This window comes from Peromyscus californicus, unplaced genomic scaffold (genome assembly GCF_007827085.1).
Source record: "Peromyscus californicus insignis strain IS unplaced genomic scaffold, ASM782708v3 Scaffold_12__1_contigs__length_115047231, whole genome shotgun sequence".
In the NCBI taxonomy this organism is placed as follows: Eukaryota; Metazoa; Chordata; class Mammalia; order Rodentia; family Cricetidae; genus Peromyscus; species Peromyscus californicus.
The window spans coordinates 44,459,108-44,603,286 of NW_026294413.1; the positions used below are offsets into that span (position 1 = coordinate 44,459,108).

General features: G+C 43.0%; 2 protein-coding genes, 1 long non-coding RNA gene and 1 pseudogene across 7 annotated transcripts; all 4 read left to right on the top strand.

The window, feature by feature from the left end:
• Window positions 1-1,518: 1,518 nt before the first annotated feature.
• LOC128107871 (alpha-ketoglutarate dehydrogenase component 4-like) lies at window positions 1,519-1,826 on the top strand (annotated as a pseudogene).
• Window positions 1,827-11,122: 9,296 nt separating this feature from the next.
• Naa16 (N-alpha-acetyltransferase 16, NatA auxiliary subunit) lies at window positions 11,123-72,519 on the top strand. 5 transcript variants are annotated; one of them, XM_052732658.1, is made up of 20 exons: window positions 11,123-11,321; window positions 15,069-15,153; window positions 18,129-18,233; window positions 19,781-19,938; window positions 23,373-23,507; window positions 27,721-27,874; window positions 30,357-30,476; window positions 34,067-34,162; window positions 37,535-37,641; window positions 47,119-47,191; window positions 49,843-50,012; window positions 50,329-50,481; window positions 54,879-55,007; window positions 61,292-61,505; window positions 63,565-63,758; window positions 65,254-65,362; window positions 66,463-66,561; window positions 66,951-67,094; window positions 70,115-70,212; window positions 71,113-72,519. In XM_052732658.1, exons 1-20 carry the CDS (start codon window positions 11,268-11,270, stop codon window positions 71,293-71,295), a joined length of 2,580 nt encoding a protein of 859 aa, XP_052588618.1. In that variant the 5' UTR covers window positions 11,123-11,267; the 3' UTR covers window positions 71,296-72,519. The 5 variants fall into 5 exon arrangements, 3 of the variants coding, with proteins under 3 accessions (XP_052588618.1, XP_052588620.1, XP_052588619.1); XM_052732659.1 differs by lacking the exon at window positions 11,123-11,321 and adding an exon at window positions 11,345-11,865; XR_008216973.1 differs by lacking the exons at window positions 63,565-63,758; window positions 65,254-65,362; window positions 66,463-66,561; ... (1 more) ...; window positions 70,115-70,212; window positions 71,113-72,519 and adding an exon at window positions 55,541-55,683 and having other exon boundaries at window positions 61,292-61,406.
• Window positions 72,520-83,852: 11,333 nt separating this feature from the next.
• On the top strand, window positions 83,853-104,557 carry LOC128107128 (uncharacterized). The gene is made up of 3 exons (XR_008216975.1): window positions 83,853-84,100; window positions 87,465-87,664; window positions 102,217-104,557. It is a non-coding gene; the product is annotated as an uncharacterized LOC128107128 (long non-coding RNA).
• Window positions 104,558-113,277: 8,720 nt separating this feature from the next.
• Rgcc (regulator of cell cycle) lies at window positions 113,278-127,097 on the top strand. The gene is made up of 5 exons (XM_052732661.1): window positions 113,278-113,478; window positions 114,064-114,249; window positions 123,653-123,760; window positions 125,383-125,445; window positions 126,702-127,097. Exons 1-5 carry the CDS (start codon window positions 113,430-113,432, stop codon window positions 126,707-126,709), a joined length of 414 nt encoding a protein of 137 aa, XP_052588621.1. The 5' UTR covers window positions 113,278-113,429; the 3' UTR covers window positions 126,710-127,097.
• Window positions 127,098-144,179: the final 17,082 nt, after the last annotated feature.

Consider the following 144,179-nt stretch of genomic DNA (forward strand, 5'->3'; position numbering starts at 1 on the left):
GTTACGATCCCTTAAAGCAGTAGTTTCTAAGTTACTATTTTTTTTTTAATTCTTTTCAAGATTTATTTATTTATTATGTATACAGAGTTCTGCCTGCATGTATGTTTGCAGGCCACAAGAGGGCACCAGATCTCATTACAGATGGTTGTGAGCCACCATGTGGTAGGTGGGAATTGAACTCAGGACCTCTGAAGGAGCAGTCAGTGCTCTTAACCTCCGAGCCATCTCTCCAGGCCCTAAGTTAGCAAGTTACTATTTTTTAAGAGTGCAGGAGGCTGAAGCTAGCAACTCCTGCATGCTAGACAAGAGCGCTATCATTGAGATATATCCACAGACTTGAGGGTTTGTTTTTTAAATGGGACTTCTTTTTCCTCAATCATTAAAAATTTTAGGCAAGGAGCTGGAGAGATGGCTCTTCCAGAGGTCCTGAGTTCAATTCCTAGCAACCACATGGTGGCTCACAACCATCAATAATGAAATCTGGACGGGCGGCGGTGGCACAAGCCTTTAATCCCAGCACTAGGGAGGCAGAGCTGGGCGGATCTCTGTGAGTTCGAGGCCAGCCTGGTCTACAGAGCAAGCTCCAGGAGAGGCACCAAAACTACACAGAGAAACTCTGCCTTGAAACCCCCCCCCAAAAAAAAAACCGAAATCTGGTGCCTTCTGGCATACAGGTACACATGCAAGCATAACACTGTATATATACACAATAAATAAATGGATCTTAAAAAAATTTTAGGTGATTCTGCATTTCAATTGTCACACTTTCAGTCAGTATTGTTTAAAACACTGAGTAAAGAAAACTATAAATTTGTATTTTTAAAATTCATGATAGGACCCAAAAGATAGGTGACTTTATCTACAAGTTACAGATTTTTTAGATGAGGTTGCATCCACATGTGTTTTGGGACTCAAGGCTAGCTTGAGCTACATGAGCGCCTGTCTCGAAAGAAAGAAAGAAAGAAAGAAAGAAAGAAAGAAAGAAAGAAAGAAAGAAAGAAAGAAAGAAAGAAAGAAAGAAAGAAGAAAGAAAGAGAAAGAGAGAAAGAAAGAGAAAGAAAGAAAGAAAGAAAAATAAAGACAGGAAATCCAAACATGTAAAAACAGTAGGATATAGTTCTTAGCTGTCACATTTACAAGTAATAAGATAATCTCTATGATTCCACAGCTACACTAAAATGTGAAGGTAAGTGTATACCATATCTCTGGCTTTAGTAGATTTGGGGGTGGGGTGTCTAGATAGAATTTCCCTGTGTAGCCCTGACTGTCCTGGAATTCACTCTGTAGACCAGACTGGCCTCAAATCCAAGATCTAAAGGCATTTGCCACCCTTGCCTAGCATAGCAGATATTTTCTTAAATTGTGACCACTTACACAAAAAAAAAGGAAATTAGAGGTAGGTATGATTACACTCATAATCCCAGCACTTGGGAGGCTGAGGGAGGGAAGTCTTTAATTAGTTTGTGGCAACCTGGGCTAAATATTAGGTTATAAAGGTAGCCAGGGTCCAGGTTCATGATGGGCAGCAAGATGGCTTCCACCGGTAGGGTCTTGTAGGTAATAAAGCCACATGCTCTATTAATAAGATTTCCTGACAGAAGAGACAATCCTAAACTCTGTTGCAGAAGCTTTGGTATCCGGGGGGCCACTCTCTCACTCATCTATGATTCCACAGCATTCTAAAGGAAGTACATCCCCAGATTTGCTGATGCATCAGGGGCCACCAGACAAGTAGACATAATAAAAAAACGGTACCTCAGAAATACCAAAGGAAACCTGTGTCTCAAGAAGAAATGGAATTTATCCAGCATGGAGGTCCAGAATGATCACTGTGACTGCTGTTTGTAATCAGACAAAAGGATTATCTTTACAATAAAGGACTTTCAAAATGGCAAATGAAAATTATATATATATATATATATAAAACCTTAGTAAATATTCTGCAAAAAGAATGATGTATAGACCCTCTGGATGGCCACTTGTATCTCCTCTTTTAAGTATTTTAGTCAGCTTCTCCACAAGCTGACCTGTAGACTTATTAAAGTCTACATCATTTTTAAATGTTTAAAAAAAAAAAAAAAGAAAAGAAAAGCTAGCCGGAATTACATAACAAGACTTGCACTAAATAAATAAATAAATAAATGAAAGAAAGATGGAGGGAAAGGAAAAAATAGAAAACTAACATACAAGAAATTACTATTTAACATTTACTAGTTTGTACTTCAAAGTAGTTACTTTTTTTTTAAAGGCGTGTGCCACCCACCACCGCCCAGCTCAAAGTAGTTACTTCTACCTTTTCTATACTAGTCACTACTCTAAATGGTTTAAACCTATTAATGTATGTATTTCTACAACAACCTTAAAAACCCATTTGCCTGCCGGGCGGTGGTGGCACACACCTTTAATCCCAGCACTCAGGAGGCAGAGGCAGGCAAATCTCTGTGAGTTCGAGGCCAGCCTGGTCTACAAAGCGAGTTCCAGGAAAGGTGCAAATCTACACAGAGAAACCCTGTCTCGAAAAACCAAAAAAAAAAAAAAAAAAACCAAAAAACCCATTTGCCTATTTGCATGCGAGCAAACTAAAGCACAGTGAGTTTAAATAGCCGTCCTGGGCTACATAGTGTCAGACCTACCTGGGCAACAGGGAGTCCTTGTCTCAAAAAAACACCAGCTCAGGAACATACACATAGAACTTAAGAATTTGATATCTGCTGGCGGGTGGTGGTTTCCAAAGTTTCAGTTCATGGCCACCTTATTTTGGGGCCTGTGGCAAGGCAGAACATTATAGCAGGGAGTATGTTGTTAAGTCTGTTCTCATAATAACTGAGAAGCAAAGAGAAGAGAAGAGGGGCCAGCACTCTAGTATTTCCTTCTAGAATATACCCCTAGATCTAAATTTCTCCAGAAGTTTCCACCATTCCCAAGAATCTCAGGTAGAATGCAATATGCAACCTAGTAAATTGTTGTTTTAATTACTTTTCTATTGCTGTGAAGAGACACCATGGCCAAGGCAAGTCTTAAAAGAAATATTTAACTGGGGACTTGCTTATAGTTTCAGAGGGTGAGTTCATGACCACCATGGTGGGGAGCATGGCAGGAGACAGGCAGGCATGGTGCTGGAGCAGAAGATGAGAGTCTACATGTTGAAACAACAACCATGAGGCAGAGGGAGAGCTAACTAGGAATGACATGGGCTTTTGAAACCTCAAACCCCACCCCACCAGTGACAGTGACACACCTCCTCTAACAAGACCACACCTCCTAATCCTTCCCAAACAGTTCCACCAACTGGGGACAAAGTGTTCAAATACATGAGCCTATAGGAGTAGGAGCATTCATTCAAATCACCAGTTGTCTCCTTTAATAGTATGGTTAAGCTGGTTGTGGGAAAAGTATCAAACTGCTAGATGTTACCGTGTCAGCTAGTCACATAAAACATGTACATGGTGCAGAGAAAAACATCCTTTTTCAATTATTTTGTCTTCCTTGACTCTACTAGGCATACCAAAGAGAATCATGGTCCATATGATGTATGTAAAAATAAATTGGGAACTTTGGAGGCTCTCATCATTGTTATTGCTATTATTTTTCTTAATGCAAGATTCTCAAGGAGGTACAGTCTGTCTGAAGCGCCAGGAAAGAACCTTTAGCTAGAAATCCCAGATGTTCCCAAACAGGATTGGGTTTTCTTTCTGAGAAACACTGGGTTCTGATTTACACAGCATTTTTCTTTTAATTTTGGCTTTGAAATGACCAAGCATTAAATTCATATAAACCTGTTGTAAAACAGATTACAATAATGTTATAACTCCATTTCCTGTTGAAAGGTAGAAATAAGATTCATTCCAGATAAAACAGGAAGCCAGTAATAAAATTGCAGCTACTGCTTTGTTTAGGCTTTCTGGTCGTGCCAACATTGTATCTTTTACGTGTTCTAGGATCTTAGAACAGCCAGCAATACCACTAGTGGAGGATTTGTTTTGTTTCTAATTCCTGCCCTTCTGTCTTACCCCACCATAGCCTAAACAACTAAGGGACGCAGGGAAGAGGGATGAAGATGATGGTGAACTGGAGTGTTTGTAATCACCCCACTTCCTAGTGTTTGGGATGGTAGATTTCCTTTGTAGACAAAATGCAAATGATGAGCCCCGTTGAAAGGTAGAAGAAAGCCATGGTGAATGAAGGGAAAGGTTTGGCAACTACCACAGAAAGCTGAAATAGTTAAAGATCTACAGTGAGTAGGTGGGATGGGGCCAGAGGACACTTTCCATAACAAGAAAATTCTCCAAAAATATTTTGTAGGACTATCTTTTTCATGTAATTTAACTTTTTTCTGTTCATGTGTGTACCGGTGTGTATGCATATATGGGTGTACCAGTGTGTGCATGTGTGTGGAGGCCGGAAGGCAACATTAGTGTTGCTACTCAGGAGCTGTCCACCTTGGTTTTTGAGACGAGGTCGTTCACTGGACCAGAGCTCACCAGGTAAGGTAGGCTAGCCTGAAGGGATTTGCTTCCTACTTCCCAGCACTGGGATTACAAATGTGTGCCACCATGCATTTTTTTTCTTTTTAAAAGGTTTATTTTTATTTGTGTGTGTGTGTGTGTGTGTGTGTGTGTGTGTGTGTGTGTGTGTGTGTGTACATGTTCAGGTGCCTGAGGAGGCTAGAAGTGAGCACTGGGTCCTCTGGAGCTGGAGTTAGAGGTGGTTGCTGAGTGCTGGGAACCAAACTCTGGTCCTCTTGAAGAGCTAGCGTTTGACTGCTCAACCATCTCTTCAGTTCTGTCTGGCTTTTTTTTTTTTTTTAACATGGGTTCTGGAGAGTGAACTTGGATCTCATGTTTACAAGCTGAGCCAGTTCCCATTTCCTGTAGCCTCCTCCCTGTCCCCCCTTTAAAAAAGACAGGGTCTCTCTACATAGCCTACGCTGGCCTTGAACCTGTAATCCTCTTGCCCTTGATTTTCCAGGGCTATTATTACAGTCATATGCTGCCAGCCCAGGCTTCTCTTAAAAATGCCATGGCACTTAAAATCAGGCATTGAAGAGAGGCCAAATGTCTTGACTCAGCTCTGGTACATTCCAGAAGATTATCCTAGGAGAGTCAAGGGATGGCCCAACTTTTTCACTGCGGCTTTGGTCTTCCCGGGATGAACCCTTTAATCTTGAGGATGCCGATGAATTGGGAGTTGAATAATTTTCAGGCCTTAGTAATACCTAGTGAACAAACATCACAGGGCCTGTGAAAAGATGTTGGCTGAGAGGACACTGTGGCGGGGCCTGCACTCGGCCAAGCATCCAATGTGGTCCTTCTCATCTACCTCCTCTCTAACTGCTGGTTATGCCTATTTTCTGTAGAGAAGACATAAGTCCATCTCTAGCCCCATCCCTCTTCTTTCAAGTTAGACTTGCAACTATTTTTTCTTCCCCTTTTCCCAGTTAATCTTGCAATTATTGTGATTGACTTTCTCTAGTAAGAATTAAAAACAATGGCTTTCTTTATATTTGCATATATCACTATTATTGTATTTTACTTGTACTCATCTCCCCATTATCCGCCTTTGCCTACCTCCCTTTCCCCACTGGCCCTTTCCTCCTCTAAATAGTCACCATTCTGCTTTCATGTCATATATATGTATAAGAGCATACATATATATGTATATACACACATACATGTCTGTTTTTAAATTTAGGTTCTGAATATGGGAAAGCATATATATGATGTGTGTTTTCCTTCTCCATTGCCCTCTCTCGTTCCCTTATTACTTTCTCTTTTTACCTCTTCTTCTCCTCAAATCACCTTCCTACTTTCATGTCATATATGTGTGTGTGTGAAAGTGTACATATTTAAACCTAGATTCACATGCAAGAAAAGTCGTATTTGTCTTCTTGAGTCTAGTTTATTTCACGTAACACGATCTCCATTTCTATCCATTTCCTGTAAATGGCATCATTTCATTTTTCCATACAGCTGAGTCAAATTCCATAATGTGTACATACTACATTTTCTTTACCTGTTTGTTTGTTGACTGGTGCTGCTTCCATGTCTTGGCCATTGTAAATAGTGTGACAATGGATATTCAAGTTATCCCTGTAGTGTGCTTAGACTCCTTCAGTGCATATGCAGGAGTTATATAAAGATTAGAGACTTTTTTACGTTTTTGAAGCACCTCCCTATTGATTTCTATAGTGGCTATCGTAGTATTTTAGGTTTTTTGTGTGTTTGGTTTTTGTTTTGTCATTACTGTGATAAAAATACTCTGGGCAAAAGCAAGTTAAGGGGGAAAAGGCTTATTTTGGTTTTACAGTTCCAGGTTACAGTCCATCATATTGGGGAACTCACTGCGGCAGAAGTGAGGGAGTTAGTTCTATCACAGTCTCAATCAAGGACAGAGAACAATTAGTACAAGCATGCTTGCTAGTGCTCAGCTTGATCTCTTCATTTTATACATCCAGGATAACAGCCCTAGGAATGGTGCCACCCACAGTGACTGGAGCTTCCCCCTTAAGTAGCCTTGTCAAGACAATCTCCCACAGACATGGCCAGAGGCTCATCTTCCATCTCCAGACTCAGCCACGTTGACAGTTAACACTAATCATCATGATCAGGCTACGTTCCTACCAGCAGTGGTGAGGGTTCTCTCCAGCAGTGTGTGAGGGTTCTCTCCAGCAGTGTGTGAGGGTTCTCTCCAGCGGTGTGTGAGGGTTCTCTCCAGCGGTGTGTGAGGATTCTCTCCAGCGGTGTGTGAGGGTTCTCTCCAGCAGTGGTGAGGGTTCTCTCCAGCGGTGGTGAGGGTTCTCTCCAGCAGTGTGTGAGGGTTCTCTCCAGCGGTGGTGAGGGTTCTCTCCAGCAGTGGTGAGGGTTCTCTCCAGCAGTGGTGAGGGTTCTCTCCAACAATGCTGAGGGTTCTCTCCAGCAGTGTGTGAGGGTTCTCTCCAGCAGTGGTGAGGGTTCTCTCCAGCAGTGGTGAGGGTTCTCTCCAGCGGTGTGTGAGGGTTCTCTCCAGCGGTGTGTGAGGGTTCTCTCCAGCGGTGTGTGAGGGTTCTCTCCAGCGGTGTGTGAGGGTTCTCTCCAGCGGTGTGTGAGGGTTCTCTCCAGCGGTGTGTGAGGGTTCTCTCCAGCGGTGTGTGAGGGTTCTCTCCAGCGGTGTGTGAGGGTTCTCTCCAGCGGTGTGTGAGGGTTCTCTCCAGCGGTGTGTGAGGGTTCTCTCCAGCGGTGTGTGAGGGTTCTCTCCAGCGGTGTGTGAGGGTTCTCTCCAGCGGTGTGTGAGGGTTCTCTCCAGCAGTGGTGAGGGTTCTCTCCAGCGGTGTGTGAGGGTTCTCTCCAGTGGTGTGTGAGGGTTCTCTCCAGTGGTGTATGAGGGTTCTCTCCAGCATTTGTTGTCACTTGTTTCCTTGGTGATAGCCATTCTGACTTACGTAAAATGGAACCTCAGTGTGTTAAGGAGGTGTGTATGGGAGGGTCTAAGTCTGGACTAGGTCTTTGCAAGATCTTGGCATTTTGTTCAGAGAATTGAAGAAGCTCCTGAAGAAGCAAAAACCTTTATTTAGAAGCAAAGCAATAGTACACACCAGATTCCCTGCGAGTGAGTAAGTTTGTGGCGTTGGAGTTCTCAAGGACGTAAGTTATTATTTGAGGCTACCTTTATGGGGTCTAGGAAGAGGAACTGATTGCTAAAGGTTGTGTATGAGTTATTCTCTTTGATTGATAAGCTTGGATTTCATAAGCTTTTCTTTACTATGTATGTCCACTCCCATGATGTCTCTGATTTTACTTATATGCACTCCCAACTATGCACAGGTATAAGATGGTAAATAGAATTTTGCCCCTAGAAATTCACTCAGAGTACACTTCTGTCCCTGAGTACACATTACTATGCATGTACCCCAAACCAGCTGAAGCTGGATCAGCCCCTGCCGCCTGTTCTCAGATGTGTTCTGAGACATATTTGAAAAACGGGGCATTGCCATAGAGTTGTCAAGGAAAAGCACTTCACTTCATTGTTTGATATGGGGGTGTACTTGCAGTTCAATAGGGTTGCCAAATGCATTCTGGGAAGGGGGTGCATATGTGGAGCTCAAGTCAAGTGGTGTCACAGGTTGTTAAGCTCTCCCTATGCCTGTGTGCCTCAAGTGCAGTTTTTCCTGAGAGCTATGGAGGTGGGATGCTTTTTTATATACTTATTGGTTGTTTTCTTCCTTTGAGAATTCAATTGACTATGTATAATTAGCAAAGATTTCTCTCCCATTTTGTAGGTTTTTGCCATCCTATTGATTGTTTTATTTGCTCTAAGGAAGGTTTTTAATTTCATGCAATGCCATGATTAGAATTTATTTCCTGAACTACTGGTGGACTTCATGTTTAGTAATAGTTCCCTTCCTATTTTATTTATATTATTTATTAATTATTATTATTTTGAGAGAGTATCTTACTATGTAGCCCTGGCTGACCTGGAACTAGCTGTATAGAAAACAGTGGCCTCAAATTCAGAGATCAGCCTGCTACGTGCTGGGATTAAATGTGTGTACTGCCATGCTGGGCTTTATTTTTTAATTGTGTATGTGTATACATGTAAATGCAGGTAACCACAGAGGCCAGAAGAGGCCATGACTCCCTGGAGCTGTAGTTACAGGAGGTTGTGAACTGCCAGATATGGGTCTGAGGAATGTAACTCAAGCCTTTGCAAGAATAGTGCATGTTCCTAACCACTGAACCATCTGTATTTCTTTTAAAATATAACTTCATCTATTGAGAATTTCATATATGTATACAATGTATTTTGACCATATCTACTTATCACTTCTCCCTCCAACATGTTTCCATCCCAGCTTCATGTCATCTTCATCCTTGATATATGTGTATGTATATACAAATGTGTGTGTATACACACACATATATATATTATATATAATATATATATTCCACTAAGTCAAATTAGTGCCGCATATATATATACCTTCCTTCATATTTTAATTTTTATTGACTTTTTTTCATGCAAAATATTCAGACCACACTTTCCCCTCCCAGCTCCTCCCAAATCCAACCACCTCCTTATCCACCCAACTCCATAGCTTTTCTTTATCCCTTTTTAGAAAACAGACATACAAAAAACAAATCAGAATTAGACAAACAAACAAAAGAAACCCCTCCACACACAAACAAAACCCATAAAAACACAAACCAGAAACCATAGCAAAAGAACAGTAAGACCAAAACAAACAAAGTCCAAATAAAGCAATATGAGAAAAAAGTCTATAAAAATATCATGAGTTAGTTTTGTGTTGGTCATCCAAAGCTGGGCATGGGGCCTGCCCCTGACTGTCGTTAATATACCCAGTGAGACTCCATTGGAGAAAACTAATGTTTCCTTTGCAAATGGATGTCAATTGCAGAGAGTGTCTTGTAGCATGAATCTTAAAAGTTCTTATTAATTAAAACAAACCTGAGGCCAGTTATTGGGGTGAATGCTGGAAGATCAGAGAAGCAGAACAAGCCACAGCTACCTCACCTTGCCAATTCTTCAGCTGATCCTGTTTCCTCAGACTGGATGCCTCTGAGTCCTCATCCAGAATGAATCTCAGCTGAACTGCTGCTCGAAAGCCTGAAAGCTTAACCAGCCAAATGCTTCTAGTTTCTGGTCTTCACGCCTTATATACCTTTCTGCTTTCTTTGCCATCACTCCCTGGGATTAAAGGCTCACTTCTTGGGATTAAAGGCGTGTGTCACTATGCCTAGCTGTTTCCAATGTGGCCCTGAACTCACAGATATCCAGAGGAATTTCTGCCTCTGGAATGCTAGGATTAAAGGTGTGTGTGCCACCATTTTCTAGCCTCTGTATCTAGTGGCTGTTCTGTTCTTTGACCCCAGATAAGTTTATTAGGGTGCACAATATTTTGGGGAACACAATACCATCACCGTGTCTCTTGTTATTTTTACAGTCTTCTATGATATTTTCTTCCCTCCAACTCAGGGAAGAAAAACAACACCTTCCCTGTTCTCCTTATACCCTGTTAAATGAAATTATCAAGTACCTCATCGTCTCATAAATATGCAGAAATTAGGATTCAGAATATATGTTTATGCAATGTTTACATACATCTTAATACTAAGCCAACATTTTGTGTATGGTTCTTCTTGTCACAGATGTCTATCTGTAGCTAGTCACACATTGTCCGTTAATTTTCCTAGAAATCTCCCCTGGAACATTCTAGGGTTGTATCCTGCTTCTTCAATTATTGGGTGGCTTATATAGAGAAAGAAGCAGCCCACCGGAGGTCAGTGGAACCATACAAACACTGTAATTCTTACTGAAAATGTTGGGTGTCCTACATGGCTGAGATTATTATCTTTCTCCTTCCTACCCTTTCCCTGACCTAGATTTCACTGAGTACACCAAGTTGACCTTTAATTTAGGCCATCCTCCTGCCTCTGCCTCCCAAGTGCTGGGAGTATAGGTTTAGCGCCATTGCGCAACACATTTTTTTTTTGTTGTTGTGTTTTGTTTTGTTTTTGGTTTTTCAAGAAAGGGTTTCTCTGTTTAGTCCTTCCTGTTCTGGCCAGGCTGGCCTCGAACTCAGAGATCCTCCTGCCTCCCGTGTGCTGGGATTAAAGGCGTGCACCCGCCCAGTGAGCAACACATTTTTATTGACCTTTTGTTTTTTAAAGGGGCTTTCACATCAGTTCCATCATTTCAAGGTCTGCCCATGTCCCCACGTAAGTCATGATCACCATGTTGATCAATGCATTGAAAAGATAAGGCTTCTTTTAAGAGTCATTTTAAATAAAGCGAGAAAAGGAATGAAAATTGCTTCTAAATCAAGAGTCTACCTTGTGTCATGCAGGGTTTCAACTGCACAAAAGAATAAAAAGTTAACTCGGAAAAAAAATTTACATTATCGAGGACAGAAGCCTAACAACCAGCGTGCGACGGACAGTGCCGGGAGGTTAAGGTATGTGAGTGGCTTGGCGCTGAGGTGGTGACAGGAACCACCGCCCGGCACACAGCTGGCAAGCTCGCCCGGGAGTGAGACGCTCGCCTTTCCCTGGGCTGTGAGTCTGCGCGTGCGCGGCGCGCGCGCGGGGGGGGGGGGGGGGGGTGGTGGTGGGAGGGGGCGGGGCCTGGCCGCCATCTTGGCGCGCGCGGGGTTCCCTCCCGGGCCGCCCGCTGGAGTGCGCTGTGTTCCGTTTCCCGTGGCCTCCCACTGACTGAGGTAACCCCGCGGCCCCGGGTAGCGGCTGCTCCAGCCAGCAGGCCTCCCCGCCGCCGCGATGCCCAGCGTGCAGCTGCCGCCCAAGGAGAGCGCCCTCTTCAAGCGCGTGCTGGTGAGCGGCGGGGCGGCGACCCACCCGACCTCAGGCGCGCTTTGTTTACCTCCGCGCCGGGGCTCGCCTCCGGCTCCCCGCCCCCACGCGCTCCCCCTCCCGGCCTCTGGGGCGGGCTGGGCTGGGCTGTCCACCCCCACGGCGGGCGCTTTCCAGAAACTTCTGGCCAAGCCGCCGGGGTCCCGGGATCTGGGTGCCCTCGGCGGCACTGGGCTCGCCGCATCCCTCCCAGTCGCCCCTCCGGGTAGTCGAAGCTGCTTGGAGTCCGGGCGGGGGACACGGCGCCGCACCCCCAGACCCAGTCTGGAGGCAGCGCCCGCCGTTGTTTAGGGTGCGGGGAAATTGAGCCAGTGCCTCTGCGGGAGAGTTGGCATGTGTGTGCTAGCCCGGCTTTGGAACTGACCTGCCAGAAACTCTTGCTTCAAACTCGCCCGAGTGATGGAAGCTGCAGAGACTGGCTTTGCACTGGAGACCGTTTCTGTGGCTTTGAAGCAAGCCCTAAATCATGCCACGGTCATGTCAGACCGATGCCAAGCCAAGAGAGGTTCGGTTTTGTTTTTAAAGTTTACTTAAGACAGGCTTACTACTATGGAGCCCTGGCGGGCTTGTATGTATGTCGACAAAGCTAGCCTAGAAATTGGAGCGATCTGCCTGTTTCTGCCTCCCGAGTTTTGGGATAAAAGGCATTTGCCACTGCCTGGACAAGTTTTCTCTGGGTGTGTGCCAGCCTGTCTGCCACTTTGGCACCTTCACCATTTTCCAGGGAGGAGAGATGTGGCATGCCTTTGTATTTTCCAGTCTGCCCTGGGGGGGTCGAAGATGTATAAACGAATTATGAGTTAATAGCTGTCTTTTCTAATCTGCCTTTTTAATTTGAAAACGTAGTACTTGCAGCACAAGCTTCAGGTTTAAGGGTGAGTTGATATTGAGAGCACATGCATAGCAGTTAGCAGTTGGTCAGCTTTACGCTCTAATGTTTATTGCCCTCACCTGACAGAAAATTTACAGTAGTCGTTCTGATTCAAGCCAATAGGAACTTCACGTTTAGCATTTGTCTAGAGAGTGCTGGGATTCAGTTTTGGATACCACATCTAGCCTTGGGATGAACATTTCAAATCTGTTCATTATGGAACTTAAAGGTTAATAGTGACGCGTGCTTGGCAGATAAACAACAAATAAAAATGTTCACTCCTTTTGTTACTGTAGCTGAGTCATTATTATTTAAGGAACACTTGGTACTCTTCCTCAGTAGTTTCTTCTGCTTATATGTATTCCCACTGTTTTTCTTTTGTCACTTGTCAGCTGCACCTCTAGAGTCAAAGTTGGACCTTAAACTTCTGTTACATTTATTGGTGTGCATGCCATGGTGTTTGTGTGGAGGTCAGAGGACCACTTGCAGGAGTCACTTGTCTCCTTTCATGTGGGTTTCCAGGGTCAGACTCAGGTTGTCAGCCTTGGTGCCAAGCATCTCTACTAAGCCCTGTTTTCTCTTACTGACTTTGAGACTAGGTTTCAGAGTTTCACTCTAGCCCATAGTGGAGCTCACGGTGTAATCTAGGCCAGCATCCTTTTGTCTCAGTTTCCTAAGGGATGGAATTGATTGATTGTAGGAAATGAGCCGCCAGGCCTGGCCACATGGCTATTAAAATGTATGTATGTGTGTGTGTGTATGTATGTATGTATGTATGTGTGTGTGTGTGTATGTATGTATGTGTGTATGTATGTGTGTGTGTGTGTATGTGTGTGTGTGTGTGTGTGTATGTATGTATGTGTGTATGTGTATTCTTTCAGGATAGGTAATGCATTCGTATGGTTCTTTTTTTTTTTTTCTCCCTGCTGTTTTCGTCTTCCAATCACTCAGTTCTCTTCCCAGAGCCAATCAGGAAAACTCAGTTTAAATATATTTCAATGAAGATATATCACATCCAGTCTCTGCTGCAAGAACTAGCCATGTGTTTGGTGCCATCTTGCTTTGAATTTAGGAGGATGGTCTTACTGAGCAGCTCTTAGCTGTCCAGCGTAAGGAAACCTAGACAAGATTTTCATTCTCTTAGGGCTCACAAGATGGTGTGGCTAAGACGGATAGTAAATAAATAAAAATAAGAATGCCAGACAGAAAATTATAGCACTATGTAGCAGATGAAACAGAGTAATAGATAGTGTGAGTAGGCAGAGGGTAGGAGACTGGCAGAGTTCGCATGGTCAAGTAGGTGATGTGTGACTTAGATCATAAGAAACAGTTGGTTGGGGATTTAGCTCAGTGGTAGAGCGCTTAGGCAAGCGCAAGGCCCTGGGTTTGGGCCTCAGCTCTGAAAAACAAACAAACAAACAAACAAAAAAAAACCAGCCAAGGGAAATCGGAGGAAGAACATTTGAGTTGAAAGGAACACGGTATAGTGGTCCTAAAGTGGGGGAAAGCTTGACTACTGAGGGTTAGGATGCCTCATCTGAGCAGTATATTGATGGGAAAGTGGAAAGACAGTATGCTCCCGGTCAGTGACAGCTGAGGAGAGACATTGATCACAGCCTGACCTGTGTGATTTGGATAAAGATGCTTTTTGTTAGTGTTAGATGAGTGATAGTCTTTGTACCTGGACCACAGTTTGCAGTAAAGGTTTGTTGTGTGTTTAGAGTTTTACTTTTCCACATTGGTAAAGTGAGATAATAACACTACTTCAAGGGAATTCTTACAAGAACCAAATAAGATTAAAAAGACAAAAGAGAAGTGTTGGCAAGGTTGTAGAGAAAATGGAACCCTTGCTCATTGTTTTTTGTAATGATAGTACTGCCAGTACAGAAAACAGTATGGTGGGGCCGTGAAATGGCTCAGCAGGTAAAGTGCTTACCATACAAGCCTAAAGACCAGAGTTCAATCCCTGGAGCCTATGGAAAAGTAGGAGAGGACCACCTCCCTAAGTTGTCTGCGCGCCGCACACACACACACACACACACACACACACACACACACACACACTGCCAAACAGTATGGAGAGTTTTTTTTAAAAAACAAACAAACAAACAATAAAACCAAAACACTCAGAACTACCATACAATCCTGCTGTACCACTGCTGAATGTATATCCAAAGGAATTGAAATCAGTATGTTGAAGAGATGTTTGTAGGATGTTTATTACAGCACTGTTCAGCACCATTCATGGTAGCCAATAAATAGAAACAATGGAAATAATATAAATGTCCTTCAACTGATAAAACAGTGTGGCACATTCAATGGAATAGTAATCAGCCATAAAAAGAATGAAAATACAACATTTTCAGCAACATGGATGAAGTTAGGCATCATATTAAGTGAAACAAGCCAGGCATAGAAAGATAAATACTTCAAGGACTTGAGGGCTCCTGTATGACAAAAAAGTCGTTACCAGAAGAGTTGACTAGAAGTTACCAGAGGTGGATGAGACTGATTGGCGGGAGGGGATCGGGAAAAGTTAATTATTAGGTACTGAGTCACAGTTAGATGGTTTTAAAATTCTTCATTAAATTCTGTGTCAGTGTCGGTTGATGATTCTGCATTTATTGAGTCTATTTATGTCTGTATATTCTATAATAGTGGAAATGCTGTTTGTCAAGACGTATATAACCACACTTAATGCTGTAAACATTAAGTAAACAGAAGAGCATGTCATCACATTTTAGACTTTGCATTTTGAATTTAGAGTTTATATGACACAATGAAAATTGCTTCATTATCCATTTTATAAAATAACTTTTGCTCCTGTTTCTTTTTAGAAATGTTATGAACAGAAGCAGTACAAAAATGGCCTCAAGTTTTGCAAGATGATTCTTTCAAACCCCAAATTTGCTGAACATGGAGGTACTGTCTCATCTGTGACAATGTTGCTTTGGGGGAATAATTCTAAAATCAGGCAGGACTTGGCAGTGAAGGAATAATTCTCAGGTTCTAAGGCTGTGACTATTGAAAGCATAAATGTTAGCGTTTTTTTATGTTTCAAGTGAATCATGCTGAGCTAGTTTTATGCTGTAGTGTATGCAGTGTCTTTTAGATGAGAAAGTTGACCTGATGAGGGACAATTGGATGAGGAAATGTGCATGTTAATATTTTTTTCTGAAGTGCTTCAGATATCAGAGTGTAGCATGAATCTTAGAGAGTCTTATTAATAAAATCAAACCTGAGGCCAGTTATTGGGGTCAATGCTTGTAGATCAGAGAGCCAGAACAAGCCATAGCTATCTCACCTTGCCAGTTCCTCAGCTGGTCCTGTTTCCTCAGACTGGAAGCCTCTGAGTCCTCTCAGCTGAACTGTGTTGCTCCAAAGCCTGAAAGCTTAACCAGCCAAATGCTTAACCAGCCAAATGCTTCTAGTTTCTGGTCCTCAACGCCTTATAAACCTTTCTGCTTTCTACCACCACTCCCTGGGATTAAAGGCTGCTTTCTGGGATTAAAGGCGTGAGTCACCATGCCTGGCTGTTTCCAATGCGGCCTTGAACTCACAGAGATCCAGAGGGATTTCTGTCTCTGGAATGCTAGAATTAAAGGCGTGTGCTAACATTTTCTAGCCTAAGTATCTTGTGGCTTTTCTGTTCTCTGACCCCAGATAAGTGTATTAGCATGCACAATATTTGGGGGAATACAATACCACATCAGAGGTTTTCAGATTTTGGATTAATGCTTAGATTAGCAGTTGAACATCCCAATTCAAAAAACCTGAAATCTTAGTTTCAGATCTTGGAGCACTTAGGATTTGGGACTTTTGGATTAGGGAATGCTCAGTTTTGTAGATTACATTTGTCTGTCACTTTGACTAGACTACAATTTTTTACTTTAGTTACTTGTATATAAAATTAGATGGTTATTTGCAGTATAGAATTGTATGAAGATAAAGTCACATGCGTTTTATTCTTTGATGCCATTTTTTATGTATTTCCTTATTTTTTAATGTTTACTTATCATGTGTGATTATGCGTGTCAGTTGCATGCATTCCACAGTGCGTGTGTGGAGGTCAAAGGACAACTTCTGAGAATTGGTTCTCTTCTGCCATGTGGATCCTGTGGATTGAACTTGGGTTGTCAGACTTGAGCGAGTATTTTCCCACTGAGTCCTCTGACTGGCTCTGACTGCCTCATCTTTATATAGATATATTACCATTGATCCATCATGTTGTTGACATGTTTTTTGCTTGCTCATTTGTTTGTTTTGGTCATTGTTCCTAATAAAGTCTACATTTATTTTTTTCATCCTTTTTACTGGTAGGCATTGTTTGTTGAAAGGATCAGGTTAAACTTGCAGAACATGATCCATAATATAATATAGCTAATTAAGATCTTTCAGAATACTAGTCGTGGACAACTTTTAAAACCATTTAATTAGGAAAATAGGCTAATAATACTCACTGTTTTAAAAATGTTAGAAGACCTTTTGAAAGAAATATAAGTAAGTTTTCATTTTATGAAGTTTGAGAAAATGACAGATGTTTGGCTATGGTAATGTGCACTTGGACCACTATGTTCTGAAAACTATAGAGTCCACAGAGATCATTTTGAAAATCACTGTTATTATCTAATTCCTTTGTGGGTTTTTCAGAGAAATATTTTATTGTAAATCATCTTTCATTAACTTCCTAACATTTTCTTAGGTTACTCATCTGTAGTCCAATGCTATGTTCTCCAAATACAAACTAACGTTAATTAGACTAAGTAGAATTGTTGAAATAAATTTACTGACAAAAAGAGAATCTGTTCAATATTGAATATGGTTATAATGATCACAACATATATTTTTAATTAAGTAGAGTCATGCTGTTTGTGAGTATAAACTAGATTGTGATTGGTTAGAATTGGTCTCAGTGGGATGGAACAATACTTAGGGGACACAGTGCTCACAGTGGGCATGGTGCTTGCCGAGCAATTGTGGGGGACCTGCATTTGCATATCCAGAACCCTTGTAAAAGCCAGCTGTGGAAATGGGGGTGTATGATCCCATTGCTTCTATAATGAGATGGGAGGTGGAGATACTTGAGTCCCTGGAAGCTCATGGACCAGCTAGTCTGGTGAAAAGCCTAGAGACCCTGCCTTAAAGAAGGTGAGCATTGAGGAACGACATCTGCGGTTGTCCTCTGACTTCACATGCCTGCCATGCACTCACCTGCACTCACACACAGACACATGCAAAAAACGATCGGCCTTGAGAAAATGTGGAACGACTGTAGTAAATTTAGTTCAGAGGACTCAGATGCCTGCTCTATTACTCTTTCTGGGGAGTAATATAAATCCCTTTCTATACAGTCTTACAAAGGTAGAAAACATTTTAGTAACTCCACTCCAGTTTTAAGGCATTCTAGAATAGGACTTAGGCTATTGAATATGGTGTTAATGATTACAATGTATATCTTTATTTAGGTAGTCACTCTTTTTGTGAGGTGTGAGTTAGATTATGGTGGGTTAAAATTGGTTTCAGTGGAGTGGAAAGATGCTTCAAGCAAATACGTAAGTATGATTTTACTCTTTGTACCTTTGTGATGAAGATAAACCGCTGAGGCAATGGTAGTTCTTCATTTTTGTTTGTTTGTTTGTTTGGTTGGTTTGGGGTTGTTTTTTTTTTTTTCCCTCCCTCAGACAGGGTTTCTATGTAGCTCTGGCTGTTCTGGAACTCGTTCTGTAGATGAGGCTGGCCTCGAACTCAGAGATCCACCTGCCTCTGCTTCCCGAGTGCTGAGATTAAAGGCGTGCGCCACCTCTGCAATAGTAGTGCTTTAATCCCAAGTGCCAGCTAGTGCTAGGAGAATAACTCGAACCTTTCTTTCCTAAACAGAAGTTAAAATTGTTTTTCAGAGACTTTGGCTATGAAAGGATTAACGTTGAACTGTTTAGGAAAAAGAGAAGAAGCGTATGAATTTGTTCGTAAAGGACTTCGAAGTGATGTCAGGAGTCATGTCTGTATCCTTTTGCCATGGTTTTGCATTATCATTTGTATTTTCATTTACTTGTCTTTTCTAATTCGAATTTTACATTTCTGTGAAACCTTCAAATCTTAGAAATTTTAATGAAGATCTATATCTACCCATTACTCATCCCCATAATTAGCAACATTTTGTTCCCTAATTCTTTTTTTGAGTATTTTAAAGAAAATTTTCATGGAGAAGGAGAGAGAGAGAGACATAGAGAGACAGACAGACAGAGACCAGTTCTTTCCTTAAATATCCATGAATTTATTGATGCTTCCCCATTCAAATAATTATTTTTAATTATTATTTTTTTTTATTTTATTTTATTTTTTTTTTTTGGTTTTTCGAGACAGGGTTTCTCTGTGTAGCTTTGCGCCTCTCCTGGAACTCACTTGGTAGCCCAGGCTGGCCTCGAACTCACAGAGATCTGCCTGTCTCTGCCTCCCGAGTGCTGGGATTAAAGGTGTGTGCCACCACTGCCCGGCTTTATTTTTAATTATTTAACCTACATAAATATTTACATTTCTTTAATTTCCTTTTAGAAGTTTTAGAGGAAATTTTAATTTGAAAAGAAACGTACTTTAAAAGAAGTTTGACTGGATCTGTAGCTAGGTAGCAGAGTGCCTGCCTGGTGTGTGCAGGGCACCCTGGGTGTGGCCCCTGGCACTGGAAAGCTGACAGATGGAAACCAGGTTCTAGTCTGTGTCAGGAAAAACTGGTTCTTTAGTTTGATCTCTGTTAACAGAGACTTAGCCATTGCTTCACTGAGTCTTTAAAATTATGTTTTTCATTGGCTAGTGTTTCAATATGTAAACAAATGTAAAAAATACTTCTAAGATTGTTGAAAATTTTCATTTCTTTCCCATGTTCATGTTCAGTTTTTTCATAGTGCCCTTGTGTATCTAACTTTTAATTCACTTAGCAGCTGGCTAGTATTCAACAGGCATAGTCTCCCTATTTTCATATAATTAACTTAGGGGTCTCACAAAATACTAGAAGCTTATGTTCTTACCCCAGTGCTTACCCCGAAGTGAAGAGAGAGGCTGTGTAAGTTATGGTAGTTTTTAGTTTGGGACATTTTCCCCTTAAGATAAGCTAAGAGAATAAAACTTAATTTTGTGTTTTTTAATATCAATAGTGAATTAAATGTTGGGTATATTACTTAGAATTGGATAAATATAAACTTATTTTAGAAAAAAATCACAATTTTTATATCAGTGACTTTTGAGTTGGTTAAAAAAGCAAGGGGATAGAGTGTAGAGAAATGCTATGAACTTTTACCAGGAACTTTTTCAAAGTTACTTACAAATATGGAAAATTTCAAGCATGTACAAAATGGAAGAAATGGAATGTTGAACCACTGTGTCCTGGTCACCCAGCTTGAATAGTCAAGGCTTGGCTGGTTTCAAATTGCCTGTGTCTCACTGACTTTTCCCTGTCTACAGATCATTCTGAACAAATTACACACAAAACACTGTTGATGTTGTTGCATAGGATATTGTAGTGTCTGTGAATGTCTGTATTTCCTTGACTTTATAGGTTGGCATGTATACGGCCTCCTGCAACGTTCGGATAAGAAGTATGATGAAGCTATTAAGTGTTACAGAAATGCCCTCAAATTAGATAAAGATAATTTGCAAATCTTGAGGGATCTCTCTCTATTACAGATTCAGATGAGAGACCTTGAAGGTTATCGAGTAAGTAATCTTAAATGTGCTTTTTTAATACAAAGTCTAATTTTTTTAAGTGATGGTATTAAAGATGTGTGCCACCACACTTGTAAAGATTAAATGTTTAAAAAAGTATGTGAATTCAGAATGAAGTAAGCCTAAGGCAAGAAGATGGTGTGCATTTGGTTCATTATAGTCTGTAGTAGACGAGAAACCCTTCGACCTTCCTATGATAGTAGTTACAGAATTTCATGTTTTTGAGCATTAAATAAGGCTAAATTGGGGTGACTCAATGGATAAAGACACTTGCTGTCGAGCCTGATGACCCGAGTTTCATCCCTGGGACCTGCACAGTGGAAGGAGAGAGCAGACTTGTGACAGTTGTCTTCTGGCTTCCATATGTGTGTTATGGTGCATGCACACTCATTCATACACATACACAGTTTTAAAGAATTGATTATCTTGGTGTGCAAGTATTATACTGTTACCTTTTTGGTTGGAACATTGTTGCCAAACTGAATATAGATTTGACATTCAGCTTGATTGAAATTTAAATTAGTTAGCTTTTTTTTTTTAATAGGTTAGCAAGTATAAAATAATGTGGAAAGGGTTGCCATGAAAAGATTTTGTGCTTTTTTAAGATTTATTTTTCTTTTTAGTTATGTGTAGGTATTGTGTCTCTGTGTGTGTTTGGGCATATGTATGTTTAGGTTCTGGTGGACGCTAGAAGAAGGCATTGGATTTCCTGAAGCTAGTGTTACAGCAGTTGTGAGTCCTGGGAACTGAACTTGGGTCTTCTGCAAAAGCAGTATGTGCCCTTAGCCACTGAGCTATTGCCCCAGCTCACTAAGGAAATCTTTGTACAGTTCAGATTTCCTCAGATTGCACCCGCAGTTCTCTGCTGAGCCTCTGGCTCCACATGCCAGTACCTTAGTCAGTCTGTCTAGAAGAGAATTCTCTCGGCTTCTTTTTTGTTTTGTTTGTCTCACTGTGATACCCTGGCTGTCCTGGAACTGATGGAGACATGGTTGGCCTCAAACTCACAGACAACTGTCTGCTTCTGACTTCTGAGTGCTGGATTTAAAATACTAGAGGGTGTACCACCATGTCTGGCTCCCTCAGTTTGTTATGTGAAGGAACTATGAACTGTGAGCAGTTCTCTTGAAATCATTTCCTTCTTTTGTCCTCTTCCTGCCATTTACATGCTCACAGCTAAGTCCATGTTTCACCAGATTCACTGGCTTCATCACATCATTTTCAAAGTGTGTGTTTGTTGTCTCCAGCAGCGCTTGGCTGTGATGGGAATAATTTTCTTGGGACAGAGAGATGGCTCAGTGGTTAAGAGCATTTGTTGTTTTTGCAAAAGACCCTTGGGTTTGGTTCCCAGCACACACACTGTGGTTTACAGCTGGATGAAACTACACATCTGGGGCATCTTGTGCCCTCTTGTGACCTCTGCAGGCATACATGTAGTATGTATACACACACACAGGCAAAGACCTATAACATTATAAAAATAAAAAAATAAAAAAACAAAAAACTGAACATTGGCAGGACAATGGCTATTGAACTGGATTATGAAATAGAGTAAGTTAAGAGAGAGCAGGTCATGAAAGCAAAGCAGTTGTGGAACCAGAGATACTGGGTGTCTTAGTTAGGTTTATTATTGCTGTGATGAAACACCATGACCAAAGAAACTTGGGGAGGAAAGGGTTTATTTGGCTTACACTTCCACAGCACTGTTCATCATTGAAGAAAGTCAGGACAGGAACTCAAACAGGGCAGGAACCTGGAGGCAGGAGCTGATGCAGAGGCTATGGAGCGATGCTGCTTACTGGCTTGCTCCTTCTGGCTTGCACATCCTGCTTCCTTATAGAACCCAGGACTACCAGCCCAGGGATGGCACCGTCCACAAATGGGCTGGTCCCTCCCCCATTAATCACTAATTAAGAAAATGGCCTACAGGCTTACAGCCTCATCTTATGGAGGCATTTTCTTAATTTCGGTTCCCTCCTCTCAGATGACTTTAGCTTGTGTCAAGTTGACATAAAACTGCTCAGTACACTGGTGAGGTCAAAGAACAAAAGTGGAAATGAAGTGTTACCAGGCTGAAATGTTGGCAGCCGAGGAGCAGTGGCTAGAGGATGAGATACTTGAATTTGATTTCTGGGTTGATTAAAGGTTTAGAGAAATGTGGGTGTGCAAGTGGGTTCCTGAAATGGGTAGAGATCATTGAAGACAGAAAATTCTGCAGCTAAGAAGATAGGCTATTAGATTAGTAACTATTAGTGTCTTGTCCATATCAGTATTGAATTTGCCAGAGGAAAAAACATGACTCATACGTTAGTGGAGTGACAGAGGAACAAGAGTGAAAGTAAGGTAAAGGGATGGATCTTGGTGGTCTGTGCAAAGGGACCAGACACAGCGGAGAGGACCTGAGTGAGGTAAAGGGATGGATCTTGGTGGTCTGTGCAAAGGGACCAGACACAGCAGAGAGGACCTGAGTGAGGTAAAGGAATGGATCTTGGTGGTCTGTGCAAAGGGACCAGACACAGCGGAGAGGACCTGAGTGAGATAAAGGGATGGAACTTGGTGGTCTGTGCAAAGGGACCAGACACAGTGGAGAGGACCTGAGTGAGGTAAAGGGATGGAACTTGGTGGTCTGTGCAAAGGGACCAGACACAGTGGAGAGGACCTGAGTGAGATAAAGGGATGGAACTTGGTGGTCTGTGCAAAGGGACCAGACACAGTGGAGAGGACCTGAGTGAGATAAAGGGATGGAACTTGGTGGTCTGTGCAAAGGGACCAGACACAGTGGAGAGGACCTGAGTGAGGTAAAGGGATGGAACTTGGTGGTCTGTGCAAAGGGACCAGACACAGTGGAGAGGACCTGAGTGAGATAAAGGGATGGAACTTGGTGGTCTGTGCAAAGGGACCAGACACAGCGGAGAGGACCTGAAAAGGATGCCCTCTCCTGGCACCTCTTGAAACATGGAACAGACTCAACAAGTTAAATAGATATTTTCTACACTTCCTTATAGTTCACAATCTGCATGAGACTGTGTCTGCAAGTAGTGGCACTTGCGAAAACATGTAAAATAATCTAAATAAGCTAATTTCATTTATTTTTAAAAATCTGGTATAATAAAAAAAATCTTAATTCTGTAAGATATTTTATCATAAGATATTTTTATTGTATATAGATAGTTTTTACAAGGTACCAAAGACACGAGCCTCACAATCTAGTTCATAGTGACAGACTCACAGTGAGCAATATAAGACATTAGTGTTACTAATACAGAGACAATTTAGATGAGAACTGCAAAATGCATTTTATCGTATTTTTGAACTCATATTTGTTGAATGAATTAATTATAGTGTTATTAAAGATTATTAAAATTCAGTGAAATGTAAACATTTAAAGAATATTAAGAGAAAAACTTTTTTTTTTAACCCCAAAGGAGACAAGATACCAGCTTCTTCAGTTGCGCCCAACACAGCGTGCTTCCTGGATTGGATATGCCATTGCGTACCATTTGCTGAAAGATTATGATATGGCGCTAAAACTACTAGAAGAATTTAGACAGACACAGCAAGTAAGAACGTCAACATTTTCTTCTATTGCGGACTAAAATAGTTGGCTTTTAGCTTTCAGCTTTTCTTAGACAACTTTGAAAAATATTTTAATAATTAGAAAAAGTTAAAATGCAGGAGTCACAGTGTAAAATAAACTAATACTTAAATCTAATGGATAATAATTTCAACACTATTCGGATGGATAAAGGAAGAGAATATGATGACGAGTGATGCAGCGCAGGTCGAGTGCTGTCTTGTATGTTGTGTCTTAGGTGCACAGCCCTGGATCTAGCCTCAGAACCAGAAAAAAAGTAAAAATGAACAGAATTTGGAAGTTGGGGAGTTGTTTCTATGATATAACTTTATATAGTTGGGGATATGGAAATGATGTATATATTTTTTGTTTTATATTAATGTATTGTGGTAAACTTAGGTAAAAATAAATATATAAAGCATGTTAGAGCATTTAAATATGTTAACATTTTCTATAATTATTAACGGTTTTACTTAAAAAACTTTATATATGTGTGTATACACACACACACACACACACACACACACACACACACACGTAGCTTAAGTTCTCCCCTGTACCTTTGCATAGGTAACCACTATTGAAATTGGTGCAGAGAATTCCTTTTCATGTTTATGTCACACATAAACCTATAAAAGATACAGACTTGTTCATATGTTTAAATTTTTACGTGAAAGGTTTTGTGTGCTTGTTTTTTGTTTTTTTTTTAAAGATTTATTTATTATGTATACAGTGTTCTGCCTACATGCATGCTTGCAGGCCAGAAGAGGGCACCAGATCTCATTACGGATGGTTGTGAGCCACCATGTGGTTGCTGGGAACTGAACTCAGGACCTCTGGAAGAGCAGCCAGTGCTCTTAACTGCTGAGCCATCCCTCCAGCCCACTTGTTTGTTTTTAAGGCAGGATCTCCTCATATAGACCAGGCTGGCCTTGAACTCAAGATCCTTTAGACTTAGCTTTCTGGGGGCTTGGGTCATAGGCATGCATCACTGTTCCTAGCCTTGTAGTTTTTATTTTTTGTGTGTTTATAAATGTGTGTTGTGAGTGTGTGTGTGTGTGTGTGTGTGTGTGTGTGTGTGTGTGTGTTCAGCAGAAAACCCACAGAAGTCAGTTTCTGCCTTCTACCTTGCTGTGGGGCAGGGTCTGTTTTGTTTCTGCTGTGCTGTGTCTTTTAGACTAGGTGGCTTGCACACTACTGAGCAGTTCTCTCTACACCACACCTCTCCTTATCTTTGTGCTGGGACTGCAGCTGCATTCAGTGATGTAGTCACTTTTAATGCCGGTTCCCGTGATCTAAACTGTTGGTCAGCTTATATAGCAGGTGCTTTTACTCACTAAGCCGTCTCCCCAGCCCATAAGTTTTTTTCTTCAACATTTTTGGAGACTTAGCCATGTTAATTCTTTAGGACTGATTTGTCCATTTTAAATTACTGTGTCTTGTTCTGTTGTATGAATAAGCTATAGTTTGTGTACTCTACTTTGTCTCTATTAAAAACAGGACTTATTATAAACATCCTTGTTTGCTGTTTCATTGGCTACATTTGTGTTTGTCTTCAGTGTAAATCTAAAACTGGAATTAAAGAAGTGTAACTGGTCTGGGATTGTAAGTTTTGCCAGATCTGGTATTATCCCTTTGTGGAGTAGCTTTACTAATTTAAGCAGCCACTGGCACTGTTACATGAATTCTGTGACTTGTGCCAGTTATTTATTGGTTTTTACATCTGGGAATGAAAGGTTTTGCTAACCTCTCTTGTAATTTTTTCTTCTTTATAATAATTACGTATTTATTTCTTTGTGTTTGTGCACATGTGGAGGGTAGAGGACAGCTTGGAGGAGTTGGTTCTCTCCTTATACCCTGTGGTTCCTGGAACTAAGCTCAGGTTGTTAATGCACTCCCTCCCCACTTATCTGTCTCCCTGACCCATTTGTGTCTTCCTGAGTATTAATGAGGCTAAGGGATATTAGATGACTTCTTTCCTGTTGCTGTGATGAGGCACCCCGACAAAACTAATTTAGGGGAGTTGGGCATGGTGGTGCACACCTTTAATCCCAGCACTTGGGAGGCAGAGGCAAGCAAATCTCTGTGAGTTTGAGGCCAGCCTAGTCTACAAAGCAAATTCTAGGACAACTAGGGCTGTCACACAGAAAAACCCTGTCTTGAAAAACAAAAGTTGGGGAGAAAGGGGTTAATTTTAGCTCACAATTCCAGGTTACAGTCTTCCAGCTGGGAAGTCAAGCAGCAGGAACTTGATCAGCTGGTCACTTCAGTAGTCAAGAGCAGAGAGAGAATGATTGCGTGCATTTGTGTCTTTAGCTTGCTTTTTTCACTCTTCTATAGCATAGGACCCCAAGTCCAGGGAAGGGGGAGTCCTCTTATATCAGATGAGGTAATCTCCCACAGACATGGCCACAAGCTGATCTGATAAACAGTCTTCATTGTGACTCTCTTCCCAGGTGGTTCTAGATTATGTCATGATGACAAAAAACATCTCAGAGTATGGTGGCGTATGTCTTTAATTCTAGCAAGGCAGAGGCCGACAGATCTCTGTGAGTTCCATACTAACCTGGTCTACATAATGAGACCTTGTCTCAAAACAAAACAAAACCAAACAAAACCACCACCACCAAAAGACATATACCCCCACCACCCCCAAAGCATGAACCCTGGGCAAAATGATACTGGTCTGTAGTTTTCTTTGGATGCTTATGCCTACTTTTGGTATCAGGGTAATACTGGCCCCATGGCATAAGTTTCAGAGTATTTGCTCCTGTTCTGTTTTAAAAGAGTCATGAAGAATTAGAACTAATTCTGTAACTATTTTGTAGAATGCCATCTAGTCCTAGTCTTTGTTGGAAGTTTATTGTCAATTTATTCCCTATTGCTATTTAGAGTTGTTTTTTTTTTTTTGTATCTTCAGTCAGTTTTTATAAAAGCTTTTGTTTTTGCAGGAATTAGTGCATTTTATCTTAATTTTTTTCCCATTTAACTTTTTTTTTTTTTTTTGGTTTTTTCGAGACAGGGTTTCTCTGTGTAGCTTTGCCACATGATTTAGGAATAGATGTCCAAGAGAGCTTTCCTGGAACTCGCTTTGGAGACCAGGCTGACCTCGAACTCACAGAGATCCACCTGGCTCTGCCTCCCGAGTGCCCATTTAACTTTTACGGTATTTTAATCTCTCTCTCTCTTTTTAATATCTCAGGCCTGTAGTTATGTTCCTTTAATTTCTGATTTTAATAACTGGGCTATTTTTCCCTTTGGTGATTATAGGTTAAGTTAGTGATTTTGTTGATCTGGTCAAAACCAACTTGTTGATTTTTTTTTTTTTTCTATGAATGTGTTGGACCATACCTATCACACTCTACAAGAGGTTTTACAAACACGGCCTTAGGTCTTCCTGGTTTTTTGTACAGTCTAAAGGCCAACAAGAGAGTGATTACTTTGGTTCTCCTTAGACCTTGCCACATGATTTAGGAATAGATGTCCAAGAGAGCTTTTTCCTCCCCCCTCCATCCCCCCCCACCCCCAGGCTGGCCTTAAACTCTCAATTCTCTTGTCTCTGCGTCTTTGAGTGTTGGGATTAGAGTGTGTGTGTCACCACGTCTGTTTTGTTTTTTGAGATTGTGATTTGCTGTATAACCCTGGCTGACATGCTACTTTCTGTAGCCCAGCCTGACTTTGAATTCGTTGTAGTTCAGTTGTCTTAGGCTTCTGAGTACTGGGGTAACAGACACACTCTTGGCAGTATTGTCTTCTGTTTTTTTGAGACAGGGTCTTATGTCGCCCAGGCTAGTCTTAGACTTGCTTTGTAGCTGAGGCTGAGCTTCCTGCTTCCACTTCTCAAGTGCTGGCGTTACAGGTGTACTCCACTCTGTCCTGCTTCGCAGTATTTTCGTGAAGAAACTTTGTACAAAACTTTGCTGAGCTCCTCCTTTATTGGTTCTGTTTTTCCTTTAAATTTTTTGGCAGATTCCTTAGGATGTCACCCACTTTTATATCTCAATATAAGATCTGTTCACCTCTTCTCTTGGCCATATACACCTATTTTACTTTAAAGACAGAATTAATCATGTGTCAGCCTATTTTTAACTGCTTCTGGATTAAGTCTGTGCAAATGGGTCCTGAGTAAAAAAATGTAAAGATCTGTAACTAATTGGTATAGGTAACACAAATAAGATGATTTGGTTGTTTTCTTCCAGGTTCCTCCCAACAAAATAGATTATGAATATAGTGAACTGTTACTATATCAGAATCAAGTGATGAGAGAGGCAGATTTATTTCGAGAATCTTTGGAACATATAGAAACATATGAGAAGCAGATATGCGATAAACTTTTGGTGGAAGAAATTAAGGGTAAGTTGACTTGATTTTTTTTTTTTAATGGCGCTTTAAATTTTGTCCTGACACTTAAGTAACACCATGTATTTAGTGACTGTCTAAGCACTTGCTACTAAACCATTAGTAATTTAATCCCTGTGACATCCTTTTGATGACATAGGGTGAACTGGGGAGCTGTTGTCCTCTTGCTAATATGTAGCACTTTCTGATTTGGGTTTTCTTTGTATTTTATGTGATGAATGTTTTGTTTGCATGTATGTTATGTGTACTGTGTGCATGCCTGGTGCCTTCAGAAGCAGAAGGAGGTGTTTGATCCTCTGGAATTGCAGTTATGGTGGTTGTAAGCTGCCATGTGGGTACTGGAAATTGAACCCAGGTCCTCTCCAAGAGTAACCTGTGCTTTTAACCACTGAGCTTCTCTCTCCAGCCTTTAGTTGTTTTTTGTTTGTGTGAGATTTGTTTTTATTATTTTTAAATGTATGTATGTGTATGTCTGTATGTGGGTATGTATATAGGTGAATGTAGCTGTCAAGAGTGCAAAAGGCCTTGGAACCACTGAAGCTGGAGTTATAGGTGGTTGTAAGCTGCTGAGTGTGGGTACTGGGCACTAAATTTGGAATTTCTCCAAGAGCAATGCATTTTCTTAAGCACTAAGCCAGCTTTCTAGTACCTGACTTAGTATTTTATTGTAACTAATATCAGTATTAACGACAACACTGTTTTTAAAATTATCAATAAAATAATTATTCAGTTTCTTTCTTGTTCCACTGCCTGTAAATGATGGAAGCAAAAGAAAATGGCAATTATTTTTCCTTCTTGGTGTGTTATTGCTATTTTTGTGATTAAATCTCAATACTCTAGGCTTTCTTTGTCTTACAGCATTAACAGAATGCAGTCATTACAAAGTAAGTGGGATACAGGGACATGGATTTCATTTAAAAAAAAAAATCTTAGGAGGTAATGGTGCACGCCTTTAATCCCAGTCCTTGGGAGGCAGAGGCAGGTAGATCTCTTCTGTGAGTTCTAGTGCAGCCTGGTTTACAGAGCTAGTTCCAGGACTGCCAGGGCTACAGAGAAACCTGTCTAGAAAACACACACACACACACACACACACACACACATACACACACACGCGCGCGCGCGCGCGCGCGCGCGCAATCTTGTAAATAGCTGCATTACCACATTCATTTATGTTAGTAGCAAGAATTTGGGGAGCACTAATCTTGAATAAATAGCCAGTTCTCAATATGGCTCATAGAAGTGGGCTGTGGTATTATTTTTCCAGTGAACTTGTAAGCCCATTTGATACTTAGACATTTATGTCATTTGCAATCATTAGCTAAGATCCTTTCAAAAATTGTAAAAAGTTAATAGATTTTCACTTAATTGATATGCTTGTACGCTTATTTGCTCTATGCGTTCTTACAGTATTTGCTTCATAGTGGCAGCAGATAACAGATGTTTATGGGAATGAAAATATGTTGTTTCCAGTTATATCTAGGAAAGGCGGGGAAGTTGCTAGATTGGTTAATATGTGGTTGTGTAGGAGTTAGGGCATGTTTATCGTTTCTCTGTTACCCAGCAGTTATATCTGGCCATTTTGTATCAGGTCTAATTGCTTGCTCAAGTTCACAAAGTTGATATGCGTGATGTAATTATACCCAGTTTAATTTTGTTTTGGAATTTGGTTATATAAAACAAAAAATATGAATAAATTATATTATATGCCACCTACCCCAGTATGGTGAATGTTAAATAATATTATAGAGATATTCCAAAGCTTTGTTTGAAATTGATTCCTTGGGGAATGGGAAATATTGGCAATAAGAATGTATTGTATATTAATTTAAGAAAAGCCTCTTTTCCCCTAGTTTAAGTATACTTCCCATTGTGTCTGAGGACTTCAGTGCCTTACCTCCCAGACTCATTTGCAGTTTTTCTGACTTAGTAAAAAGATTTGAACCTTAAAGGTGACTCACACGTGAACATGGCTTATGTTTATTGCTCTGAAATAATATTTAGTTATATAATTGTACTGAGTTAACTTATACAATTTTAATCTAGAAAAGAAACAGAGAACAGATAGTTAATATAGGAACTGTTAAAGGAAGACATTTAAATCTTACAGTAAGAAGGTTGGCATATTCCATTTGGATGACTTGCTAGTTGGATTTTACTGTGTAGGCTTTAATTATCTCCAGGAGGATATAAAAATATGTATAATGAAAAGATACTTTTTTTTTTTTTTACTAAGAAGTTAGTATCTATCTGTATATTTAGGGAATTGGACGGAGCCAAAAATGAATATGGTTCATTTCTGAAGACAAACTATAAATTTATGTTTAGTTATATAAATTTTATATAATAAGGCCAAAGGAAGACATGTAGAATTAGGGTTTTCATAAAATACTAGTTCACCACTAATGCTTAGAGAATTATCTTGGGTCAAAAAACTAATGTTTAAGCAAAATGAATGTGATTTGAAACTTAATTTTAGGGGAAATGCTGTTGAAATTGGGAAGATTGAAAGAAGCCAGTGACGTATTCAAAAACTTGATTGACCGGAATGCAGAAAACTGGTGTTACTATGAAGGCTTGGAAAAGGCATTGCAACTCCGTATGTATGGTTTGTCTCTTCTTTCTTAAGGAGCTTTGGAAGTATGCTAAAACGGAAGCTGTAGTAATCCTTGAGACTAAATCATTCTAGCATTAACAGTTACTTTTCCATGTAGCAAAGTTACAGATTAAATGTGGATGTGAAAGTTCACATGATTTTAGGTTCCTGCACCCATTTAAAATCTTTTTTTATTTTTTATTCGTATTAGGGTTTGTATTAGTCAGGGTCCTGTAGAGGAACAGGACTGATAGTATGACTATGTGTGTATGTATAAAGGGATTTATTAGAGTGGCGTACAGGCTGTGGTCTAGCACCCAACAATGGCTGTCTTCCGAAAGAAAGTCCGGGAATCCAGTAGTTGTTCAGTCCACAAGGCTGGATATTTCAGCTGTTCTTCAGTATACATCGGAATCCTGAAGGAGTAGGCTCTAAAGTCAGTGAAGGAATGAGAGTAAGGGTCATTTAAAATCTTAACAGACAAGGCTTTACGCCTTTAATCCTAGCACTCAGTAGGCAGAGGCAGGTGGATCACTGTGAGTTTGAGGCCAGCCTGGTCTACAGAGCAAGCTCCAGAGCTACACAGAGAAACCCTGTCTCGAAAAAAAACCAAACAAAAAAATCATATTTATTTATGTCTGAAATAAGTTACAACATTTTTTGTTTTTTTAAATACAAACATTTTCTTTTTAGGATATAAATTTTCTTTTTAGGAAAATGATTAAAATATTGACTAAATACTGTTTGGTCAACAAGGCAAGAAAAAGGCAAAAGTTGCATGTATTCAGGTTGGAAATGTAAAATAACTATGACTTTTGTCTTTAAACTACTATTTATTAGCTATGTTAGTTACTTGACAAAAACAAGAGGAAGGTTTATTTTGGCTCACGGTAGGCATGGGGTGGGACAGTGAAGTGGTTAGTAACAGGAAGCAGAGGTGACTTATGCGGGTGCTCAACTTGCTTTCTCCTTTTCTCTTATTCTACCTTTGAATTTCAACCCAGGGGATGTGCTACCCATATTCTATATGGATCTTCTCCCTCTGTTTAACCTCTTTGGACACTCCCTCAAGGTCAGACCCAGAGGTGAGGTTCTGATTAGGTGATTCCAAATCCATTCCGGTTGACAGTGAAGGTTAACCTCCACATTGACATAGCAATTAATAATGAAGTCCTTATGTATTTTAGTAAAATAAGTACCATAGTTGACATTTTAAGGTGCTTGATAGTATAAAGTGTTGATTTTAAAATTACTTACACTACCCATCTTTTTAGATACCTTGATATGTTTTTCCCCCATGGTATTCTGGAGCTCCAATTTAAGACTTCAAGTAGGGCATTAAAATAGTACTGTCTTAACTTAATACTAATTAAACTACATACATAAGACTTGATTTTTTCTGGAATGCAACACAAAGTTATCTTGTTTTGTTATTTTTTTTATATTTTATTTTTTTTAAATATAGTTTATTATTCTAAAACTAGTAACATGAAAATTTTGTTTTGGTTGGTTTTGGTTTTTGTTTTGGTTTTTCCAGACAGGGTTTCTCTGTAGTTTTAGAGCCTGTCCTGGAACTCACTCTATAGACCAGGCTGGCCTCAAACTCACAGAGATTCGCTTGCCTCTTCAAACCCGAGGGATTGAAGGCATGAACCACCACCACCCAGCTGAGAACTTTAAAAAAAAAATCAATGCCGGCAGTGGTGGTGCACGCCTTTAATCCCAGCGCTCGGGAGGCAGAGGCAGGCGGATCTCTGTGAGTTCCAGGCCAGCCTGGGCTACAGAGTGAGTTCCAGGACAGGCTCCAAAGATATACAGATAAACTCTGTCTCGAAAAACCAAAAAAAAAAAAAAAAAAAAAAAGAAACCAGTAGCTTTCATTATATATTTTAAGTAAACGTCCTTAATATAATAATTTGAAGTCTCCAAATTGTTAACAATGTGAACAAAAATACTTTTCAGCTATCCCCATTTTAAAAATTCAGCCACATTGGCATTCCAGAGCACAGTACTAGGGAAGGTATGAGTCTACACAAAAGTCCAACACTACCTCTTGAACTACAATCTTGTTTGTTTTTCCAGACAGTTTCTCTGTGTAACAGCCCTGGCTGTTCTGGAACTCGATCTGTAGACCAGGCTAGCTGCAAACTCACAGAGATCCTGCCTGCTTTTGCCTCCCTAGTGCTGGGATTAAAGTTGTGTGCCACCACCACATGGTTTACAATCTTTTTATAATTTTGATACAAATAGCCCTTTTACTGTGGTAATACCTTCTTTGCATTAACTAAGGGTTGGTTATTGATTTAGAAGCAGTATCTCTGTGTAGCCCTGGCTATACTGGAACTCTGTGTAGACTAAAGCTAACCATGAAATCAAAGATACACACCTGCCTCTGCCTCCTGAGTACTGGGATTAAAGACATGCACCGCCATGTCTGGTGCGGTGGATTATTCTTAAAATTACATTTTTGTGGTCTGAATTAGAATCCACTTAAAACCCTGCAATTTAAAAAAGTTTTCTTTAAAATACTGCTATAAATAATCTGATTGCTTATGCACAGTAGTGTCTTTATAAATTATGCAGGAATTACACTGATTCTATTCTGGATATAGTATGTTATTCTCATGGATTTTCTTTATGGTACTAAAAAGTTAAATGATTCTTTGATTGGAGTTACTACTTGTTATTTTATTTGGGAAAAATAATTGCCACTTTAAAGAACCTATTTTTTTTAGATTGATCTATATTTTATGTATATGGATGTATGTCTGCATATATTTCTGTGTTGTGTGTGCCACCAGCTCACAGAGGCCAGAATAGGATGTTAGATCTTCTGGACTATAATTACAGACAGTTGTAAGCCATCATGTGGGCTCTGGGAATTAAACCCAGATCCTTTGCAAGAGTATCAAAACCCTTAATGGCTGGGCCATCTCTCCATCCCCTAAAGAATCTCTTCTAATGATTTCTGGGTTTTTGTGGAATTTCATTGAAGATTTCAGGTGTCAAAGCAATCAAGAAATATAGTTCATTTTTAAACTAAAACATTTATAACCTCAATCCTAAAACAGTTATTTAAGTGTACAGGTATTGTAGACTTTTGGGGGAGGCTTCGTTAATTTATAGTATTTATATAACATATATTATAAGCAGTATATCACAAAATGATTTTCTTTTTCATGGTTTGAGAGCTAAGGGATAGAAGAGAAATGTACCTTTTCTGACTTGATGTAAGTGATTTGAGTTGGATGTAGAATCTAGTGAAGAAAAGACTGTTGAGTTTCTCCTGGAGATTTGGTTTAAAAGGATGATTTTAAGATGTAGCACATGCCTCTAATCCTAGCACTTGGAAGGCAGAGGCAGGTGGATCTCTGTCAGTTCAAGAGCTGAACACACACACACACACACACACACACACACACACAGGATGATTTCCTGATTATAGTATTTTTATCACCGCAGTTTTAAATGTAATTTTTGGCAAAATTGAAAGCAGCTTTGACAGTGATAATACAGTTTTTTGTCTTAAAGTTTGTTACTGTTATAGATAAAAATTGTGATGCTATAATCTCATGCATTTTTACTGACACTAGGCTCTTCAGATGAGAGGCTTCAGATTTATGAAGAAATTAGTAAGCAGCACCCCAGAGCAGTTTCACCGAGAAGATTGCCCTTGAATTTTGTCCCAGGTAATATTAGGATGTCTTCTGTAATGCTAATGCTTTTGAAATTAATGGGTACCATTCATGTTTTAAATTCTTCTTTGTGTTCTAGAGTTTATATATATAGTATATATATAAATATCTCTTATGAGTAAGAGTGGTCATTTATATTGCAAGCCAGTTTGTCATCAAGCCCACTGAAATACCATTGGTCACTACCAATCAAATGGCTATTCCCAGTGTAAAGGGGCTTAGAAATGCCAGTTTTTGTAACATGAAACTATGTTGAGGCTGTGAAATGATGTTATGATGTATGAAGTATTATTGCTAGAATAGAGAAAGAATAGGGAGCACGATACAGTTTGCCAGCTGTGCTGAGGGGGCTTTCATTGTGGCTTAATCCAATGTGTATTTGGATTCCTTGGTTTCTGCTGGTAGGCATTTCTCTAGTCTTCCTATTGTTTGGTAAATCATTTGATATCCTCCAATAAACTGACATGTCAAATAATATGAAAACAGATGTATACATGGAAGAGAGAATTGGGCACAAGATGAAGTTGTCAAATAGCATCAGGGGACAGTTATTTCCTTTATACCTGAATGTATCCAAATTCATAAATCTGTAAAATTTCTATTCTCTCATCAAAGACATTGTAGGGAACATTGATCACTAATATATGATTTCAGTAATCAATTTAAAAAGAGTAAATGCAATTTTTAGAATATAAAAAAGTGATCAGTTATAAATTTTATTATATAAATAAGAATGTCATGCTTCAATATATAGATTAATATTGGTTTTAAGGATTGTAAGCTATATGTACAGAAAGATTTTCTTAACATGACTTTAAAAAAGCAGCTATATTTAGAAGATAAAATTTCTTAGAATCGATGACAAATTACAGATGAACTGTTGTGATTTATGTGGTAATATTTTCAAGTCTTCTATCTTTTTAGGGTATATAGTCAAGGAAAGAGTTGTGAGCTCCTTCACAGTATTTGAGAAAGCACCATTCCTTTGAAGTCCTCAGTATGAGTCCCTTTTTTTGTTGTTTCCTGTGACAGAGATACCGGATATGAACAGCTACAAAGGAGGAAAGATCTGTTTTTCTTATCGTTTCATAGATTTAGTTTAGTCCATGTTGCCATTGTTTCTGGACTCATGCTGGAGCGAATATTAGTTGTAGAAGTATATAGCTGTCAGATATCAGGAATGAAATAGACTGTATTTATAGAGTGACTGATAGACCCCAGATACTGCTTATTCTACACTTACTTGAGCCATACCATAATGCTCTTGATACTAATAGGTGTAGAATCAGTTTTTACATGATGAAACTGGGTTTAGTAGGTAGGTTGTTTGTTCAGGGGCTCACACAAAGTAGAAGCATGCACGTTCTTCTAAGCAACAGCCTCTTACTGTTTATCTTAATATTATTAATTCCTCTGTATGCCTGAGGAAGTACTGGGAAGATAGGATCTTTGAAACTACTTTTGGTTTTAAGGGAACTGCTGATCTAGATATAAATGTAAACATTACTTTGTGGCTTTCAAAAGATGGGTGCATATGATTTCATAAGAGATTAGAAATCTGAAATCATTTTCATGATGTTCAGTGATATTGCTTATGCATGTTTTACTTAGTGCAGTCTGCTTGACCAGATAACCATTCTGTTTTGTTGGGTTGGTTTGGAATTGCTGGGTTTTATTGTGCAGTGTTGTTACTCATAAAGAAACCCAGGAAAATATTTAAATAATATGCTGGTGTATGATACCTTGTAAAAAAGTTTTTTTTTTTTTTTTTTTTTTTGGTTTTTCGAGACAGGGTTTCTCTGTGTAGCTTTGCGCCTTTCCTGGAACTCGCTTTGGAGACCAGGTTGGCCTCGAACTCACAGAGATCCGCCTGGCTCTGCCTCCCGAGTGCTGGGATTAAAGGCGTGCGCCACCACCGCCCGGCTTTGTAAAAAAGTTTTTAACATTCACTTGTGTGTGTATGTGTTAGATCAGGGTTGGCGGTGGGGTTGTCTGTGCGCATATGCCACAGTGTGTGTGTGGAGGTCAGAGGACAACTTTCTGGAGTTGGTTCTCTCCTTCCATGTGGGTTCCAGGGACTGAACTTGGGTCATCAGGCTTGACCCATGCATCTTTACCCATTGAGTAATCTTGTTGACCCCCATGTTTCTGTTTTTTTAATGAATGAGTAAATTCAAGCCTTACTGTCACTATGTTCCTATATCTTCATTTAAAAGTAGATTTCTTTCAGTATTTGCTCCCTCTGTCTTCTCTTTCCTTTCATCTTCTTCCTCTTTTGCTGTACCCTCATTTCCTTCTCCTTCTCTTCTTGCTGAGTCTCACATATCCTATTCTGGTCTCCAACTACTTATGTAGCTAAGGATGACTTTGAATACCTGATTCTTCTTGCTCCACCTCCCTAGTCCTGGGATTAGAAGCATTTGCTGCCATACCCTTTTTACTGTGGTGCTAGGGATAGAATTAAGGGCCGTTGTGCATACCAGGGAAGCTCTTACTAATTGAGCTACAACTCTATCTCCTTTTAATGTTTCTGCTTACAAAAAAAGTGACACCAGCTGCTTCTGATTGGTGGGTACATTTATGATCACAGTACTCAGGATCCTGAGTTAAGAGGATATCAAGGTTGGTTGGAGCCAACCCGAGACATATAGCAAAGGTCTGTCTCAACAACAACAAAAACGAAAATACTAGAATTTTTTGTTACAGGTAGCAATAATAGGAAAATTATTTGCTTGATGTTGCAAATAGAGTATTTATTACTTCATAGCTAAATGCCTCAGCTCAATCTAATGTGTAACATTCTTTTAATGTCTTATTCTGCAGATGTTTTCTGTTGGTAAATATTTTTAAATTTTTGTTATAATCACTGCTATATCCCTAGTACCTGAAATAATGTTGGGGTATAGTAGGGTACTTGATACATGATTGTGGAATGAACAAATGTTGAAATTGGCCATACTACTTTAGTGTTTAAAAGAAGATAATTTGCCTACTTCTTGAAGGTAGGGCCAGTCATAGTATATGTGGAAATGCCGTCTTCAGGGATTGGGACCAAGTCTGTGTTAGGGAGAGCTTAGGAAGAATACCTGTTCTTACGATTGTAACCTGGGTGGTTAGTAAATTATGTTATCTAAAACTGCATAATCTTTTCATTTATTTGTCTCTGAAGTGTTCCTTGAAGATACTTTGAACGGAAATTATGGGAAATGTCACCTGCAACATTGCTGTTATGCTGCTTGTTATATGACAAGATAGTGCTGACTTGGGGTGTAAAATCTGGTTGCAGAATAGTTGTTCTGAAGGAGCTCTATCTCTTCAGTTATTTAACAGTTGATTCCATCAACCAAAGTTTGCTTTTGTCTCTAGGTAAAAAATTTAGAGAACTCATGGATAAGTTCCTGAGACCAAACTTCAGCAAAGGATGTCCACCCCTGTTCACTACTTTGAAATCTTTGTATTGTAATAGAGAAAAGGTAAGTTTGGTTTTTAATCAGTTTTGCTATTATTATAGGAAAATTTCCATGGACTATGCTGTGATTTAATTATAATTAATTATAATTTAATGATTTCTCTATTATACCAACACTTGTCTTTTTATCTAATATACCAATACTATATGCCAAACGTATATGCATATAGTATAAATGTTAACAAAGGAACTACCATGCTATGAAGTTAATAGCAAGGAAAGGCATTTTAAAAACACTGAGATATGCCAGGTGGTGATGGTGGTAGTGGCACACACCTTTAATCCCAGCAGAGGCAGGCAGATCTCTGAGTTCAAGGCCAACCTGGTCTATAGTGAGAGTTCTAGGATAGCCAGGACTACACAGTGAGACTCTGTCTCAAAAAAAAAAACCAAAATATATAAATATATAGTTAGATAAAAGAGATATACAGTTGGATGTGATGGAACATACTTGTAGTTTGTAATCCCAACAATTGAGAGGCTGGGGCAGGAGAATTGTAATGAGTTTGAAGCCAGCTTGAGGTTCACAGTGAGTTCCAGACTTTTTGTTTCTTTGTTGTTTTTTTTTCTTACATTTCGTTATCATGTTTTGAGTAGCATGGATAGTTGAATTTGTGTAACAGTAAAATGCTATTAGATGGGGCTGGAGAGGTGGCTCAGAAGTTAAAAGCACTGGCTGTTCTTCCAGAAGTATTAAGTTCAATTCCCAGCAACTACATGGTGGCTCACAACCATCTATAATGAGATCTGGTGCCCTCTTCTGCCATACAGGATAACATTCAGACAGAACACTGTATGCATAATAAATAAATAAATCTTTTTTTTTTGGTTTTTCGAGACAGGGTTTCTCTGTGTAGCTTTGCGCCTTTCCTGGAACTCACTTGGTAGTCCAGGCTGGCCTCGAACTCACAGAGATACGCCTGGCTCTGCCTCCCGAGTGCTGGGATTAAAGGCGTGCGCCACCATCGCCCGGCTAAATAAATAAATCTTTAAAGATTCCATTACAGTGTGGTATGATGCCTTCACCTGGGGTGGGGGTGGGACTACCATTAGGTGAGTGGAGTATGAGAGACTAGTTTTAATTAATAGGTTGAGTCCTAATCAGTATAGTTTTAGGAGTTGGGCAGATAGCTCAGTCAGTATAGACCTTACTGCACAAGCATCCATGTAAAAAGTGGGTGTGTTCTTGTAGTCCAGTGCTGGGATCATGGAGGTCCCTGGGGCTTTCTGGTCACCTAGCCTTGCTTAAGTGACCCGGCCCAGATTTCAGTGAAAGAGCCTGTCTCAAACAGCAGGGCACATGACAACATACACATGACAGGGTATCTGCATACCTTTGTAAGTAAGTGTGGTAAAGAATCTACCTCTGTTCGTAAGTCTTGGTTGTCAATTTGAAAGATAAACAGAGAATTCGAACTTTGTAGGAAAGCCAGGTGTTGTAGCACACACTTGGCAATTCTTGCTGCTTGGGAGATAAGGCAGGGGGATCACTTCAGCTCAGGATCTGAGACTTAACTAGTGCATCCTAGTGAGTCCTCTCCAGATGAAAAAGGGGGAAGGGTTAATTGAAATGAAGTTATACTTTTATTCCCAAGTATTGTTCCTTGTATTGTTTCTTACTTATTAAGGTCTAAAATATTATGGTCAGTCATTTTTCAAGACAGGGTTTCTCTGTGTAGCTTTGTGCCTTTTCCTGGGTGGTCAGTCATTTTTATAGAGAGTTTTTGAAAGATACTGTTGGGTATTAAGATTTTCATCAAGTATCTATCAGTTTATTTATGTTTGACCCTTATTTTAAAAAGTAATACGCATGAATAATAAAATGTTGGAAATAAGATCAGTGGTTAGAACATCTTATTGATTCAGGAAGCCATGAGGGACTCACACAAACCATGTTCACACCATAGCAGTTGATGAGTTCCTGACAGTCACCTCCTGTTCCACTCGTGAGCGTGTTCTGGTTTTGTGAACCACAGCTTATTGGGAATTCTGTCGCTTACTTGCTTGAGTTTGAATCACAAAGATCATAGGTCAAAGGCCATGCTTTAGGAAGTTATCTCTGCAACAGGCACAGTATTTTCCCAGGCTGAATTTTAATGAAGCTTTAATAGCGCTTTTAATAATTAAAATATAATAGAACCCCTTTAGTCCTAATCTAATGTAACTACTTGGAAAAAATATTTAAAACGAGAAGATAGTTGAACTTGGAAGATTTAAAGATTGTGAAAATTTTAAGACATTGTGTTAGTGTCCATCACTGTGAGAAAATACCAGCAAAAAATAACTTCAGCTCAGGAAAGGCTTATTTTGGTTCACAGTTTGGGGGCTTGGTCTGTGGTTTCTTGGCTCTGTTGTTTTGGTCCTGTGGCAGAGGTGAACATCTTGGTGAGGGGAATGTAAAGAGGAACAGACTTGATCATATCGTGGCAGGCAAAAATTGAAAAGGAAAAGAAAGGACTGGAACATCAGTATACTTTGAAAGACATGCCTTGCCATGACCTAACTTTCCTCCCATGTAAGGTCCCTCCTAAAATTACTGCTGTCTCCCAGTAGTGGCATCAGTTAGGAATTAAACTAGAGGATCTGAGTTTGAATCTTAGTACCTACTTAAAAAGCCAGGCATGGTTGAACTTACCAAAATCCTCTCAGTCCCACAGTCTAGCTCAATTGGTGAGCTTCTGGTTCACAGGGAGAGACCCTGTCTGAAGGTAATAGGACAGAGAGTTATCGAGAAAAATGGCAGATATCTTGTCCCAGCCCTGTACATGTGCACCAGCACACTCAGGTACATATACCACACGAATACAATACATACCTCACACACACAATTAGCTCTCAATATATAACAGAAACGAATGATGGACATTACATTACTGATTTTCCATATTAGATATTACCTACTTGATAACAGAAATAGTAAGAAATGAAATGGGTTCCTATAACTGAGAAAAACTGTTAAATTAAAAAACAATTTTTGTGTGTATAAAGTGTGAGTACAGGTGTGCACATCCAGGACACCCTTGTGATGGTCAAAGGACAACTTTGGGGAGTTGGGTCTCTTTTCACCATGAGTTCTAGGGATTGAACTCAGGTCATTAAGGACAACTTTGGTGAGTTGGACCTCTTTTCACCATGAGTTCTAGGGATTGAACTCAGGTCATTAAGCTCGTGAGGCAAGTTCTATCCCACTGAGCTGTCTTGAGTAACTTCAGTGGATGTTTTGTTGTACTTATTTTTTAGTTATTTATTTTGTTTTGATGAACTCTCAGTATGTAGTCCTGGCTGTCCTGGAACTTACTATGTAGATTGAATTGACCTTGAATTTACAGAGACCCTTCTTCCTCTGCTTCCTGGGTGCCGAGAATAAAGGCCTACTCCACTACACACAGCTAGTTTGTTGTGCTTTTGATTATTTAAACTTGGTACAGAAAGTATGCTTACTCCAGAACTGTAAAACTTATTTAAAACCTGTGTCTTGAGGGCTGGCAAGATGGCTCATTAGGTAATGGTGATTGCTACCAAGCCTGAGTTAGATTCCTGGGATTCACATGATAGAAGAAACGGAGACTTTTGCAGGCTTCCCTGTTCCTCCATGTGTGCTGTGATGTTCCTGGCTGGGGAAGGGTGTACCAGTGTGTGTGCATACACACACACACACACAATAAATAAATATGAAAAAAAAAACCTCTGTTAGCTGAAGTGTTTGCAAACCAGTAGATGGCAGTGTAGGTTAATGAAAACAAAAATAATTACCACATACTTAAAACAATTTGAATACTAAATTTCTAAGCCTGAAAGAAGTTTTCAGTTGCAAATGTTCTAAGAAAGATTGATAGAATGGTTATGCTACATTAAAAGATGTCTGCTACCTTTAATTTTGTTTTATCCATGTTCTTAAACTCTTGTATATGTGTTAACTAGAGGGCTTGTAAGCAGAGATTGTAGAGAACCAGTTTCTGATTCTGTCTGGATTGTCTAAAACTGGGGGTCTTGGATCCCACCTTCTATCTATCATCTCTCATCTATCTAATTTATCTGAGATAGGGTCTCCCTAAATAGCCCTGGCTAGTCTAGAACTCACTATATTAACAAAGCTGACCTGAAGCATAGAATTCTACCTGCTTCTGCTTTTTCAGTGCTGAGATTAAAGGCATGTGCCGCTTCACCCAGCCTCATGAGTTTACTTAATCTTCAATGTTTTTTCTGATAAATTAGTAGTGAAAATTGAGGACTGGCCTTTATTTATTTTGTTGATAGAAAATACACATAATTATGGAGTGCAGTGTGCCTATTCTGTACATGTATACAGTATCTAGTGACCAGATAGGGTAACTAACATCTCCAGCTTCCTAAGTAAATTATCTGTGCTAGCAAATTTGGAACTCCTGTCTTGTAATTTTAGAAAAATATAAATTGTTAGGAACTGTTATTACCCCATTTCGTTGTAGAGCAGAGCCTCTTAAACTTTTCCACTTGTGATGCTTTTTGCCTGAGAAGTTTATTTTTGTTTTTGTTTTTGTTTTTTTCCTTTGAGACAGGATTTCTCTGTGTAGTTTTGGTGCCTGTCTTGGAGCTTGCTCTGTAGACCAGGCTGGCCTTGAACTCACCTGAGAAGTTTTTATTAACCCCTTGGTCTATAAGTATATGAAATAAGTATGTAGATCAAACATTTACTGATAATAAACCATGATGAAATTTATTTTAAAACACTTCTTTGGTCTACTTATAGTTATATCACTTATTAAAGATAAGGGTGTATTTGCATACTAATGGTGGATGTGCTTATCCATTTTTATCCAAAGGATTAAATCTTGGCTACACATTTGGTTCTGTAGGACATAGAGCCCATTTAGTTCCTTTAAACTAAACTTGATTTTTATGCTTGTGATGTGTGTGAGTCTGCACAAGCATGTGGAGGTTGGAGGATAACGTCAGTGTTTGTCCTTGCCAGAATTCTACCTTGTTTGAGTGTCTTGTCTTTGCTGTTAACTGCATATACCATGCTAGCTGGCCAATGAGATTCTGGGGTGCTTCTGTCTGTCTCCCATCTCCTTATAGGACCACTGAGATTACAGGCACATGCAACTCTGCCCAGCTTTTATGTGAGTTCTAGAGGTTAAAACTTGGGTTCTTGGCTTGAAGAGATGGCTCAGAGGTTAAAAGCACTGGTTGCTCTATGAGAGGTCCTGAGTTCAATTCCCAGCAACCAGATGGTGGCTCATAACCATCGATAATGAGATCTAATGCCCCCTCTTCTGGCGTGTGGGCATACACACAGTCAGAATACTGTATGCATAATAAAATAAATCTTGGAAAAAACAAAACAACTTGGGTTCTCATGCTTGAGTGGCAAGGGGTTTACCCACTGAGCGATCAGTGGTAGAGCTAAATCCCCAACCCAACACAAGGTTTTTTTGTTTTTTTTTTTTGTTTGTTTGTTTTTTTTTTTTTGGTTTTTTGAGACAGGGTTTCTCTGTGTAGCTTTGGTGCCTGTCCTGAATCTCACTCTGTAGACCAGGCTGACCTCGAACTCAAAAAGATCTGCCTGGCTCTGCCTCCCAAGTGCTGGGATTAAAGGTGTACGCCACCACCGCCTAGCTGATACTTTGGTTTTATATTTGCCAATACTTAGACTATTGCTTCATATAAATATATGGGGCAAAACGACAGAAGCATATTTATGACTTTTCAGAAATTGTTAGAAATTCTATCCTAATCCCAAGCCAGAATACATTGAATTAAAATCCCCCCCCCCCCAGCTGAGAACCGAACCCAGGGCCTTGTGCTTGCTAGGCAAGTGCTCTACCACTGAGCTAAATCCCCAACCCCTGAATTATTTCTTAAAGATTATTTATTTACTGATTTTTTTTTTGCTGCTTTCAAGACAGGTTCCCTCTGTGTATCCCTGGTTGTCCTGGAACTTATTTTGTAGACTAGGCTGGCCTCGAACTCACAGAAATCTGCCTACCTCTGCTTCCTAGGTGCCACCACCGCCTGGATAAGATTATTCATTCATTTTTATGTATACGGATATTTTGCCTGAATGTATTACCTGTGAACCATGAGCTGCCTGATGTTGATGCTAGGGACTCGACTCCGGTCTTCTGGAAGAGCAGCCAGTGCTCTTAACTCCTGAACCATCCCTCCCACCTCCACTGAATGATTATTTTAATGAAACCCACGTCAGTAACTTACACAGAAATTTTTAAACTATTCTAATAGAATCCAAAGACATAGTCATTTGATACTTAGAGTCTGAAGAATGATGGGAGGAAAAATATTAAATGGCTTTTTGCAACTAAACCATAGTGTTGCTTAAGAGCAGAAAACTGTGTGTGTAGGAATGCTATAATTCATTGTGTGCTTGTCTTGAATCTAAGCCACGGTGTGTTAGGTAGCGTTTGTTGCCGTGAGTAGTGTAGTGACACGTGCAGTACAAAGTGTGCTTGTTATATGCCACCAGACACACGTGGTAGTCACTGTGTGTCACTTTGAACTACTCGCAGTCACTGCACATTCAGCAACCTTTATATATCACCAAACATTTGGAGTCTTCCAGATTTGTGACCCCTGAGCCTGCAGCACACAGTTTAAGAAGCGCTGGAGCAGTAGACTATACACTTCTTGTCTGTTTTGGTAACTGCTACACTTTCCTGTTTGTTTTTGTACCTGTTACATCAACCTTCTATCCTCCTCACCCTTCTGGGCCTCCAGTGACAGTAATTGTAGGCTCATGAAGTCAGCTTTTTAGATTCCGCGTCAGAGAAACCCATCTTTTGTTTTCTTTTTTCTTTTTTTGGTTTTTTTTTTTTTTTTGGTTTTTCGAGACAGGGTTTCTCTGTGTAGCTTTGCGCCTCTTTGGAACTCACTTGGTAGCCCAGGCTGGCCTCGAACTCACAGAGATCTGCCTGGCTCTGCCTCCCGAGTGCTGGGATTAAAGGCGTGAACCACCACCGCCCGGCTCATCTTTTGTTTTCTAAAACATGGACTCACTATGTAGCCCATGCGGGTCTCAAACTTACCACCCTCCTGAGTGCCTACATTAGGTTTGTGCACCTCATCCTTAGCATCAAAGTCTCTTTTTAAATTGTGGTTCAGTAGGACATGTGCCACTTGCTTGTAATCCCCGCATTTGGAAGGTTGGCTTGATTTTGAGGCCAGCATGGCCAGCTCCAGGCCAGCCAGCCCTCTATACCTAGACTCTGTTTTAAAAACAAACCAATCAGAGTTATTTAAACTACTGTTTTAAGCTAAATTAAACATTGTCTTTAGAGAACCATTTTAGCCACTTTCTACTAATAGCACGTTTTCATTGATATGTTTGACTTTTTTGTTTGTTTTTATTTCATTTTATTTTATTTATGTGTCTGGGTGTTTTACTTGCATGCATGTATTTGTACTATGTGTGTGCAGTACTCTCAGAGGCCAGAAAAAGGGAACCAGATTCCCTGGAATTAGAGTCCCAGACAGTTGTGAACCACCAAGTGGGTGCTGGGAATTGAACTGCTGAAAGAGTAGCCAGTGCTCTTAACCACTGAGCCATCTTTCCAACCCTAACTGTTTTAGTGACGTCATTGTGTGTGAATCTTGTTCGCATCCCCCTTTTTGTCACACGTTTTCTACTCTTACACGGTTCTTCCTAGTCTCCCCATCGCCCTTCCCCATCTCTTCTGTTAAAGATGCATTGTTTTCAGTGGTGTATCTATCTGGGCATGGGTATGTGCATGTGAGTGCAGATGCCCAAGACAGTTGTGACATGGGTGCTGGGAACCAAACTTGGGTCCTCAGGAAGAGACTGAGCCATCTGTCTAGCCCCTGCCAGTCATTGTTTAAGTCGCTAATGAATCGTGCTGTGGTATGCAGCAACATATCAAAAGTGTGTAAATTGTATAAGCCTGAGAAGTGTTTTACTTTGGTTTGGTACTGGGCAGCGTACGGTTCATGACTTCATGGATGCTAACTCTGACATTGTATGGTACACGTTAATTTGGATTCAAAATGAAGACAATTAAATTATACTGTCTTTTTTCTATTAACTGGAATGCATGTAGAGGTTTCTTTCACAGCCACGTCTACCAAAATCTGCACTGGCAGGAAATGTGTAAATAGTACATTTTGATTAGTTCATAAAAGAGGCTTGGGGAAAGAAAATAAATTAATTGTTCTGAAAATCAGAATTTTTTAAAAGTTCCAGTTTTCATAAAATAGTAACAGTAAACGGTGTTTAAGAACTTGTTTTAGCAGTATTTAGATGAGGGAATTAGGAAGGAAGACCTCCAATTGTATTAAGCACAGATTCTCCTTTCTGTCCTTTACCAGGGTTGTTGACAATAGAAAGCAAGATATAGTCATTGAACATTTGTGTTTGTGTATGTAGTGTTTGTACGTGTTCCTGTGGGTTTGTACACCTATGCACGCAGGGGTATATGCATGTGTGTACGTGAGTAGGTGGAGGTCAGAGGTTAATATCAGGTGTTTTCCTCAGTTGTTCTCCGTTTTATGTTTTGAGATAAGGACTCTAGCTGAACCTGGAGCTACTTGATTTGGCTAGGCTGCTAGCCAGTGTGTGAGTTCAGGGATCCTCCTATCTCCACCCCATCAGCCCATTACAGATACAAGCTGTGCTGCTAGTGCCAGCTTTCATGTGAGTGCTGGGTTTGAACTCGGGTCTTCAGGTTTGTGTGACAAGCACTTGACTGACTGAACTGTCATTTTTAATATGTAACTTTAAAACTTTGAATCATTTCACTTAACTTTTTTGTAAGGAGTGATATTTTTAAAAATCTAAATATTTATATTGTAGTTTATAGTTTTACAGAACAAAACAGGGAAGCAAAAGACAATTTAACTGTTGATGAATTATATAAATATGGTAATTTGTCCTTCAGAATCGTCAGGATTCTGGGATTGGGGATCTAGCTCCCTTGTAGAGTGCTTTGAAGACCCTGCTCACTATGAAGGCCCAAGGTGGGTTTGAGCCTCATCTTTGGTGCTAGGGGAAGAGAATACCAAAACAGACTGAAAATCACAGTCTTCTGGAGAGGAGAAGTCGTTGAGTCCTAAAACCATTAATAAATGCAGCAGTACATTTGTTTTTCCTCAGTCCTCCAAAATGCTCAGATTGGGAGTGGGAGAAATAGTATTTTAATACCTACAGTTTAGCTAATCTGTGATTTTGAAATGTATTGTAGGGCTAGAGAGATGGTTTAGTGGTTGAGAGCACTTGCTGTTCTTTCTAAGGATCTGAGTTTGGTTCCCGCATACATGTCAGAGAGCTAAAAAGCCACATCTACTTCCAGGTTCGGGCGTTGGGCACCCTCTTTTGGCCTTCACAAGCACCTGCACACAAATTGCATATAAACAGACGGACACATACATCAATAAAAATAAAAAATAAATTGTTGTTCCAATCAGATTAGTCCACAAATAAAAATACCTTCAGTGAAGCATTTTTAAATTAAAAAATATGTTTCTTTAACAGGTTTCAATAATCCAGGAACTTGTTACTAATTATGAAGCTTCTCTTAAAATGAATGGCTTTTTTAGCCCTTATGGTAAGTTTAAACTAGACTAAATTGGAATTTTATTGCTAATTTAAATCTAATTTTAATCACAGAAACTAGTTTACATATATTATGTGTGTGCTACATAAATGGCTGCTTATTGGTTTTTGAATTAGTAAATGAAATGAGAGTATTTTCAGTATTATTTAATTTAAAATTTCCATAATCTTTTTGACTTAAGAGTTAGCCTTATTTAACAAGGAAAACAGATTTGAAAGGTTGAATGGCTTGCCCAAGATTGAGTATTTAAATTAGAACCTTTTTTCCTGAATCCCTAAATTTTCTATTTTTTCATTCTTGAATTAATTTTTAATTATGTCTGTTTGGCCCTTTAATTCTCTGTGGGGACATGTGTAAATGAAGACATTTTAGAAAATCCTATAGGATGTTTCAGGTATGGAGACAATCTCTTTAGGTTCTTTATGTGTCTTTTCTGTGTCACTGCTCTTGGAGTTTGGAGTTTTTTGTTTTTTATGTTTTGGGAAAAAATTATGTGTATGAATGTTTTGCCTGCATGTGTGTCTATGCATTGCTTGCATGTGTGGCTCCCCATGGACCAGAAGAGGGCATTAGATTCCTGGGAACTGGAGTTACAGACAATTGTTAGCTGCCAAGTGATGTTAGGACTTGAACCCAGGTCCTCTGGAAGAGCAGCAAGTGCTCTAAACTTCTGAGCTCTCTCTCCAGACTCCAGTCCACCCTGTTAGAGTATTTTAAAGCAAATTCCAAATATTTTACGTGTAAAAACCTTAGTATGCATCTTTAAGATGCACAAAATCAACTTCATATCTAATACCTGTCTACATATTTCTCAACCACTGTCCAAAATATTTGTTTAATTGGTTTATTTTAATTTAAATCTAGTTAAGGCCCATGCTTTACATTTGAAGGGTTTTGTGGTCTTTTAATATACAGTGATCTCTCTTCCTTTAAGAAATGCCTTTTGTTGAAAGCTCACTTGTTTTGTGGACTTTCCCTACTTTAGACCTGACTGACTGCATTCTCTTGGGATCACGTGTGTTTGTCACCGTCATTCCTATTTCACGTGACATTGGTAGTGAGATTAATAAAGTTGAGAGTTGTTTGAATACCTCCCAGGTGGTGCTTTGTGCTTAAGGTGCTCTGGTTATCTCTCTGATGCTGTCATTGACAGGGTTTCTTAGCAGGTTGATGCGCCTGTTAAAAAGTTCCTCCTGTAGTATTTCCTAGATTCCTTATTTCATTCTTGCTCCCCATCTGTTAGCTGGGCAGAGTAGGTTATAGGTTGAACCCAGGGCCTCATGCGTGCTAGACAAGTGTTATGCTACTGACTTATAACTATAGTTCTGAAATTATTTTAAAGAACCTTCCTTCATATGCTTTGGCCTCCTGAATTAGATGTTTGATTCTTTGCTCTTACTTGGATTATCCTAGTTACTTTTCTATTGCCATGACAAAAACACTATGACCAAGGAACGTATAAAACATAATAAAAATCAACAAACATTTAATATGGGTTCATGTTCCAGAGGGTTAGAATCCATGATCATCATGACAGAGGGAATGGCAGCAGGCAGACAGGCATGATACTGGAGCAGTAGCTGAAAGTTTATGCCTAGGTCCACAAGCCCTAGGCAGAGAGAGCTAACTGGGAATGGCATGGACTCTGAAGCCTTAAAGCCAGATTCCAGTGTCCTCTAATAAGGCCACACCTAATTCTTTTCCAGTAGTTTCATCAACTGGGGACCAAGCATTCAAATATATGAGTCTGTAAGGGGCCATTCTTATTCAGACCACCCCAGCTTTCTAATTTATGCTTTAGTGTGTTTGCATTATTGTCTTGTTTATTTAGTTGGCTACATATACTAGGAGATCTCCTGTTGATATAATACAGGTAATTCACTCTGCCTCACTGTAGACATGTCTGACATTCTGTAGTCCATTTTGATAGCTTCTTTAGTACAGGATTGGAAGCAGAATAGAATTCAAATAATGTGTGTATATGGCTGCTTTTGTTAGCTGACTTTGGGCTGTGTACCCTAATCTTAGATTTGTGGTATATCAGGGATATTGTTGTCTCATCAGGGTATATTCTTTCAGTCATATCCTTCTTTGCTTTGATGATGATCTGGCTGTATTAAAGTGTATAATATGCTAATTGAGACAGTTACACACTCCTACAGTAACCCTTGTGAACTTGGAACTCAATTTCTCTGCTTCTGTTGTCATATTTGATAGAAGCATATATTTTGCACATGTGGGCAATGCATAATGTGGCAGTTTTTGCTTCTGCTGAAGATTTGCAGTGATAGGTAATCTTTTCTCCAAGTTACTGTCTTTGATTATTTTTCTGGTTCACTGCACATTGCTTTCATCTTGAGAACCCATAGAGTTAGATAGATTGTTCTTCTCTAGCACTGTTTATTTGGAGGTAGTTTGGGATTAGAAGCCTGTTGAACTAAGATTTTATTTCTCGGCGTGGCTGTTAGCTTTTGAACTTGATGCCATAGAGTCATGCCTCTTTCTGTTAGATTGGTCATTTTTGCTGAGCTTTTGCTCTTAATAATAATCGTTGATTTCATTCTGAATTAAGCAGATAAAGCATGTAGGTTTGCTTTACTTAGCATTCTTCTTATAACAGTGTAATATTTGTTTGATTGCAGAGAATGGGGAAAAGGAACCTCCAACAACTCTACTCTGGGTCCAGTATTTCCTGGCACAGCACTTTGATAAACTTGGACAGTATTTGCTGGCTTTGGAGTATATTAATGCTGTGATTGCTAGTACTCCAACTCTAATAGAGTTATTCTACATAAAAGCAAAAATATACAAGGTAAAATCTTAATATTGATTTTTGAGTGGTTTGAATTGAATCATTTTTTAAAAGGCTTGAAGTAGAGTAACTCCTAAGATTCTCTGATAATTTTTTCTATATTCTAATAATCCTAAGGAATTCTTTATTGTGTAACAATGTTAGTTATTTGGTTCAGTTCTTAGTAAGTGGGATCTTAGTTGTCTAGTTTTCTAGGTAAACTGACAAGATCATGTCAAATTTCTAACCTGTTTTTATTTATATTTCTTTCCCATTTCTATGGCACCCATTTTCTCTTGCTCATAAACGGATTTCCCTAATACCTCTTCTCCTACAGCATATAGGTAATCTCAAAGAAGCTGCAAAGTGGATGGATGAAGCACAGTCTTTGGACACAGCTGATAGATTCATCAATTCCAAATGTGCAAAATACATGCTTCGAGCAAATTTGATAAAAGAAGCAGAGGAAATGTGCTCCAAGTTCACAAGGGTAGGCAATAGCATGTATAAGTATGTAATTGTCTGAATTAGTAAAATTGAAGTTCTATGATGGTTTGTTAAGTTTGCCATTGAAATTCATAAGAATTCCTTTAAAAAAAATTCCCATTTAGTCCATATTCCAAATAGGTTTCTTACTGTGGTGTTGCACGTGTGTGGGGGTATGCACACCTGCCATGTGAATGCAAGCACCCAGGTAGTCCAGAAGAGGGTGTTAGATCTCCTGGAGCTAGAGTTACAGGTGGTTGTGAGCTGCTCAGTGTGTTTGTTGGCCTCTGAACTCAGATCCTTTGGAAGAGCTAGCTACAAGTGCTTTTATCCAAACTTCAGTTTGTGCTGAGTGTGGTCATGTACACCTCTAATCACAGCATGGAGGAGGCAGAAGCAAGCCGATCTCTGTGAGTTGAAGTCCAGACTGGTCTACATAGCGAGATCCAGCTAGTCAAGGTTACATAATGAGACCTTGTCTTTAAATAAATAAACTTAAAAAATTTACTTTGTATCCCAAATTTGTTTCCTTTATAATTTATGATTTCTCTTTAATTCTCTATTAAATCCTCTTACTTCAGAATTGCTCAGAGTTCTTTCTGTGTATTTTCTGTGACATTTCAGAATTTAAGTTATCTAAAATTGTTTGGCTAAATACTTGTTCTATATTTTCTTCCTTTTTCATCTTTTCTGTAATAGTGTCCTAATAGACATGATACTTGGTTTTGATTAAAATTACAGGTTCATAGAACAGAACAGAAAGCCTACAAATTGATTCAAATGTATTTGGAAACTTGGTATATGACCAGAAGTACTTTTAAAATTAAAGATAAAATTGCTGAGGCAGACACTTACGTTGAAATATTCAATGGCATCCCTACCTTACATTGCACACACACCAGTTCAGAGGACCAAAGAACTAAATATAGACAGCAAATCAGATATTTGAAGGAATACAGTAGGAGTCTGTAGGTTCCAGAAACGCTTCATGCTTGGAAGGGAACATTTCTTCAATTCTAAAGGAGCAAAGAGGTATATTTAAAAAGTGTGTGTGTGTGTGTGTGTGTGTGTGTGTGTGTGTGTGTGTGTGTGTGTGTGTGTGTAATTTTTAGGTAGTTTTGTTTTGTTTGTTTTTTCTTGAGGCAGTGTTTCTCTGTGCAGCCCTGGCTGTCCTGGAACTCGCTCTGTAAACCAGACTGGCCTCGAACTCATAGAAATCTATCTACCTGCCTCTGCCGCCCAAGTGCTGGAATTAAAGGTGTGCACTACCACCGCCTGGCCTTTTTAGGTTTTCTACCTCTTGATATTTCTGTGTTATTGATACACTGTTTTCCTAACTTTCTCTACATCTGTCTTTAGTACTTTGAACATCTTTTTTTGTTTGTTTTAATTATTTAGTTTTATTTCATGTGCATTATTGTTTTGCTTGCATGTATATCTGTGTGAGGGTTTTAGAATCTCTGGAACTGGAGTTACAGACAGTTGTGAGCTACCATGTGGGTGCTGGGAATTGAACCCAGGTCCTCTGGAAGAGCAGCCGGTGCTCTTAACCGCTGAGCCATCTCTCCAGCCCCCTTTTTTGATTATATATTTAGCTCTTTCAGACAGTAGCCAAGGCTGGCCCTAAACTTATTTTGTAGGGAGAACACTCTTGAAGTTCTGATCCTCCTGTCTACTTTCTGAGTATCAGAACTACAGGTTTGTCCTACCGTGCCCAGTTTTCTGTGGTACTGTGCATTGAACCCAGGGCTTCATTCGTAGTAGGCAAACACTCCGCCAAATGAGCTACAGCATACTCAGCTCTATTAGTTAAAGATTTGATTGACATATAGCAGGAGTACATATTAGTAGGATTCAGTGTGTTGTTTACATGAACATGTATAACATGAACTGACCAAATTCAGTCACCCTAGAAGTGTTTAAGATGAAGTGTGAATAACAGTGATATATTTGACTATATTAATTTAAGTATATGTGTAGCAAAATAGTCATAATGAAAGTGAGAAAGAATTAGAGAATGTAGCCACCCTGTGATGATGACAGAAATTTTGTAGAGAACACGAGGGCTAGAGAGAGGACTAGTAGTATTGTTTATGTTCACATAGGACATACTCAGGTTTCTGATGTTTTACAGAAAGTCTTTGAAGCTTAGAAGAGGATACCTGGACCGTCTTCGGTCACACTGACCGGTACTGTGGTTCAGCATCCTTTCAACTACATCACAGCTGTCAAGATTAGAAGAGACTACAGCAGAGAGTCATACAAATCCTTGGGTTTCTAGGTTAAAAAGTGCTATCTGGGAGGTAAAGGTAGGGTTAGAAGTACTGTTGGAAATGAGTCTGTAAGATTTCAGTTAAGTTTTAGTCCAGTGATTTTTTTTTTTTTTTTTTTTTGGTTTTTCGAGATAGGGTTTCTCTTGCGCCTTTCCTGGAACTCACTTGGTAGTCCAGGCTGGCCTCGAACTCACAAAGATCTGCCTGCCTCTGCCTCCCTCTGCCTCCCGAGTGCTGGGATTAAAGGCATGCGCCATCACCGCCCGGCTTTAGTCCAGTGATTTAAACATAGACAACTAGCATGTCGCTTCAAGGGCCCAGGAGAATAAAGTGAATGAGCGAAATGCTCACATTTACAGATTGTTTACAGCTTGGAATTATAGAGGGCTGCCGGGCGGCGGTGGCATATACCTTTAATCCCAGTACTCGAGAGGCAGAGGCAGGAGGATCTCTGTGAGTTCGAGGCCAGCCTGGTCTACAGACTGAGTTCCAGGACAGAGAAACTCTGTCTGGAAAAACAAAAAAAACAAAAACAAAAAAAAAAAAAGGAATTATAGAGGGTTACAAATCTTTGTTTAATAGTTCTTTATGGTGAAATTTTTGAGATAAAGTAACATATATTTTTTGTGAAGACACAGTCATCAGAAAATGGAAAATATACATAACTATAAAGGAGAAATAAGATAAGTCTTTTTTTTAAATCTGGAGATAATTTTTAGACTTTTCTTTTTGAGATAGACTCTTTCTGTGTAAGCTCACACTAGCCTTTTACACTTGACATCTTCACCTCCTGAGCTTGAGAATTTTTAGACTTAATAAATTCCAAGAATTGAACTGATAGTAGAAAGTGGTCTTAAAAATGATCAAACACTGAAAATATTTTTATCAGTACGCTTTCCCATCTTTTCTGAAATCACACAAATGTGTTTAAAATAAGTCTGTTTCAGTGGATGACAAAAATCCGTTGCCTTTCATTGGAGCTAATATCTTAGACATTCCTCTTATCTTTAAGGGTGAACTAACAAATACTTGTAACAAATCCAGGGATCTCTTTTCTTTTCTTTCCTTTCTTTTCTTTCTTTCTTAAAGGCAAGGTCTAACTATGTACTTCAGGCTGGTTTTGAACTCAAAATTCTCCTGCCTCAGTCTCCCAGGTGCTGGAATTATAGGCATGCACCACTGTGTTCAGTGTTACTCGGTTTTAATAGCACGTGACACAGAGAGCTAGTGAAGTAAAAGACTTGTTAGGAAACAGCAGATGCTCTTAAACTCAGATGGGTGAACACAGAAAGTGAGAGTGTATAGCCTAACCTGCTGGAGGGAGATTGAGAAACTGAAAACATTATGAGAAGTACCATAACAGTACTGGATCTTTGTAACAGTGACCTTGAGTCAGCAAGGAAATGTTAACTAGCAGAAAGAAAAAGAAAGTGAAAAGAAGATAGGCAATATTCATGGACTGTTGTGTATTTTTGTTGGTTGGTTCTTGTTTTTCGAGACAGGGTTTCTCTGTGTAGCTTTGGAGCCTGTCCTGGATCTCACTCTGTAGACCAGGCTGGCCTCGAACTCACAGAGATACGCCTGGCTCTGCCTCCCGAGTGCTGGGATTAAAGGTGTGTGCCACCACCACCTGGCAGGACTGTTGTTTTAAGTAGTTAAAAATAAGAGCTTCGATGCTTAGCAGTAGCTTTAGTAATTTGGAGTTCATTCTATACAAAGTGGTGAACACCCCAGGGGGCTGAATAAGTTAAACTTTGCAGTTTAAAACACTAAGGAGGCTGCAGAGATGGCTCGGTGGCGAAGGTGCTTGCTGCCAGGGCCTACATTAGATCTTTGAGACTCAGAAAGTGAAAGGAAAGCATTGGCTCCCACAAGTTGTCCTCTGACCTCAAAATGTGCTGTCCCATCTGTGCATGCACATACACAAACATACAACATAAAATAATAAAATAATGTATTTGCTGATTGCTAATTATTCTCATCATAATAGAGGTGGGAGTAGTTGGAAAGGTGATTTTTTCCTATTGCTATTTGAACCTGAGGCTTTTAATTGTACTTTTAAAACAGTGTGAACTGGAGGATCTGTTTATTGCTTGCTGCCTTATATTTATGCAAGTTTCCATTTCAGGAAGGAACATCCGCTGTGGAAAATCTAAATGAAATGCAGTGTATGTGGTTTGAGACAGAATGCATTTTGGCCTATCAGCGCCTTGGGAGATACGGGGATGCCTTGAAAAAATGCCATGAGGTGGAAAGGGTGAGTGTTAGGATGTGGATTCTAGTTTCTTCTGTAAGTGACAAGAAAAGCAGGTACATATCTACACTGGATCATCTGCCTCTTCTAACTTTGACAGCTTCATTTGAAAACAATTCTTTGGATTTAGTATTGTGAGCAATGTGCAGTGATACTTGACATGTTTATGTATTTTTTCTGAAGAGAAAAGGAAAACAAGTTAGTGAAAACAGTGTGTGCTATAATTGACATACATTCACAATTTCTCTCCCTTCATCTGGCCATTATTTAATTTTCATTAGCAGCCTAGGAGGACACACAGCTGGTGGCAACACCTTTCCCCTTTAACATCAGGATCTGGTCCACAGTCAGCCTCTCTCCAGTTCGTCTTCCCAGGATGTTTGTTCTCACATTGATACCCTGTGCATCAGCTGGCCAACTTGCAGGCTTATTTTATTACTTGCATTTAGAATTATGTGTGTGATATGCCTTAGTGAGGGCACTTTTCTTTTCCTTTGTGTGAATTTTTGTTTTCCTGTTCTTTGTCATCTCTGAAGCACTCTTCTTCTACATGGACCACAGGAGGAAAGGAGCCGCAAATGCACCCCTGAGGCAGTCCTCAGCAGCCCTCAGTTGTGGGGGCACTCGGCACCACTCTTCCCCTGCTGACGCAGTATAAAACCACAGGCGTCGTAGTCAGGTGAGCCTGATGTCTGCACCATGGCAGTCACTTTGGCCTTCTTCCCATGCGAACTTGTGAGGTTACCCGGAGGAGAGCTCTGTCTTAGGGGGTGGCTTTTGATGGGACCTGGAACTAGGATTATACCAGAACCTCTATAGAAATCACCGAAGTTTGCTTTGTTTGGTTTTTGTTTCTTAAGTCCTTTAAACTTGTATTTCTAGGGGAAAGACTTCTCATTTTCTTTTTGAGAATTCCAACCCTCTTGGATTATATGTTAAATATCCAAACATTGTAGTTTAAATCAGGCTTCTATTTCTGTGGTGAAATTGTAGAACAGAATTGGGACCGGAGGTGCAGGCCTGAAATCCCAGAACTCAGGAGGATCACAAGTTTGAGGCTAGCCTGAATTGCAAGTGATATTGAAGGCCAACCTAGGTGACATAGTGAGACCCTGTCACAACAAAAAAGGGACAGGAGATAGGTTGGTGAATAAATGGGCTTTTGTATGAGCCTAGTGACTTGGCTTCAGATCCCTGGAATCCAAAACAGCCTGGACATGGTGGTGTGTGTCTGTAATCCCGGGACTCCTCTGGTGAGTCGGGAGGTGGAGATGAGGCCGAGGCAGGAAAATCCCCTGGAACTTGGGGACTAGCTAGATTGGAGTACACAAACTGCAAGGGAGACCCTTGTAAAACAAGGTGATGGGCTGGAGAGATGGCTCAGCAGTTAAGAGCACTTGCTCTTGCAGAGGATGGGAGGTTTGATTCCTAGCATCCACATGGTGCTTTATAACCACCCTTAACTCCAATTCCAGGATATCTGATAGCATCTTCTGATCTTCATGGACAACACATATGCACATGGTGTACAAACATACATGAAGGCAAAACACTCCTACATATTAAATAAATAAAAAGAACCAGCAAAACAAAACAAAGTGAAAGGTGAGAACTAATAGCCAAGTTTGCCCTCTGACCTCCACGTATGTGTCATAGTACACACATGCCATCCCATACACATGTGAACACAAACCTTACACAGAAATAAAGAACAAAAGCTAGCAGCAAAAAGTACTGAATGTCAGTAGCTTATGTTGGTGCTCACTAGTGTCTACCACTTGAAGGCCTCCTGCTGGTTAAGGAAAGACATTCCATGTACCCTGTTGTCATGAGAAGTAAACTCTTTAAAGCATTTGCAAATTAGTACTTTCAGCAAGGATTCGGGTAGAAACCTACTCATTTTCTTGTTGAAGTTTAATTCGAATGTTCTTAGGATTGTTATAGTTGAAACTTCTCAAACTTAAGTCCCATTCTTCTTAATGTTGATGCCTGAATTGCTTTATGATTTTTGCAGTATTTCCTAAATTGCCAGACTGTGATAAGTAAATCTTCTGTTAGTGTGTATCGTTTATAGTGACTTTGGCTGAGTAGTGTGAGTGAAATTCTTAGTAGCAGGTAAACTACTTCTAGTTTAGAAATGATTTAATTGGAAAAAAATCTTTGAAGGAAAGGGTTACATTGACTACCAGAGATCAAAATGTAGAAATCATCACTCTCACCAGGCAGCTGTGGCACATGCCTTTAATCCCAGCACTCGGGAGGCAGAGCCAGGCGAATCTCTGTGAGTTCGAGGCCAGCCTGGTCTACAGAGTGAGATTCAGGACAGGCACCAAAGCTACACAGAGAAACCCTGTCTCGAAAGAAAGAAATCACCACTCTCTGGTCATATGGCCTAATTATATTTATTAAAAAGTCTTTGATCAGAGTTTGCTATTGGCATTTAACTCTATGAAAAATCTGAAACATAAATAAGAAAAGAGCTACTCCTCATGCTACTTACTAAAAATAAAAGCTTAACTCTTGTGAATAATATGCATATTTTATATATATGTAGTAATGTATTTAGTATAAATACATTAAATAATGACTGATTTCTAACAAAATTATTAAATTCAAAGAAAATGCTTAATGTTATTGGAAAGATTTGAGTATAAAGTTCAGGCTTAGGAATTGAGGAGACGGCTTAGTGGTTAAAGAACTTGTTGTGCACACATGAGATTCTGAGCTCAAATCTCCAGCACTGATTTAAAAACAAAACAACAACAACAACAAAAGAAACCAAACAAGCATAGAAGCATACATCTGAGGGGATGAGACAGACAGACGCCTGGAGTCTAGCTAAGCAGTCTAGCTGAAAGAGTGAGCTCCAGGTTCAGTAAGAGACCTTGTCTCGTAAAGAAAAAAAGCAATTGATGAAAATATCCTGTTTCAACCACTGGTCTCTACGTGAGCCCATCCAGTGTGTACACACAGAGTTTGTCCTGGGGAGGGGGCCCGTTCAGTAAAAGCTGAGTTTGGATCCTCAGAACCCATGTAAAAAGCAAGGTAGAGTGGTGTACTTCTGTAATCCCAGCAGTGACATGGGATGCAGAGACAGGTGGATCCTTGGAAGCTACTGGGCCAGCTAGCCTGGCCAACAGGGCAAATTTCTGGCCAGTGGGGAACCCTGTGTCAAACCAAAGTCAAAAGCACCTGAGAATGAACATCTGAGGTTCTCTGACCTACACACACACACACACACACACACACACACACACACACACACGCGCACACACACACACACACACACACACACACGCACGCACACACGCACGCACACACGCACCATATTCTCCTGCACCTACAAGAATGCCCACATACACAGATGTGCACACAAAAAATACAAAATTCAAAGATTTTTTTTTGAGACGGTCTCACTATGTACGTATCCTGACTTTCCTGGATCTCTTTGTAGACCAGGTTTGCCTCAAACTCGTAGAAATCCGACTACTTCTGCCACTTGAGTGCTGAGATTAAAGGCGTGCACCACCACATCCAGCTTTCAGAGATGATTTATTAACTACTTAGCACAAGTTACTTTATGCCTGGCTTCTTATATTTTAATAAGTAAATAAATACCTATCACAAACAAATTTTACATTTTATTTTTTAAATAGAAATAAAGCTAAGAAACAAATTTAAGGAGCAAGTCTTTCTGGTTTCAAGATTTCAGTGAAGAACTTTCATTGAAAGCAGTTTCAACTTTCACATGCTCCTGTGGTTTCTTAGAAATTAGATTTGAAATTTTAGCATTCTGGAATGTCCACAGTACCTTTTCTGTCTTCATTTTGGCTCTGTAAGTGGATTTTAAGATTATCATTAAAGGTCGTGTGGCCTAGTCCAATCTGATGCTTAAGTTTTACTAAACAAAGTACTAACATAAGCTTATATTCATAGCAATATTCTAAATTATTTATCTTTTTTAAAATACTAACCAGGATTTCTTTTTTAGTGTGCTGGTTTATATTTGGGTCAGGGCAATATATATTGCATATAATATTACATGTATTTCTAACTCTTTATATAATGTAGGATTTCTAAAACCTGTTGCATCCTTTCTAAGTTGTCACATGCTTTATGACATATCCTTTAGAGAGGAAAAGTTGATCTAGTCACCATTTTCAAGAATAGGCATTTTTTCCTCCTCTGTGTATAAGTTCTTAGAATTCAGAGACATGACAAACAGGAAAGAGACCAGAAGAGAGGGCTTCACAGAATTCCAGAAGAAAGTCACATGCTAAAGCTCTGATGGGTTTTCTTAATTCTTTGCCAACTAGTCTTAATTCAAGCCCAAGTTTTGTTTGTTTTTGTTTTGTTGAGAGAGTTCATGGTCAAGCTTAATTTTCTTGACCACCTACCAGCAGTGTCTGCTAGGCAGGGGAGAAAGGGTTTTAGCTTATTTGTTTAGCTGCTTGTGTAGTATTCCGCAATGCCCTGCTTTTTCTGATTTCACCCAGCCTTGTTTTTTGTTTTGTTTTGTTTTTTTTTAACTACCAAGAGCTATGTGGAGTAAGTAAACACCAGGTTTGACTTTGGTTGAGTGATTCCAAGATGCATTGTGTTCACTGGAAAAACAGACGACTTCTGGTAAACTGGGCTAAGCTGGTCACCCAGTTTATAGAAGACATCAACTGGAGAGAGGCAGCCTGTGGGCTGTTACTGATAGAGGTGGATTAAGTGTGGTTCCAGATGACTTGTGAAATGTGACTTAAAATCCATGTCTACTGATACTTCTAGGAATCTCTTTGGAAGCTTGTCATCTCCTTCTCATGTGTTTCTCAACTGAGATCATGTCTTACAGTCCCTTAGATGTTTTCATCTTATCGTGTGTTCTATGACTTAGCTTTCTGTTTCCCTTAGCCAGCTGTGTTGAATTTTAATGTATTACTCTTATGTAAGCTTGGTTTACATTAAGGAAAAGCGCTGGCAACTTTATGAAATATGTTAGCCTTTGATTTTTAAAAAATAAATCAAATTAATGTCGTTACTAATTTATCTCATTGGAAAAATTCAATTTTCAAATGTCATTAAAACATGATTTTCTAATAACTATGAACTAATATGAAATGTTTATTTTTTCTGTTTCTTGTCTCTATGTTATACTTTTATTCTTGAAATTCTTCTCTTAAACTCTTAGGTATTTAGTGTGATTCTGTACATATAACATGTTTCTAATTACTAAGATGACTAAAAATATCAAGTGGTTAGGGACAATTGCTAATATATCCTCTGCACAGTGAGTTGCTAGATCACCCTCAGCACCCTTTTCCCTTGAGGGACTATGAAGTACTTTATTTTTGTATATGAGTTTGGAGAAACCAAAGTGGAGTGGAGAACCAGAGGTGTAAATATATGTCAGGGAGAAAACTAAATTATAAAATTGTTTTATGTAGATCAGAGGTGAATTGTATTGTTTTCATGAAAGGAACTAGTGCATAACCTTTTGGGGGTGGGGACATAAGTCCTTTGGAAATTAGATGAAAGCATTGAGCTTGCTTGTTAGGAAGACCTTATGACTTAAGATTTTAAAATGTATGGAATATGAGTATGTTAATGGGAGCTTCTTCACTAGGGAAAAGTCATGTTATCTTTGTGTAGTACTTTGCTAAGAAGAGTAAACTTTAAAATGTGTTGCTTGAACAATCGCGTTAAGAATCTGGCTATATAGATGTATTCCTAGTTTAGATGAAATCACTAAGGCACTAAGAAATAAAAGACTTACTCACATGCCCTATTAATAAGCTCTTTACCTCACGTGGGTGGGTTCTGTGCTGTGTTAGACTCCACTGGGAAGGAGGCTTACGGACGTCGAGGTTTGTCAGATTTGTAAACATTTAGTGTGAGCCTGTGTGAAGTCAGTTTCAAAGTTGCTTAGCGCTGCCTTATTGGTTTTTATGGGAGTACAGAGGAAAACTACATTGACATGTACTAATTTCCAGGTTTAAAAGATGACCTGATACTTGCCTTATCAGCGTAGAGTAGCATCACAAAATATGATATGAGGAAATAGGGTGGATTTTAGAAGACCCCTTTAAGTTGAGATCAGGTGTGTTCAGAATATCACAGCTGTAAAAAAAAAAACTTTAAGTTGAATGCAGAGAACTTGATGCCTTTTGTATTGTTGACATTGGAAAGGGCAACAAAGTACAACTGTGACTGTATTGTTTGGGACTTTTTGTAATTTTCTTTTAAAATAAAATTATTATTGATATAAATGTAAGGGATAATCTTGTGGTTTTGTTTTTAAGCATTTTTTTGAGATAACCGATGATCAATTTGACTTCCATACATACTGCATGAGAAAGATGACCCTCCGTGCTTATGTTGACCTCTTGAGATTAGAAGATACTCTGAGAAGACACACCTTTTATTTCAAGGCTGCTAGATCAGCAATTGAAATATATTTGAGATTACATGATAACCCTTTAACCAGTGAAAGCAAGCAACAAGACGTAAATTCAGGTAATGAAAAGATTTAAAAAGAATATTAAATTTCAAAATATTACCACATACTGCATAGGAAAATCTGTCAAATGATTAAGGAGATAAAAATGTTAGCTGGATGGTGGTGGTGCACACCTTTAATCCTAGCTCTCAGGAGGCAGAGGCAGGCAGATCTTTAAGTTTGAAGCTAGCCTGGTCTATAAAACAAGTTTCAGGACAGCTCGGGCTACACAGAGAAACCATGTCTCGGAAAAAAAGGGGGTTAACTCAGTTATACACTACATACTGTATCAGATTGTCTTGCCTCACCCCATGTTTGTGCAACTAAAATAACAGTAAAAGAGTATGTGATCGAATGGATGTGAAGACAGTGTTGGTTCATTGACACATCAGGAAAAAGTCAGGGAAACCAGATAAAGGCAGGGGCTGATGTTCTGTAACAGATACATCTCGGTCAGCCCAGTGAGATAACCTGCATGCCTCCTGCTACCCCCCAGTCTCACTGCCCAGCTGCCTTCAAATTCTTGATGTTTCTGCCTCAGCCTCCTAAGTGGAGTTACAGGTATATACCACAGCATCAAGCAGTCTTTCTTGGTTTTGTTTTCTTAACATCAGTTAAGAAAGAACATAAATAAATGTCTATGGGCTATTTTCTTCCTTTAAATGGTAATTGAAGAAAAGCTTTTGAGGCCAGTCCAATGGCTCAGGAGATAACATTTTCACCACACAAACCTCATGATCCGAGTTTGATCCCTGGAACCCATGTAAAGGTGGAAGGAGAGAACCGATTCTATAAGGCTAACCTCTGACCTTCATACATGCACTAGGACACGCACCCCCTCCCTCCAATCTTAACCTCTCTACCTCCCCTGCCACAATCATATTAATAAATGTTTTTGTTTTGTTTTGTTTTGTTTCTCTGTGTTGCCCTAGCTGTCCTGGAACTCACTCTGTAGACCTGGCTGGCCTCAAATTCACAGAGATCCACCTGCCTCTGCCTCTTGAGTGCTGGGAGTAAAGGTGTGTACCCCCCCCCAGCTTAATAAATGTTTTTTAATTAAAAGTTAAAAAGCTTTGAGTGGCCGGGCAGTGGTGGCGCACGCCTTTAATCCCAGCACTCGGGAGGCAGAGCCAGGCGGATCTCTGTGAGTTCGAGGCCAGCCTGGTCTACAGAGCAAGATCCAGGACAGGCAGAGAAACCTTGTCTGGAAAAACCAAAAATAAAAAAAAAAGAGAGAGGAAAAAAAAGCTTTGAGTACCTCAGGAAAAATATTTTCACAACTTGTGGTGTTTGCTTTACTGAAAGTGAGAATACCTCTTACATTTTAGTCACTGGATGCCATTGTCAGAATAGAGGCCCAGTATGTAGTAGCTAGGAAGTACACGTTTTGTTACATATATTCTCTCACCCTTGAAACAGTTGGTACGTGTTTTGCAACTTGAAACTAAGGAGGATAAAGTGATTTTCTTGTTATTTATTGTATGGGAGACTGTGTATCCTGTTGTGGGAAAAGCAGCTTATGGAGAAAGGGTTCATTTTAACTGACAGCTCCAGGTCAGGGTCCATCATAGCAGGAAAGTCAGGGCTGCAGGAACTTGGAGCCGCTGGTCAGAGCCACTTTCAGGAGCAGAGAGAATGTATGCGTGCACATTGTTCGACTCTCTCCTTTTTAATAGAGTGCGGGACCCAAACCAGGAAGTGGCACTGCTCTTCCCACATCAGTTAACATAGCCATGACAGTTTCCCGCAGACATGCCCACGGGCCAACCTCATCTAGACAGTCCCTCGTTGAGACTCTTCCAGGGTGACTCTAGATTGTGTCAAGTTGACAGAGGCAGAGTTATCACAGAGGCAGGGCTGAGTTGGAATTCGTTTTAGTTATTAATGTAACCAGCATTTAATGGCTGCCTTTTGTGTGCTGTGTTTGGCTAGTCACAGGGAATATACTTTCTAAAACCTTTTACCTAGTTACCCCGTGCCCTCCCCAAAAGAAAAATATATTCATAGTATATATTTTAGAAAAGACGAAACATGGAAAATGACAGTGGCATGTTTCACACATTTGAATCTTTACAGAAGTCCTGTCAGCCAAAGAACTGAAGAAAATGCTTAGCAAGCAAAGAAGAGCCCAGAAGAAGGCTAAGTTAGAAGAAGAGAGAAAGCACACAGAAAGGGAACGTCAGCAGAAAAGCCAGAAGAAAAAAAGAGAAGACGACGTCGAAGCCGCCAGTGGTCCTAAGGAAGAACTCACACCGGAAAAACTAGAACGGGTGCGTTGAGTTTGCAGTTACTGCTGTGTGGTCATTCGTGCTGTTTGATTCTGCTCTGGCCATAATTTATTTAAATGTTTAAATAAGAAACCACTTGTGATATTTCAAGTCATTATGAGAACCACTGGTTACTGTTTGAATGGCAATATGCAAATTTTAGCTAATGGCAAATTATATATAGAAATATTATAGACCAGAATAGCGTCCTGTAAAGGTGTGTTCTAACTCTAGAATCTGTGAATGTGCATAATGGCAAAGGGGAATTAAGGATGTAACTAGCTGAAGTTGAGAGAGTAGCTGGAGACTCCAGCCATCAAAGCAGGTCCTTTGAGTATATACTATGGCTTGCTGAGTGTGTGAATGAATGGGTCAGTGTTTTGTGCCTTCTCTTGGGCTCTTTTTCTTCTGGGTTTTTTGGTTTTTTTGTCCAATTCCAATGTGTTAGTTTTTGTTGTATCTTATCTATTTCATATTGTTATTATCCCTTAGAAGCTTGTTTGTTTTCTGATGAGAGACAGAAAGGGGATGGATCTAAATTGGAGGGGAGGTGGGGAGGAACTGAGAGAGGAATCTGTACTCAGCATATATTCTGTGAGAGGGAAAAAAATCGGTATTTTCAATAGAAAGAGAGAGATTGAGATTAGCCTGAAATGTCCACGTGGCCTAGTACGGTCAGACAAGGCCTGTCACAAATGGAAAAAAGCAGAAAGGGTAGGGTGATGTGTTGCTGGCATTCAAGGTGGAAGAGGGCCATAGCCACGGAATGAGGACTGCCCACCATAGGAAGTAGAAAAAGCTTAGAAATGGATTCTTCCCAGAGCCCATGGAAGGGGATGCGGTCCTTCTGACTTCTTGATTTTAAGCCTGGTGAGCAGACAGTGTAGGACTTATAATTTACAGACTGAAAGGAGTTTTTAAAAAGACACCCAGTTTTTGGAATTTGTTATAGCAGCAGTGTATTTTCATTTTATATATGTGTATATGTATGTATGGTAGGGGTGGCTTGCAGAGGCCAGTAGAGGGCAGCGGATCTCCTGGAGCTGGAGGTGCAGGTGGTTGTGAGCTTCCTGACATGGTGCTGGGAACGGGCTCCCCTTGAAGAACAGTGTGTGCTCATAACAGCTGAGCTATCTCTCCATCCCCTGACGGTGTACTTTGAATTTATTTACAGGCGATAAGTTTTAAATGTTTTCATGCTCATTTGGCTATACAAGAAAGTATACAAATTATATATCTGTGTGTGTTTATATAAAACTTGAGAGGAATTTGGCATGTGTACGTGCCTTTTGTTTATTTAATTTTTTTTGTTTGTTTGTTCATTTCTCTGTGTAGCCCTGACTGTCCTGGAACTTGCTCTGTAGACCAAGCTGGCCTTGAACTCAGAGATCTGCCTGCTTCTGCCTCCCAAGTGCTGGGATTAAAGGCATGTGCCACTACCACCTCACTGTGTACCTGCTTTTTAAATACAGAAATTTTCCTTTCTGCTTCAAAATAGGTTGACAATCCATTAGAAGAGGCCATCAAGTTCCTCACTCCTCTAAAGACCCTTGCTGCTGATAACATTTATACCCACCTGCTAGCATTTGAAATTTATTTTCGAAAAGGTAACACATTGTTTTGAATTGAGGTTTGTATGTCTATTGTTGTTTCGTTTTCCATGGTGCAGGGGGTTGAAGGCTAGGCCTCACACAGGCTAGGCATGTACTTCTTCACTAAATTACACATTCTTAACCTTGAGGTCAACTTCTAACCTTTATAATGTTGACTGTTTGAAGTATAATTTTGTCACTTAGATCCATTTTTGCTTTTTAGAGCTTTATGTCACCTTCCACAAAAGGTTTAATTTCCTTTTATTTTCCTACTCAAAAATTTGCTGGGCAACATATTAAAATATTATAATAAAATCCAGTAAGAAAATAGTTGGAGCAATATACAGATTTTTTACATGTGCTAGCTAGTTTTATGTCCGTGCAAACTAAAGTTTTACATTTGGGAAGAAGGAACCTTACTTGAGAAAATACTCCTACCAGATTGGCCTGTGGGGCATTTCTTGGTTATTGTGGGAGAATCCAGCTCACTGGGCAGTACCACCCATGGGCTGGTGGTTCTTTGAAGTATAAGAAAGCACACTGAGCAAGCCGTAAGGAGCAAGCCAGTAAGTAGAGCTCCTCTATGGTCTCTGCGTCAGCTCCTGCCTCAGGTTCCTGTCTTGAATTCCTGCCTTGACTTTCCTGGATGATGGACTACCAGCTCTAAGATGAAATAAATCCTTTCCTCCCCAAGTTGCTTTTGGTCATGTGTTTTATCACAGCAGTTGAAACCTAACTAAGACATTTATGTTAAGCTGTTTTATTCCTCTTTGAGTTTTAGAGACAGTTTGGTTTCTCTGTGTGGCTTGGCTGTCTAGGAACTCTCTCTATAGACCAGGCTGGCCTCAATCTCACAGAGATCTACCTGTCTCTGCCTCCCAGGTGCTGCGATTAAAGGCATGGGACACCACTGCTTGACCTATGTGACACAATTTTTAAAATTTTCTTAGGAAAGCCAAAATTGTGTTGGATAATGCAAATTAACTTTGAATTTTTCTAGCAAGTGTTTTTTAAAAATTAAGTTCTTAAATTGAATTTAAGTGAAGCTAAAATAAAGTGAAGAAGATACCACATAACTACTGATGCTGGGTTTTTGTTTTGTTTTTCTGGCACAGGGAAATTTCTACTAATGTTGCAGTCTGTTAAACGAGCCTTTGCCATCGACAGTAATAATGCGTGGTTACATGAATGCTTGATTAAATTTTCTAAATCTGGTAAGTATGAGGAGGAAGTGTTCGTGTACATGCAGCCATGAAAAGCAAATATAAGCCATTCTCCATTTAGCTGGACAGGAAGGAGACCGCAAAGATGTAATCAAACCAAAGGTTTGCCTGATATCTAATGGTTGTACACCTGTAATTAAATGATAAGATTTAAATTAGTGCATTTTAGACTATATACCATTTGTTTCAAAGGAGTGATAGAGTAATTTTACTGTGTGTGTGTATGTGTGTGTGTGTGTGTGTGTGTGTGTGTGTGTGTGTGTGTGTGTGTGTGTGTATGTGTGTATTAAGCTTAACATTAAATACAAAAATCTTTCAGTTGATTTTTTTTCCCTGAAAGGACAGATGAAAAACAAATCCAAATGTTTTTGTTTTTGTAGTATCTAATCATAGTAATCTTCCAGACATTGTGAGCCAAGTTCTAGCTCAAGAAATGAAGAAAATATTTGTCGACAAAGACTTACACAGCTTTAATGAAGATTTTCTCAAGCACAATGCTACCTCTCTTCAGCATCTACTTTCAGGTTTGTATTTGGAAAAGTATTCAGCCTAATTAATTACCAGGGGGAAAAACAAAAACAAAACAAAAAACACAGGACCAGTTTTGTTTTTGAACTGGCCAAACTGTTCTTGTTAAGAAAGAGAATACTCGAGTCTACAGTAAGCAGCACTCTTGGATTTGATTCACACAGCCACTTAGGAACACAATTTGTCTGTCTTAGGAAGGGTTGTACATTAGGTGCTGGATTGAGGCTCAGTGGTTACGAGTTGTGTTGCTCTTGCAGAGGACTCAGGTTCAGTTTCCAGCACACCACATGGTGGCGCACAACCATCCTTAACTCCGGTTCCAGGGGATCCAGTGCTCTCTTCTGACTTCTGGGGGTACAGGCATGCATGCAGTACACATAAAATAGAAATAAAAATATTTTTTAAAAAGTTGCACATTACCTATGCCTTTTGATTCTATAGTCATACTTTTGTAAATAACTTAATACAACTACCACTGGGTGGGGGTAGTAGTTCTCACCTGTAATCCCAAGACTCCAGATGCTGATGCAGGAGAATTACAAGTTTGAGGCCGGCCTTAGTTGGCTACATACACAAACCCTGGCTCAAACAAAAATAACCCAAACAAAGAGCGAGCTTTCAATACAAAGATTGTCTACTGAAGTGTATGTAAAATTTAGGAAAAGAGAATGAACAAATAGATGTATGTTCAGTGATGTGGGAAACAGTGGTAAATGGTAGACTGGAATACCAGGTAGTCACTTAAACATTAAAGCAGTGTTAATTCTATTCACATGATTTATAATAACAGTGATTAACAGCCTTTTTTTTTTCTTTTTTTTGAGATGAGGTGACATGTAACCCAGGCTGGCTTTGAACCAGCTTTGACCGAAATGCTGGGATTATACCTACCTGGTTATCTGGTTATAAATAACTTTATATACATAAGCAGAGCAAGCAAACAATAAATGTCAGTTGTGTAAAAATATGCCTGGGAAAAGCTCTGAAAGGAAGTTTATACCAAACTTTCATGTTGTCTTTGGATACTAAGATTATGAGTAATTTTTTTTCTCTTTTTATTGCTGTTATGCTTTTTTATTTATTTTTTGGTGGAGGGTTTAATGTTGTTTTGGTTGGCCTCTTATAGCCAAGAATAACCTGGAACTTCTTAATACTTCCACATCCTGAATACTAAGATTAGAGCCATAGTCCACCACATGTGGTTTTATGCAGTGCTGGAGGTTGAGCCCAGGCCTTCATGCATGTTAGGCAAGCAGTCTACCAATTGGGCTACATCCCCAGCCTTGCGTTACATATTTTCTGTCTTGAAATGTATTTGTGTCCTGTGGGGCATTGCTTTGGTGGGTTGGGGAGGGGGTGAGGGCAGCGGAGTCATGATGAGTTATGGGGGATGCAGACTCCGGAGACCAGCATCGGGGTGCAGATCTAGTTTAGTGTGAAAGTTCACTGTCATGTATCCATATATTATCCAGTCAGCTAAAGACACATCGAGCTATTGTCCAGTGAGTCTGAGTGGCACACAGAGCGTGGCATGTGAGGGTGTACATGAGGGACAGCATATCCTGGCACTGTGTCCATGGACAAAGAAAGGGCAGGGAGCACCCTGGGCGGCACCGGTCTATAGGTCCCAGTGTGTTGGGGACCCCATTATTACATCATCTGGTGTGCTAGAGACTCGGGGCTGCTCAGCAGCTGCAGGAGCCGTGTGCGCTTCTCCCGTTCCCTGTCTTGCTTGTAGAGACACTGTCTGGACAGACACTGCTCTCTGAAGACAGAGCACTGTATACATAATAAATAAATAAATCTTTTTAAAAAAAAGAATGAAGCACTTATCTAATCATTCTTTATTAATAAAAACTCGGGAGTCAGATATCCGAGTAAGAATCTGAGTGGTCAAAGAAGTGACTGAGAAGCGACCAATGACCTCCTCTCTCCTTCCTCAATCCAAAAGGGCGGAGAATCTTTCTAAGACCCACCTACTACTTCTCGTGTCTCTCTATAGGTCCTCGGTCCTCCAAAACCTCTATGGCTAATTTTGGTCAGCTAGTAGCTAGCTCTACCCTCTGATTCAAAGTAAATTTTATTGGCAGTCTTGGGAATGTCAATTACAATCAAAATATCCCATAACAAAAAAGCTCCTTTAAAAAAAAAAGTCAGAAGACCACTTTGTAACTGTAAGTTAATATGTATAGGGTTCTCAACAAATGACTAACAAATAATGTACACTAATAGGAATACAGTATGAACATGAACACAGACCATACCATTTTCAGGACACATGAACTGGGTTTTGTTTTGTTTTAAATAGCTTTTAAAAATTTCTTTGTAAGTATGGAAATATCTTTCTTTGAATATATTTCTTTGTGACAGTAATTTATTCTTTAGATGCTTTAGTTTAAGGCACTATGCTTTTTAAAAGTGGTTTTGGCTGAAATATTGATTGTGTAAATAGCCCTGTACATTTATATTTTGAATTACATTGTTTCTAACCGCAGAAGTGTCAAATTAGCCTTCTTTCAGTAAATGTTTGATAATTGTCTATGAAGGAAAAGTTTTGATAATGTGTTTTGTTTTAAAATTTTATGTGTATGGGGGTTTACCTGCACATATGTTGGTGCACAACATGTGTGCAGTACCTATGGAGGCGAGAAGAGGGTGTCAGATTGCCTGGAACTGGAGTTACAGGTGGTTATGAGCTGCCATGTGGGTACTGGAAACTAAATCTGGGTCCTCTGTAAGAGCAGCAAGTGTTCTTAACTGCTCCTCTGATAGTTTTGCCGTGGTAACTCATACACTCAATCTAGTCCAATGCTTCAGTGGGATGTTACTGAATAGGAGGAAATTAGGAACAAATGTCACAGTTGGCTGCCCAGAGCTGGTGGATGCCAGCTCTAGCCCACCACTAGTTGATTAAGCACTTTAAGCCACATCTTAAATACTGATTGGTCAGTATAAACTAGGTGAAACGTAAGCCTTAGGACCCAGTTACTCACATTGAAATGTGTTGGAATTTCAGGTGCTAAAATGATGTATTTTTTGGACAAGTCAAGGCAAGAGAAAGCAATTGCTTTAGCCACTAGGTTGGATGAAACTATACAGGATAAAAATGTGAAGGTAAGACTCTTCCAAGGCTGATTTCTAGGTTTTGCAATATCTAACAAAACATGCATGTCTACAGCATAGTTCTGAGTGGGTTACAGAACTCAGCCTAGATGCAAATCTCAGCTCCACCCATTATGAGCTGTGTGACTTCAGGCAAGTTCCGTTTCTTTTCTTGTTGCAAAGATAGATGTGCAAGTTGCGTAGTTGAGTTGGAGTTAACCGAAATAACAAAACATACAAAGTCCTTTGTCCTGACTCATAGAGAGGCACTTAGTAATGTGAACTACTGTTACCAATAAAAGACACTCTTCCTGGATATGAGGTGTGTGCCTGTAATTCCATGACTCAAAGGGTGGAAACAGGAGGATCAGAAGTTCAAAGCTAGCCCTGGCTACATACTCAGTTTGATGCTAAGCTGCCCTAATGAAACAAAAACTAGAATTATCTTTTTGAGGCTTTTAGAGTGTTTTCCCCTCGTAGTCTTTGTCTTTGTTTATTGGGAAGGAGAGTGCCATGCCAGGAATGTGGAGGTCATAGGACAACTTTGGGATTTGGTTCTTTACTTTCCCATCTGGGTCCTAAGGATTGAACTTAATTGTCAGACTTGGTAGCCAGCACATTTATCTGCTGAGGCATCTCGCCTTTCTTTTCCCTTTTTTGAGACAGGTCTTGCTATGCAGTTCTCATAGGACTTGGAGTTGGAGGCCTACCTCGGCCTCCTGAGTGCCACAACAACCAGCTCAACGCTGGCATTAAACTTTCTTTATTTGAAATGATTGCTCACTATAGATAGGAAGGAGGGACTGGAGTCTTTCTCGGAGATAAGGAATAAGTTGTACCTGTTGATGAAAATCACTACTGGCAAGCTGCTGTTTATCTTTGTATAACTGGTCTTCCTCCTCGTATCATTAGATGCTGATGCGGGTTGCTGAGGCACTGCTGGACGGCAGCTTTGGGAACTGTAGTGCCCAGTATGAAGAGTACAGGAAGGCCTGCCATAGCCTGCTTCCACTCACACCTGCCTTCCTGCCTGCTGTGATCGAAGCTGCCCTGAACCAAATGGCTGACCACGAACTCTTGCAGCGTGAACTTTGAAATCCTGTGCAAAGTGCTTCTACAGATTCAAAAGCTGTGCTCACATCAGGGTTTCTTTTCCAGTGTGCATTTTAATATTGGCATGAAATGAAATAATAGAAGTGTTAAATGGAGTATAGTGTAAGCTTGTTTTATGCTGTGTCTGGCCTCCAATTTACATAGACACCTGTTACAATTGCTTGTTTATACTTATACAGTCTTACACTCCTGAATTAGGAGTGTTGTTGCTTCTGTATTATACTTGAGTTGCTGATAAGGTGTAGACAACCGTCTTACGCTGTTTTCTTTTGATCCTAGTTTCAGAATCTGTTTTGATCTCTTTATTGGCTTTTTTTTTTTTAAGTGTTAGCTGTATGTTAAGAAATAGCCATATCTGGGGGGTGGGAGGAGGGAAGAGAGGGGGAGCTGGGGTTTGTATTAAAATGAAAAAGATGAAATAAAATCTTATCCATTTTACACACACACACACACACACACACACACACACACACACACACACACAAGAAATAGCTATATTTTCCATTTTGGTATTTAATGCGATCGCTCCCTTTTTACCTTAACTTGAATGATTTATATTTCCTCCTCATGTCATTAGACTCTAATATTCTTTTGTAATAGCCATAAAAGTGATACTCTATGGTTGAATAAAGGAACTCCAGTTTTTATGTTGACAATTCAGAATGTGAAGACTGGTTTGCCTCTTAATCATGTAAATTGACCATCAAATATGTTCTGTGCCTGTGCTAGTCTTATAGACCATTGTGGAGGAATTGCGCTTTCTTGATTGACTGCTTAGAGAGTTATCGAGTAGCTTGTCCTGAGAGGTGTTCTTCAAGGGAGCGTGATTGGGCAGAGTACAAATTAAAACAGCAAAGCACTATCACCCTCAAAGCCATTCTTTAGCTATTTGGTGAATTCTCAGAATCCTCAGAATAACTAATTCTTATAATTAGTTAAGCTGTTAAATCACAGTGTTGTTGAACAGTATTTGGTGGGGGGAGGCGCCTTTTTGTCATATCATATAATGGAATCACTATTTCTCAGCTCTGTCAGTGTCTGTAAATCTCCTATCTGATACACACTCCGAATGGAGATTTATTTAGACAGTCCTAATTAAAGCGATTTTCCTTTACCTCTAGATTCATAGTTGCTGAGAGGAGAAAAATTAACTGTAAAATAATGCCAACCTAGACAATTCTGCAATAAATTATTTTGTACAAAGTTGCTTGTTCATATCTGTTATTATTATTATGTGGCCATACTAGAAAAATATTTTTTGGGGAAAACAAATGTAATTATCTCATTCTTTCCAAGTTTATAGAAAATGTGGTTATTGGTAACCACCTCCTGTGGGAGCCCGTTTTCAGGTTCCTCATGGCTTTACTCAGCAGATCTGCATAGAGAAGATGATTAGGACCACAGGCCTGAGTGCAGGTGTCTGAGATGGTCTGCACTTGGCTGTGCTGGGGGGAGGTCTTTTGCTCCACCCCTTGGCATTTCTATAAATACCCTGGGGCAGAAACAGTCAAGGCCCGTTAGAATAGGTTCCAGGCCCTCTCGAGGCTATCCTTTATCTTCTATCTGTTCATCTCCACACTCTAAATCCTATCTAATATTTCCTGCTGCTCCCACTCAAGAAACCTCTGGGGAACTGTGGGGTTGGTGGGTAAATGCCCCGCAACCTCCCAGATATGCTTTGTTGCCACAGCAACTGGGATTCCTTTTAGTGTTTTAAACGTTTAGAAATAGGGTTGGGTGTAGTGGCACACACCTTTAATCCCAGCAGTTGTAAGAGAGGCAGGTGGATCTCTTGTGTTGGAGACCAGTCCTTGCACCCACACTGGGTGCTTTACAACAGTCAGGCTCACAGCTGCCTGCAGCTGCAGTTCCCGAGAATTCCACATCCTCTTCTGGCCTCTGTAGGGCACTTGTACAGTGACAATCAGTATGCACAAACTATACACACAAACATAATAAAAAAAATTAAGGTTTTTAAAGTATTTCCTTGGGATGATTCCGTGTTTCTGAGAGTTCTGGGTGCATGCAGGTGAGATGTGGTCAGTTACAGGCCTGAGGTACTTCCTGAACTAGCTGTACCTCAGCCAGAGCTGATGTTTAGGTAGGGTAAGGGGTGCTTGACATTGGGGTCCCCAGGGCTATGCCAAGATTATGATTAACCAGATATGCCACAGAAACTCCAGTCAAGTAACCAGTTTGAAAGAGAGAATATTGGCTGAAGTGTGTGTGTGTGTGTGTGTGTGTGTGTGTGTGTGTGTGTGTTTCCTGGCTTGCCTCTTCTAGTTCTGCCATTCTTCCTGAACATACCGATTTTGAACAGTTCTGGTAGATTTAAATCACAGATCTCCAGTCACATTGACTTCTGGAACTTCAGTCATAGATTCAAACTATGTAACTCATACACAGATATCATCAAATGTTAGGTTGTGGTTTGAATCTTTAAATTGTTGAGTATTTGTATTGTATTATATTTGTATTTGTATTGTATTGTTTTCAGCAGTATAAAGGTTACATAGAAAACTGATACCAGAAGAGTAGCTATGCTGTGATTAAATCTGACCATGTGGCTTACAGGCCCGTGGGTTGGGAAATGCTATAACATTATAAGCAGAGCTTCATGGACCGTTCTGGTGACAGTTTGAAAGCCCAGAATACCGAGACAGATTGTGGATGCTCAGTTCATGAGAGCTCAGAGGGCAACAGTGACTATCAGGAACAGGGTTGGAGGCCTGTGTTGTATTCTGGCAGAGTCTGGCTGCATTTTGCCCATGGCTTGGAAATTTGAGTGAGACTGGATTAAAAGTAATAACAAGCCGGACGGTGGTGGCGCACACCTTTAATCCCAGCACTCGGGAAGAGGCAGACGGATCTCTGTGAGTTCGAGGCCAGCCTGGTGTACAGAGCGAGATCCAGGATAGGCACCAAAGCTACAGAGAAACCTGGTCTTGAAAAACCAAAAAAAAAAAAAAAAGAAGTAAAAAGTAATAACAGACTAAATAACTTATCAGAGGAAAACTCCAAGACAGCATAATACTTAGGCTGTGGCATGGTTATTTCTTGTTGCTTTTAGATAGAGGTATAAAGAGAACTGAGAGTTAAAAAGCAAAACAAAAAATGAGAATAACGTGCAGTTTGGTTGTGCAAGTACAAAATGGTTGCAGTCATTAGAACTTAGCACCATTGGAGAGACACTGCCCGTTTTGCATTGGGAAAGAAGTTTGCTCAGCCGAGGCTCCCATCATGTGGCAATGCAAGTGTATTTGGAAGACGGGAGTGCCCAAATGGGGCCCTACTGAAAAGGTCGTTGTAGTAGTTTGAATGTAATTGGCCCCCATAATCTCAAAGGGAGTGGCATTATTAGAAGATGTGGCCTTGTTGGAAGAAGTGTGTCACTGTGGGGCTGGGCTTTGTGGTCTCCTATGCTCAAGATAATGCCCCAAAAGCTATAGACTCTCAGTGAAGCTACCCCAAGGGAGTGACCATGTGTGCTGTGTGTGAATGGCAGGTCTGGATAGGTAGGGCTACTCAACTTCAGAGCTCAGGTCATGTTACCATGTGCCCCTGATGTCACACGTGGAGCTACAGGGTTTCCTGTTGCTCTGCTAATGTTGAGTCTTGCTTTGGCTCAGTACTCCCTTGCTATGTCTCCTTCTTCCTTTTTGGACCAGGAATTCTTTATTAGAAGACGTCACTTTTTTGTTGTTGTTGTGTTTTTTGATCTTATAGAAGTTCCAACTAAGACCATTTCAAATGTCCAAAGATACTTTAGCCTTTTGAACAATGTTGAGACCATTAAGACTATGGGGACTTGAAGTTGGACTGAATATCTCTTACATTCCAAAATTTGCATTATGAAATGAGAGCTCTGGATAGACTGCTATGGTTTGAATCTGAAACGTCCCCCACAGGCTTATGTGTATAAATTCTGGGCCCCAGCTTGTGCTATTTTCAAAGCTGAGGAGCCCTTAGGAGTTGGGGCCTGGTTGGCAGAAGTTAAGTCATTAGACCCTTTGGAGACTATACCCACACCTGGTGTGGGCTGGGGTCTCTGCTGCTTATATGCCATCATGAACTGCTCCACACATGTTCTCTGCTGTGGAAGACAGGTCTCTCTAACACCATGACTGTGGGAGCCCGTTCTCGGGTTCCTCGTGGCTTTACTCAGCAGGTCCGCATAGAGGATGATTAGGACCACGGGCCTGAGTGCAGGTGTCTGAGATGGTCTGCACTTGCTGTGCGGGGGGAGGAGGTCTTTTGCTCCACCCCTTGGCGTCTCTATAAAAACCCTGGGGCAGAGACAGTCGGGGCCCGTTGGAATAGGTTCCGGGCCCGTTGGAATAGGTTCCAGGCCCTCTCGAGGCTATCCTTTATTTTCTATCTGTTTATCTCCGCAAGAAATCCTTCTATCTAATATTTCCTGCTGTGGGGGTGGTGGGTAAATGCCCCACACATGACCCACAATAAAGTCGGGTCACTATGATTAAAAAAAGTAGCTAACACATCCTATTAATGAATCTGTGATTTCCCCAAGCCTACTAATGGCAAAGCTGAACCAAACACCTGGACGCCGTGACATTCTTGCTTTCTCTTGGAGTCCACCACTGCTGGTCATCCTGCCTGCATGCTCCATTCCTGGTGTCCTAACCCAGACCCTCACAGGTAGCCAGGGCAATTGCAGGGGTGGCGTCAACTGCTTTATGATGCTGAAGGTTCCCGTTCTCCCTGCCTGTTCCCTGCAGGACCTCTTCTGACAGTACAACTTGGTGTCAAGTGTTTAAGACTTTAATGTCTCAAGTTTGTTCTTTAAATAAAAGAGCAGACGGTTGGCCTGTCCTGTAAGTCCGTCTCTCTTCTTGTCAGTCATTTTCCTTTTCTGGTCTTGTCTTTCTCCCAGGCAGCGCCCAGTGGATCACTGAGGAATTTGCTAGCCTTGCTACGTGTTGGTTTTCCTATCGTTTGAATGGGGGTTATGATATCTACCTCAGATTTTTTTTTGTGGAAGTGATGGTAGTTCTTGATACATAATTGATGAATAAATATTAATACTTTTAAAATTTTGCGAGTGTGTGTGTGTGTGTGTGTGTAGGCACACATGTACCACAGCACATGTATGGAGGTCAGAGGACTGTCAGGTGTTGATTCTCTCCTCCTACCATGGATTCCTGGGATCAAACTCATATTGTCAGGTGTGTGAAGCAAATGCTTTTACCCACTGAGCCACCTCGCTAGCTCTAAGTATCGGTATTTCTGATTCTCCTGACTCAGACGCTCAACCTGCCATCCTTTCCTTCTGCTATGCTTTGTTAGCTTGCACTGCCGTCTAGGATGCATTTTCTTGCATTCCTTTCCCTGGGAAACCCCTAGGGTAGAGACCAGTTGAGGAATCCTCATTTCCATATTTGTATCCCTCTTCCAGAAGCATTTTCTATTGTAGTCTGTAGTAACTAACAGCTTACGTATCTGTTACTGTTTCATTATCCATCACAAAAATAATATCCATTCATCAGGTGTCTTTTGTGTGGCTGGTTCTCTGCTCAGCCCTTGGTGCTCATTTTCACAACAGTTCTATATCACCAGTTATGAATTGGTTTGTATGTTAATTGTAAGTAAGTGATCAAGTCAGTGAGACCTTAGTGGCTATGAACGCTAGCATTCACCTTTGCATTCCCGGCACTTACACAGGCTTCTCTTTCCCTATGTATATTCTGAAAACGCTTGCTGAATGAATAAACAGTGTGTTTCTTCCTCTACTTCCATCATAACTAAAGTAGGTTGAAATTATTTTCATTGATAGGAAAATATATAATGAAGAATTTTGTTTCATATAATAGAAATAAAGCTAAATAAAAGCAATAGTATCTGCATCATCCACTGCCAGATCTTTTCTTTTTTATTGGGCCATTACTTTTCTTCCATCTTGTAGGTTTTATTTATTTTATTTTTATTTTTTGAGGTTATTATTACATCATTCCCTGTAGTTGGAGTTTTCTCCATTCCCGCCAGGGCCCACAGCCATTCAGACCCAAGTAAACACACAGAAACTTATATTATTTATAAACTGTATAGTCGTGGCAGGCTTCTTGTTATCTAGTTCTTATATCTTAAACTAACCCATTCTATTAACCCAGAAGTTGCCATTTGGCTTGTGGCTTACTGGTATTTTACATTGTTTCTCATGGCGGCGGTGGCTGGCAGTGTCTCCTGACTCAGCCTTCCACTTCCCAGAATTCTCCTCTCTTCCTGCCTGGCTACTGGTCAATCAGCATTTTATTTATCAATCGATCAGAGCAACACATTCACAGCATACGGAGCTGTATCCACAGCACTTCCCCCTTTTTTTTTCAAAAAGGAAGGTTTTAACTTTAACATAGTAAAATTACATATAACAAAACAATTATCAAGCAAGAATTACAATATCTAGTCTATTTATAATATCTAGTCTATTTGTATTTGGCAAAATTAAAGAAGATATCTATCTTTTCCTATCCTGTATTTGTGAGTCTAAGGTTTTATTTCTGACCTATCTTTTATCATAACTAAGGAAATTATAACTATCTAATCTTCAACTACATTAAAGACCCCAGAAGGATATAATATTACCTGAGAAATGGGAGAAGGTTGCAAGCAACTTTTGGGAGTCTTGCGAGAGTAGACAGAGACAGCTGGTATCCTGGCCAGTCATCCAAAGTTCCTCTGTAAATTTGGGGCATCTGTCTCCAGCTCACAGACCTAGAGTCAGTCTCTCAGTCACTTCTCTCTGTGTCCTGTAGAATGTCTGGCAGTTTCCTCTGTGAAGCAGGAGCCTGAAGGACCATTTTGCCTTGCAAAGTTCAGTGGTCACCTTCCTATGGGTCCTGCATGTCCAGTCGATACATTTTTTCAAGCAGTCCAGGCAAGAACAGTTTCTTGCCCAAATGGCTATTTTTGCCAAAAAGAATATAAACTCCATATGGAGTGTCTTCGATGCTCATCTTTCTCTTTGAAGTAAATCAGTGCTGCCAGGAGCAGACGTGTCTCATTGTCCAGAAAGTCTGAATTTTTAAAACATTTTAGATGCCATATTCTGTAGGTCTTTGAAGTGTTTGCAGATTACCTACCTAATTGAATTATATCTATGTATACCTTGAAAACTTTACATGACTATAAGTTTGACTATCATAGACTATTAATCTGTATTTTTAATTATCCATTACAATCTAAATGAGTTACATAAACGTAATACCTCAAACGAGAGTAGAAGTATACATACAGTATAACAAAATTAAGTTTAAACTTGTATCAATAAACTAAAATCTATACTAATGTAAAACATTTTAAACAAGTTGTTGCCCTTTAAAAGTAGGTTCATTAATCTACCCTTTCATCCTATCATATCTATATTCTACATTTCTATATCCCCCTTCCCTTTCCTCCTTCCAAACCCTCCCATATAACCCTCCTTGCTGTCTTTCCAATTCATGGCCAATTTTACTAATTGTTACATGAATATATGTTTATGGATATACATATATTACTAAATGTAACCTGCTCAGTCTGTATAATGTTACTTGTATTGTGTTTTCAGGGCTGACCACTTGGCATTGGACAACCCATCGGTGTGCTCTTCCTTGGGGAAGACTGTTTCTCCAACTCTGAACATTCCTTCATTGTCTGTAGTTCTTTATATTGACTGTAGGTTTTTTCTTTAAAGGAAATTAATAATTATGAAGATTGAAAAGAGTTATAAAAATAAGTAGAGAGAGACAAGTATGATTGTACAAGCTGTGGCAACCCAAGAAGAAAAGCTCAGGAGTCAACTCAGGCAAAGAATAAAGAGGTTCTAATGTAACATTAATTACAGTTGTTAGTAGTTTACCAGTTAAGACTCATGATTTAACCACTTAGAAGATTCAAGGTTCTTAGGACATATTAAGTGCTTATAAGAAGCACAGCTAAAGCTAAAATTTGAACTAAAAAACAGAATAGATAAATAAACAGGCTAAGATGAATGAACTAACCAGAATGAAGTAGTCCAAACCAAACTTATGTCAAACATGACAAGATGTTGTGGCCATGTTGACTTCCATGTGCTTACTTGCTGCAAAGTCTTTCAAGTTGTTCCAACCACAGAAAGTCAAAGACAGAGAAAATCTTACATGAACAGAACCCACATTTCTCAAAGAGGAAAAAGGTAATAATTAGCACCAAATTTCTTTCCAGAAACCAAACAGAAAAGAGAGTGGGTAAAATATAATACTTAAAAGAAAAAACAGCCTAAAATTTTGTATCCAGCAAAACTGCCCTTCAGATGGGAAGAAATAAGGTTTAACCAGAGATTGAGTTGGTCTTTAGCAGATCCATCTTGCTACAGCTGTTAAGCATTCTTAAGAGGGAAGGAAGACTGGATTGATTACAAACAAATGTACAGAGTACTAGAGCCAGAAGAAATTAAGGCAAAACTGTTCTTTTTCTTCCTTATTTAATCCATGGAGCTTATCAGAATACAACAGTATGTTGGGTGACCATAATTTAGGGATTCATGGAATGAGCATGGGATAGGAGGAGCTGGGAGCTCTGTTCCAAGGCACCTACATGACCTAGGAAGTAGTAAAGTGATACTTTAAAGTGGCCCATTATCAGTTGTAAGGCTATGCTGCAAACTCCAAGGCAACTATTAAGAAAATATAAGTGTAGCTGAAAGGCTGAGATGAAAGATGCATAGTGAAATATGAAATGCTGAGCTAAAGTCAGAGAGTGTGAAAAAGGGCTGGAGGAAAAAAAGGGAAGAGGAGCAGGATGGAAGGAAGGAAGGAAAGAAGGATGGAAGGAAGGAAGGAAAGAAGGATGGAAGGAAGGAAGGAAAGAAGGATGGAAGGAAGGGAAGAAGAAAAGATGGATGGGAGGAAGGAAGAAAGGAAAGGAGGAAGGAAAGAAGGAAAGAAAAGAGAACAATAAATGTAAGTGTACATCAGTCTTACTTTACTGTGTACTTTGGCCACATGTGACATGTGGCTGGCCACTGACCACTGAAATATGACTAGTGAGGATGAGGAACTGATTTTCCAATTTTAATTTTAAATGTAAAGGTGTTTGGTTTGTTTCTTTTTGAGACAGTTTGAGTGTGTAGCCCTAGCTGTCCTGGAATTCTCTAGGTAGACCAGGCTACCTTTGCACTCACAGAGACCCACCTGCCTCTGCCTCCAAGTACTGACATGAAAGAGCTGTGCCACCAGGGCATAAAGATCTTTTAACATTTATTTATTTGTGTGTGTGTGTGTGTGTGTGTGTGTGTGTGTGTGTGTGTGTGTGTGTGTGTGTGTGTGTGTATGCCACAGTACTCATGTGGAGTCACAGCCTGCAGGAGTCAGTTCTCTCCTTCCACTATTTGGGTCCTGGAGATAGAACTCGGGTCATCAAGCTTCTTTCCCACCTGAGCCATCTTGCTGGCCCTTTCCTCCAAGCAGCCGTCGGTGACTGCTGCTGACGTTAGACAGTGGTGCCTGTTGACTAGTTCTCAGAAGGGGCATCGTTGCAGTTCCTCCACCAAAAGGAACACCTTTTTCAGACCTTGCAAGACAGCTGTGTGTTCGAGAAGTTGCCTCCTTTCTTGAACCCTTGCTGCTGCGTTCTTATCTAGCTTGATGCTAACTAAGCTCCCTAACCTGGTCTGTGAAATGTGAAGCACAGAGGGAGCACTCATTCAGAATTGTTGCTGAATGCCGGCAGCCACCTGGGTCCTTTGACTCATCTCCTGTACCCTTCACTGTGGGAGAGGCATGTGTACCGTCCTCATTAGACGTGACTTGAAGCTAACAGAACGTCTCAACTCAGAGTCGGACCCAGACCTGTTCTTTTCAGCTTCCAACTGCGTTCTTGTCGGTCATGCTCAGTCATCATAGTATCTGTCTGGCCTTGTGCGAGGTCAAGGTTTTGTCTGTCCAACAAGAAAACCTTTGAGGACAGGTCCAAGCTAAGCCTATAGAAGGTGCTCATATCTGTTCCCTGACGTATCTATGTTTATATGCATCAATCGCTGTTAATACTTTTGCTGGCATGCGATTCTGGACCATGGTTTCTGAAACATTGCAGTTGTGTGGTTAGTTCATTATTTCCCCACTAGAGAGCAAGCTTTCCAACTCTTTTGATTTCTTAAGAGGGAACATCTATCTGTAAGGCAGGCTGAGTTGGTTTCTGTTTTAGTTCTTTGGGATAATTTCATCACCCCCCTGTGTTGACTTTGTACGCTTTTCCTCTTTGACGGTATGTAGGTTTCTGATCCAGTAGGTGCTGGTGGCTGTCTTCTGTAGAGATGAACAATTCCACGAAGCTTTTATGAAGTGTAAGTCTGGTTACCCGGCTGTTACATTTTAATGTGAGAACTTTGCATGGGAAGAGAGTCTTGGTGTCAGGGAAGAATGGGAACTGGTCTCAGGCAAATTCTACCCTTCCTGGGATCCTATTTCTTGTTGGCAGAGGGAGGAGGCTTTTCTAGGATACTATATTCTGTGATATTCAGACTGGAAGACTCATTTTAGTTACTTCACTGGGGCCTTCCCAGACAGAGTAAGTCCTAGAGAGTGGGAAGGGTGGTTGTTTCTCAACACACAGCACTTCCGTAACCAGGTGTTTGGGTATTTTTTCCACAAGGACTGGTTCCCTGACATTAGCTGGGTGTCCTATACTTCATTTCAATTCTGACCGTGTCTGCCTGAACTTAGTAGCATTAGATCCCACGGATTAAGGGCTTCAATCCCACAAGGCTGCCAGCCGAAGTCTAGATGTCCAGTGCTTCTGATTGACTGGCTAGAAACCACAGGCCCCATTCTCCTCTCCTTCAGTTGCATCGTTTGCTAGAATGGCTCGTAGTCCTCGGAGAAGCATACAACAACTTGTTCATTATAAAGAATATTATAAAGGATACAGATGTTCAGTCACATGGAAGAGGGCATAGTAAACTGATGAGGGTGGAGACATAGCTTTTAGTGCATTAGGGTGCCCTCTTCTCCTAGCACTTCCAAATGTTTATGGGAATCTAGAATGCCCTCAACTTGACTTTTATGAAGACCACATTAGGTATGGCTGAATTAAGACTGGCCATTAGAGCCGGGTGGTGGTGGCGCACGCCTTTAATCCCAGCACTCGGGAGGCAGAGGCAGGCGGATCTCTGTGAGTTCGAGGCCAGCCTGGGCTACAGAGTGAGTTCCAGGAAAGGCACAAAGCTACACAGAGAAACCCGGTCTTGAAAAACCAAAAAAAAAAAGATTGGCCATTAGTAATAAACTCTATATTTAGTCTGTTTCTCTCCCCATGAATGGAGATGGTTCTGGGGTCAAAACTCCAACTCTAACCCGGTGGTTGGCTTTCTCTAGCATTAGCCCCAATTTGAGGCTCTCAGGATCCTGGGCCACCAGTCACCTTGTTAGCACATGGACCAGAACATGGTCTGAGGGGTTTCAAGGGTTTTAGGTGCTGTGGGCCAGAAAACAGCACCAGGATCAAAAACAAAATTGTCAACATTTTGCAGTTTATTTAATTAGGAGTAATTTTGTGTTATGTGTTCATTCCATGTACAGAACATGACCTGGTGTGTAAATATTTGTTGAGTAAGAAATCTTGTAATTGAAACATTAATTTGGCTATTTAAAGGCTATTTCACAGAATTGCATTTATTTGTTGGCTTTTAATTTTTTTCAGTTGTCATACAAAGGCATGGGTTGGTTTCATTGTGACATATTTCTACATACATATTTTATTTTTACTGTTACTCATCTCTCTTGCCTACCCTAGGCCATGTTTGATCTCCTTCATATTATACTAGTAAAAGGAGCAGTTCATCAAGAAGATGCAACACATGTAAATATGTGTGGACCAAATACTGGGACTCCTAGGCTTATAAAACAAACACTAGCTGGTCATAGTGGTACATGCCTTTAATCCCAGCACAGATGGAGCAGGAGGGAGAGACAGAAAGATCTCTGTGAGTTCAAGGCCAGCCTAGTCTATATAGGGAGCTTCATAACAGCCAGTACTACATAGAAAGACCCTGCTCGAAACAAAAACAACCAAAACAAAAACAAGCTAACAAAACTGGATGCATCTTGGAAAATATAAGCCAGGGCTTTGTACTTTGCGTCTTAGTTTTTGAGACAGGGTTTCTCTTAGTGGCCCTGGCTGTCCTGGAACTCTTCTCTGTAGACCAGGCTAGCCTCGAACTCAGAAATCTGCCTGGGTGTTGGGATTAAAGGTGTGCAACAGCACCGCCCAGCAACGTCTTAGTATTTTTATAGTGCCTACATCTTCATAAATGAAAAGAGAGAGGGAGTAGAACTCAGACTCCTCCGCAGAAATAAGCAAAGGTCCAGAGACACCGGCTTTCTGGTGTGCGGTTTTCTCCTCTGTGCACTGTCTGTAGTGTTTGAAATACAAGCGCTCCACTGTCCGTGGTTATTTCTTCATTTAGAATTTCCTACTTCTCACCAGCATTGTTGGTACAAATTCTGTCTTTTCAATACATACTGCACAGTCCAGCGTGAGGGTTCTGATTATTAATGAGCTCGTTACAAACACTGCTCTGTGGAGCATTGAGAGGACTTCCGAGTTGTCTTGAGTTGAGCTAGAAACGTTGGAGTACGGAGGGGAGGAGAGATGAGAAAAGTTGATCGGTTGGCGAGCTGGGAACAGAAGACCGCTGCCTATTCTTGAGATGTGAATGTTAAAAGCTAAATCCCCGTCCATCAGCACTCCAGTCAGCTTCGCTCCAAGCTCGCCGGCTTCATACCGCCCGCCTGCCGTGTCCAAGGGAATGTAGGTCAGTGCAACAACTCGAGCCTTGCCTCTCCAACTGCTCGTTAAAGCGAACGCTTGCTTCTGGCTCAGTGGACATTGCCCAGCTCTCCTGAGCCCTACTGCTTCTGCTGCAAGCTGGGGGAAAGGTTCCAGAATGCAGTGTTTTTCTTGTTTCTGTCTATAATTAAACCATTGTATTTCAGAGAGGCTGTGGTCCCTAGCCTACATGTGCACACACACACACACACACACACACACACACACACACACACACACACACACTCCAGCTCCATTCCACTGCATCTGTCTCATAATTTCTTTTTCTTTCTTTCTTCTTTTTTTTTTTTTTTGTTTGTTTGTTTTTCAAGACAGGGTTTCTCTGTGTAACAATCCTGGCTGTCCTGGAACTCACTTTGTAGACCAGGCTGGCGTCCAACTCACAGAGATCTGTCTGCCTCTGCCTCCCAAGTTCTGGGATTAAAGGTATGCGCCACCATCGCCCAGCTGTCTTATAATTTCTTGCCCTTAAAAATATAATTAGGGGCAGGTGGACCTCTGTGAATTTGAGGCCAGCCTGGTCTACAGAGCGGGTTCTAGGACAGGCTCCAAAGCTACACAGAGAAACCCTGTCTCGAATAAACAAACAAACACACTATACACATTTATAATTAGAAATGGTGAAGGGAAAGAAGAGACAAGAGGAGAGTTGATGTTCCCTGGCTGGGTTGGAAGAAGTGTGTTACTGGGGGGTGGGCTTTGAGGTCTTCATTCTAGAGCTGCAAGAATGAAGAAGGCCCAAGGCAGGCTGCTGCGACTGACCCTCCTCCCCTGCTGTCACTCGATGGCTTTGCCTGCCCTTTCTCAACAAGCGCATGTGTATGTTAAGGGGTAGAGGAAATGGGGTGAGATTTGCTGGAAGTCAATTGTGTACATTTTTAATAAGGGGTGATGGGGGTCTGGCAGGGGGAATCGGTTGGCTTTCTGGTATAAGCACTCCACACGAAGTTGGCCTGCCTGGAATCTGTAGGAGCCACTCTGGCACACTGGAAAATATGCCCAGAAGAGAGCGAAAACTTCCACCACTTTCATACGGTTGTCTTAGTATCAACACAATGGCATCTTGCAAGTCAGTTTCAGGAAATCGGGGCTCACTGTTGCACCAGGAGACCTCAAAGAATTTCCAAAGGGAAAAGGTCAGAAACGAGGAGGCACCGTGGGAGACGATAAGGATGGTGAACACCTGTGTGGGATGTAACTGAAGAGCCTGGTTTAAAAATAGGGAGCTGGGGATCTGGCAGTGGGTATTAATTCACTCAGAAGAGCTGGAGTGACAGGGTTGGGAGGGGCATAGCAAGATGCACCTGACTTGGTGCAGAGGGCTTGCTTTCACTGGAAAGAACTGAGAGAGCAGGGGTTCTAACTTGAGAAGCCAGCAGGTGAATGCTGTTTCTCAGCAAAGCTCTAGAGACCAACTCTTTGTCTTAGTAGCATGGCTGGCTGTTAGGTCATCCATCCATCCATGCATGCAAGCATCCATCCATCCACTGTGTTTTCATCTGCCCCGACTGACAGGCATATAATGTCTTTTTCCCACTGACATGAACCTAGGAGCTAGCCCAAAGACAAGATACTTTCCTTCCTGCCAGCATCACGTGTGTGTACACATACCTGTCTGCCTCAGTGCTGGAGCACTTTCTGCCTTCACACCTGTGGTGGTTTGAATGAGAATGGCCCCCATAGGCCCATAAGGAATGGAACTATTAAGAGGTGTAGCCTTATTGGAGTAGGTGTGGCTTTGTTGGAAGAAGTGTGTTACTGGGGGGTGGGCTTTGAGGTCTCAGAAGCTCAAGCCAGGCCCAGTGGCTCATTCTCTCATCCTGCTCCCTGTGGATCCAGATGTAGTACTCTCAGCTCCTTCTCCAGCACCATGTCTGCCTGCACACTGCCATGCTTCCAGCCATGGACAATGGACTAAACCTCTGAACTGTAAGCCAGCCCCAATTAAATATTTTTCTTTATGAGAGTTGCCATGGTCATGGCATCTATTTACAGCAGTAAAACTAAGACAGACCCCCATAGGCTCATACATGTGAATGCTTGGTCCCCAGTTGGTGGAACTGTTTGGGAAGGATTAGGAGGTATGGCCTTGTTGGAGGAGGTGTATCACTCACTGGAAGTGGTCCTTGAGATTTCAAAAGCCCAGTCCATTCTCAATTAGCTTTCTCTGCCTCCAACTTGTGGATAAGGATGTAAGCTCTCAGCTACTGCTCCAGCACCCTGCCTGTCTGCTGCCATGATGGTCACAGACCCTAACTCTCTCCAACCGTGAGCTCCAGATTAAATATTTTCTCTTATAGGTTGCCTTGATTGTGGTGTTCTGTCATAGGAATAGAATAGCTTGGGGGTAGCATGTTTTTCTTCTTGCCAACATTGCTGGTGTGCACGTCTGTCTGCTTCAGTGCTGGAACATTTTCTGCCTTGTCATCTCCAGGATGGACACACCATGAGGTACAGGATGGATACACATTGTGAGAGACTCGTTTTTGTAGTACCTGGGCCCTTCTCACCAGCTATTTTCATTCTCAAAACTCTAAAATGATGCCGTGGGGAACAGACCTATCAATCCTCGTCCTAGGGAATTATCTTGAACAACTGATCAGAAACAAGGAAGCTGGCCTATTTCAGTTAGCACGATGTTTCCAAAGTTCATTCATCTTGTATCTTCATTGCAGAATTTGTTGTTTTTTTACTTTTTTGAGACAAGTCCTTGCTGCGCAGCCTAGGTCAACTTTGAATTTAAGATCTTCCAGTTTTCCTTAGTACTGGAATTACACGTGTGTATCACCATACTTGGCTTTCTGTTTTCAAAGGCTGAATAATATTCTATTGTGTGTATATTTCACATTTTCTTTATTTGTTTGCCCAAAGATCCTGGGTTTGTTTCCCTGGTTTGACTTTTGTGAATATGTTGAACATGAGAATGCAGATATCTCTTTAGGAATCTTGATTTCCATTCGTGTGTGTGTGTGTGTGTGTGTGTGTGTGTGTGTGTGTGTGTGTGAAGGCCAGAGGTCAACCTTAGGGTCATCCTGCTGTCCACCTTGTCTTATGATACAGAGTCTCTCCGTTGTCTGGGACCTCACTGATTCCATCAGGTTGGTTTCCAGGGAGCCCTAGGGACCCACCCATCTCCACCTCCCCAGTGCTAGGATTACGAACACAGGTCACTCACTGTGCCAGGCTTTCATGTGGGTTCTGGGGCTCAAACTCACTGTGGGGCAAGCACTTCACTGCCTGAGCTGTCTCCACAGCCCTGATTGCAGTTCTTTTGTATAAACACCCAGACGTGTATTTGCTGGTCAATCCGATGGCCTTTGTCTTTTTAGATTTTGAAGAACTGCTCTGCTGTTTTCTGGATGTACAACCACACATTTTGTGTTCCCGCCAACAGCGCATGAGGGCTCGGATTACTCTCCAGCTCAGCAACACTCGTCATCTGGATTTTGGCAACAGCTTTCATGACTGTCGTGGAGTGCTAATCAGTCAATGATAAAAAAAAAAAAAATGGTGATTCCACTTGCATGAGGTATGGAAAATAGTCAGTTTCATAAGATCAAAAAAAAAAAAAAAAAGTTGCCAGGGACTGAAGCAAGGGATAAACAATCAATGAGTATGCAGTTTCGCTTAAGCAAGGTTAGTACATTCTAGAAACCTACCTACTACATTATACCTACAGTCAACCATAGTATATTGTACCCGTGAAGTCTTTTTAAGAGGAGAGATTTAAGATTAATTGTTCTTACCACAATAGAATATGGCTAATAAAGTTTTTTAAAAAGTAACAGCAAAAAAACCCTATCTGTTTAATTTTATAAAATTGAAAAAAAATATGTATATGAATGAGAAATTAGTGTAGTTAATTGTGTACAAAATGGAACACTATGTAGTCATTAAAACAGATAATGAGGCCAGGCATGGTGGGCAGTTCGGAGGCAGAGGCAGATGGATTTCTGAGAGTTTGAAGCCACCTTGGTCTACATAGTAAGTTCCAGGCCATCCAAGTCTACAAAATGAGAACATGCTTCAAAAACAAAATAGATAATGAAAAATATTCTGACAAAGAAAGAGTTCCATGGTATATTATTAAAGGAAATACATACTGTGTATAACATATGTGACATTTATGCTTATTCATATGTTTATACATTTCTGCCATCTTTTTGTATATATTCACTTATGTGTGGGAGCATGGGGTAATACTTACTTTTGATGTACTTTTCTATATTATTTTATTAACATTGTTAATTATTATGTAAACACTAAAGTGATATATAAAACTCCATAATGATACTTATTATGATCTCCTCTATATTAATAGCTTAAAGCACTGTTGAGGGTCAAACACTGTACTAAACATTTTTATACATTATCTGGATAATAGCCAGGACAACAATAATAAACATCGAAGCCAAACCTGAATACAGTCTGCAACATTTGATAGGAGAATTGTCTAAAAGTGATGTAAAATGGAGATGGCAGTTCTTGGGTATAATGCCAGGACTTAGCAGGATTAATACAAGTTTGATGATGGCCTGGGCTACAAAGTAGAACCTATCTCAAAGTCAGACAAGGTTCTTAAGAGGTGAATGGTTCAGGTGGGGTTTATTACTTACTTTTCTGTTGCTGTGATAAAACACCATGGCTGAGAGTAACTTACAGAGGAAAAGGTTTATTTTGGCTTATGGTTCCAGAGGGTGAGTCCATATGGTGAGGAAAACATGATAATAGACAGCCAGAGAAGGAACCTGAGGGATCACTTCCTCAACCACAAACATGAAGGAGAGAGAGAGAGAGAGAGAGAGAGAGAGAGAGAGCGAGAGCCAGAAGTGGGACAGGGTTGTAAACTCTCAAAGTCCACCCCAGTGATGTACTTCCTCCGTATCTTAAATGTTCCATAATCTCTCCAAACAGCGCCACCCATTGGGGACCAAGTGTTCAAACACATGAGCCTATGGGGGACATTTCTAATTCAAGCCACTACATGGGCATCCTTCTTCCAAAGCCTGAGGGCCTGACAAAGGGTGTTGACTTTTTGTTGGCCCTTCATCAGGTTCCAGACTGGATTTTGAAAGGGAGAAAATGTAACCAGGTTGTATTTTAAGTGAAATCTTAATGGAATAGCCTGTGGGTTAAAAAACAAACAAACAAACAAAACCACTGAGTTTGTTCTTTGATAATTCCGTAAAGTAGAATATGCATTCCGATTACTGTAGCCACCCCCAATTGCCCTCCCACCTCCACTATCCCCCTGCTCTCTGCAACCCCTCTCCCACATTTGTGACTCTTGGATATTTTGTTTTCGCTTTTGAGACTGTCTTTGTTAAGGTGTCTATTGCTGTGATGAAACACCATGACCAAACGGTAAGTTAGGGAACAAAGAGTTTATTCCACATCACTGTTCATCACCAAAGAAAGTCAGCACAGGAACTCAAGCAGGGCAGGATCCAGGAGGCAGGAGCTGCTGCAGAGGCCGTGAAGGGTGCTGTTTACTGACTTGCTCCTTGTCCTAGGGTTTCTATTGCTGTGAAGAGTCACCATGACCACAGCAACTCTTATAAAGGAAAACATTTAATTGTAGTGGCTTACAGTTCAGAGGTTTAGTCCTTTATCATCATGGCAGGATATGGCAACATGCAGGCAGACATGGTGCTGGAGAAGCAGCTGAGAGTCCTATGTCTTGCAGGCAACAGGAAATGGTCTGAGATACTGGGCCTCATCTTGAGGATATATGAGACCTCAAAGCCCGACTCCATAATGACACACTTCCTACAAGACCATGCTTACTCCAACAAGGCTGCACCTCCTAATAGTGCCACTCCACTTGAGGGCCATTTTCTTTCAAACTACCACACTTCTCATGGCTTGATCAGCCTTCTTTCTTATAGAACCCAGGACCACCAGCCCTGGGGTGACACCACCCACCACGGTCTGGGCCCTCCCCTATTGATCACTAATTGAGAAAATGCCTTATAGTTGGATCTCATGGAGGCATTTCCTCAAGTGAAGGTCTTTCCTCTCTGATGATTCTAGCCTGTGTCAAGTTGACACAAAACCAGCCAGTACAGAGACCCACTGAGTTTAACCAGAATCATCTGTGACTGTTGGTTTGGAACTATTGGCTGCAGCCTGGCGGGCATCTCAGCGTGACCTCAGTAGGTACACAGCTGAAGACAATGAATGCCCCTTCTGGAATTGCTTGTTTTGAAAGGCAGATTCACAACTAGGTATGATAGCATACACCTGTATTCCTACTACTTGAGAGGCAGAGGCAGGAGGGTTATTGTAAGTTTCAGGCCAGCATGGGTGTCTGTGATAGTCTGAGAGAAAATGGCCCCCAAAGGGAGTGGCACTATTAGGAAGTGTGGTCTTGTTGGAGTAGATGTGGTCTTGTTGGAGGAAGTGTGTCACTGTGGAAGCAGGCTTTGAGATCCCATATATGTTCACGCCAGGCCCAGTGAGACAGTCTACTTCCTGTTGCCTGCATATCAACATGTAGCAGCTACCTCTCCAGTACCATGTCTGCCTGCACACTGCCATGTCCTGCCAAGATGAAAATGGACTAAACCTCTGAACTGTAAGCCACCCCAAGTAAATATTTTCTTTGTAAGAGTTGCTATGGTCATGGTGTCTCTTCACAGAAATAGAAACCCTAACTAAGACAGTGTTTTTATTTAGACACTGTCTTAGTTAGGGTTTCTATTGCTGTGATGAAATATCACCACCAAAGAAACTTAGAGAGGAAAGGTTTATTTGGTTTACATGTCCACAGCATTGTTTGTAGCATGAATCTTAGAGAGTCTTATTAATAAAATCAAACCTGAGGCCAGTTATTGGGGTGAATGCTGGTAGATCAGATGCAGAACAAGCCACAGCTACCTCACCTGGCCAATTCTTCAGCTGGTCCTGTTTCCTCAGACTGGAAGCCTCTGAGTCCTCATCCAGAATGAATCTCAGCTGAACTGCTGCTCTAAAGCCTGAAAACTTAACCAGCCAAATGCTTCTAGTTTCTGGTCTCCACGCCTTATATATCTTTCTGTTTTTGCCATCACTCCCTGGGATTAAAGGCTGTGAGTCACCATGCTTGGCTGTATCCTTGAACACATGGATTTCTGCCTCTGGAATGCTAGGATTAAAGGCATGTGCTACCACTGCCTAACTTCTATGTTTAATATTGTGGTTGTTCTGTCTCTGACCCCAGATAAGTTTATTAGCATGCACAATATTTGGGGGAATACAATACCACAATTGTTCATCACTGAAGGAAGTCAAGTCAGGAACTCAAACAGGGCAGGAACCTGGAGGCAGGAGCTGATGCAGAGACCATGGAGGGGTGCTGCTTACTGGCTTACTCCTCATGGCTTGCTCAGCCTGCTTTTTAATAGAACCCGGGACCACTAGCCCAGGAATGGCACCACCCACCATGGACTGGATTCTACCCCATCAATCACTAATTAAGAAAATGCCTTACAGCCAGACCTTAAGGAGGCATTTTCTAATTGATGTTCCCTCCTCTCAGAAGACTTCGGCTTGTATCAAGCTGGTATAAAAATTACCCAGCACACTGGGGGTACATAATGTACCAAGACTCTGTCCCAAGAAATAAAAAAAGGCATTCCAAGCAAATACCAACAAAATAAACTTTAAGCTAAAATTAGTCGAAAAAGAAGATCATTTCATGTGATTAAGGGAACAGTCCACGGGGGAGCATCGGTGCACCTAGCTTCATGACACAAGCACTACTGTGTGTCAAGACCCGGATTAACCCCACAAAATAACAGCAGAGGGCTTCAGGATCTCACTTTCACAAATGGCAGGCCAGGCCAGCAAAAACTGAACAGAGAAACAGCAAGTGAACCTGACAGACATCTACAGAACTTGCCACCCAAACTCTGCAGAATATATGTGCTCGGCTGGGGATGTAACGTGCTGGAAATCTCACATGCCTGCCCTGACTTCCCTAAAGGATAGACAGTAACCTGGAGGTGGAAGCCGAACAAACCCTTTCTCCTTTAAGCTGCTGTTTGTCCGAGTGCTTTCTCACAGCGAGAGAAGGCTCCTAGTCCATTTTGTGCGGCTAGGACAGAATACTAGAAACTGGATAATTTATAAAGAATAGAATGTGTTTCTTACTGCTGAAGGCTAAGAATTCCAAGACCAAGGGGCCGCCAGTTTCTGTGAGGGCCCTTGCACTCAAACATATGAGCCTATGGGGCTGATTTCATTCAAACATCACACTAAAGTAATTCCGTTCCTAGAGAGATGAGATTCTGTCTCCACACAGTTGTTCACAGCAGCACTACTTGTAGCAACTAAAGAGAAAAAAGAAAAAGAAAGAAAAGAAAACAGAATTTCCAGCAGTGGATGAGTGGGCCATTAAGTCAGGGCATGTCTCTGTAATGGGATGTTATCTGGCAATGAACAGGACGAAGTGCTGGCACAGGCTCCATAATGGACGAACCTTGAAGACTCAAAGGAAAGAAGCCAATACCAAACTGTCTGATTCTGGACTAGGAAATGTCCAGGGGAGGCAAATCCATGGAGACAGGGTGGATTGACAGCTCCTACGAGCTGGAGCTGGGTCTGTGTGCATGGGGAAGGAAGGGATGGGGAGGGAATGTCGCTGGGGCAGACTTGAAAGCTTTCCTAAAGACAGAGTCAACAAGAGGGCTCAGCAGGTTAAAGGCACTTGTCATCCAGTGTAGTGGCCTGCCCTGGGTCCCTGGAACCTGCATAGTGGAAACAGAACTGACTCCTGAGTATTGTTCTCTGAGGGCCACATGCATGCTTTGGCACACACACACACACATACACACACACACACACACACAAAGAGAGAGAGAGAGAGAAAGAGAGAGAGAGAGAGAGAGAGAGAGAGAGAAACAGAGACAGAGACAGAGACAGAATAAATGTCTAGATAAAGGGAAATGTTCTAAAGTTAGATAAAGGGTGTGGAATTGTTATGAGTTATATCTAATACTGTGGTTAAGAGGATCCAAGCAGTAAGGAGATGCATGTGCTCATGAAGACAGTACAGAAATACCTCATATGCCTAAAGGGACCTGGAGCCTGGCCCCTCAGGGAGCCCCCAGCACCTTGGAGACAAACTGTCTGCACCCATATCCATTACATTCTCTGCTGTGTTACTCATGGCCACAAATACTCCAGTTCAGTTTTGGCCTAGGCCAGTAGCTGTGTTACTCAACCGGTTTAAAATTATAAGTGCAGAATATAGCCTGTGAAGTAAGAGGCAGAGGTGCAGATGGGTGCAAACGAAATCCAAAATGCACATCAGACCACTGCCTGGAAGGAAAGATGAACTGATGTCCCGGGGGAGTGTGTGCAGTACTTTTCTCTCAGAGCCGATCCTGCCACATGGAGACACAGTGCAGGCCGGCCACACACCCTCCATGACCAGTCAGCTCAGAGTCCTTTGAAGGGTTGAGACCAGCATCTTTCTGGATGGTCACAGTTCATCCTCTCAAAAACATAACATTTCCAAGGAATAAATTCAGTGTAAGAGTTAGTGTATTGGAGTTCTACATAAAAGAAATGTAAGGCCAGGGATGTGTGTGTGTGTGTGTGTGTGTGTGTGTGTGTGTGTGTGTGTGTACAGCTTAGGGGTAGAGCCCTGGCCTCACATGTGATCCCTCCATTCCGACCCTAGAACTGAAACAAATGAACAAAATAGACAAAAAAAAAAACAAACCCACAAACACAAAAAAATTGTAAACAGTAAGAATCTAGGTCAAGTAATCCAGCCTTTCTGGGGTGTCTAAAGCAGGGACTCCTCTCCTTTGAAAATTATTGACTGTGTACTCCTCAGCTCCCTAAAATAATTTTAGGGCACCTTTTACAATGTTTCATTGTAATCCTGCAGAATCCATAGCACGGCAGAGTTCCTGGTGGTGTCCAGAGCGGAATCTACCTGTCGGCAGAGACGGTCCGGTCCCCTGTCTCCCTCCAGCCTTAAGGGCTAATCCAGCATCAAGTCAGGGACCTTTCCACCTTAGACAACGTGCTTTTTCTTTCCAGAACCCCCCCACCTCGCAGAGCCGTCCCTACCAGTGAACCAAACTGTCAGAAGGCTCAGGGCAGACACTGAAGGCAGAACTATTTGTTTCCTTCTCTCCTGTCCCTTTCTTTGTGATGTTGGCCAGGCCTAACTATGCGTTTAGACTCCCCAATCACAGCCTTGGGCTTCCTTAACTTTTTCTAATGACCCCTTCCTGGTGTGTGGCTGCCTGCCTCCAGGTGGCTGACCTGGCTGCTTTATCTCAAGCAGCTTTGATTTTTTTTTCTCTCTCTCTCTCTCCTCCACTCTCCTCCCTTCCGGGCAGCCAGGAGACTCACAGCTTGCCTGCCCTGAGGTTTTCCTTCTAGAGTCTAAGAATTGTCCTCAGGCTTCTGAATGTGCTAGAACTTGTTTGTGTTCCTTCATCTATTGATGACTAAGGAACCCGAGATGGGAGCTTGATTTCCCAGGTATCATATGATGGCTGTGTGGTGACAACCCACCCCCCACCCCCCAGACCCTGGCCACACTTCTTCCTACTTTTAAATTCTTTAATTAGCAAAACACCCACGTATGGAAAATAAAAATAAATCTCAAAAAATTAACTTAGAAAAAAAAAAAAAAACAAGTTCAAGGCCAACCTGGGCTATATAATGAAACCCTGTCAATCAAGAGCAAATGAGAGAGAGAGAGACACAGAGACGAGACAGAGAGCATTATTCCCTTATGTAGCAGAATCTAAATTCATGTACTAAACCGACCTATTACCCATTTAAAAACAAAGCAAGTGCTTTGTTGACTACAGGGCATAATTTTTCCTTTACATGTATACTTCCATACCTAATTCCACATTTTGTTATTGATCAAGGAGATTCCATAATTCTCCAGAACTCATATCCCTAGGTAAATTAAAATTAGACCACCAGGCTCTAAGCAAGTTAAAGTAAGTTACATGTATTGAATGTTTTCATAAATGGCCAACATAAAAGGAAACTTGTGTTAGGCTTTTTAACTCTTAGCCCATGAATCCGATGATAAATACTACATATTAGTGAATATCATTTATTTCTCTTTACTCCATTTGTGTGTGTGTGTGTGTGTGTGTGTGTGTGTGTGTGTGTGTGTGTATGAAACCAATATATAGCTATTAACTTTGTTTAATTATACAAAAAGGCACATGAGTGGCAGGTTCTGTTCATTTGTTAGAGTTAGTAACCACTTCACTACTCAAAACACTGTTATCCTCCTTAAGCACTAATAAAATCCTGTGACGTCTGTACTATACTGTAAGGACATAAGCAGAAGAATTGGTGCCATCAGCTCTTTGAAGTTCTCAATCGTCTTTTGTTTCTTTGTTTTGCTAAACATCTTGTTGATCTTTCATGGAACATGCTAGTAGCTCCTTCACATTTGAGGTAAGCAGTGAAGGGAAACGATATGAGTTGCCCTGGCTGACAGTTCAGGGTCATGTCCCCCTGTCCCTGTGCCCAGCTCCGGCCCTTGTCCCCTGCACAGGATGTAATGTGGAGGAGACTAGGCTCGGTCCCCATCCAAACAGCCCTGTGATGGCAGAAGAGCATCTGAGGATAAATAGCCCTATTCCTGGCCTCCCACAGTCAGGGGTGTGGGCTACACCAGCTCCCAGAATTTCCTATTTTATGCTTTCAGGTACTGTTTACATATTACTAAAAATCATCCATATTGCAGTGAGTGGATGTTCATTTTCTCTGCCGTGCATTATTTTACAGTGTGACTGTATCATCGTTGATTACCCTAGTCTCCTGCATAACAGAGTTTAGGGTTTCCCATTGCACAGAGTGGATCTTTTCTTTTGCAGGTCTTTTCTGGTACACACTTGAGGTCTTAGTCCATTTGTGCTTTGGTTGAACTCTCCTTTAAGTCCAGCACTCGGGAGGTAGAGAACTCTGTGAGTTCAAGACCAGCCTGATCTACATACTGGGATCCTGTCCCCAAACAAACAACAAAAAAAGTACATGTTAGGGAAAAACAAGATACTTTAAAGACATAATTTCTAAGCCTTGCCTCCCTCTGGTCCTCCCCCTTCTTCCCGTCCCCCCCCCCTTCCTCTCCTCCCTCCTTTCTCCTATCTCTGTTTTTATGTTTAAGATGAAGCAAGCATCTAGAGAAACAAACTACAAACTAGACATCCACCCAACTCAGAACAAGGGCTAGCTCTAAAGGGAAGTAGAATCTCTGTCGGTTATTTGTTCTTGGTTTTGTGGCTCCTGGGGTCTAACCAGGGTTTCACAAGTGCTAGACAAGTGCTCCGCCCTTGAGCCGGCCCCCAGCTCCCTCAGTGTATTCAAAAGTTTACCCTACCACTGTGCACATCACTGGCACAACACTAACTAGTGAGGGCACTAGTTAACAAGCTGATTAACCCACTGTACTGGATTTTTTTTTTTTCTATGCCTAACTCTGCTTTCTTTCCGGCTGAGAACACATGGGCACAGGCACGCTTTTAAGACATTAATAAACATTATAGAAGAGAATTCTCTGCCTCTGGGTTTTGTGGCCCATTGGCTATGAGATTCAAGCAACCATTTGCAGGAAGAGATGGGGTTAATCTGAAAGTCATAGCAAAGCTATGCTGAGCCCAGAGGCTTGTGGCAGACAACAGAGTCTTAGTGGGCATCCACAAGACAAAGTGTGGAAGGAGGAAGGAGTGTTGATAGGCCACCGCAGGGCTGACCGGGCAGCAGCGCCATGTGACTTTAGACTATTTTAATTTGTTAATGTATACATTTTATTTATTGATTTTTGGTTTTCTTTTGTTTTTGTTTTGAGACAAGGTAGCCCAGGCTGACCCATGACTCCTAGCATGCCTCCAGCCTCAGTCTGATCCCCAGTGCAGAGGTTACATGCTTTGTACCATCAAATCCCACCATAGTGGAGGCTTTCTTTTTATCCAGTGCGCAGGATCGAACCCAGGGTCTTGCATAATCAGGGCAAGCACTTTTGAGCTGAGCCACATCCCATCCCGGGAGGTACTTTTATAAAATAGGTACCACGTGGCAAAGTAGGCACCCTACTTCGAGAAACACTGCTTAACGGCATGGAAACAGATCCTATGACTGTGCATTAGAAACGGTACTCAGGGTGACCAAGGGATGCCTGAAGATAACAGCTAAAGAGCTGGACCCCCACAAGAGAGGGGGGGTGGCAGGACACAGAGGGCTGGGAAGGCCAGGAGGGACGGCAGATGTGTGGCAGAGACAGTGAGCACTGCCCTGGAAAACAAAAGGCAAAAGAATGAGGAAAATGTAAGCACATTACAGAGAGCAAGGCATGACAGCTGTCAGACAGAGATTGGGAAAAACATCCAGCCCAAAGCAGGAAACCTGCACTATTACAACCCACCCCGGAAGCATTGGTGCCCTAAAGAGCATGTCTGGAGAGTCCGTGTTCATCTAAGCACCTGCTGTGATCTAAGCACCTACTATGTGCCAGGCACTGTAGACGTCATAGTTGATGTATCTTTTTTCCTATAAGACATTTGGAAAGGTCAGGAGGTCAAGGTCACATGTCTTTGTCACATGGAACTGGGCTTCTGAGCTGGGTTGGGGCTGAATGGGATTCCAGACAGTGTGGGAAAAGTCCAGTGAAGTATGGTATACTGTGCATGCCTTGTCAATGTTTGAGAGAGAGAGAGAGAGAGAAAGAGAGAGAGAGAGAGAGAGAGAGAGGATGGGAGGGAGGGAGGAAGGAAGGAAGGAAGGAAGGAAGGAAGGAAGGAAGAGGGGGCAATGTTGCAGGCCATCTAAAAAGGCCAAATTGTAAAACTGAATATAATTCAGTATAAATGACAGAATCCAAGGCGGGCTGTGCCATCATCACGTAGGAGCTCTGTCCCTGTGTGGGAAGACAGAAGGTGACTACTGTTTAACACCTGCTGACTCACAAGGCACCTATACTAAGCTTTTACACAAAGAGGAGCCCTTCCCTCAGTCATGACTTAATTAACAAAATAATATTTTCTTCTTATAAGTATTTTGAGGAGTTAGCAGTCCCTTAACTATTAAAATTTAAAATCACTGAGCTGGGGTGTGACTCACTGGTAGAGCTTGAAATGCTTGGTTGGTTCCCAGAACTGCTGACAATTTATACCTCCTCACATAGTTATATATGACTTTCTTAACTAATACATTTGTATTTCTGAATTCTATTAAAATATTTTTCATTTGTTGTTGTTGTGTGTGTGTGTGTGTGTGTATGTGTGTGTGTGTGTGTGTGTGTGTGTGTGTGTGTGAGTGAGCACATGTGTACATGTATATGCTGTGGTATACATGTGGAGGTCAGAGAATAACTTTCGGGAGTTGATGATCTAGGTTCTGGGGATCACACTCAGGCAGTCAGGTTTGGCAGAAAGTACCCTTACCCACTGAACCATCTTGCTGGTCCAAAACTTTGAATTTATGATAGATTAAAATCCTTATCAATGCTGGACATCAGTGATGGTGCATGTCTTTAATCCCAGCACTCAGGATGATCAATGTGATTTTGAGGCCAGCCTGGTCTATAAAGTGAGTTCCAGGACAACCAGAACTGTTACACAGAGAAACCTTATCTCAAAAAACAAAAACAAAAAGAAAAAAAAATCCTTATCAAAAGTAGGTGTGATGGAACACATCTTTTTTTTTTCTTTTTTTTTTTTTTTTTTGGTTTTTCGAGACAGGGTTTCTCTGAGTAGCTTTGCGCCTTTCCTGGGACTCACTTGGTAGCCCAGGCTGGCCTCGAACTCACAGAGATCCGCCTGGCTCTGCCTCCCGAGTGCTGGGATTAAAGGCGTGCGCCACCACCGCCCGGCTAGATGGAACACATCTTTAATCATAGCACTCAGGAGGCAGAGGCAGGTGGATCTCTGTGTCTTTGAGGTCAGTCTAGTCTACAGAGCGAGTTCCAGTTGAGCCAGAGCTATACAGTGAGACCCTGTCTGAAAAACAAAACAAAACAAAAAAAAATAACAAAACAAACAAAAATCTTTATCAACTTTTTGTAGCATGAATCTCCAAAGTTCTTATTAATAAAATCAAACCTGAGGCCAGTTATTGGGGTGAATGCTGGTAGATCAGATACAGAACAAGCCACAGCTACCTTACCTGGCCAATTCCTCAGCTGGTCCTGTTTCCTCAGACTGGAAGCCTCTGAGTCCTCATCCAGAATGAATCTCAGCTGAACTGCTGCTCCAAAGCCTGAAAGCTTAACCAGCCAAATGCTGCTAGTTTCTGGTCCTCACGCCTTATAAACCTTTCTGCTTTCTACCACCACTCCCTGGGATTAAAGGCGTGAGTCACCATGCTTGGCTGTATCCTTGAACAGATGGATTTCTGTCTCTGGAATGCTAGGATTAAAGATGTGTGCTACCACTGCCTATCCTAAGTATCTAGTGGCTTTTCTGTTCTCTGACCCCAGATAAGTTTATTAGGGTGCACAATATTTTGGGGAACACAATATCACCACAACTTTTTGTTTTATTTTTTTTTTTTTGAGACAGGGTTTCTCTGTGTAGCAGCCTTGGCTGTCCTGGAACTCACTCTGTAGACCAGGCTGGCCTCTTAGAGAGATTCGCCTGTCTCTGCCTCCCAAGTGCTGGGATTAAAGGCGTGCGCCACCACCAGCCGTCAGTCTTTATCAACTTTAAGTAAGAAGTGCTTATCGGTATTTTCTAAGCATTGCCTGAGTCACTCACTAGCTCAACAGACAAATGAAAGGAAAAGCGCTTAACGAGCCCTTTGATGATGCTCTTACATCTAGTCCTTTGGCTCATACTATTTTTGAGAACCATCGACACTGTGGCATGTGTTACGAAGTTGCTTGGGGGGACCCCGGGGGTATCCCGAGGGCATGCATGGAAACATGCTGACATGCTGCAGCGGCTGCGGCTGCGGTGGAGGGTGGACATTCACAACCCAGACACTGCATCCATGCAGAAATAAGTTTATTATAATAGAGAGATGAAGAGAAAGGGAAGGGGAGGAGAAGAGAGAGAGAGAGGAGGAAGGGGGGAGAGAGAGAGAGGTCAAGGGGTGCACACCCCGTGGGAGGAAAAGCGGAAGAGAGAGGGAGGAAGGGGAGGAGATTTTTTCTTAGAATGAAACTTAAGTCAGATGCAGGGCAAGGGGTGGGTCAGAATATTAACAGCATATATCAATGATTCATTCTCTCTGTTGTTGAAATTTGCTTATTTGTCCCTGCTTATATAGAGGCTTTGGGCTGCTTTCCAGTCTGGGGCTGTTATGAATCAAACCATTATGATTAGCTAGGCTTTGCTAGATACTCTAGCATTCTGTTCTTCTTCGGGTCCTTATGTACTAGCCGACGTGTGGGGTGAGGTAACAGCCTTTGTCCTGATGGTGTTTCTGCTGCTTCTCCTTACACTGCGGTGATCTTACAGATTCAAAAAGTGAAAAAACAAAACCAAATTAACCAGGTCAGACCTTCTGTGGTTTCGGGCGTCTCTGTTGCAGACTGACTCGTTCCAGGTTTTGGAGCTCAACTCAAATGGTGTCTTTAGGCAGGGAAACACAACCCCTGGCCACAGCTGGGTGCCCGGGATACTCAAGTCCTGCTGTTTATCCACAGAACGCTCGGCCTTACTTTCTCGTCGTTTTTAGCTTGCTGAAGCTCGTCTTCCTCACAAATGGTGTCCATGTAGGCTTCATCTGGTGGCGTTGCCCAACGCATCGTCCCACTATGGCATGTTAATCTGGCTCATTGGTTGTTCCTTTATGGTGCTGGGGATCCAATGCGTTAGGCAAGCACTTTACTGTTGAGCTACATTTCCAGCATTTTGGTTAGCTTTTTTAACTGAAAACATACTGTCTTATGAATATTTATTACAGTGAATCGCTTAACTTTTTAGTTTTTGTGTTTTGCATCTTAAGGAATAGAGAAGGCAGTAATTCTCTCCTTCGGGCTGTCTGCCTAGTTCGTGGTTTTGGTTGGTGATAATGCACTAGTGGTGTTGACTGACGTCTGGCCCTCTCTGCCATGTTACTCTGTGCACAGCTGGTGCTGTTTAGTCTTATCTGCTTTGGGGACAGTTCCTGCATTTTTGGAGCTGTTTCACTAACTTGTGGGTTTTTCATGTGAGTTCACTTATTGATGATATGGATTGTCAATGAACTGTAATGGTGTTTTACAATGGCCTTTCTGTACACTTTGTACACAGCTTTCTCTTCTGAGTATCAGGATTAAGCCCCTGAGGCTCACAGACTCATCCAGTTTCTACCTATGGGTCTTAGGCTGTGCTCACTGGAGCAGCAGCTACTTTACTTGGGAATATGCTAGAAATGGAGGTTTTTTTTGTTGGGTTTTTTGGGGGGGTCAAAACAGGGTTTCTCTGTGTAGCCCTGGTTGTTCTGGAACTTTCTCTGTAGACCAGACTGGCCTTAAACTCAGAGATCCACCTGCCTCTGCCTCCAGAGTGCTGGGGTTAAAGGTGTGCACCCCCACAGCCTGGCCCGCCTGTTCTTTTTTTGTTTGTTTGTTTGTTTGTTTTAACATTTTATCCTTTGGCCACCCAAACTTTCATGTCTCTGTGTCTTTTCCAGGACAAATTACCCCAACTGCTCTTAGTGTTTAAGAAGTTGTTAACTTAGATTACATTTTCTTCTCCAAAGGTAGTTCTTTTGGAGAGTATTTCAGGTGGAGAGACAAGGGGAGCTTTGTAGTGAGCTCCGCTCTCCCTTGCAGAGTGTGACAGAAATGGGGGTGGGGGGTGAGGGGAGGGGGGTGCGGAGGTGGGAAGTATTTGCTCCCATACTCTGGGAATTCCTGCAACCAGTCTGTTTTGTATTACTGAGAACGTATCTCTGTCTTGCTCATTTTTCATTGTAATTATATGGTCATCTTGAAATTTTCTCTGTCGGGGGATTCTGAAACAGGCTGTTGTTCCTCAGGAGGGAATTTTGCATTCTTTTCATGCAATGCAAGAAATGCCTCCTGCCCTTATCCCTGCAATGCGAGGCCAGTGCTTTACCACTGACCTACATTCCAGACCCCCCCAGTTTGGTTGCCAACGTTGTTGTTCTCTTTTGTTTTAGAGACACTGCCTGACTGTGGAGCGTAGGCTGGCCTGAAGCTCTCCTCCTGACCACCTTCACTCCTGACCGCCAGGATCGCAGGTTTACCTCACGGTACCTGGCTGCGTTCTTCTCTCTGCTTCTCTCCACACGAAATGCCGGCAGCCTGGGTCCTGTGTGTGCGTTTAATCGTTTCTGTTCATGTGCGTGCCTGTGTCAGGAATGTCTGTGGCGATTATTTATTCATTCAGGGAGGCAGCTAAAGTGACTACAGCTGTGATGAAACACCATGGGGAGGAAAGGGTTTATTGGGCTTTCACTTCCACAGCCATGGTCCATCACTGAAGGAAGTCAGGACAGGAACTCACACAGGGCAGGAGCTGATGCAGAGCCCATGAAGAGGTGCTGCTTACTTACTGCCTTGTTCCCCATGGCCTGCTCAGCCTGCTTCCTTAGAGCACCCAATTACACCTGGCCAACGATGGCCCCACCCACAATGACTGGGCCCTCCTCCATCAATCCCTAATTAAGAAAATGCCCTACAACTGAATCTCATGGAGGCATTTTCTCAGTTGAGGTTCCCTTCTTTCAACTAACTCTAGCTTTATGTCAAGTTGACATAAATCTAGCCAGGGCATTCAACAAATGAAAATTTAGATTTTTTTTTAAAGGTTTATTTATTTATTATGTATACAGTCGACTGCAGGCCAGAAGAGGGCACCAGATCTCATTACAGATGGTTGTGAGCCACCATGTGGGTGCTGGGAATTGAACTCAGGACCTCTGGAAGAACAGTCAGTGCTCTTATTCTCTGAGCCATCTCTCCAGCCGGAAAATTTAGTATTTTTTAATGGGCCAGACAAAATATAAAAATACTACACACACACACACACACACACACACACACACACACACAGCTGGTTTGGATTGCAAATAATATGCTGCTTCATTTCTGCCACTTGAAATTCCTTTTTCCCTCTGTGGTATGAGGATGCTACCCCAGGAATAGTACCCCTTTGAGGCTTCAGGGGTCTGCCTTCTTGTCAGGAGTTTTATTTGTGACTGAACCACTAAGAAATCCCTCACCTGTAGTTCGGTGAGGTTGGTGGAACTCTGGATGGGCTGGAATTGTAGATACGGTGAGGTGGGAACAGCTGGAGAGAGCAAGGAAGTTGGACAGATCCTGTGTGGGGGCTAGACTCCTGGGGACAGCTCTTTTCCTTGTGTTTCCCAGAGGGTAGCAGCAGAAAGTTGGAGAGTCCGCCTCCTGGGTATCTCCAGTTTGAAAGCTGCCTGAGAAGTGCTGAGTGTTTCTTTGGTGACACACAGCTATAACATGGGCATGCAGAAGGCTGGGATGGAAGGATGTGAGTTTGAAGGCAGCCTTACATAGCAAGACAACCACTAAAAAAATAAATAGCCACAAACCTGCCGTATGATCCAGTCTTTCCACCCTTTGATGTACTCACGAGCAGATACAGCTGCCCTCACTTGCGTACTGGATTTATTTATAATAGATTGGACGAGGAGCAACCCAAATACCCATCCACAAATGAATAAGTAAATCATTGTAGATCCATATAGTGGAATAATACCCAGCACTGAAAATAATACACAGCAACATGGATAAGTCTTACCATATGTTTGATTCCACTTATATAATTAATTGAAAGTGATAAAGTGAATGGGGGGGTGCAGGGGGTGTTGATTCCGGGGATGAAGGAGGTTAAGAAGCAATCATAACAGGGCAGGAAATAAAACCTCTGTGTGGAGTGCTAGAGAGGTCCCCAGGTATCCACAAAGATGACTCCACTGTAGACTACTGGTAATGGTCGAGAGGGTGCCTGAGCTGACCTACTCTGGTGATTGGATGGCTGAACACCCTAATTGTCATGACTGAACCCTCATCCAGTGACTGATGGAAGCAGATGCAGAGATCCACGGCCCAGCCCCAGGCAGAACTCCAGGAGTCCAATCGGTGAGAGAGAGAGAGAGAGAGAGAGAGAGAGAGAGAGAGAGAGAGAGAGAGAGGGATTATATGAGCAAGAGATATTGAGACCATGATTGGAAAAAGTACAGAGACAACTAGCCAAACTAGCGGGAACACATGAACTGTGAACCAATAGCTGAGGAGACCCCAACTGGACCAGGCCCTCTGGATAAGTGAGACAGTTGTTGAGCTTGAACTGTTTGGGAGGCCCCCAGGCAGTGAGACCTGGCCTGTCCTTAGTGCATGAGCCGGCTTTTTGGAACCTAGGGCCTATGGTGAGACACTTTGTACAGCCTTGGTGCAGGGAGGAGGGGCTTGGACCTGCCTCAACTGAATGTACCAGGCTCTGCTGACTCCCCAGGGGAGACCTTGCCTTGGAGGAGATGGGAATGAGGGGTGGGTTGGGGAGGAAGGCTGGGAGGTGGGAGGAGGGAGGACAGGGGAATCTGTGGTTGATATGTAAAACGAATAAAAAACCTCTTAATAAAAAAGAAAAGAAAAAAAACCCTCTGTGTGTGCGTCTATGTTCAATATCTTGAGAATGGATGCTAACCTTTGTCAAATTTGGACCCTCTAAATTTGTGCAGCTAATTGTATGTAAATTTTATTGAGAGACACTTGTGAAAAAAAAATCACAGTGATGTCTTTTTCTGTCTTTAAAAGTTCTCTTGTGGTGGGCATAGTGGTGAATCCAGCACTTGGGGCGTGGCAGCTAGAGAAATGTGAGTTCAAGACCAGCCTGGACTGAGAGCAATACCTGGCCTTAAAACCAAACTGATAGGGCTAGGGGGAGCTCAGTGGTAGGCTCCAAGCATGCACAAGTATTACAGCCTGTGGAGACCAAGCTCCAAGGCTGCTGAACTGGGCTCAAAGAGAAAGCCGCAGCATAGTGAGACTTAGGACTTTTATCTGAGGGCCTTTTTTTTTTTTTTTTTCCTGGTTTTTCGAGACTCCTGGAACTCACTCTGTAGCTGGAACTCACAGAGATCTGCCTGCCTCTTGCCTCCTGAGTGGCGGGATTAAAGGCCTGTGCCACCACTGCCTGGCTGAGGTCCTTTTTTTTTTTTAAGGAAGTGAATGAGTTCACACACATTCTGCTGGTTACTTTCTTTATTCTCTCATGTTGGCTTCTCTTTATCCCTTTGTCCTCACAGCTATACCCAACAGAGTCTTACAGGAAAAATAGAAGTTACATTTGAAGGTCACATTTCACGTGAGAAGAAATAGAGTCACCCTGACAATTCACGTGCAATAAGTCTCAAGTTGCTAATTGGTGGGGCTGTAATTTGCAGTTGCAGCTGCAAAGAAAGAACCAGTCATTTCGTTATCTCACTAAAGAGATAATCTTATAAAGGGTTTTAAGGGAGTTTTATAAAACTAAACTGCTGAAGAGTCTAAGCAAAACAAGGAGGCCATGCACTGTATTTTAAACAAGCCTTTCGTGATTAACCATCATAGAAATGTCGGGCTCTCTCGGACTTGAATTGTTTACAGGTAGAGCTGTGTCACCAGGGAGAGTGCAGGCTGTAGCAGCAGGTGCAGGCTGAGGGGCCCCCTGGTGCTCAAGGGGGAGAGGGGGGATGGATGGGGGCGCTGCTGGGGGGGAGGGAGTGGGAGAGATTGGGGAGTGCAGCTCACTTGGCACTCTTCAAGGAACAGTGACACTAAAAGCATTTTAAATCTTAAAATGTATTTTTCTGTCCTGCCTCTAACTTTAGACCCTAAGAAAGAAAACTTGCAACTCTTTCTCGGGGCTATGAAGTCGTATTATACTCTGTAGCCCTGGCCAACTGGAAAAGTTTTCTCTGCATGTCTCTGAATGAAAGCTGTTTGTCCCTAGATAGACCTCTGTTAATTTCTTTTGTCACTTGTGTAATTTCAGGATCCAACATAAAGAACAGTTAATTGGCTGGACTTTGAGTTTTCAGGTTAGATGCCCGCATTATAAAACTGAGGTTAGGAATTTGTGCAGAGAGTTCATCGCTGTCCTAGATAATCAACCAGACCTAGGAGAGAAGCTGGCACCACGATGAAGTTGCTTTGCACCTTTAACCTTGGTTCAGCAAATCAGACAGCTGGCTTTACGTCCTTGTGAACCGGACTGCATTTGCCAGATGCAGTTTATCTTAAAAACTGCTAGCAAGGCACCTGGTCTTATCTAAAGTTTCTTTAAGTTTTAAATAAGCTAATGGTATTCAGTTGTCTTGATGGCTGGGGAGATTCAACTATTTTTTTTTTTTTATGGCAACCTGAGCTGTGATATAAAACAGGTCTTAAGCATCTCACAGCCCTCGTGGAACGATAGGCCTAGTATTAAGGAGAGATTGTCTTCCTGACAACCCACAGATACAAATGTGCCCAGTAGATGGAATATACTCATGAGATAAACACACTACAATACTGGCAGTGGGGGACTTCCCATAGCCTCTAGGGGAAATTTGCACTAGCACATGAGAAATTACAGACAGAAGTAAACGATATTCCAGAGTCTGTAGCCCCGTGGCCATGCCTAACGACGTTTCCCACTGGAGAATTATCTTTCTGATGGGCTGACACCTTGGATATTAATTGCCATCTGCTGTTCTATGCCATGGCTCTTGCCACACAAGGCCCTGGGTTTGGTATCCAGCACTATAAAAAAGATACCTCCCCCATAAAACCGGCAAACACAGAAAAGGGTCCCTTGCCTTTTCTGCCATGCTCAAGGAGTGGCTTACCCTCTGGAGTACTTTCCTTAATTTCATTCCCTGTTTGTCACGAATCACTGGTGAGCCCTGCCAGAGAGCAGGTGCGACGCTGGAGTTAGGGAGGCAATGAGGGCGGTCACCCGGGTCGTGGGAAGGATGCACTGGGGGGTGAACTGATGTGGAGCTGAGCACTGACTCCATTAACTGGGTCACATGGGGAGGATGCCATCAGGACTGGTTTTGCACTTGTAAAAGAAAGGTCCTAGCCGGGTGGTGGTGGCGCACACCTTCAATCCCAGCACTAGGGAGGCAGAGCCAGGCGGATCTCTGTGAGTTCGAGGCCAGCCTGGTCTACAGAATGAGATCCAGGACAGGCACCAAAACCACACAGAGAAACCCTGTCTGGAAGGGGAAAAAAAAAGGTCCTAATACTAACTTCATGAGTTTGTCACCAGGACCCAACAGTCTGTATGATATGTATCAGGGGCTAGGACTATTTCGAAAGACTGTCAGGGACACCAGCTTGACATAAAAAGCCTCGGGCTTTCCTGGAATTTTATGAGGATAATTAGAGAAGTGTTGTTGGTGGCTTGAAGACTGTATTTGATAGTTCATGGTGAAGGGTGTACTTACTCTTGGAAGGGAAGCAGAGTGGTGCAAGGGTGCTTAGATCCCCAAGGTGAGGGAAAGTAATGCACAGTTGCTCCTACTTTCAAAATACCATTGTGTATGTTCTACCCAGTCAAGTGCATACTAGTTCTTCGTCCAGTGGGGTTCTTGTATACCCTAAGCATTAAACACCCAAGTGGAGACACAACATTCCCTGGAGGTTCTCTTGGTCCCCTTTTCATTGTGATGTGCTACCCCTGCAGGTCTGACTCAGAGCTCCACTGATTATTTTTTGTCTGTATTTGAACTTAGATTCGTGGAGATGCAGCCATATGGTACTGTTGGCTTTCTAGCTACTGCTGGAACAAGTGACCACCAAAATACATACCTTACAGCTTTTGTGTTAGAATTCCAATAAGGAGGTAGGTATGGTGATAGACTCCTGAAATCCCAGCACTCAGGAGGTAGAAGGAAGAAGCCTGTGAGTCCCAGCCAGCACTAGGAAAGAAACAAAACAAAACTGTTGAAGAAATCCATCAAAGGTTTGATGGGCTGAAGTCAATGTGTTGGCAAGGTTGTGTTCTTTTCTGGATCCCTAACAGGAAATCTATCCCCTTGTTTTTCTAACTAGAGACACCCTGCCCAACCCCCAACATTTCTTGGCCTATGGCTCCTTCTCCAGTCTTCGAAACTAGCAATGACACACCCCTGGTTCCTATTCTCTGCATCTACATGCTCCCTCAGGCATGGCCAAGAAAGGTTCTCTGCTGCTAAAGGTTCATGTTATCAGACTGGGCCCTGTACGGCTTCAGTGTGCTGTTCCCCATAGACTCATGTATTGGGATCTGTGTTCCTTGTGTGGTGATGTTGGAATGTGGTGTGATCTCTAAGAAGTGAGATTTGGTTGGATGTAGTTAGGTCACTGGGGAACCCTGTCCTAGGAAGGGAGTAATGTAGTTCTCTGGTAACTCTGGTCCCCAAGATGAACTGATACACACACACACACACACACACACACACACACACACACACACACACACACACCAGCCTGCATTTTACTGGCTTTTTGTCTCTCCATGTGATCTTTCCCTTTTGAATATGTTCCCACCACAATGCTGTCTGCATGGTATGATATCGCCAAGGACCCTCATCAGAGGTGGCAACTATGAAGCTGGCCAATGTTGGACTTCAAGCTTCCAAAACTGTGAGTGGAATGCCTACCTTTTACTTGTAAGGTACCCAGAGCCAGGTTACAGCCACAGAAAATGAACCAAAGCTGGGACTTGCACAAGCACTCTGCCACCGAACTACATCTCAAACTAGTTTTCACCATTGTAGCTCTATATCAAGTCTCGACCCCTTATCTTCTCTAATATGGCTTTCGTTAATGGAAGTCAATGCGGGGCTCATGTCACCAGCATGGGTCAAACAGTGTCCTACTCTCGGATTTGCTCAAGTACCTATGGATGCGACCTACTTGGAAACAGGGTCTTTTGGAGACAAGATGGAGTTGGGGTAAAGTCATCCATCCTAAGTTAGGACAAGCCTAATCCACATAAGGCAACAGTTGCTACCCTTGAAAGAAGAGAAGACACCGAAGCAGACGTACAGGGGAGATCATATGACAACCAGAAGACCAGGGTGACACATCACCAAGCATGAGACACTGAGGATGGCCTGCACACACTCAGGAACCAAGCAGAGGCATGGAGCAGATCCTCCCTGAGGGCTCCAGAATAAGTCAGCCCAGGCAGCGTGTGATCCCACGTTTCCCATCTTCAGGGCTCTGGAGAGAATACATTCCTGTTGTTCTGAGTCATCACCTGACGGCAGCTTAGCTCTGGACAGATGGACAGATACTGAAACATGACCCCAGCTAGCCTAAGGAGGAAGGAAAATCTGCTCTTAGATTTACAGCAGCAGCATTGAGGAGGCTCGGATGGTATTCATTTGATGCAGGAAGTATGAAGAGTAAAGTTCAACAGTATGGGCCAACACTCACTCCCCATAGGAGCTTACACAAGACCGCCATTTCTCTTTACTCATTTATTTTTGGTGGTTTTGAGCATCGAACCCAGAACCTCATACACTTGTCCACTGAGCGACATCTCCAGTCCCTGATGTTTTATTTTATCTTTATCTCCTGTAGATGTTGGTTACACAGGGTTGGTTGATGTAGCCGCTTTATGACACCCAAGACATTTTTTTTTTAAATGTTTCTCTTGCCATTCTGGGAAAGTGACTTCTACCTCACGGCTAAAACGGAGCTGTATGGCTGCCTGTTATACAGAAGAGAAAGAGAAGTGAGGGAGACTTACCCAGGAGGCCACATGGGCTAGCTCTGCCTGCTGTCCAAAACTTAGTCACATCACCCATCTTAACTCAAGATACTGGTAACATGCTATTTCAGGAATGCATGAGTCCACCAATTTATTTACAGTAACAACTAGAAGCTTCTTCCATAGAGTGTCTGTGGAGGACTGTCAAGAGCAGAAGTCCTATGGATAATTGAATATAAGACATTTGAGAGGACGAAAATCAGTTCTGAAAGTAATAAAAAAAAATTAAAGAATTATAGTTAGACTCTCTAGGGAGGAGAGTGAGATGGCCGAGAGAAAATTATGAGTGAGAAGAAAGGATCCAGGGCAGACAGGTAGGGGGCTGGAGGTCAATCATAATAATAAAATCCTCCAGGTTTCGGAAGGATGACGCTCTTGGGCGACGCTCTGGACAAGTTCCAAGTGGTGAGTGGTGAGCAGTGTGTAGTGAGGAGGCTGCTGTGGTCTGTCTGTGACAGATCTTGGGGTCTGAACACGGCAGACTAACTGCAGATTTGATCCTGTCAAGCATGGGTGCCTTTCTGAGCTGACCAGAATAGAGTGCTCCCAGATGCAATTAGGGACTGTCAGGGGGCTTGAGGTGGGACAGTTTCTTCCCCTCTCCTTCCTTGTGTCTTGGAAGGATATAGCAAGCCCTCACCAGGGAGCACTGGTCTTGGGCATCCTAGCTTTCAGAAAAGTGAGAAAGAGATTTCTGTGGTTTACAAATTACCCAGATATTTTGTTATATGACAGCAAAGTAGACAAGGGCAAGACTAGTTAAGATAAAGAACAGGTCTTGTGCCGGGCAGCGATGGCCCACGCCTTTAATCCCAGCACTCGGGAGTCAGAGCCAGGCAGATCTCTGTGAGTTCAAGGCCAGCCTGGTCTACAGAGTGAGATCCAGAGATCCAGAGATCCAGGACAGGCACCAATACTACACAGAGAAACCCTGTCTCAAAAACCCGAAAACAAAAAAAAAGATTAAAGAACAGGTCTTTACAGCATAAGGAGTCCTGATTTTCCTATTGCAAATCAAAGGCGACATCAAGTCTTTTTCTTGAGGTCATTGTGTCCCGTGACAGCATGACTTTCTGAAACTTGGAAGTTAGGTAACTCTCAGTGTGAGGAGGTAAAGGATACAGCTCCCCACCCCTCCGGAGGGACAAGTTCACACATGAACACTGAGGTCATTTCTGATCTCTGTCACCACTGTCAGGTGGCTGAGGGCCATAAAAGGCCCTAGGATAGGATACGGAGCCCAGCCCGAAGGCTCTGGGGATAAAGGTTTAAACCTTTACCTGGTTCTAGGGAAGAAAACAAGATCAACCCATGGGCAGAATCACATGTAAGCACTGAGATGTGTACAGGGACAGACTGGGAGCAACCCAGTGGCCCACCCGCTGGATGATGGACAGATAAACTGTGCTCCGGGTATTATTCAAATAATAAATTCTGGTACTAGCTTTCCAAATATGAAGAAATCCATAGCAACAAAAAAAAATCTTTTTGTAGTTGTATCTCATTTTTTTTTTTTTTTTTTTAAGTTCAAAAAGAGCTCTCCTGCTCTCCTGGCATGTCCCTGGCATCTTTTTGGCTGCAGCTCCCAGATTGGCTGCTGCTGTTAGCTCAGGGCAGGAGCAGTGGGTGCCATGGGCAAATCAGACAGAATACTTTTGGGGAGAGAAGAAGGGGTGTGGAGTGTGTGGGGAGGGCTCGTGAAAGGAAGTGGCTTGTCTGTGGCTTCTGGGACCTGGGTTATCTGCTCCAGGGTTTGGTGGCTCCCTGAGCTGCTTAGTTCTCCTCCACCCAAGGGAGGCCGGGTGTGGCTAGCCTCCAAGTGCCTTGAAAAGGAGACTGGCCTGCCTTCTATTAATCCGCTGATGGGCAGGCAAGCTACTTAGCTGCCCGTGTCTCGGTTTTCTCACTGCAAACCAGTGACAGTGATTATACCCTTCAGGGTGGGGGTGAGTCCTGGTGCTGGGCCACATCCTGACACCTAGGAGGGCTGGAGTCACCAGGGGGAAGACAGCCTCATACAATACTGTCTAAAGATTCTGTGATGAAGGCTACTAACCGCTTAAAAGTGTCCAGTGTAACCGAGGGACTGAACATTTTTATTTTATTCAATTTTAATTGTTTTATATTTACTTATGAAAAAGATTTGTCTGTTTGTTTATTTGCAGTTCTGAGGAGGATTGGCCCCTCAAACCCAGGGCTGGCCCATGCTAGGCAAGCACTTTATCACTCAGTCGTAGTGCCAGCTGCCACCAGCTCCTTGCTTTACATTTAATTAACTTAGTGTGTGTGCACTTGCGTATACATGCGCGTATAGCACGTGCAGGTATACACACAGGTGGTTTTTGCTCCAGCCTTTGCCTCTCAGGGCTGGGATCACAAGTGGGTGGCTATCCAGGCATCGTCATCATCATCTTCATCATCATTATGATTACTATTATTATTTGGTTTTTCAAGACAGGGTTTCTCTGTGTAATAGCTCTAGCTGTCCTGGACCTCACTTTGTAAACCAGACTGGCCTCAAACGCACAGAAACCCACCTGCCTCTGCCTTCCAAGTGCTGAGATTAAAGGTGTGCACCACCACGGCTTTCCATTTTAATGTGGGTTTTGTAGTTTGCACTCGGGTCTTTATGCTTGCCCAGTAAGGAGTTTACAGACAGGATTATGCTGTGTAGTTCACACGTTGCCATCCTCATAACCTCCATTCTCTTGCCTCAGACTCCCTTTCTACCATCATCCTTGGGTCTGGAACCGCAGGCACAGGCCACATAGGCCTCTTACTTTGCTTTTAAATAGCTCTCTGTGGCAAAGAGCAATTGGTCACCCTATTTGCCAACACAAGACCTGAGGCAGGAATTATACCGGGCCGTGCTAGGCGTGGACGGATGGCTCATTCATGGGGACCAAGTCCGGAATCCATCCATCCATCCATGATGTGCTTTCCTCCTGTAGCTCAGGACCCTGAGATCACCTCAGCCCACGGCCCTCAGCGGTCCACTGTGTCCACACACAATCTTGTAAATCCCTTGAGAAAATCGGGCGGGGACCCTGCCCTCGTACAACCTACTGAGGCCCTCGGTTCCTTTATTTTTGTAGCAAGCAAGGAGGCTCTGCATTTGCAGTTCCGTTTCATAGATAAGGAAACTGTGGGTCCAAAAGGCTCGGCGGGAAGCAGGATAAACTCTTGGGGAACTCTGAGGCCAGCAATGACACTTTCGTGGGTCAGGTTGTCAGGGTGGCGGGGGGAAAGCGGCGGGTAAATATTTGGGGCGGTAACCCGGGCTCCGGGGCGACACAAGTCGTCACTGCGGTTCTGGGTCGGCGGGCGCGTGGCGAGGGCGGTGCCGGGGTAGGGGATGGGGGGGGGGAGGACAGGGGCGTCCCCTAGGTCGTCTGGGACAGACTCGGCGGCCCCGCCCCGCCCCGCCCCCGCCCGGGGCTATAAGACGGTGCGGCTGGCGGCTGGCGGCGCAAGCGAGGAGCCAGCTCTCGGCCAGGCTAAGGAGTGAGGCAGTGCGACCCGAGCGGACTGCAGGGCAAGGCGGCAGCCAGCCACCAGGGCCAGCGTCTCGCAGCATCTCTGCCACGCGTGTCGGCAAGCGACTGCTCCATGAAGCCGCCCTCGACCCAGGGCAGCCCAGCGGCGGTGGCGGCCGCAGGTGAGTGCCGGGTTGGGGTGCCCCCCTCCATCTCTACGCCCCAGGATCGAAGCCAGGGACTCTGTCCACGCTAAACTACACCCCGAGTCCCGGGGCCCCTGAGAACCTGAGCCTGCAGGTAGGGGCGAGAGAACAGGGGTCGCGATGGTCCCTTTCCACTGCCCACCCTTCCGTTCTCCGCTCCCCCATCTCCGGGGCGCACGGCCGGCGCCAGCTCAGTCTGGTTTCCCATTCGGGACAAGGATCTGAGCCTGACACGTAACGGGTGCTGTCTGACTCAGACTTCCCTCCGCCACTCGCTGCAGGGAGTGAGCGTGGGCACAAGTAGGAAAGCGCGTGGGGTGGGCTAGGTGACTTCCAGACTTTCAGTTCCACCCACGGAGGCGGCTGCTCCCCTGGTGACAGGCGCTTTGGAGGGTGGTTGAGAGGTTCCGAGGTAACTGCGCGGCTGCCACTGGCAAACTCAAAGAGTGAAGTTAGCCATCCTAGTCCGGTGACCGCCTCTCCATCCAGATCCTCCCGGGCAGGGGCAGAGTCACCCCTACCCACGCTCCCATCATCTGAGCTCCCTGTGCCCGCCCCCAGCCCCGGCCATGGACTCAGCGGCCGCTGCAGACCTGACGGACGTGCTGTGCGAGTTCGACGCGGTGCTGGCCGACTTCGCATCGCCCTTCCACGCCCGCCACTTCCACTACGAGGAGCACCTCGAACGCATGAAGCGGCGCAGCAGCGCCAGCGTCAGTGACAGCAGCGGCTTCAGCGACTCAGAGAGTAAGTGAGGCCCGGTTGAAGTCAGTGACCCCAGGGCTCTGGCTTCTTCCTAGGGCTCTAGTGTCAGCTGAGTTAATCTGTAAACTGAGGCACGGTGTCCGGGGGAAACTCAGACCCGAGGCCCTGCACCAGCTCTAAGATGCTTGGAAAGTTGACTTTCTGAGATTTAAGCCCAAGGTGTACAGGGGCCATGAAGGCAATCTTGGGAGGGACTGTGGGTCTCCCTGTCACGGCAGGTGTCTGCCATGAGGCCTGAAGGTTTGTGCAGTCAGTAAGAACTCCTGGGACCCCAGCTGGCTCTTCCAACAGTTTCCCTGCTTTTCTCCCTGCTCTGCATTTTTTAAATTTTATTGAGACTCTCCCAAGGAGATCTACGTAGTTGAGGACGACCTTGGACTTCTGATCCTCCTTCCTTGGGCTTCAGGAGGTGTTGGGATCAGAGGAGTGCCAGCCAGCCCGTTCCGTGTAGGCAGTGCTGGGGGTCAGACCTAGGGTTCCATGCACCTAGGTCAGCACTAAACCAACAGCGCCCTCCCTTTCCTTTTCCAGAATGGGTGCGCGGGGGACTTGGGGACACGAGTGAGCACAATAATGAAACATGTGTGAAACCAAAATGATTTCATAAGCTGCTGTTTTGGGAATTTTTGAAATAACTTCATTCACTTTCTTCTGAACTCCCAGGCTGTGTCGCCACTCCAGGCAATTTTGAAACAATCCTCCCCCTGAGCTGCTGAGTTCAAGTACTGGGTTTCAGGCAGGCCCACCCTCCAGGTTGCCAGCAGAGAGGTTCTTCCTGGTAACCTTTCCCACGATGCTTTGAATCCTAACAACCTTGGTAGAAAGAAAAGGAGGGGGAGGGGGAGTGAGGGGGGTTTCAATAACTCAAGTGACCTGCAAGATTCTGGAGATCTGTTTAGTTGTCGAACAGTGTTATTTAGTGACTTCTTATTACAATTGTCTTTCAAATCCTGGCTTGCTCACTGTTTTCCGGTGTGAATTTTCAATTCCGTTTGTTCGTGAGCACTCACTCCCTCGACAGGCTGCAGGCACAGACATCACCCACAGTGCAGTCCCTCATTTCGGAGTAAAAGACATGTTGCTGTTGTGAATTCTAGAGAGTTCTTCCTTGTGGCTGGGTGAAGATCAGTGTGAGATCTGCACCTGAGCTGTCCTCCTGGGAAGGGATAAGGGCTAACGTCCTGGTCAGGGTTTGAGTCACCCTGAGCTCTCTCTGGATTTTCCATAGCTGCCTGCACAGACCGAGGTGTGACTTGGTGTGACTTAGGAGGTGGGGGGTGAGGGTGGGCGGGGAATGGAAGAGGGCGGGGTCAGCTGTTTGTTTCCATTTACAACTTTTGCATTCTGATGCTAATGACCTGACTGCTTATTCCCAGCATTCCAAGCGAAGCCTTGCATTGGAAATTTGTCTCAATACCTGGCATAACTTGAATATTATCTCCTTCCATTGGGTTGGTGGGCAAGTTATCCATCATGTATAAATTCTCTTCTCCACAGAAGAAAAGACTGGGTCTGTCACTGCTGCTCTGTGGCCAAGGGCAGCTCCTTACAACACCAAAGCCTCCTGCTGGACTAGGGTCTGACCTTGTGCAGTTATGGCGGACAGCATCAATATGTTCTGCCAGGAGGGATTCCAGATCTAGGATGTGTTTTTAGGAGTCTTAGAAAGAGAATTCACTAGAGACAGTTTCTTAATAGTTTGGGAGATAGTTGATAGAATTTGTTGTTTTTCTTAGGGTATCTCTCTGCGTATTTCACTTTCTGCTTTTGTTGTTAACCTTCAACTGTTAGTGTGATGGTTGGAGAAGTAATGGGAAGGAACTAAGAAAGCCCGATGACCTTGGTCTTTGCTGTCATTGTGGTGGGTTGTTCCCTGCTCAGAAATAGTCTTGGCAGGATTTGTGTGTATCTAAATAATGCTTTCTTAAGGACACACAATACATATGTCTTACTTGTCTCCAGAAATGGATTGCAGACATTTGTTACATTTCATTTATCTGTTTGGAGGAAGAGAATGCCTGGGAGAGGCACAGCCCACTGAAACATCACTCCAGAGAGGGCCAGCCAGGTTTATAATGGTGGCAGCGGCAGGTAGCTCACTTCTACCAAGCCCTCTCGAGGGTTGCTATAATCATAACTTGCTTGCTCTTGACTTCAGTCATCTCTTGCTGGTCTTTGAATGTTATCTATCACACATAATCTTTGCCACAGTCCTCCAGGTTAGGCACTTTTCTCTTCGTTCATCTCTTTGATAAAATAACAGAACACAGGCTGGCCTTCTATGGTCTTGCTCCGTCATCACAGGTGGTCGGCTAGAATGTGAACCAGAGTCTGGGAGTATCCTGGGGCTCCACTGTGCTCAGATCACGTGTCTTTGGATACATGGTATTGCAGGTCCTTTTCAAGGCTTTCAGGATCAAAGGTCAGTGGGCATCAGTGATGAATATGCCTGATTTTTTTTTTTAATTTTTAAATGCCTGATTTTTGAAAAAGACCTTTCCCCTCATTAAAAAAATTAGGTTTCACAGGCAGATCTCTGTGAGTTCGAGGACAGCCTGGTCTACAGAGTGAGTTCCAGGACAGGCTTCAAAGCTACACAGAGAAACTCTGTCACACACACACAAAAAAAAACCCACAAAAATTAGGTTACAGGAATGGAGAGATGGCACAGGGGTTAAAAATAGGATCAGACTTCAGTTCCTAGCACCCATGTGGGGCAGCTCACAGCTGCCAGGAACTCCAGTTCCAGGGGGATCTGACACCTTCTGCCTCCAAGGGCACCTGTGCTCACATGCGCAGACACATACATTCACATCAGCAATAAGTGGAAATGATTTTAAAAGGGGCTGGGTCTTTCCCACAGCACTCTATTAAGAACAGTTTTTAAGTGTCTCAATAAAAGGGCAATGCAGTTGGGAGCTAGGAAAGTGATTTTCAGGCTGGACCCTTTGAGGTGCTGTAGAAACTGAACATCCTTGGTTGTTTTTTGTTTTTAGAATCTCTCTCTCTCTCTCTCTCTCTCTCTCTCTCTCTCTCTCTCTCTCTCTCTCTCTGTGTGTGTGTGTGTGTGTGTGTGTGTGTGTGTGTATGTGTGTGTATAATTTTATTTACTTAGGTTCTTTCAAGACAAAGTCTTACTATGTACCCCTGGCTGTTCTGGAACTCACTATATAGACCAGGCTGGGCTTTAGACTCTCAGAGATGCTCTTGGTTCTGTCTCCCAAGTTCTGGAATTAAAGGTGTGTGCCATTATGCCCAGCTCTTTTTCAGTAATTTTTGTTTTTAACTTTGAAAGTACAACGTAAGTCTTTAAGTGGGTTTAATAAAAATTTTCACTCCTTATATTCCAAATTTTAACCTGTGTGTCAATGTATGCATCTACTGGTTGACTTCATAAACAGTTTATTATATTGACTTAAGCTTTGAAAGATGGAACCGAGTGTGATTCTTATATATTAGAGTTTCACAAACATTTATCCTTTGAGAGTGAAAGTGTTCTGCTGTTTAATAGGAAAGGCCTGAGGTCTACTGTGCATGCTGTGGCTATGATGATATTGTAGATATTTGGGGAGAATAAGGAACTAGGTCCTTTACCATAGCAAGACTTAGAACCTCCAAATGTTTTTGCTTATATTCTGGTCTGGCCCTGAAAGAGGAGACTTCAGGAACTCTAGAAACCAGAGTGACAGTTAACCAAACCAGTGATTAATGGAGCTGAGGAGCCGAGAGCTTGATCTTGTCAGGATGTGAGAGGCTGAGGCTAGGTAGGAGACCTCCGGACACCTGGTACCATGTTAGGAGCCGAGTGAGTGGCAGCTGTTATACTCCAATACCTGGCAAACTTTCTTAGAGGGTCAGGGCCACTCCAGAGGGGAGCTGGGCACAATGATCAAACTGAGAGCCAGGACTCCACCCCCCCCACCCCCCCACCCCCCGTGCCACTCTTCTCTGAAGCTGTCAGAATTTAGATTTGGAGGAGAAGAGAGACCTCATCCCTGCCATTCCCTGTGGGAACAGTGACACAGACCCGGGACTTTTTTTTTTTTCTTGGTAATGACTATAGTTCGCTTGCTGCAGATGTGTGGGATGGTTCTATATTTACAGGCACTCTGGGAAAGGCTCACTGTTTGTGGTTTTACTTTTCTCGGGAGTAGCGCATGTCAGTTCTAACCCTAAATTACCTTTCTCCCAGCCCCCCAAATTAAAATTGTATATATATATATATATGCCTTTCTTTTAAACAAAGCTTCTGTTGTGGAGTTTCTTATGCTTGATGGGCATACCTAAACTTAGGACATTGTGTCTGTAATATGCTTTTATTTCTTTTGATGGTCCCTTAGGACACTCAGTCCCAGATCTGAGACTTGAATGCATTAAATGGACCAGGAATTTAAAAGGACATTTATAGTGGGGATTTGATACTACTGAGGAGGTGGGGCTTCAAGGCAGTCTGAAGGAGATGTTTTAAGGTCCACTTCACACATAGGAAGGTCCCCCAAGTCATCACTGCTGAGTCCTTTGATCCTACTAATTAGTAACAATACCATATAACAGGGTGGGGTAGCAATACATACACACATATATGTGCTATCAGCCAGAGACACACTGCTGGCACTTTATCAGACTGGCTGAATCTTATTTTTGCAAGAACTAGGGTTCTAAGGGAGCGACCCGAACAAGAGTTTGGGCCTTGCTTACCTAGTCATCTACCACAACCTCTAGCATAAGATTCTGTTCAGGCAGGCTCTCAATAAAAGCCTGTGGGGGCAAATATTGGGTAAAGAAGTTTAGAGTTTGAGTATTTCCGAGTTACGGATTTGTTCATGGTCACCTCTGAAGAGAAACTTAAAAAAAAATTTTGTTACAATCCGAAAACATGGGAAGCCAGGGCTAGGAATCTTGATTGTTTTCTTCCCAGTGATAATGCCCTCCATTCTGTACATGCTGTTCTCTATTTTGCTAGGAACTTGAAAATCAACCCATTATGAAGCCACAGGCATCCTACACAGAATGCCTAGGTTGTTATTGTTTTCCTGTGGCCTCTGCTCCCCCCCCCCCCCCCACAGGGGCCTAGCTTCAGGGACTTGGGACCTGGGTTTCTCTTTCCTTTGTGCTCCAGCCCCCAGTAATTGCCATGAGTAAATTATTGCCACAGGGGGATCCAGGCAGGGCAACTTGGTCCAAGATCCTGGGAGTTCATTTCTTCTTCATAGTTGAAGGTCAAGCACACCAGAGTCTGGAGTTGGCCTAGGGTGTGTGAAGACACGGAAAGAGGGTAGAACTACGGAGTGGTAATGGGCTGACAGAATGTGAGATAGTGTGTGTGTGTGTGTATACATGGAGAGCAGGGAGAAGGGAAGGGAACCCAGGCTATGCTGGCCTGCCTCTCTAGGTACATGTTTATGTAGATGCTGTGTTTTATTTCCTCTACCTCCCTCACTGGGAGAGCAGTATGAGTTCATTAGCTCTGAGGCAACTACAGATCAAATAGTCTGACTTACCACTGAATTTATTTGTCACGTAAATCAGATTCTGTCTATACTCTGACCTTGAGGAAAGTGCTTGGGTTGAGGGATTTTTCATACGAACTAGATTTTGAAGGATGGTCCTGAGACCATGGCTTCTTCTCCACAGCCTCTGGCCCCACCATATCTGGATTGAAATCTCCCTTCCTCCTCTTGGATGTTTTTTCTCGGCCGTGGTGTATGCAGGGTGGGGTGGAAAGAGGTGTGGTGTATTGAAAGTGGTTCTCCAGGGCCAGCTGTTCGGGGAGATAGGGCAGTGCGAGGGGCGGGCGGCCTTTAAGCTCTAGGCTAGTGAGTCTCAGAGCTGGAACTCTGGTCTGTAGTGGTGGCCATTTGAGCCATGCCCTAAAGCACCGCCCCTAGTAATAGTTACACCTGCCTATGAGCTTGAGGTACATGCCCCTGGGTGGCGGGGACCCTTAAGACCTGAGATGCACGTATGCAGTTTTCTCTTGGCTCTCCTGAGTTCAGTTCCCAGCAACCACATGGTGGCTCACAACTACCTATAATGAGACTGGTCCAAGGATGGGGCGATGTTCTTGGATCTCCTCTTTCAAGAGACAAGGATATTGTGACATGGGGGCTGGTATTCCCTCCTCCTGGCTCATAGCCTGCTTCCCTGAGTCCCTCGGTGGTTTTCTTGCCCTCAAAGGTGATTCTGTCTTCTCCTCATAGGTTTCTTTGTATTTGTGGTGAGCCCCTGGTTATTGACAGTGATCAAGTGATGCTCATCCAGGGATCTGCAACAGATGTGCTGGTACCTTCCTGTGTGCAGGGGATTGCTACCGCTACTGCTGTTCTACAGGTGTAAACAGCTGAGAAAGCAAGCAGAAGGGCTTCCAACTCAAGTTCTAGAGAGTTCCAACGTCCTAAGAGATATTAATAGGAGGGCTACGAAGTGCTCCATTGTCAAGTACACTTGGGAAGTAAGGCTAGGGCCAGACCTGTTTCTTCATCATAAGACTTCCCAGGACAGTCATATGGGAGTGATCAGCAGTGTCCTTGGTGTTGCCAGAACATGGTCACACATGTCAAAGACTTCCATTCTAGCGGTGAGGGTTGGTTACGATATTTTTAGATGGGGAGCATGGGTTTAAGGTTCAATGTTGAGGACCTCAGTATAGGTTCATCATCAAAGCCCTGAAAAATGACTGTGGTCCTTTAAGGTGACCTGGGCTGGAACTCTCAAAGGAAGAGAAGATCGTGAGGGTTGTTCATGAGGTTCTTCTGGGGGTGTTTGGAGAAGTGGGCTCGTTGGGTATAGAGGCCAGAAAGGGTGACCAGAGGGCACCTGAGTCCTGGTCAGAAGACAGAGGACATGGAGCCAGACAAGACAACCTGAGGAGGTGTGGCAGCCATTTAGGGATACGCCCAAGTCTCACATGACTAGAAACTTCTTTCAGAAACCTGATTTTCTCGTACTCTGAGCACATTAAAAAGTAATTCAGACAAGTTCATTTTGAGTTAAGGGAACGAAAACAAGATGTGCTGCCTCTCCCTGAACTAGAGAGAAATGGCTTGAAGGACAGGAGCCTCCAGGGAAGTAGGGACCTGGCCAGGCCCTCTTTATTCAGCTGCTCACCTGAAAAGCCTTTCCAGAGCTCCTGCCACACTCTGGCTGACTTTGCTTTCCGTTTTTTTTTTGTTTTTTTTTTTAACCAGAAAAGTGGCTTCCTCCCTCGCTACCACCTCTGGGGCCACATCCTGCTTCCGTTAACCTCCTCTGTCTCTGAGCCTCTGCTACCTCCTCAGAGCAGGGCTGGCTTCCCCCTCTTCGGCAGGATTTAGAATGTTAGAACTGGGAGGGAGTGGAAGGATTGTCCAATCGACCTTTCCATCTAATTGGTGGGTAAACTGAGGCAGAGAATATGGTCTTTTTAAAGCACCCATTGAGTAGGCAGTAGCTGAGCTGCTCCTGGCCCTGGTGCAGCCCGGCCTGGCTGGAACTTTGCCTGCTGCTGCTGCTCTGACATTTGAGGCATAAGACTCGAAGGGACTGTGAAGTCCCTTGATCGTATCGGATGAACAGCCGAGAACAAAAACAATCTTTGTTCTTGACTTCAGTTTGTCAGAGACAAGAGTGCAGCATCTTGGTGTGATCAAGACTCATGAGCAGGGAGGGAAGTCATTAGACATGGGGCCCAACATTGTGCTTGTATCTGAAAGGTGTTTAGAAGGAAGAGAACCCTTTTCATGAAAAATAATACTGCATTTTGAGTGTTTATTTTTTCATGTGTGTGGGTGTTTTGCCTGTATGTGTCTCTGTGCACCTCTTGGGTGCCTGGTGCCTGAGAAGGCCAGAAAAGGGCATTAGATCCCTAGACTTGTAGTGACAGATTGTTGTGAGTTGCTAGGTAGATGCTGGGAATCGAACCCATGTCCTCTGGAAAAAGCAGCTAACTCTTAACTGATGAGCCATCGCTTTAGTGCCTGTCCTCTAACCCCCCACCCCCTTTTTTTTCTTTTGAAGATAGAGTCTCATGTATTTCAGATTTCAGACTGACCTCACTCAGAATGTAGCTGAGGGTGGATGACCTTGAATTTCTGACCCCCTTGTTCCTACCTCCAGAGTGCGGGATCACTGGTGTACCACTGACTGGTGTGCCACCGACACAGTGCCTTGGGGTGGGGTGGGGCGGGGCTTGGTGAGGTTTGTTTTCTCTGCCAGCTAAAGCATTAAAAAGCAGGGAAAAAAGCTGGGCAGTGGTGGAGCACGCCTTTAAGCTCAGCACTTGGGAGGCAGAGGCAGGCGGATCTCTGTGAGTTCGAGGCCAGCCTGGTCTACAGAGCAAGAGCCAGGACGGGCACCAAAACTATACAGAGAAACCCTGTCTCAAAACAACAACAACAAAAAAAGCAGGAAAAATCTTTGAGCGCAACAAGAGCAGCAGAGAAATCTCAACAAACAGGAGCAGACAGAATTAGCAGTTGAAAACATGCTGATTACTGGGGGGTGAGGAAACACACACGTGTTATAGACACACAGAGAAAAAGATCCTCTGTGAAGCAAAGGCTGAAAAATCCAGTCTCTTCTCGGGGCTGGGTTGTTATTTTGTTTTTGTTTGTTTCTAAGACTGCAGAGTTTTCCCGCCCCTACTTTAGCGCTGGTCAGTTTGAAGAAAGATTGGAGGGCTGATTGGCCCACAACTGTTGTGTATTATGTCCTGATGCAGCCTTGAACTTGCTGAGCCCCTGTCCATCAGCAGGGGGCCTGCAGGGAGACAGAAGCCTACAAGGCCTTTGTTTTAAGCTGCCAGGTTTTTGTCTCAAGTCAGGAGACTGAGGAACTTCACCACCTTTATTATCTAACCATGGCTGGTCTGCCTGTCTGTCTGTCTGCCTGCCAGGGAGTCTGTCCAACGCCTAGTCTTTCACCACTGTGTCTAATTTATGTGGTGCTGGGGATTGGACACGGGGCTTCATGCCTTCTGGACAAGCACCCTACCAACTAAGCTACATCTTTCCTGGCTTGATAGTTGGCCAGTAGACTCCTGTGAAGCAGAGGTCTGGTCCTGTTAACCCACCACACTGTTTGGGAGGAGCCAGGGTCGTCAGTGCACTTGACTGGATACACACACTCACACCTACACCTACACACACACACTGGATACACACACTCACACCTACACACACACACACTGGATACACACACTCACACCTACACCTACACACACACACACTTTTCCCTGCCTTCGATCAATTCCTAGATTGGAAACTGGCCTGTTTTCTTATGTAGATCTGCAACATCTGGTTCTTGGGGAGATTCACAAGGGCGGGGGGCGGGGGGGGGGTACTGTAGACTGGCAGGCGTCTGGTTCAGTGAGCACACCTCGTAATGACTGTGGCTTCCTTCCTTGAAGGTGCCGACTCACTGTACCGGGACAGCCTCAGCTTCAGCGATGAGAAACTGAATTCGCCAACGGACTCCACTCCGGCTCCGCTGACTTCCTCTGTCACTCCTCGCAAAGGTGAGCTCACCAACTGGACTCTTATCCCCGCCCACCCCCGCCGTTATCCTCCACCAAGTTTTCACAGAGTACAAAGCAAACAGATAAGATAAATAGTTCTGGGCGACCGACGGAGTGCATTGTTTATGGCATTTGGGCCACGTGTAGATTCCCTCTTGTGGCCGAGAGGAGTGCTTCTTATTTGCCTGACGGACCAGCTTGGCTTCCTAATGTAAAACTCGGCAGTCTGGCTTTGTAGCAATGAGAAGATTTTTTTTTTTTAAATTTCATTAACTGTTTACAGCAGTGCTTCATTAACTCATTCAGCAGCTGTCATTATGAGACAAGAATGATCTAACCTGGGGCCATGAGATGGCTTCAGTGGGTAAGGGTGCTTGCTGCCAAGCCTGCCGAGGAGCTGAGTGTGATCTCTGGAACCTACTTGGTAGACGTCCTCTGATCTCCACATGGGCACATATGTTCATACATACATACGTACACGCATACCAAATAATGAATGAATGAATGTTTTAAAAAACTAAAATGGACACGATTCAAAACAACAGCCCCACCCTGTCTCTGCTGCAGTATTAACAGACTAAAGAGGGTTTAAAGGGCCATGAATTGGTCCTTAGTTTTTGGAATTGGCCAAGTCTCCCCAGCTAGAGATCTGAATGTTCTGTTATATTGGACAGGCGCCCTTTTGAGAACAAAAGGAGGTCCCCCCTCCAAGGAAAATTGAACTTGCTGAGAATATTCACAAAATGCAATAAAAATGGAACCAACTTTAAAAGAAATACGACGATCCCATCGCCTGTCTCCACCTGGCATGCAAACAGAACTTCCCTCGCTCTTGAAAGAGATATTTTTAAATTCTCTTCTCAACACAAATGTTAGCAGCCACGGGGGATTCGGCCATTGTCCAGCCTCCAATCTGTAAGGGATCTGTGGACTCCAGGGATAGAACAGTCTAGAGAGTGACTTAAATAGTGCCCAGATCTGCTACCTAATCCTCCAGAAGTGGGAATTACAGAAGGGAGGGACAAAAAAAAAGCCACTGTGGCGAGTGGACCTGAAAACTAAGAACAATGAACCATTTGTGGCCAGTGAAGGAAAATATTCAGCAATGCATTTCAAGGAAGGCATGAATGACGGACAAACTATACAGAAGAGGAAAGCATATACCTCTGGCCACAGAGACAGCAATGTCTAGATGAAAGGTCTGTGCGCCTCTGAGATGGGCCCTCAGGTTCCCTGTTCCACCTGACATGAAATAGTAGTTACACTCTTGTCACATTGGAGGGCCACTGTATTGTCCTCCACAAGCGGCGAAAGCGCCTTCCTCTCACTGTCTCCCAGACTTTTAAGACACTGAAGAGATCCATCTTCCGGGCTAGGAAGGTGGCTCAGGGTGGTAGTGAGCTACAGGGCAAACTGAGGCTAGCCTCCAGTTGGAGACACTAAGGACTGGTGCGGGGTGTGCGTGCGTGCGTGCGTGCGTGCGTGCGTGCGTGTGTGTGTGCGTGCTCCGTGAGATCTCTGAAGACAACAGGTTTCCGTAATCTGGAAACCCCATCATCCCAGGAAAAATCCTCCATCAGCTGTGTCTGGAAGGGAAACTGAACTCTTTTTCTATTTTGCAGCCAAATTAGGTGACACCAAAGAGCTGGAAGACTTCATTGCCGATCTCGACAGAACATTAGCAAGTGAGTACATGCTTGGTGTTTAAAACATCACTCGGAATACTGAGCCACGCCTTTGATAATGTGCTGTGATGTTTCCCAGCTTGCCTGGGGGTGGGGGGGTAGTTACATCACAAGCTTCTCTAGGTGTAGAAACAGGACCTTGGTGGCCCAGAAAACAGCTTGGAGGATAAGCTTGCAGGAGAGTAACTGGAGTTGCTTTCCTAACTGTGCACACAGGTCAGCAGCAGACAGTGGCATGTTGTTTAGAAAAGAGAGAGGAGGAGAGAGAGAGGAGGAGAGAGAGAGAGAGAGAGAGAGAGAGAGAGAGAGAGAGAGAGAGAGAGAGAGAGAGAGAGAGAGAGAGAGAGAGCCAATTTGTCATACAGCATTCCTCCAGCAAGCCATAGGGGTCGTGCACTCGGGTAATTCCCCAAGTTTGAAGCAGGATGCAAGGTCCTGGTGAGATTTTTGTGAGTGTTGAGTGCCAAACAAAAGTAGGCTGGGATACCCGTGCCAACTGGCCAGTGACCCAGATTCAGCGTGCTTCTAATCTGGGATCACACTGTTGGTTCTCCATCTCGTGTGGCCCCAAACTGAAGACATCAGGTCAAAACTGCAGCACACACCGGGTGGGGGTCGAGGGGTGTTAGCGGAAAGAACTGTCACGCTCTCATCTGTGGGCTCCTCTTCAAAAGGACGAGATTGCAGGAGGCAGCAGGCTCAGTCCCAGCTTGCAGGGATGCTGGCCTCAGCATCTCTCCTCACTTGGGGGACTTGCTAAGCCTTGGAGAACTTTTTATTCAGGCTTCATAATTATTTAGTGAAAGTGATCATTTTTCTGTAAGTACTCCTCTATGTTTGATTCTGCCAGATAGATAAAACTCTAAACATTTAGACCTAAAAGTTAAACAGTCTATTTAAAATAGCCACGGTTTTTTTTAAATCACTCTCCCACTTTGTATTTGCTGGATGGTTTTACTGCCCCCTTTGCTTCCCTGCTGCACCATCCTGCATCAGAAGACAGACCTAGGCCTGTTTCGACAGATTACTCTAATTGCAGCACAGTTGGTATTAGGCCCGCGCAGCAAGCCTGCCTACTTCGTGCCGATTGCGCTGGCCTCCCAGTCAGTCCAGTTAGCCAGACGTGCATTGCACGGGAAGCCTGCTAGCTATTGACTTGGCTCTTGGTGCCCGTCTACGGCCACGTGCTGTGGATAAGCACGGGGATTGTGTGTGAGTGTCTGGCAGGGCTAACCAACCCTCTCTCTCCTTTACAGGTATGTGAAGGGAGCGAGGGGTTCGGGGTCCTTAGGCCACAAGAGTGAAACTCCCGAAGACTCTGAGGACCTGGCAAAATCAGCTCCTGGGATCTGCTGTAGGAGGGGACAGAGCCAAGGCCCCCCCTCCGTGGCCGTCCTCGGCTCACCCTAACATTTGCCGTTGGGCCCATCTCTGGGCAACTCAGACAGTAGAATTGACTTGTTTACCTGCCTGCAGCATATTTCAACAGATGATCTATCTAATGTGTTTTTACTCCTCAAACATAGCTCTTCTATAATTTAAGATGCGTTTATGGAAGTATTTGTAATTACTTATATATAGTTGGAGACCGTAATAAGCTTTTCCCATCATAATATATTTTTGTATACAAATAAAGTTTAAACTGGAATCTACTCTGAAAGCTCTCTTATTACTGCCAATAGATTTCCATTCAATAGTTTTCTAGCAGGAATGACGGGCCTCTGGATTCCCAGTGAGAATACCGTGTGTTGTGGTTATACTCACTTGAGGGTGGCCAGCGTCCTGAAGCTTCCTCTGCACTCTAATCCTTACATTCTCAAAACCTTTTCGTTGTGGGCTGAACAGATGCCTCCGTGGTTAAGAGCAATCGATGCTCTCTTCTAGAGGATTTGGGTTCAATGCCCAGCACCTACATGGCAACCACATTTGTCCTAAACTCCAGGGCCAGGGGATATGACGCCCTCTTCTGGCTTCCTCTGGCACTGCATGCATGTGGTGCACAAACACACATTCAGGCAAACATTCATACATATAAAAGAAAAATAAAATTTCAAAAAAATTCAAAAACTTCCCCCCCTTGGGGCTGAGAGATGGCTCAGCAGTTAAGAGCACTGGTTGCATTTCTGGAGGACCCAGTTGGATTCCCAGCTCCCATAAAGTTGCTCACAACTATCTGTAACTCTAGTTACAGGGAATCTAATGACACCCTCTGACCGCCTCAGGCACCAGACATGTACCTAGTGCCCAGACATACATGCAGGAAAAGCCCTCAAACACATAAAATAAAACTAAACAAATCATTAAAAAACAAAACAAAAACCTCAGACTTCATTTTTTCTTTGATTGTTTGGTAGTTTCATACACACACACACACACACACTGAATTTTAGTCATTTTCACACACACCCCAGTTCATCATTCCTTTCCTCTCCTGCTGGGCCTTCTCAGCAAGACGCCCCCCTTAACCTCACAGCTTCTTCTTGTGTGTGGCCCAGAGTTTGGTCAGAGTTTCTTGCCTGAGCGTGGGTGGGAGGTTGTTTATTCCAGAAAGGGGGCAACTTCTCAGCGGCTGCTCCACTGAGGAGAACGCAGAGCGTCAAACAGTTCGTCAACCTGTGCGTCGTCCTCATCTGGGCCGTGCTGAGCGGCTTGGTCCAGTCTTGACGGATGTGCTGCTGACGTCCCTGCATTCTTAAAGGCCGTCTCCCCCAAGCACAGGTGTGCTGGTTGGTTTCGTAAACTTGAGTAGACGAGCGTTACCTGGGAGAGGGCACCTCAGCTGAGGAATTGCCTCCATCAGGTTGGCCTGTGGGCACACCTTTGGAGCATTGACTTGATTAACGATTGATGTGGCGGGGCTGGACCCATTCTGGGCAGTGCGACCACTGAGCACTGGGTGGTCCTGGGAGATATAAAAAAGCAAACTGAGGGCTGGAGAGTTGACTCAGTGGTTAAGAGCACTTGTTGTTCTTGGGAAGGACCTGGGTTCGATTTCCAGCACCCACATGGAGGTTTACCACTTCCTCAGGTGCCAGGCACACACGTGGTGCTCAGACATACATGCAAGCAAAGCACTTGTATGAATTAAAAACCTAAAAAACATTTAAAGGAAAGAAAGAAAGAAAGAACGAACTGAGGAAGCCATGGAAGGTAAGCCAATAACACCATTCCTCCATGGTTCCTGCCTCTGCTCCTGCTAGAGTTCCTGCTTCGAGTTTCCTTAGTAGTCAGAACACGAAAGCCACATAAATGAAAGCCACCACCACCACCACCACCCCGCCCCCGCACCATAACAACCTGCTTTTGGTTACAACTTTCCTGCAGCAACAGAAAAGCAGGTAGGCCCACGAGTACAGTCACATGGGTTCCTGTGGGTGACAGATCACATTTGATGGCAGTCTCACGGACTCTAACAGAGTTCCAGCACTTCCAGAGGTCACAGCCATCCTGGTGTTGTAGTGGGACACATTAGGTGTTTGTGCTGACACTGGTGTGAACAACCTACTGTGCTTCAGGTCACATGTCGGACGGCCCATGACGGTTGTGTTCAGTCATAAGACTTGATAGTGACAGGAAACAGTCTCACTACTTACTGGCTCCTGCGTTTCTTACGCTCTTCACTGGTAGAGATCCTAGGTTTTCGGTATTAAAGATTTCGTGTACAGTTGCTGCACATGTCCCGTCCGGTTGTATGAAGAGGCTCCACTTGATCAACACATGCTGCCCAGGTTTGTGCTGCGTCCTTTCTCTGATGCCCCTAGAGTGGTAAACATCACTTAGCAATGCATGTTTGATCTACTTTAGGGCAATGTGAAAAGATACCTTATGTTTTCCTCAAGCTTCTAGGAAAGCTTTGTGCTCAGTGCAAACATCCTCTCTCTCTCTTTTAATTTAAACAGCTTTATTTTTATGTGTGTATGATAGGCACACACGTGCCTTGGTGCATGTGTGGAGGACCGAAAACGTCTTCGTGAGGTAGTTCTCTCCCTTGACCTTTGCATGGGCTCCAGGAACTGAATTCAAGTCACCAGGGTGTCCGGTGACTGCCTTTACTGGCTGAACCATCTTACTGGCCTCTCTCTCTCTTTTAAAAAAATTGAGATATGATTCGCATGCTCAGACTGTAGTTGTGTGGCTTTTAGCCTATCCACAGATATTACAACCACCATTGCTGTTAATGCTCTGTGTGACTCTCTATTCTAGACACATGCAATGTAATGACACACAGTGCTCTTCTGTAACTTAGCATGTTTTCAAGGTTAATCCACATAGCCTCCCTTCTAATAGCAAAATACTATCCCACCGTGGGGCTATGCCACATTCTGTTTATACAACCATGAGTTAGTTGGTTAATGGGTGGCATTTGGGTTTGTACTTCTGAGCTAATGAGTAATGCTCTCACTAGAAACCACGTGCAAGTATTTGTGTGGGTGTCTGTTTTAGTTTCTCTTGGGTGTAGAGGCAGGACTAGGACTCCCAGGTCAGCTCAAGCTCTGTGATCAACTTTTTGAGGAGCTATTGAATGTTGTGAAAGCAGCCGTGAATGTGTCCCTTTGAGTTCCCAGCTGCAGTGGAGGCCTCCCCGTTCCGTGTGTCCTCACGGGGGTCTGTCTCTATTTGAAGAGTGGTCCCCCGGGTGTGGAGCACGGTCTCCCTGTAGCTTGTCTTGCAGTTCCTGTGTAACAAATGACATCTCCTGATGTGCTTACTGGCTTCTGCCTGCAGTGTGAGCTGCAGGAAGCCACCACGGACTCTGGTGACAGGTTCCTTATCAGATATGTGGTTTGAAAAATGGTCTCTCTCTTGTGGGCTTGTTGTACAGGACTGTCCTCAAAGCCGAACTGCCACCATTTCCAGGAGTTCATCTGGGCTTGCTCACAAGATGTCCTCACAGCTGGGCCTGCTGACTTCTTACCTTCCCTCCTGGAAAGGGGTCAGAGAGGATCATGGGACCCTCCTGGAATCCGGCCACCCCGCCCAACCAGCTGTAGCAATTCAGTCCTAATTGCAGATGACCTTAGGGTACTGGGGGAGGGCTGGAGGATATCAGTGTAGAAGGATGAAGGGTGGAGACTTCATCTACATAGCTAGGGGGAAGCTATTGTCCTTGCTGGGTGCAGAGCTCCAGTACAGCTGCCTCAAGGTCACCTACCTCCTTCCTGTTACCTCCCACCTATTGCTCTGTAATGAGTCCAATAAACTCATCAGTTATCCCAGGTAAACCATGGTAGAACCAGCTTTATTGCACCTAGGATTGTTGTTGGGGCCTTAGGAAGAGGGGTAGATAGACCTTGTTTACATCATTCTAGGGAAGGACTTTCAGAAACAGAGCTTATTTTCACTTTCTGTCCTTGAAGCATGAAAGTTTTAATTTTGTTGAAATCCAATATATTTTTTTTTCTTCTAAGAAAAAACTTTTTTTTCATGGTGGTATATCTAAGAAACCTCAGTCAGAGGTTTCTCAACCTCAACATTCACTCCTGTTCTTTCTTTTACTAATTTCACAGTTTTTAGCTCAGCATAGTGGTTCACCACTGTAATCAATCTGAGTTCAAGGCCAGCCTGGTCTATACAGATGAGTCCAAGGGCTACACAGTAAGGCTTTGTCTTAACAGAACAAAACAAAACAAAAATCAGGGCATGGTGGCATGCTTATAATTCCAGAGCAGGGCAAGTGGAGACAGGCGGCTCCTTGGGGTTCGGGTACCAGTCAGTTAATCCCACTTGGCACATTCCAGGCCACCGAGAGATGTTGGTTCCAAAACATAGGTGGGTGGGGCTGGTGCTTGGGCCCAGATGTAGGTGTTTGCCTTGCTAGCATGATGTTCTAGGCTCAATCCTCAGTACTGAAAAAGCAAAGCAAAAAAAAAAAAAAAAAAAAAAGCAAGCGGCACCTGAGAAATCCTTGAGATTGTCCTCTGCCATCTACGTGCACAGATGTGCACACACACACACACCCTCATGTTCTCACACACACACTAGACAACATAAGTTGTAATTTCAGCTTTTGCATTTAGTCTGTGATGTACTTGGAGTTAAGTTGCACAAAATTAGTCCCCACATCATTCTTTCGCCCTAGACCAGCCACTTGTCACAACACTACCTCTTAGAAGACATTTCCCTCTGTTGAGTCACATTGGTGCCGCTGTGGAACAGCGACTGTAAATGGATGGACTCTCTCTTGCTCATGTGTTTACACAGTCTCACTATACACCCCAGGCTGTTGTAGAACTTGCAATGTAGCTCAGCTTTTGTGCTCAAATTCATGAACCTCCTGGCTCTGTCTTCTCAGGGCTGGTATTCCTGGTGTGCACTATGCCAGCCTGAGTGTTTTCTGTCTTAACAACTGATCTTAGGCATGGGATACCTTTCCATTGATAAGGAGCTGTTTAAATTTTTTTTTTTTTTTTTGAGACAGGGTTTCTCTGTGTAGCTTTGCGCCTTTTCCTGGATCTCGCTCTGTAGACCAGGCTGGCCTCGAACTCACAAAGATCCACCTGCCTCTGCCTCCTGAGTGCTGGGATTAAAGGCATGCGCCACCACCGCCCAGCTGTTTAAATTATTTTAAAGTTACAAAGAACAGGTTTATTTTGCCTCTTTAATTTCTCTCAATTATATCTTGAAGTTTTTATGGCATAAACTTTGCATCCTTTGTTATATTTATTGTTGTCTTAGTTACTGTTCTATCGCTATGAAAGGACATCATGACCACAGCCATTCTTTTTTTTTTTTTTTTTTTTTTTTTTTTGTTTTTTGAGACAGGGTTTCTCTGTGTAGCTTTGCGCCTTTTCCTGGATCTTGCTCTGTAGACCAGGCTGGCCTCGAACTCACAGAGATCCGCCTGGCTCTGCCTCCCGAGTGCTGGTATTAAAGGCGTGCGCCACCACCACCCGGCGACCACAGCCATTCTTATAAAAGAAAATATTTAATTGAGGGCTTGCTTATGGTTTCAGAGGTTAGTCCATTATCCTCATGGCAGGGAACATGGCAGCCGGCATGGCAAACGTGGTCCTGGAGCAATGGCTGAGAGCTACATCCTGAACCTCAGACCAAGAGAGAGACACTGGGCTTAGCATGGGCTTTTGAAACCTCACAGCCCACCCCCAGTGACACGCCTCCTCATCCTTCTAATCCTTTCAAACAGTGCCACTCCTTGGTGACTAGGCATTCAACCGTATGAGCTTATGGGGACCATTCTTATTCAAACCACCACACCAAATATCCTGATACTATTGAAAATAGAGAGCTGGATGGCGGTGGTATATGCCTTTAATCCCAGCACTCAGGAGGCAGAGCCAGGCAGATCTCTGTGAGTTCGAGGCCACCTTGGTCTACAGAGCGAGCTCTAGGACAGGCACCAAAAACTACACAAAGAAACCCTGTCTCAAGAAACAGAGAGAGAGAGAGAGAGAGAGAGAGAGAGAGAGAGAGAGAGAGAGAGAGAGCAAGAGAGAGAGCAAGAGAGAGAGAGAGAGAGAGCGAGAGAGAGAGAGATCAAGAGAGAGAGAGAGAGCAAGAGAGAGAGAGAGAGAGAGCAAGAGAGAGAGAGAGAGAGAGAGAGAGAGAGAGAGAGAGAGAGAGAGAGAGAGAGAGAGAGAGCTGGCTCCATGGGGAAAAGAGCACCTGCCACATCAGCCTGACAATCTAAGATCGATTGATCCCTACATCCCAAGTGAAGAGGAAGGAGAGCACCCAGTCTGTCTATAACATTGTCCTCTGACCTTCACATGGGCACTGTGGCACGCATAGACCCACACTCACATATCATGAGCACACACCCACACAATAAAAACATAACACTAAAGCCGGGCGGTGGTGGCGCACGCCTTTAATCCCAGCACTCGCGAGGCAGAGCCAGGCGGATCTCTGTGAGTTCGAGGCCAGCCTGGGCTACCAAGTGAGTTCCAGGAAAAGGCGCAAATCTACACAGAGAAACCCTGTCTCGAAAAACCAAACCCCCCCCCCCCCAAAAAAAAAAAAAAACATAACACTAATAAAATTTTTTTTAAAAAGATAGATTTTTGTGAATTTTACTTTTGGATTTTCTTCATTGCTAGTGAATAGAACTGACATTAATTTTTGTATGTGGGTCCCATGTCCTTGCTGTATTTATTATGCCTGTGTGTGCACCGCAACCACGAATTCACCCTGGAAGTACTCATGCCTTTGCTTCTCCACTTACACTCTGAATGCATTCCATTTCTTCTTCGCTGCATTTGCTGAACTTCCATACCGTGTTGAAAATGAGAGTGGAAACGGCATCGCTCTCCTTTTGTTTGTGGCCTCTGAGGACGAGCTTGTCCCACTAAGCGCGATGGCATGGTGGCCCTGCTGTGAACTGTTGCACTGTGTTTTTCTCATTTTAAAAACTATATATTTGTTTTTATTGTGTGTGTGTGCAGGTGTTTTGCCTGCATGTATGTCTGTGCAGCATGTGTGTGCAGTGCCCACATGAGGGCCAGGAGAAGGTGTTGGATCCCTTGGAACTGGAGGTGTAGACTCCAGGTTGTGAGCAGATATGTGGTCATGGGAACCAAGCCCAGATCCTCTACCAGAGCAGCAGGGCTCCTAACCATCTCTCCAGCCCCTCTTTTGGATCACACAAGTGCTTGACTTCTTTTCTAGATTTTGTCTTCTCCGTTGCATGGATCTGGCTCTTGCCCATTCACTCTAGCCTTTATCTCCTTTGGAGAAATCTTTTTCTCTCATCAGGATGCCAATGGCTCTTTGTTTTCTCCATATGTTATGATGCTGGGACTGAGGAGCTGCAATGCAATTCTTTCTTCCTGGACTTCTGAGACCTGGGGTCCACACTAGGCAAGCAGAATGTAAGGCTTTGTGGCTGGTGTAAGTGACAAGCTTTGGGAAAAAGAGTGGATTCTTTTCTGTGAGTGGGTAGGAGGAGTGGCTTATGCTCTTATAGGCCTTGGTTGGATAATGACTTAGGGGCAAGTGGCCTGAGGTTCTGGGAATGTTGAGAAGTGTTTTCAGAGCTCCCTAAGATGTGTTTCAAGGAGCAAGGTCCTTACCTATTTTGAGAAATAGGTGTTATGTCATCTGTACTTGAAAAGCATGCATGCTCAGCCCCCATACACCTTTCTCTGGAGTTGTCCTAAGTTGTTGGATCAGAGATTAAGAGGTAGACAAGATGGAGGTTTCTTTCTCACCGACTTTCCAAGATGAGCAGGGCAAGGTTGTTCACTGGTCAGAAGGGTGGCTGGGCCCCTAGTCCTCACATTAACTGTCAATCAGGGGGAGGAGAGAAGGTCAGTGAATTCAGGCTTGTCCCTTTCCACAACATGAGTTGAAGAGGCACATCACCTCTGCTCAGGTGGAGTCCCTTATTCAAGTCTTAGTCACAGGCCTGAACCAACCTTCTCCAGGACCTGAGCGACTTGACAGGATGGCCCTGGAAAACCACTTGATTATACCCGGAGAAGGTCAGCTAACAGGCTTTTCTGGGACATAGTAAAACTCTGTGCATAATAGTAGTGTGCAGGCAATACGGGTGTGTTGTTGGGTGGAAATATTCTGTTTTAATTTCCTAGAGGAACAGCCAAAGAAAAACAAAACAGAAAATATGGCACACACCCACAAGTAAGATGATTTAGTGCCAGCCCAAGTATTCATGCACCAACCCAGCCTCTGGAATGGGGTGGAGGGACCCAGCATGTGTCCCTTCCCCAAGAATTGTGACTGAGGGAGTCTACATCACATTTGCCTCAGGTGTGAGAAATCATGTCTGAGTTGGAAGGAGAAGATGCTGATGACCGGCCATTGACAATCACAGTTGGGGTTTGATGAAACCTCTTCATGGACGTATCCCTCTGTGTGTGGTCGGATGAAGGAGGGGTTTTAAAGCTAGACCAGGTTAAGCTCTCAGCAATACTGTATAGTAGCTGTGTGGCCATGAGCAAGCTGTTTCATACCCAGCATCTCTATGGCTTCATTTGTGAAGCAGAGAGGTGAGTCTTTGTCTCCTTGGGTCGTGACAAAATTCAAAGAGAGCCAATGAATTGTGTCCAGCACGCTTCCTCTTCCAGGCATGAAGGACTCCTGTACTGGAAGCAAAATTAAGCTTCAACTACAGTGTGTACCATGGGTGAGTCCGAAGCCACTGCTTCATATTTGGTGGAAGACACAGGACCAGAGTTTGTAAAGCACAGAGGGCCAGGAGATGGGCTTGGAGCCCAAGCCCCATGGCTGTCTGGACCTCCTTCCCTCTGCAGGCCTTATAACCCTCCGGGGTGAGCAGGATGCTCACTCCTGGGTCTGTTACGGCTTCATGGTTGATGTGTGCTGGCCTCACACTTGCTGCTCACCTCTGCATGGCAGATGTCCTGATTCTTGTTTCCTCAGTCTGTGTCTCTTCCACACCCACATCCCAAAATATTTTCCTGTGTTAATGTGTCTGGCTGAGAAGGCTTGTGGTGAGAGACACCAAACAGGAAATGAAGCGCCTGTCAAAGGCACTGTGTACAAGTCCTGTTTTTTAATGGCTTTCTCTGGCACAGTCCACCTTCTCTGCCTGGCTTGGTAGTAATTGCAGGGGGAAATGGAAGGGGAAGGGAAGCACATTTTTAGAAGGGAACATTTTTCCTCAAGTTCAAAGTTCACTGAAGGTTGAAGATTGAAACTAGCCGCAGTGATCATGCTAGAAGGCTCTTTCCCTTACAGAACCTCCATGCACATGATTCTTGCTGCCCAGAGTGTATCCCCTGCCCTACTTCTAGCTAATTCTGAAATAGTTCTTTGGGATCAATTCTAGTACCACTCATTTAGACCTTCCTCACTCCCTGGTCTAGGTTGATTTGTTGGTGCTACATTCTTCTAGAACTTTCCTTCAATTCACTCATCTTGTTTTGCAATGAAATAGTCATTTGTGTCTGTTATGGTTTGAGTGGGAAACACTCCCCACAGGCTGATGTGGCTTAACACTTGGTCCTTGGCTTATGGTACTGTTTTGGGAAGTTGTGGAACCTTGGCTACCTGCTGGTGGAGATGACTGGCTGGTGGAAGACACTCAGGGTTATACTAGTCTCTATTCTCCATGCGGCTTGGTCCAGCAAGATTCTCGGAGTCTCTACCACACATTGCTGCTGCCATGAACTCTACCTTGTCTCCCCTGGCCACGCTGGACTGAAGTTCCTTTGACTGAGCCCCGAAGCCCTTCCCTTCCCTCAGGTTATTTCTATTGGCTGCTTTGTCACATCTGTGAGAAAAGTGACTAATCCAGTGTAACTCTTTGGTGCCTGTCTCTCCAGCTTCCCGCAGCTGGGTAAGATCCAAGAGGGCAAGGAAGGACCTTGTCTGGTTCGGCCTCGGTGACTGTCATGGTGCTGAATGTAAGCAGTCCTTGTCCATTGAGTGGATGGGTGTTCTCACATCTTCTCACAGCCCAGGCAGTCTGGCTATGCCAGTCTGTTGTGTGCATGCTCGCTCCTCACGGGACCACTCTGCTTACACAGGTCTCACAGCTTCCTCTCTCCAGACCTTTCTTCCTAGCCTACCAGGGCATATGAGACATTGATTCAGAACCAACACTGGTCTGGGAGCCATAACAGTCCCTTTTATAACTACTTCTAATTCATGGAGGGGGTCAGCAGTGGGGGTGGTGGTTGTGGGAGAAGACACCCCTGAAGACTGAGAGACCTTGGAGGCCCAAAGAAATGAATTCCTAGGGGTGGAATTTCAGGGCCTTAAGTGGCAGTGAAGAGACCACCCTTGATCCCAATGGTGTTTGTGATTTCTTGTGGAAGAGAGATTCTAACGTCAGCCCCAGTGTTGGAGCCTCGTGTGTGCGTGCGTGCGCGTGTGTGTGTGTGTGTGTGTGTGTGTGTGTGTGTGTGTGTGTAAAACACATAAGCCTGTACATGCACAATTATACCCATGTGCTCATGTATTTCTATATTATGGAGTTAAAGGAATAAAGGAAGGGGAGACCAGGATGTGGGCTCTGATTGGGACGGACTCTGTAGTGGCTCACTGGGCTGGCCCAGAGGGTGGTGCCAGTGTGCAGAGCCACCCCACCTCCTGCAGACCTGCCTTTGCTCGTCACCTTACCGAACAGAGTGAACTTCATAGCAGGGTTTTGCACATCACACGGGAGAGGCCCTTTCCCACGTGCACCCTGGGAGTCTGTGACCTGTTGTCCTAGGCCAGACGCCAAAGTGTGTTCTGGAACCAGAAAAGCCAGGGCTTGGCTGCAGATTCTGAGCCAAAGGAAGCCCCCACCCAGCCAAGAACAGGTTTGGGAAGGGCAGGGCCAGAGTGTGACCCTTCTCTTGTCATGGATGTTTCGAGAGTGAGGACAGGAGTTGCAGGAAGGAGACCCTGTGAGTCCAAGTGAGGAAGGTGACAGCAGGGTCACCGTCCATCCTAGGAGAGACTCAATATGAGGGGCCCTTGGTGCTCAGGACATCAGGAGGGCAGAGAAAGTTCCTGGGATAGCTCGGGCAGTTACAGGAGGGCAGAGAAAGTTCCTGGGATAGCTCAGACAGTTACAGGAGGGCAGAGAAAGTTCCTGGGATAGCTCGGACAGTTACAGGAGGACAGAGAAAGTTCCTGGGATAGCTCAGACAGTTACAGGAGGACAGAGAAAGTTCCTGGGATAGCTCAGACAGTTACAGGAGGACAGAGAAAGTTCCTGGGATAGCTCAGACAGTTACAGGAGGGCAGAGAAAGTTCCTGGGATAGCTCGGACAGCTACAGGAGGGCAGAGAAAGTTCCTGGGATAGCTCGGACAGCTACAGGAGGGCAGAGAAAGTTCCTGGGATAGCTTAGACAGCTCAGACAGATAGTTCCTGAAGAAGAATTTTAAAATTATTCAGTGAAGTATCTGAAACATAAACAGATGCAAAAAGAAAGGAAATTATCAACCTAACCTTAAAAAGAAAAAAACAATCAAATAATGTTGGTATTTATTTGAGAATAGCTGGGCTGCGGTGGGAACAGCAGAGCCCAGTGGCAGGAACATACTCACTCACGGCAATAACCTTTGGCCCTACGGAGGAGGGTGAGGTCAGGGGAAGTCTGTGTAGGTAGAAGGAGAAGGGTCACGCCAGATATTTTGAAATGACCATCCTTGGCCACAGTGACTAATAGCAAGAGTGACAGGGTCTGAGGTCACAGATGGTTTCTGGGCAGATGTCCTTGTAGAAGTTCTTTGGTTGTGGTGGCCTTTGTGGACGCTTTTCTGGAAGAATCTTTGGTGATAGTCACTCAGGCCATCTTGTATGGGACCGTTCCCATTGTGGTCAGCATTATTTACCTTCTTTCTTTTCCTGGTAAGAATGGCACAAAATGTCCATTTTATTCAGACAACTTTCAGATTTCTTTTGCAAAAGTGGAATGGAGTCCACCATCATTCTGGAAGGTGGGCTGGCTGCACCTTTTCTGAATATACTAGGAATTAGGTGTCTATCAGACATTTTTTGCATCTCTTAGGCAAAAAAACAAAACAAAAACAAAAATAAAAACCCCAAAACCAGAACCAAACACAAGCAAAAAAAAACCCAAAACAAAATAACAAGAAAAAACCACACACACACACACACACACACACACACACTACAAACAAAACCAAAACCCCAAAAACAAACACCGCCCCCCCCCCCAATAAACCCAGAAACAAACAAACCGGGACTATGGGGAACTGAGCTCCACAGATCCAAATAGGAACCACCACAGTCTCAGGGGATCTGGGTTGACCCAGCTATTAACTGTGTCCCGAAGGACATTCATTTACCAGTTGCTTGGGTGCAGATAAGAAAGTTTGCCTAGGGCAAAAGGCCAGGGAGCCTCAAGCCCGGAGAAGAAAAACATTTGGGGGGGGGGGAGGTCACCCTGATGAGAGGAAGCCTATTGTGCTAAGTTTAGAGACAGCAGAGGGGTTATGAAACAGGTCGTGCCTGGTCCCTGGAGACCCATGTTACTAGGGAAAACGACATCTGGGTCCTTGGAATGGAAGACCAGAAGTCTTGTCAGAGAAAGTGAAGAAATGTCTCCTCACCAGCAGGCTGCTAGCTCAGTGGAGGTGGCCAAGCCCAGCTAGACGACACAACTGTCATCTGTGAGCCCGGGCTTCTGAACTGACAGCTCTTAACACCTGTGAGGTCTGCTGGGTTTTGTCTTCTTGAACGTTCTTGGGTCCAGAGACCATCCCTGGTTATGCTACGGTCTGTTCTGAAAGAGAAAACTCTGTTCTCAGTGAGAATAAAGAGCCTGTCAACACTGTCCGCCTTGTCTAAAAGGTCAGATTAGCATTTCCTCCAGATAAGCAGGACTGCTCCAGACAACCCCTGCTTTCTTTCTTTTACGGTGGCAGACACCTGGCGTGTTTCTTCCCTTGGAGTCTGGGCTCTTGGTTTCTGGTGCTTTGGGTTGCAAAATCCAGAAGAGATACAGGAACTGTAGAACAGAAGGGTTGGGAAGTAAAACCTTCCTTCCAAAGGGCTGTCCCGCAGCCTGCACGGAGACCAGTGGCAATTGAAAACCACCCCGTGTCAGCCACTTTCCCTATTGCCAAGGAGGGAGCAAGAGACCCACAGCTAAGTGTCAACATGGACATGCAAGTTGAACACACTTCCTAAATAGCTGGACGGACATTAGCAGGTTAGGAAGCCACGGAGGATGAATCCCCTCCCTCATAATCAGCCTTTCCCCACGGTTAGGTTTAAAATAACACGTGAAAAGGTAGAGGTTTTCATGGCTCTGTTGAGGCCCACTCAGGGGAAGCGGCTCCTCCTAGTCAAAAAAATGGGATCTGATTTTACTTCTGACCCTGAGTGGAGACAGGACATTCTAAGCTGCCTCCGAGATCGAAACATTACATACAGTTGTCTCCTCCGTCAAGAGTTAATCAAGCTGGGCTTTTCAATCATTTGGCCAGACTGCGCCACACGAAGGTTGACTTACCTGAAGACAGCTAAGGGGTTGGGGAGAGTAATTATCTCCTCAGTGAAACAATGTACTATGTTACTGTCTAGGGGTCTTGATCTAGGTCATTTTTTCTCTGCCAGTTAAAGAACTAAAAGGCAGGAAGATAGGTACTGGGGGAAATTTTAGATACATCAGAGGGAAGCAGACAGAGTCAGCTGGTAAAGAAAGGCTTTTATTAGGAATGAGGAAATGCATGGACATGTGAATGCATGCACACATGTATGTACAGACTCCAAGGCGTGGACACACACATATATATGCACACACACACCCCAAGTCAAGACCCTATGCCAGTGGTTCTCAACCTGTGGGGCACCTAAGACCATCAGAAAACAAAGATATTTACATTATGATTCATAACAGTAACTGTAGGGACCTCGAAGTTGGCTCAAGACACCCCCAAGACCAAGTTCTCAGCACAAAGGAGATTTATCTGTCCCAGAGGGACAGCGGGCAGGGATAAGGGACAAAGACAGGAGACAGAGGAAGAGGGAGAAGGGGAAGGGAACAAGGGAGATGGGGGGGGGGGAGGAGAGGAGGGGAGGGGGACAGAGGACTGCCTCTGTATAGAGAGGAGGCAGACCGGCCCATAGGAAAATAGCAGTTTATAAAGGTAAAGGGGAAACCCTGTGTGAGGATGAGGGGTTTAATTTTATTTGGGCGTGTTAATTAGGTGAGCCAAGGGGACTTTTGATTGCTGGATTTCAATACTTTGATAGCTGGATCTTGTGGTCAGCCTCAGGCGGAGGAAGTGGCCAAATAAGGGAATGGGCCTTGGGGCTAGCTTTAGGAATGCAATCTAATGGATTTTAGGAAGGCAGAGGGAATGGGGGAGAAGGGCAAGGCCTGGCAGGACCATGTGTGCCACACTCAAGCCGGCCAGAGTCCCTTCAGTTAAAAAAGAAAATACAGATATGAAGTGGCAACAAAAATAATGTTATGGTTGGGGGTCGCCACAATGTGAGGAACTGTATAAAGGGTTGGGTCGCCGCATTAGGAAGGTTGAGAAAGGCTGCCCCATGCAAAGTAGAGGCGAGATTCGAAGCAGGAGCCTCGTTTCTCCCTGAAGGTTTATGGTTGGTTTCTTTGGTAGGCTGGTTGTTTTGTTTCTTTGATTTTTCAAGACAGAGTTTCTCCGTGTAGCCCTGGCTGTCCTGGAACTCACTCTGTAGACCAGGCTGGCCTCAGACTCACAGAGATCCACCTGCCTCTGCCTCCCAAGTGCTGGGATTAAAAGCATATGCCACCACTGCCAGGCCATGATGGTTGTTTTTTTGAGGCAGGGTTTCTCTGTGTAGCCCTGACTGTCCTGGAACTACCAGCTACCAGGCTGGTCTTGAACTCAGAGATCAGCCTGCCTCTGCCTCCCGAGTGCTGGATTAAAGGTGTGTGTCACCACCACTTGGCAAGGTTGGTAGTTTTAAGGGTGCTTGATGGGGGAGATCATCTTCCCTTTAGGGCTGGCCCGTTAGAGCACAGACATGGAGGCTGAGAGGCCTGTGCAGGTTTGGGGTGAATACCAGTTCCACTGTCAGGGGGCCCTGCTGGTGGAAGGAAAAGTCTGCTAGGCTTTTGTCTCGGGTCAGGAGGGTAAGGAAGAAGTCAGCCATCTTGGAAGTTGATGAGCTTTATTATCTAGTCTTGGCCCTGCTCCCTATCTGTCTGTCTCTCAGGGAATCTAACTCCTGGTCCCTCACTTGCACACCCAGGAGCCCGGCCGCCATGCAGTGGGTGGCTTGCAGATCTTCATTGCTAAGCCTGCCCAGCTTCTGACTATAATTCATAAAGCACAGCTTGTTGTGGTGGTTTCTCTCTTCTTTCTATCCCGTCTTTGGGTACTGCTCAAACTCCTAAGTGTGAGTGCTTGTTATAACCCTCTGACATTCTCACTCTCAGCCCGAGACACTGAACTTGCCTGCACTCTTGACTCCGAACTTATAAGGCTTGACTCAAACCTCAAATCCCTTTAGCCTTCTCCCTTCTGCCAGCAGCTGCCCAGATGTGCAGCTTGCCTACTGAAAAGTCATCCAGAAGGAAAGACAGACAAGGGACAAGCAACTTCAGAAGGTTCAGAGGGGGTCTGTAAGAATCTCAGAGCTTGCTGGCCACTTACAAGCTGGGTTAGGTATAGGGAAGAATGGGGGTGTGCGCACGTGTGCATGTGAAAAGTTCCTATTTTGGCTGGGGACTGACTTTGCTGTCAGTGACCACAAGCAGGTGAGTAGTTAGTGAAGGAATGCTTGGTAACTCATAAGCCACCACCAGGGGTCTGCAGGGGGCGGCGTTAGGAAAGCAAGTTTGGAATGTTAATTACTGCAAATCATCACCATTTAACCAGAAAGGGAGGAACTTTTCAGAATGTCCTGGGCATGCTTAACACCTGCTCTAAAATAGTTTCAAATCTAATACAATGATTCTCCCCAGTCTTTTTTTTTTTTTTTTTTTTTTAAGGACAGGGTCTCACTTGTAGGGTTGGTTGACCTTGGATATGTAGAACAGGTTGACCCTGAACTCACAGACATCCACCTATCTCTGTATTTCCAGTGCTGGGATTAAAGGTAAGTGCCGTCACACGTGGCCTGAACACTTCTACAAATGAGACGAAGAATCCACTGGAAGAAGCCCCTAGTTCCCTACTAACTAGAGGGGGAGGGGTGAACTTGGCTTGCACCTAACCCTGGCCTTTGCGTTAAGTTTTTAAGACATTTTATTCATCTGGGTGTTTTGCCTGTATGTATGTCTGTGCACCATGAGTACTTGGTGCCAAACAAAGAGGGTGTCAGATCTCCTGGGACAGACTGTTACAGAGCCACCAGGTAGGTGCTGGGAATTGAACCCACGTCCTCTGCAAGAACAGCCGGTGCTCCTAACTGCTGAGCCATCTCTCCAGGCCCCTTTTCTTTTTTAAATGATAGATTATTATGTGCTCAAATGGATGTTGGGAAGCCGCTTTTTGAGGGCAAGAGGTATACCTGCAATAGTAAGTTTTTTTCCTGCACCGTTCCTCCCAGCGTTCTGTTCTACACCGTGGGCCTCTTGTGCTGTTGGGCTTTGGCCAACTGAATGACAGTTCCTCATTGGAGCTGCACAGAGCCTGCCGGGCAGTCTAAAAGGAGCACAGGCTGAGCCCACCTTAATCACCTTTCTAGGCAGTACAGGAAGAGGTGACTGTCACACAAAATAAGTCTGCGCTAGCGTGGCGAGGCTTCGGAAGTCACTCCGGGGTTCCTGAGGACAAAGACATTCTGTTCTGGGACTTAGACAAATCTAGCCTTTAGGAAGTGTGAAGTCCCTCTCCGAGGGCTACTTTAAGGGATGTTTATGCGGATGTGTCAGCAGGGGAACCCACTGCAGTTTGGACCACCATGCTCTGGAGGGGCTCTCGAGAGCGGGACTCAAGTGCAATTGTCCTGTGTGCACAGCATTTGACGCAGGTGACTCATTTTTTCTCAAAGCAGCCCCACTAGGCAGGCAACTGTCCTCCGTGTGCTGACAGGAAGGGCTCCAGTCTCGGAGAGGCAAGGCTGATCCGCACGCTCTCTGTCATGCCCGATGCACCCCAAGGAAAGACCTCGTTTCCACTCCAGGCTTCCTGCCATTCACAGCTCAGAAGTTGGCTTCCTTGGGACTTTGATCCAATGGAAATCTCATAAGCTTTGCCCCTTGACAAATGAAGTTCAGCTTTTCCCTTCATTATCTTGCTACAACCTGACAGTCTCAGAAGGACCTGGGTCAGTGTTGCTATGGTTACCTTAGCCGGCTAGGGAGGGAGCTGATGAATAAAGCTCCAGGGT

Bases quoted from the DNA above. Each gene is read 5' to 3' on its own strand.
- Naa16 (XM_052732658.1), top strand. From the start codon at position 11,268: ATGCCCAGCGTGCAGCTGCCGCCCAAGGAGAGCGCCCTCTTCAAGCGC. The intron at 50,013-50,328 runs GTAAAATCTTAA...CTTCTCCTACAG, and splicing joins TAAAAGCAAAAATATACAAG to CATATAGGTAATCTCAAAGA. The intron at 70,213-71,112 runs GTAAGACTCTTC...TCGTATCATTAG, and splicing joins TACAGGATAAAAATGTGAAG to ATGCTGATGCGGGTTGCTGA.
- Rgcc (XM_052732661.1), top strand. From the start codon at position 113,430: ATGAAGCCGCCCTCGACCCAGGGCAGCCCAGCGGCGGTGGCGGCCGCA. The intron at 113,479-114,063 runs GTGAGTGCCGGG...GCCCGCCCCCAG, and splicing joins AGCGGCGGTGGCGGCCGCAG to CCCCGGCCATGGACTCAGCG. The intron at 114,250-123,652 runs GTAAGTGAGGCC...CCTTCCTTGAAG, and splicing joins CGGCTTCAGCGACTCAGAGA to GTGCCGACTCACTGTACCGG.